At 39.4% G+C, this 110,212-nt stretch overlaps 8 protein-coding genes across 11 annotated transcripts; 2 read left to right on the top strand and 6 right to left on the bottom strand.

Annotated features, from left to right (window-relative positions):
• Positions 1 to 9,194: 9,194 nt before the first annotated feature.
• LOC143881280 (E3 ubiquitin-protein ligase RSL1-like) lies at positions 9,195 to 11,589 on the bottom strand. The gene is made up of 2 exons (XM_077384265.1): positions 11,009 to 11,589; positions 9,195 to 9,375 (listed from the first exon to the last, which is right to left on the bottom strand). The coding sequence occupies exons 1-2, from the start codon at positions 11,587 to 11,589 to the stop codon at positions 9,195 to 9,197; spliced, it is 762 nt and encodes a 253-aa protein (XP_077240380.1).
• Positions 11,590 to 21,324: 9,735 nt separating this feature from the next.
• On the bottom strand, positions 21,325 to 22,008 carry LOC143881279 (E3 ubiquitin-protein ligase RSL1-like). Its single transcript, XM_077384264.1, has one exon. The coding sequence runs from the start codon at positions 22,006 to 22,008 to the stop codon at positions 21,325 to 21,327; it is 684 nt and encodes a 227-aa protein (XP_077240379.1).
• A 1,480-nt stretch (positions 22,009 to 23,488) lies between these two features.
• Positions 23,489 to 37,123, bottom strand: LOC143881600 (ARID/BRIGHT DNA-binding domain-containing protein). Its single transcript, XM_077384778.1, has 15 exons — positions 35,776 to 37,123; positions 35,431 to 35,625; positions 33,483 to 33,536; positions 32,304 to 32,392; positions 31,944 to 32,226; positions 31,772 to 31,828; positions 30,280 to 30,311; positions 26,976 to 27,111; positions 26,699 to 26,872; positions 25,971 to 26,603; positions 25,734 to 25,871; positions 25,505 to 25,603; positions 24,486 to 24,586; positions 24,275 to 24,365; positions 23,489 to 23,816 (listed from the first exon to the last, which is right to left on the bottom strand). Exons 1-15 carry the CDS (start codon positions 35,920 to 35,922, stop codon positions 23,721 to 23,723), a joined length of 2,325 nt encoding a protein of 774 aa, XP_077240893.1. The 5' UTR covers positions 35,923 to 37,123; the 3' UTR covers positions 23,489 to 23,720.
• Positions 37,124 to 48,586: 11,463 nt separating this feature from the next.
• Positions 48,587 to 55,243, bottom strand: LOC143881598 (uncharacterized). The gene is made up of 5 exons (XM_077384776.1): positions 54,670 to 55,243; positions 50,265 to 50,417; positions 50,025 to 50,166; positions 49,406 to 49,647; positions 48,587 to 49,064 (listed from the first exon to the last, which is right to left on the bottom strand). Exons 1-5 carry the CDS (start codon positions 55,093 to 55,095, stop codon positions 48,858 to 48,860), a joined length of 1,170 nt encoding a protein of 389 aa, XP_077240891.1. The 5' UTR covers positions 55,096 to 55,243; the 3' UTR covers positions 48,587 to 48,857.
• Positions 55,244 to 59,724: 4,481 nt separating this feature from the next.
• LOC143881599 (protein LURP-one-related 11-like) lies at positions 59,725 to 61,003 on the bottom strand. Its single transcript, XM_077384777.1, has 3 exons — positions 60,743 to 61,003; positions 60,412 to 60,642; positions 59,725 to 60,271 (listed from the first exon to the last, which is right to left on the bottom strand). Exons 1-3 carry the CDS (start codon positions 60,926 to 60,928, stop codon positions 60,137 to 60,139), a joined length of 552 nt encoding a protein of 183 aa, XP_077240892.1. The 5' UTR covers positions 60,929 to 61,003; the 3' UTR covers positions 59,725 to 60,136.
• A 6,714-nt stretch (positions 61,004 to 67,717) lies between these two features.
• Positions 67,718 to 79,628, top strand: LOC143881597 (1-phosphatidylinositol-3-phosphate 5-kinase FAB1B-like). Of its 3 annotated transcripts, XR_013251973.1 has the most exons (13): positions 67,718 to 67,842; positions 68,370 to 69,657; positions 69,880 to 70,620; positions 70,910 to 71,063; positions 71,167 to 71,511; positions 72,844 to 73,839; positions 73,953 to 74,284; positions 74,509 to 74,632; positions 74,712 to 74,882; positions 74,986 to 76,533; positions 78,294 to 78,416; positions 78,503 to 78,560; positions 78,993 to 79,073. XR_013251973.1 is itself a non-coding variant. In XM_077384775.1 (12 exons), exons 2-12 carry the CDS (start codon positions 69,047 to 69,049, stop codon positions 79,314 to 79,316), a joined length of 5,601 nt encoding a protein of 1,866 aa, XP_077240890.1. In that variant the 5' UTR covers positions 67,719 to 67,842; positions 68,370 to 69,046; the 3' UTR covers positions 79,317 to 79,628. The 3 variants fall into 3 exon arrangements, 2 of the variants coding, with proteins under 2 accessions (XP_077240890.1, XP_077240889.1); XM_077384775.1 differs by having other exon boundaries at positions 67,719 to 67,842; positions 74,998 to 76,533; positions 78,294 to 78,560; positions 78,993 to 79,628; XM_077384774.1 differs by having other exon boundaries at positions 67,719 to 67,842; positions 78,294 to 78,560; positions 78,993 to 79,628.
• A 2,825-nt stretch (positions 79,629 to 82,453) lies between these two features.
• Positions 82,454 to 83,448, bottom strand: LOC143880857 (uncharacterized). Of its 2 annotated transcripts, none has more exons than XM_077383831.1 (3): positions 83,095 to 83,448; positions 82,866 to 82,993; positions 82,454 to 82,784 (listed from the first exon to the last, which is right to left on the bottom strand). In XM_077383831.1, exons 1-3 carry the CDS (start codon positions 83,242 to 83,244, stop codon positions 82,676 to 82,678), a joined length of 387 nt encoding a protein of 128 aa, XP_077239946.1. In that variant the 5' UTR covers positions 83,245 to 83,448; the 3' UTR covers positions 82,454 to 82,675. The 2 variants fall into 2 exon arrangements, with proteins under 2 accessions (XP_077239946.1, XP_077239947.1); XM_077383832.1 differs by having other exon boundaries at positions 82,866 to 82,990; positions 83,095 to 83,441.
• An 18,473-nt stretch (positions 83,449 to 101,921) lies between these two features.
• Positions 101,922 to 107,100, top strand: LOC143880856 (Remorin family protein). The gene is made up of 5 exons (XM_077383830.1): positions 101,922 to 102,482; positions 102,573 to 103,116; positions 103,857 to 104,349; positions 104,549 to 104,630; positions 106,724 to 107,100. Exons 1-5 carry the CDS (start codon positions 102,345 to 102,347, stop codon positions 106,946 to 106,948), a joined length of 1,482 nt encoding a protein of 493 aa, XP_077239945.1. The 5' UTR covers positions 101,922 to 102,344; the 3' UTR covers positions 106,949 to 107,100.
• Positions 107,101 to 110,212: the final 3,112 nt, after the last annotated feature.

Below are 110,212 nucleotides of genomic sequence, written 5' to 3'. Positions count from 1 at the left end.
ACCCAACCCGCCTTTAAATTTAAAGTAAAACACTTAGTCCCACTAGGATTATATTAGTTTGATTTTGTTTTGTTTGGTGAGAAGTTTAAGTGGGTAGGATTTAGTTTTCTTTGGGTAGGAGATTTTACTAGGATTTTTAGCCACTTCCACATTAGTTTTTCAATTTTTGTTTCCTGATATATATATATATATATATATATATATATATATATATATGAGGAAAAGGATTGTGAGCTTGAGCGTTGGAACATATTCGTGAGCTTGAGCTCAAAAACCATTGAGGCCCACATTGTTAGGATGATCCAAAGCATTCACTAGAAAGGGCCTTACATAGATAGGGTGTGTACAAAAAATCAGCTCCATAGGATCATCCTAACCCATCCATTTGTGGAGGTCAAAATGGACAGACCACAAATCTACCCATTTTTGCCCTCCACTTTTGGAGGGGTTAGGATGATTCAAAGGAGCTGATTTTTGGTACACACCCTATCTATGATAGGACCTTGCAAATGAATGGTTTGGATCCTCACAAAAATTGTGGGACCCATGTGAATGGTGCACTCAAGCGCACCATTTGGTTTCAACGCTCAAGCGCACGAACATATTCCTCTATATATATATATATATATATATATATATAAGAAAACGGTTCATACACATATATGTAGATAACTTATCTACACACTAGCTTAAAATATAGTGGGGGCCACATTATTTGGGTGATCCAAACCATTCATTTTTAAGGCCCTCACATAGATAGGGTGTCTACAAAAAATCAGATCCATAGGATCATCCTAACCATTCGAACTATGGAGGCAAAAATTGACTAATTTGTAAATGTTTAAAGACATCCATTTTACCTCCACAAATCGTAGGGTTGGGTTGATCTTATGGATCTGATTTTTTGTAGATACCCTATCTATGTGAGGGCCTTTAAAATGGATGGCTTGGATCACCCAAACAATATGAGCCCCCACTGTACTTTAAGCTAGTGTGTAGAGAACTCTCTCTCTCTCTCTCTCTCTCTCTCTATATATATATATATATATATATATATATATATATATATATAGAGAGAGAGAGAGAGAGGAAAGTGAAGCTACACCGCCGGCTTAAAGTACAATGGGCCCACATTTTTTTGGTGATCCAAAGAATTCATTTGATTGGCCCTCACATAGATAGGGTGTCCACCAAAAATCAGCTCCATAGGATCATCCTAACCCTACGATTTGTGGAGGCAAAAATGAACGTGTAAAAACCTTCACAAATTTGTCCATTTTTGCCTCCACAGTTTGAAGGGTTGGGATGATCCTATGGAGCTGATTTTTGGTGGACACCCTATCTATGTGAGGGTCAATCAAATGAATGTTTTGGATCACCAAAACAATGTGCGCTCATTGTATTTTAAGCCGGCGGTGTAGCTAAGTTAGCTACACCGGTGGTGTAGCTTCACTTTCCTCATATATATATAGCCACTTCCACACTAATTTCCTAATTTTTAGCTACTTCACCCACGCTACCACTCTCTCACCACTTTGGAGTCACCGATTTATCATGAAAAAAAAAAATCCTTGAACTAATTTTTGGCCCTTTTCCGTGAAAATGGCAAAACTACAACTCCAATTATGCTCTCGGTTCCATTCTCGGTCTCCATAGATAGTTAGATACACTACTTTGGTTTTTAATCTAACACTAGTGGAGTTTAACATTGCTAGGTTTCTAGCCTTTACAAGGGCCAAAACGTTAATTTGGAATCAGCATATTGGAAAAGAAAAAAAAACGTCTATTTCTCTCCCTCTCTCCTATTCTTCTTCTTTCCTGGTGGATTTAGCCTTAAAATGTTGATTCTAATAGATATCATCATTAAGTAAGTTATTAAAGGTTGATCTTGGCTGCAGTGGTGGAACCTTTGGTGCTTTATATGAACTCCGGCGGGATCAGCCGTGTAGTGGGGGCGAACTCTAGATGGGCAACTGGGGCGAATTTAACCCCGCTTGGATTTCGGCGAATCCAACATGAACCTAGTCATTTGGGCGCCCGGACGGCCTGTGGGCATCCGTTACGGTCTGGGCCTACCGATGAGGTGAGCCTCCGGAATCGCCAAGCTGAAGAGGCGGCTTGGATTCCCGTCCGAACCAGGAAGAACAGACGTCTGGAGAATGCCTTCCACCGAAGACAAAGTCGAGCTTTGGGAGACTGGAGATGCCACAGGTGTACTTTTCGGAATTTTAGCAGGAGGGCCAGCTGCTTGAAATGTCACAAAGCTTGGTCCAGTTTGGACTTCAATTTTCCCAGTCGACACTTACAGAGAGCGGCTTCGGTGGTGAGTCGTCCGCTTCCTCCTCAACCACAGGAGCTCCCTGCTGAGACAGTTAGATCGGAGGCTTTGCTTCCTGCGACTTCAGAAGGGGTAGCTTTCAGCATTGATGTAGTCCCCCTTAAATCTATCAGTAATGCAGACTTGGGGCTATGGGGGAAGATGAAGGAGGGTTGGGATGGTGATCTGGATGCCTTGGAGATATGGCTTGTTCAGAATAGCAGACAAGGGAGTCACGCAGTGGTGTATAAAATTGCTCCTCTTGAACTACACATTGCCATCCCTGCAGGTGCTAATCGTTCGATTTTGATCAGAGACTGGAGTTCTTCATTCGATTCTCCTTTGGCAGACCTGCAAAATTGGGATCTAAAATTTCCTAAGGGGGGGAAATCGTCCTGGTGGAAAATAGAAGGCGTTCCGCCTGATGCTTGGTGTGCAGACAATTTTCGGCGCATCGGTAAAAAATTAGGCCAAGTGGTGGAGGTGGATGTCTCATGCTATGCTGGTTCCGGATATGGGGTGGGTAGGTTGAAGATCGTAACTGGAGGTCGCCCTGGAAATGAACTCTCTATCCAGAGCTCTATCGATGGCACCATTCGCTGGATTCTCGCCTCCCGGGAAATTGACGAAGGAAAAAAGCACTGTGTCAATTTATCAGCTATTGATTCAAATGGGATGCTGGTTGAGGAGGAGGAGGTAAATCATCATCTCATTACTAACAACATGAGTGATATCAATGAGATGATGCCGTCCATCAATGAAGTCCAGCATGCAGTTAATGCATCCATTGTCGTCCCAGAGATCCTCTCAGAGTCGGCCTTCAATGTCGCCAACCCCGGAATGGTGGAATCTGCGCTCCCACCAATCGCCTCTATTCGGGATCAGCAGGAGTTGCCGGATCTCAACCTTACCTCTGAGGCAAATGTTCAAATTCAAACAGAGGGTCCCACACAGGAACTCAGGTGGCACAGTTCCGATCGGCCTATTCAGGGACTTCCCTATTCCGATTCTCCGTACTCCCAGGTCAACAGCTATGCAGATATTATATCTATCTTATCTTCTCCGTATCAAAGAGACTCCTCTCGAGTGGGTGTCAGTCTCGTGCTCGCTTCGGAGCGCGAGGAAATTGATGCACAAGGGGTTGGCGATAAAGTCAGATGGGATTCTTCGCTGGCGGATCTTGGGTCCCAGGAAGGGGAGAGGGATTTCGAGCCTCATCACGTATGTCCTGGCTCAATCACCCCCTCCTCTTCGGCAGTTTTGAGCTCTACCCAGAAGAGTCTTATTTCCAATAACAGTATCTCGGGTAACAATCGATCTTATTATTATGTGACAGCAGAGGAGACTGGGGTCAGCCAGTTGAGAGGACCTAAGACAATAAATCCCACCAGCAGAGGTTTCTTTTTACCTAGAGAAGACTGTTTTTCCCTTCAGTGCCGGGTGGGGCTAAGGATGGTGCTATTTGACAATCGTTGCTGGGGTGATATGCGTTCTATATTCTACTGTACCCCTAGAGGGCGGCCCTTTTGTTCACTAGTCCAGGTTTCACTCGGCAACTACTCCCATCCTCCTTCTCCAAGATGGTGTAGCAAGGCAGTCCTCCAGCCCCTGCTTTGTGCCCCATCACTCTCTTCTTCTCGGGTTGAATCTGGTCCAGTTACTATCCATCAGGTGATTGAATTGATGGTGGATCATACAGTGTCTCTCAGCTCACACTTGGGCCTAGTTTATCCGGGGCCGGCTGAAGATTACCGATCCAACATAAAGGCGGCAGAATTGAGGGAGGTCGATGGAGTGTCATCTCCTGCTCCTATATCCGATGCAAATCTGAAACGTACGGAGAGAGAATTGATACGACTCCACTCAGATATCAATTATGACTCTGGATCGCATAGCAGTGGTCTCAAGCGTAAGACAAAAGGAAGAAAAAATGGAGTTGGGGAGGGGAGGATCTCACCGCACTCTAGTTGTTGATGAAGATTCTATCCTGGAATATCAATGGTTTGGGCTCTCGGGAGAAACGAATTCAAATAAAAGCAATAGTTAAACACCGGCGACCCGAGGTGGTGTGTCTACAGGAAACTAAGATGGAGCAAATCAGTTCCATAGATATGAGTAGCATGGGGTTCAACTCTGATTGGAATTTTGCTTTCGTAGCATCCAAAGGAGCTTCAGGGGGTATCTTGGTGGCATGGGATACAGTCTTGTGGGCCAGCTCGGATGTTTGGCGAGGGGTCTTCTCACTATCTGTAGCCTTCCTCAAATGTAATGATCAATCAGAATGGTTATTCACAGGCGTCTATGGTCCTTTGTCCGCTTCCGACAAGTGTTCTTTTTGGGAAGAATTAAATCAGAGGCGTGGCCTATGTTCTGCTCCTTGGTGTATTGGGGGGGATTTCAATGAAGTTCTAGATTCACGAGATCGAATTGGGGGTCAGCGCATTACTGTGGGTATGAGAAATTTTGCTGATTTTATCGCAAACAACGAGCTAGTCGATTTACCGTTGGGCGGTGCATCTTTCACATGGGCAAGAGGTACGAACCGGAGCCGCCTTGATAGGTTTCTTTTATCGGGCGACTGGTTGACAGGCATCTCAGAAGTTTACCAGCAGGCATTACCCCATTCTGTTTCCGATCATTGCCCTCTTCTTTTGTCCCCTAAAATGGAGTCCTGGGGCGCCCCTCCATTCCGATTTGAATTAGCTTGGCTGGAAAATCCCCTCTTGGAGGCTCAATTAGTTCGATGGTGGGCGGACTGTGCCTTCTCGGGACCCAGTGATGTTGTCATTGGCAAAAAATTAAGGTTCATCAAAGGGAAATTAAAAGCATGGGCTAAGGAGCAGAAAGAGATTGCCCTCGGCAGGAAGAGGGTCCTTGAGGACCGATTGTTGGAGATCCATTCATTGGCTGATCGCGGATCGGCAACGGCGGAGGATTTTGAGCAACAAGGAAGGCTCATCCAAGAACATAAAGAGTTGTTAAGGCTTGAAGAAATCTCATGGCGGCAAAAATCCCGAGTCAAGTGGTTGATGGAGGGGGATAAAAATACAGCCTTCTTCCATGCCATAGCCAGTGCTCGCAGAAGAAGGAACCGAATTGAATCTTTAGAGGTGGAAGGGGCTGTTGTCTCGGACCGGGAGAGGATTATTGCGGAAACTATTGCATTCTACCGATCTTTGTACTCCGATGACGGGCTTGTTCGCCCAATACCCCAAGACATCTGTTTCTCAAATTTGAGTCTGGAAGCTTCTGCTGGATTGGAAATCCCATTCTCTGAGGAGGAAATCAGAATCGCTCTATTCTCTCTAGCTCAGGATAAAGCCCCTGGTCCTGATGGATTCTGCTTGGCTTTCTTTCAGACGTGTTGGGACACAGTCAAATCGGATCTTATTCGTTTCTTCCTAGAGTTTTTTGAGGGTGCTATTCTCGACAAGGGGACGGGGGCGACTTTTCTAGTCCTTATTCCCAAAATTGATGGAGCATCCAAAGTATCAGATTTTCGTCCGATTAGCTTGGTGGGCAGCCTATACAAGGTACTTGTGAAGGTGCTGGCGGACCGTATCAAAGTAGTTCTTCCATCCATTATCTCGGTAAATCAGAGTGCTTTTCTAAGCAAGCGTCAAATTCTTGATTGTTCCTTAACAGCAAATGAGGCAATTGACTATTACCGGCGGTCAGGGGAAGGCGGCATCTTATGTAAGCTTGATATGGAGAAAGCATATGACCGAGTGGATTGGGCCGCTTTAGATTATCTTATGGGTCGTATGGGTTTTGGGGAAAGGTGGAGAGGGTGGATCCGGAATTGCTTATCATCTGCATGGTTTTCTGTTCTACTCAATGGTTCAGCAAAAGGATTCTTCAAATCCTCTAGAGGATTGCGGCAGGGCGACCCTCTCTCTCCATTTCTTTTCTTGATAATGGCCGAATCCTTATGCAGTATACTGAAAAAGGGTAGTGACATGGGGCTATATAGAGGATTCCTAATTGGGACCAGTAAGGTGGAAGTCTCGCTGCTTCAGTTTGCGGATGATACCCTCCTGTTCTGTTCACCGGTCCTCTCCCAGCTTCTCAACCTTAAAGCCATGCTTCGGTGTTATGAGATGGTCTCAGGTCAACGATCCAATTTTGGCAAATCTCGGTTGTATGCGATTAATGTATCTGAGAGCGAGGCTTCATCCTTCGCCGGAATTATGGGGTGCGGTCTAGATGTCTTTCCCGCTACCTATTTGGGTCTACCTCTCGGGGTGGGCCGTCCGAGACACAACCTATGGGCTCCTATTATACAAAGGATTGAGCGTCGATTGGCCACATGGAAGCGCCGTTTGGTTTCCAAAGGAGGTAGATTGGTGCTTATAAAGGCTGTTCTATCTAATATGCCTATTTATTTTCTATCCCTTTTTCATTGTCCAGCTTCTGTTGCTAAGCGCATAGAGCAAATTCAGAGACGATTTCTGTGGGGTGATTCAAGGACTTCCAAGGGGGTCTCCCTTCTTAAATGGAGTCTAGTCTGCTCTCCAATTAAAAACGGAGGTTTGGGTATCAGGAGAGTTCAACTCTTTAATCAGGCCCTTATGGGCAAGTGGTTGTGGAGATACGGAGAAGAACACTCCTCTTTGTGGGTTCGGGTCATTGACAGTAAGTATGGTTCATCTCCTGGGAATTGGGACTCCGTTGATACTTTCAAAATCAAAGGAATCACAGTATGGAGGGACATATTGCGTTTGAAGTTCTTTTTTGCCCCTGGAGTTCGCTTCAGAGTCTATAGGGGGGATCGAATTCGGTTTTGGCAGGACCCTTGGTGTTCGTCCCATTCTCTTCAAGTTTTGTTTCCTGACTTATATATTGTATCTTCTCAGAAAGAAGCTTGGGTATCGGAATGTTTCGAACGGGTCCAAGGGCAAGTGGAGTGGATTCCCAAGTTCCGTCGAGCCTTTTTTGTTCGGGAGTTAAGCGATTACAGCGCCCTCATCTCCTTATTGGACTCTTGCTTCATCAAGTCTTCGGGCTTAGATCGTCGTATTTGGATTTGGAATCCGTCGGGGATTTTCTCTGTTAAATCTTTTTATCTCCATCTGATCCCCACTCTAGTGGAGCATGCGTCCTCCGCGGTTTGGCGCCTCGCATGCCCTCCAAGAGTTGCTTTCTTTGGGTGGTCGGTTAGCTGGGGACGAATTCAGACGATAGATTTCTTACGGAAGAGAGGAATGTGGCTGGTGGATCACTGCCCACTATGTCTATCCGCCGGGGAATCCATCGACCACTTATTTATACATTGCCAGGTTGCTTCATATATTTGGGGTCATCTCTTTTCTAGATTTGGAGTCAGTTGGGTTGCTTCCAATTCTATGGCCGAATTTATTACGAGTTGGGACTGGGCTCCGTGGAAGAGGAAAGGTCGAATTTTGTGGAAGATGTGTCTCTTAGCCTCCTGGTGGTTCTTGTGGAAAGAGCGGAATGCGCGGGTCTTTGAAGGGAAGGTCAGGTCCCCATATTGGATTTATATACAGGTGGTAGCAGCGGTCATCTCCTGGGCCCGTTCCCTTCCTCTTTTTCGGTTTGTTTCTGCGTATGCCCTTTGGGAAGGGTGGTCAACCATATGCATGGAATCGGTTACCAAAGTGAAATCTCGACCCTCCTGGTCCCCCCCGCCACCGGGGTCTCTGAAGCTCAATTTTGACGGTTCCTCTATCGGTAACCCAGGAGCGGCTGGAGTGGGGGGGTTATGTCGGAACCATAAAGGGGAAGTCATTTGGGCCTATTCGGGGCCTCTTGGATTTGCCGACTCGTCTGAGGCGGAGGTTCGAGCCGTTCACAGTGGGATTCTTTCCATGCCTCGCTTGGAGTGTGACAGTCTGATAGTCGAAGGCGATTCCGTAAATGTTATTCGCTGGCTTTCGGGAGACGCTTCTCCCCCTTGGAGATTTGTGCATTTCTTTGAGGAGATAGAGGATAGAGGAAAGGGCTACTCCATGGTCTTTCAGCATGTCCGGAGATCGGCCAATGTGGCAGCCGACTCTCTGGCTAAGAGTGGTGTTTCCCGGGCCGAATTGGAGTGTTTTGACTATCTCCCCCCTTGAGTCATTGTCTTGCTATTTTATTTGCTCATTGTTCCGACAGGATCATCTCGGTTCTGCTTATTCATATATATAAATATATATTCTGTTGCTTTCTTCAAAAAAAAAGAAATTGCCTCAAAATCAGGGTATGGTGTATCAGCAGTGTAACCCTTTGCCGAACAGTCACCTCTCTCTTCAAATTTTGCAAAAAACTTTAAAAGATAGTGAAAACTTCTGTTGGAATTGGAATTGGAATTGAGAGCTGCCTTGATTGGCTCTACCCAGGACTCAACTTGACTTGGGCCATAATCAATTTTGACTAATTAAGCTGCTACGCGGCCGATCAAATGGCTAGGATCATTTACACGTGTACAGTTGTAACAATGATAATTAATTTGGGGGATTTTCTCAATTAATCTAGATGTGGGTTATTATAAGGGCACGGCCCATTTGCTTATCTGGCCTGTCGTTTGATGGTTTCAAGAGGGAGATGATTGAAAGTTTTGCAAAACGTGTTGCCCATCTTGGGCTATCTGTATTGCTTAAATAATCACTATTGGGATTCAATCAATCCCTAGTTACAGCCATTCTACACAATGAAAACAGTCAATACCATATGGAAAACAATGAATGTAGGAAAGAACCATGTGAGGCAAGAAAATTTACTTAAAACATACAAGAAAATTAATAAGAATTTAGCTAAGTTTATTTGAAGGATCTTTTGCCGCTTGTAGGTTGCCTCATCGAATTGAAAAACATGTTGCAGTTTTAATTGAACTGACCGTTGGGCCATTAACAAATCCAGAATAAGCTGTAAGCCTTCAAGAACGTGGTAGAAGTGTTCTAAAAGTCCAGTATGAAAGAATTACACAAACGAAAATTTCTACAAACAATAAAATTATGAAACATTTGTCTCCCTCGCAATAAATAGCATGGATATCCGGAAAGAATGGTAACTTGCTCAACTTCATTCCACATTTGTAGCAAAAGGAACACCCGCACCTGGATATGAGAACCGCACGTAAGAGAAAAAAATAACAAAAGTATAAGAAGGGTACTGCAATGTGAGTTTGGAATCATCATATCCTTTGTTTGGTGATATGTAACCAAACCTCGGGTTGAGGCGGGTCGACCCTAACACAACCCGTCATTAAATTTGATGTAGAACACTACTTCTAGTCCCATTAGGATTCTAATAGTTAGATTTATTGTTTTTACTTTGTTGGTAGGAAGTTTAAATGGGAAGGATTTTGTTTTTTTTTTGGTAGGAGATTTTACTAGGATTTAGTATTTGGTTTTTTATCTAAGACTAGTGGAGTTCAACATTGCTAGGTTTCTAGCCCTTGTTTATACAAGGGTGTCAAACGTTAGCTTGGAATCATCAAATTGGAAAGGAAGAAAAATTCTCTAGTGGGTTTAGCCTTAACATGTCGATTCCAATAGATAACCTCATTATGTAAGTTATTATGAAGGTTGATCTTGGCCTCAGCTATTGCCTCAAAATTAGGGCAGGTTTTTCGGTGGGAACGAAACCTTGCAAAACCGAAATTGTTGAAATTTACCAAATTTCGGTTCGGTCTCTGTAGAAATTTCAGTTTTGGTTGAAATTTCGGCGAAATTTTTAATAAAATATTAATTTTTTTACAGAATTGCACAAGAAATTACCAAAATTTCAGCCCAAAAAAGCGACATTCCAAACGCCTTACAGAATTTCGGCCGAAATTTCAAGATTTCGGCTAAAATTTCGGTTTCGGTTTCAACCGAAATTACCCCTGAAACTGAAATTTAAAACCTTGGTTAAATTTGGACCCAAATCCGAAATATTTCGGTGGAGACCGAAACTGAAATAATCAATACCCGTTCCCCGAAATTTCACCCAAAAACCTGTTTTTTTAATTAAATTAATATTTTACCGAAATTTCAACCGGAATTCCAAAATTTCGGCCGAAATTTTATATTGAATAAAATAGTGTTGTTATGGTTTCGCAGGATTTCGGCCGAAATTTCAAATTTTCGATTTCGGTGGGTCCGAAACCAGTACTGAAAACGAAATTTAAAACCATGGTTATAACACATACAATAGAGAAGGGTAGCCCGGGGAAGAAGCATAAGGGAGTGAATGTGTCACATCCCTTTTCAAAATATTTCCAAGAATCAACCTAAAAACAGGGCTCCCACCATTGCAGGGTCTGGGGAGCACTAGATGTACGCAGCCCCTTGGCCACGGTTTTAAATTTCGGTTTCGGCTAAAATTTCGTACTTATCAGCCGAAATTCCAAAATTTCGGGCGAAATTTGGTACTGGCGAATGAAAACAGGTTGAAATTTCGATCGAAATACTTTAACGGAATTAAAATTATTATTTTCATATAAATTTCGAACGAAAATTCCGAAATTTACAACAGAATTTAGTAAATTTCGGGAATTTCGGTTTCGGTGCCTTCTTGTTTCGGTCCTCACCGAAATCCGAAATCGGTCGAAATTTAAAACCATGACCCCTGCTTTGTAGTGAGACAGTTTCAGTGACTCGAACCTTACCGTTGCTCGCCCTCTTATTTCCAAGAATCGCCCTCTTATTTCCAAGAATCAACCATAAATTTCCGAACCCTAAATTGAAATATGAAGAAGAAACTAACCTGCATCTAATTTTTAAGCAGCCGAAAACCAGGTCCACAATGTGATTACAAGATGGGCATCTCTGCCATCCTTTCTTCTCCACAAGTTTGCCGAGGAGGACATCATTCTTATCTTTTGGTATTCCATTTTCTCTGCACAAATAACCCGAATGCCATGGAACCTTGCATTGGAAACAGAACCATTGTTTGCAAGATGGACATTTCGCTGACCTTACTGTTGCACCACACTCGTTCACTACCAACGCTGAGCAATTCCTATTAGGGCAGAAAGCTCTCTTCAATCCAAGAATTTCAGACTCACAAAGAATGTCACACCACTTTACGAATGTCTCCCTTGAGAGGATTGATCGACAGTATAGAGGATCAATAAGTTTTTTACACTCCAAGTCAGGACACTCTATCTTTGCTATGTTGTCTCGGACCTTTATTTTGATGTACTTAGAGATGCAATACTTGCAGAGAGGGTGAGAGCATTTCTTACTCTTGAATCTCTGATTTTGAGATATGGGTTCCATGCAAATCTCACATGTGAATGTAGAAGACTCTTCTTTCTGCCCTAGACTTTGAATTGTGTTTCCCATAGTAAAATTTATTTTCTGAGAGTCTCTGGTCTTCTGTGAATTTCTGGGGTTTTTAATCTATGTTACGTAGAGTTTAGCCAGAAGATGATTTCTCCTTCCTAGTTGAGAGTTATGTAGCGTTAGAATATGTGAGATCAGATTGAGATCTCACCGTTGGATTGTCATGGTGGTAGATTAGGCAAGTAGATTAGAAGAGGTTACCTATAGTCCATAGAGATTAGGAAAGTAGATTGGATTAGGATTGTTTCCTTAATTATCTCGATTTCATTAGATTAGGATTGTTTCCTCAATTATCTTGATTTAATTCTATATTTATCATGTATGTGCTCTATATAAGCACACTTAATTATAATCAACCAAAAGACCCTAAAAATTTAGGAAAATATTATCAGTACTACAGTATTTTGATGAGCACACTCCTCACTTTATTAAAAGTACGGTATGGCCCGCACCATGGGATTATCCAAACCCTCCATTAGATGGGCCACAACCTAAATAGGTTGTCCCCCAAAAAAATTATTTCCATAGGTTGATCCTACCCCTAAGACCTATAGAGGGTTAGGATCAACCCTCTAACATTCAGATTGGAGGGTTAGGATCAACCTACAGAAATGATTTTTGGGGCACAACCTATTTAGGCTATGGCCCATCTAATGGACTGTTTGGATCAGGTGCGGGCCATACCGTACTTTTATTAAAGTGAGGAGTGCCCTCATCAAAATACAGTATTTCTGATAACATTTCCTAAAATTTATCATGTAGAGATAAATTGGATTAAGACGATCTTCTTCAAATCTTATCTTTATTTCTTGCTATGTTTATCTCTAAGGTTGATCTTGACCGTCTATTTCAAACGAGCATTCGATCCTACATGAGATGTAGAAACTTGCTATTCCAGGACATATAGCAACCGAGCAAAACCATATAAATTCTCGCCAAGTCCCTTCCAAGTCCATTACGATTTCATTCCAAACGTTACTTATTGGGCCCCATTTCTACAATGTTTACATGATCAGATCTGTTGATCAAAATACTAAACGAAATTTGATGGATCAATGAGCTAGGATCATCTTATCAAAGTGAGGCACCGGCTAGACATATGCTCACTAGTCAGATCGACGGACCTGATTACATCACATGGCACATGTTGGGCCAAAAAAGCGGCTGTTAGGAAAAAGACAACAACCATGTCTTTTACCATTTTTTGTTGAATGTTATTTTAATTATAATTGGTTACTAAAAACCTAATACGTTCAAATACGAGAATGGAGAGTAGAGAATGATAAATTAAAGAAAAGAAAATTGTCATGTACCATAATCGTATGGGTACAGAATCACCGAGTTTGGTGATTACCGGCTAATGCATGTTTTCTGACTTAATAATCCATTTTGTGCCGGTGATGGATTATTAGCGTACAAAACCCAACACAATTGTCAGTCCTAGGGGTGGACATGGTTCGGTTCGGTTCGGTTTTGGGGTATACCCAGAACCGAACCATATATAATCGGTTCCCTGAAATTGGAACCGAACCAGAACCATATAAGTTTGGAACCGAACCGAACCAGAACCATATATAATCGGTTCGGTTCGGTTCGGTTCTGGGTTTACCCGATCTTCATCAAATCAACGGAATTTCTTCACAATAGTTGTTTGAATGTTTGGTTTTCTTTTCTTGAGATAGAATAATTTTTTGTTTCCAGCTTGTCATCATCATTATGGGAAAAGCAGAGCACAAAAGTCTCTAATGAAATGATGAATATGACTTTGTGGGGGCGTTATACAAACTACTCTCATAATATTTTACTATTTTTAAAAGCCTTTCACTTTCTTCTTACACTTACAAAAACTTTCAAGTTAATATTAAAAACAAAAAGGATTCCCACATCTTCTTTCGTGCCATTAAAATATTAAGGCTTTGTTTGGTGAGATTAAAAATATTTGGGCAAGTGCTGAGATTAAAAAACTTGTTTTCCAGTCTGACTAAGGGTTTTAAGGTGGGTCGGTTCTTGGTTCGGTTCTCGGTTCCGGGATCCAAACCCAGAACCGAACCGAATTTCCATCGGTTCCAGGTTATTAGAACCGGAACCGAACCATATAACTATGGAACCGAACCGAACCGAACCATATGTGCCGGTTCGGTTCGGTTCCTCGGTTCGAATCGGAACCATGTCCACCCCTAGTCAGTCCCATTTTGCCAATGACCAGTTATATCTACAACCCTCAGTTTTGATAGCTAGATAGACGTGACCCAAATTCAAACGTCTCACAATCGATTGTCATAATCTTAAACAAACATTGGCCTTAATTGGGAGATGATATTTTCACTCACCCTGCATTACGTGCACGCTCTCCTATTTGACTTATAAGGGGAGCGTGCACGTGATGCAGGGGGAGTGAAAATATCACCGCCCTTAATTTTTAGAGGAATGAAAGATCCAAAGGCGTCCTTGCATAAAGAGCAGGAAAGGAGCCCTTGATTGGATCCGCGAAATGCCTTCTACCATGGACGCTAGCAAATCCCATTTATTTATACTTGTAAAATAGGGATTTTCTAGGGGCTTTCCTTCCCGGCTCGTACTTGCACGAGAGAGCAGCCACAAAATGCCTTCCTGCAAAAGTCCTTAGCAATAGAAAATCCCTGTAAAATATTTGCCTCATGTACAAAAAAAAAAAAAAAGATTACTTAAAACAAACTATATGATTTATACGAATTTACCTAAGGTTATGTGAATGGAAGAGTGCCTTGTTGAATTGGAAAAACATGTTACACTTTACAGTGAGAGGACCGTTGGCCCATTAACAAATCCCGAATAAGTAATAAGCCTTTTATAGGAGTCTTCTCAAAGCCCAACATAAAAGGAAATTGAGTAAATAAATTAAAATTATAACCAATTTCCTTCTCCCGCGTGATTGAGCCTTTAGCTAAATGATCAAGGCTTAGTTCTTCAATCTAGAGGTCGGAGGTTCAATCCGAGCCTTTAGCTGAGCTCGAGCCCGAGCCCAAACTGACACCCTTAGTTGAGGATCCACACTTACCGAGCCCATGTCTATAAATGTCTACTCCACTTATAGAGAGATGGAGAGGATAGCGAGATTACTGGAATTCCTAACGTCTTGCTACATCAAGAAGACTGTGCTGACAAAAGGATTTGGGTCCGGTGGTCTACTGGGTCATTTATGCCATTTTTGACAGACATAAAGTTTTCCCTGATAAATTTAGTTTCTAAAGTTGTGGCGGAGGTGTCGGGCAGGTGGGAGGAGGAGGAGAAATTTAAGAGGGTGTGAATGAGCATAGGGTGAGGTGTGAATGAGCATAGGGTGAGAAGTGGCTAAAAACATCGAAAAAAAACAATCGTATTTTGAGTGGAGTTTTTTGTCTCCTTGATTTACAGGCTTTTCTTACCCTCTACTCACTCAAATCCTCTCGTGTCTATCATCTCCCACCCTCCCTCACCAAATTGGTAAATCTAATATTCCAAGAAAAAAAAATTCATGGTAGCCAAACATGCCTTTAGCATTAAGTCATTCTAGCCTTATTGCATATGCTCCTGCAACTTCGTCAATGGCTGAAGTGTGGAACATACCGGACCCTCCTATGGTTTGTGCATTTAATTGGACGGTTCTTCTAGACAAAATCCTCACACTGGATCATCTTCGAAATCAACACATGTGGATCGTTGACCATTGCACGTTATGTGTGGAGGTAGGAAAGTCAGCTGATCACATGTTTCTGCATTACAAAACAACCTGGTATGTGCGGATTTAGTATATCATGAGTGTTCCCTTCCAAGTTTCCAGAGTTCTTGGAAAGTCGGTCCACCGTTCCTTGGAAAAAATGAGATAAAATACTATGGAAAGTGACATTAGCAACCACGATTTGGGTGATATGGAAAGAGAGGAACACCAGGGTCCTTAGAGGCTTAGTAAAGACCCCTCAATATCTCTTCATCAAGGTAATTGCCTTAGCCATCTCTTGAGTTAGGGCCCTTCCCAGTTTTCGATTTGTTTAGCATATGACTTATGGTGAGAACGGACTGAGATGCATGTGCACTAGAAATGAGCAGAGACAGACCATTGCACGAGTATGGAATTCTCCCTAGTCATGGATATTTCAAGTTGAACATTGATGGCTTGAGCTTGGGAACTTTGGACCGGCTGGGATAAGTAGTCTTCTTTGAGACCATGGTGGTACAACGATTTGGGCTTTCTTAGGTCCCATCAGGATTGCAGACTCTAATGAGGTGGAGTTCATATCGGTCCACCAAGGAATTACAATAGAGGTATGTTTCAAAACCTTGTAATAAATACAATAGAGGAGGGAGGACCGGGGAAGAAAAGGGAAGGAAAATATTACATCCCGTTTCAAAATCTTCCCAAGAGTCAACTAATTAGATAAATTCCTGTTAGGTCTAAAATTGGTAACAGGTTATGGTAGGGCTGGATGGGCTGAGCTAACAAGTCACGGCTGAAGGGCTGGTGGAGTCCTGCGCTGCACAAGGGCACAGACAAGAAAGAAAAGGGTCAGAGGACCAACCCGGAGTGGTGCTCCGGACGGGCGCTTCGACACTCAAGTCAGTATGAGCAGGAGTGCAGAGCAATGTCAGAGCAAAAGCTTAGGGTTTTGATTTTCAGATCCCTCACCTTAGCGCAAATGATGGCTATTTATAGTGATTCTGAGCCACCTGTCCAGGACAGGTGGTAGTTCTGAGCCACCTGTCCAGGACAGGTGGTGGCCTCTGTATGGACCAGGTCTCATGCCTAGGAGGGGCAGGTGGAAGTCCCTGATTGATCCAGGTGTCACACCTAGCAGGGACAGGTGTTGGCGTTGCAGCGGTCCTTGTGAGGGCCACGTGCCAGCAGCCAATTGGATGCTGAGTTCGGACCCATCAGTGCTGAGTCCGGATCCCATCAGTGCTGAGTCCGGACCCCATCAATTCCCAATCGCTAAATTGAAATATGAAGAAGAAACTAACCTGCAACGAATTATTCGGCAGCCAGAAATCTTATCAACAACTATAGAACAAGATGGGCATCTCTGCCATCCTTCCTTCTCCACAAGTTTGCCGAATAGAAGGTCTTTCTCATCTCTCTGTACTGCACCTTGATTACAAGGATACCCCAAATGCCAAGGAACCTTGAAATGGAAACAGAAGAGCTTTTTGCAAGATGGACATTCCACTTTGCTTACCATTGCACCCCAGTCGTTCACTACTAACCCCGAGCAATTCTTATTAGGGCAGTAGGCAAGAATTCCGGATATGTCACACCACTTCTCGAATGCCTTCTTTGAGAGGATCGATCGACAGTATAGAGAATCGAACCACTTGTTACACTCCAAGTGAGGCCACTTTACCTTTGCTATCTTGTCTTGGACCTTTGAGTCAATGTACTTAGATATGCAATCCACACACACACAGGGTGAGAGCATATCTTACTCTTGAATCTCTGATTTTGAGATATGGGTTCCATGCAAACCTAAAGCTAATTAGGTTTCTAATTATTCCTTGCACTAGCCTTTTACTACAAGTTAAAAGAGTTATATTGCCATTCAATAAAAATAAAAAAAAAGTTAAATAGGAAGTAGAGTTTGAGCAGAAGATGGCAGGTTTCTATTGAGAGTTAAATAAGGATCATTAGTAGTTGAGAGTCATATAGGGAGTACAGTTTGGGCAGGAGATGGTTTCTTGCCCTTGACGACTCTTGAGATGGGTCCTCAGGTTGATCTGGAGTCACTAGGTGCTGCATGCAACAGCCCATCCGCGAAATGCCTTTTGCGATGGACGCTAGCAAATCCCAACTTAGCAAATGCCAACTTAGGATTTGCTAAGCAATTTTGCAAAGCATGAGAGCATGAGAGAACAGCCACATGAGCCAAAACTTTTTAACAGGTTTTGTCTTATTCATTTAACTCATCTGATGTGGCTGTTCTCTCGTGCTAAAGACAGCTGCAAAATGGCTTTCTGCGAAATTGCCTAGCGAATCCCAAGAAAATTTACTTAAAAACATACAAGAAAATTAATAGAATTTATCAAGGAAATTTGAATGGATCTTCTTGCCATTTGTAGTACCTCGTTGAATTGAAAAAAAAAATGTTATATTTTTAAGGGAAAATCATTAAAAAAATGCAAAGTTTATGCGAAATTGTGAACAAATGGTAGTTACTTGAAAATTATAAAAAAGATGTTGTCAGGTGAGAGAAGATGGCTTTTAGGACAAATATACCCCTCCTAATGGGTCCGGGGTATAAAATGTGGTTCTCTAATGGTTCCGGGGTATAAAATGTGGTTCCTTAGTGGTTCCGAGGTATAAAATGTGGTTCCGTAGTGGTTCCGGGGTAGAAAATGTGGTTCCCTAGTAGTTCTGGGGTATAAAATGTGGTTCCCTAGTGGTTCCGGAGTAGAAAATGTGGTTCCCTAGTGGTTTCGGGGTATAAAATGTGGTTCTCTAGTGGTTCCGGGGTATAAAATGTGGTTCCCTAGTGGTTCCGGAGTAGAAAATGTGGTTCCCTAGTGGTGTCGGGGTATAAAATGTGGTTCCCTAGTGTTCTGAGGTATAAAATGTGGTTCCGTAGTGGTTTCAGAGTATAGAATGTGGTTCCATAGTGGTTCCGAGGTATAAAATGTGGTTCCCTAGTGGTTCCGGGGTAGAAAATGTGGTTCCCTAGTGATTCCGGGGTAGAAAATGTGGTTCCCTAGTGGTTCCGGAGTAGAAAATGTGGTTCCTTAGTGGTTCCGAGGTATAAAATGTGTTTTCCTAGTGGTTCCGGGGTAGAAAATGTGGTTCCCTAGTGGTTCTGAGGCATAAAATGTGGTTCGGTAGTGGTTCGAGGGTATAAAATGTGGTTCCCTAGTGGTTCAGAGGTATAAAATGTGGTTCCATAGTGGTTCCGAGGTATAAAATGTGGTTCCGTAATGGTTCTGGGGTATAAAATGTGGTTCCGTAGTGGTTCCGAGGTATAAAATGTGGTTCCCTAGTGGTTACGGCGTATAAAATGTGGTTCTCTAGTGGTTCCGGGGTAGAAAATGTGGTTCCCTAGTGGTTCCGGGGTATAAAATGTGGTTCCCTAGTGGTTCCGAGGTATAAAATTTGGTTCCCTAGTGGTTCCGGGGTAGAAAATGTGGTTCCCACGCCGGGCCCGTACGGGCCGGGTCGACCCCTGTGTCACCCAGATTTTTGCCGTATTTTTTAAGATTTTTTTGGGAAATGTTATCCGCACTACCATATTTTGATGAGGCACTCCTCACTTTATTAAAAGTACGGTATGGCCCGCACCATAGGATGATCTAAACCGTCCATTAGATGGCCATAGCCTAAATAGGTTGTGCCCCAAAAAGCATTTCCGTAGGTTTATCCTAACCCTCTGATCAGAATGTTAGAGGGTTGGTCCTAACCCTCTATAGATCGGAGGGTTAGGATCAACCTATGGAAATGATTTTTGGGACACAACCAATTTAGGCTGTGGCCCATCTAATTGACGCTTTGGATCATCCTATGGGAGCCATACCATACTTTTAATTAAATGAGGAGTGCCCTCATCAAAATACAGTAGTGTAGATAACATTTCCCTTTTTTTGTATGGAAATTTGCTAGCAACCTTTGCCGAGGCAACTTCTCGGCTTGTGGCCCATCCTTTGATGCAAAGATTGGCAGAAGTAATATGGGTGCAAAGGTGGCTAGCAAAAGCATAATTGCAAAAAATTGTAATCCAAAAAATAGTAATCATTACGGATTTGTGGCAAGTGCTAAGTTTTAAATGAAAAATTACGAAAAAATGGAAGCAAAGTATTAAAATTACGAAAAAAAAATACCAAAATGATGCACTAGCATATGACAATTATCGAACTACAAAATTTGACTGTCTTCCGTCGGAAGGCCGAACGTTTGTTCGGAAGTCCGAAGTTTTGTTCGGACTTCCGACGGAAGCCAGTAGAATTGGGATAATTCTAAAGATTTTTATTTTCAAATTGAGTAAAAATTCGAAGGATAATAGGGATATACATTGTGATCTTAGTGTCATGTAGGCAATCATAAATTGAAGCTTGATTTTGATGTTTTAGAATTAAAAAATGCAAAGAAAATGGATTTATCTTGAAAATGGGGAAAACAACAAAATTCAGTTTTAAGCTCAAAATTCATTTTCTTTGCATTTTGTAACACTGCTTCGATAAGTTTATCATGAATAAACCCTCATGATTACCAAATCCTGTTGTAAATGGCAACCTTTAAAACCCTTTCATGGAGTTTTCCACGTTAGAAAAGTCTTGAGGAAGAAGAAGGTGGTAGGTGAGAAAGTAATAGGTGCAAAAAGGTGGAGAGAAAAAAGAGGTAGGAGGGGTATATTTGTCCTAAAAGTCATCTTCTCTCACCTGACAACACCTTTTTTATAAATTTCAAATCAATACCCTTTGTTCACAATTTCGCATAAACTTTGCATTTTTTTAATGATTTTCCCTATTTTTAATTGAGAGGACCGTAGGCCCATTAACAAATCCAGAATAAGTTGTAAGACTTCAACAACTTAGGAGTCTTTTCAATGCCCTACTTGCGGGAGCAAAAAGAAAAATAATAATAATGAATTATTCGAAAATCAAAAATGAAAAGGAGAATGGTTGCTAAACAGAACCTAAGCGACGAAAACAATATGCTAAAGGGAAGTGATATATTCATCCCCATGTTTTTTTACTTGTGACAGCCCACTGTAGTGTATTTATGAGTACTCAATTACACTAGATAGGGATGTTACAAGTTAAAATACGCGAATATACCATTTCTCCTTTAGAAATATAGATTTCGTGAAAACCAACTAAAATAAAAGAGGAATGAAGTATGTGCAGCTGCACAGATAAGCTCTATCTGTGCATGGCTCACAAACCATAGTGGGGGGCCATATTTTTTGGGGATCCAAAGCATTCATTTAGAAGGCTCTTCCATGGATAGGGTGTGTACCAAAAATCAGCCCTATAGGATCATCCTAACCCAATCAAAGTTGGAGGGGAAAATGGACAGACACTAATTCTGCCCATTTTTTACCTCCACAAATGGCAGGGTTAGGATATCCTAAAGGGCTGATTTTTTAAACACACTCTATCCATGGAAGGACCTTCCAAATGAATGCTTTGGATCCCCCAAAAAATGTGGCCCCCACTATGGTTTGTGCAGCTGCACATACTTCATTTCCTCAAAATAAAAAAAAGTAACCAAAAGAAATTTGATCAGCAAGAACCATGCGTTTGGGAGTGTCTCTACTTCTCCTCCTAAAATGATCAAACATCAGATATGAGAACCACAAAGAAGAGTAAAATAGAGAAGGATAAGAAGAGGGCAAAATGCAGAAAGGATTACCTAAACCCTAAACCCTAAACCCTATAGGGATATCATTTCGAGAATGAAGGGTGAACGATTGGAATAAAGATGAGTGGTGCAACTCAGGCTGGGTCAGGTCTAGTTGAGGCCAACCCTAATCCAACCCAAAGTACCATTACCTTACCTCAATTCTAACCAAACCAAACCCGAACCTCAGGTTGAGCAGGGTTAACCCTAACCCAGTCCGTCTTTAAATTTGTCAACCCTAACCCAACCCAACCCAACCCATCTACCCTGATTTTTCATATCGGGTCCGGTTGGGATCTATTTGGCCCGGGGCAAAAAAATGTGATCGGGTTCAGGTTGGGGTCGGGTTGCCCAAGTCCTCGACCCTAACCCAACTCAAACCAAGGAAGGCTACCCCAACCAAATCAGGTTAACCATTCGGATTCGGGTTTGACACGAGCCAAGTTGCACCCGTAACAGCGATAAAACATAAAATTTATTGATTGAGCTTCTAACCTGCAACGAATTATTTGGCACCCAGAAACCCTAGCCACAACCCGATTACAATATGGGCAGTTCTGCCACCCTTTCTTCTTCACTAGTTTTCCCAACAGAACTTCGTTCTCATCTATTTCTATACCAGTTTCTCCGCATTGATAACCCGAATGCCATGGTACCCTGCAATGGAAACAGAACAAATGTTTGCAAGATGGGCATTTCACTTTCCTAACCATTTCACCACATTCATTCACTGCAAACTCTGAGCAATTCTTATTGGGGCAATAGACTTTCTGGAACCGCAGAATCGTAGACTCGCAAAGCACTTCAGACGACTTCTCGAATGTCTTATTCGAGAGGATCGATCGACAGTATAGAGGATCCAAGAACTTGTTACACTGCAAGTGAGGGCATTTTACCTTTGCTGCGTTGCCTTGGACCTTTGCCTCAATGTACTTAGAGATGCAATCCATGCAGAGAGGGTGAGAACATCTCTTACTCTTGAATCTCTGATTTTGTGATATGGGTTCCATGCAAATCTCACATATGAACGTACAAGACTCTTCTCTCCTATAGGAGAAGCACCCTTGCGCTCCAATTGTGTTTCCCATGGCCACTTTTTATGGGAATCTATAGACTATAGTATACCCCTTTCATCTCATTTTTGCAAGGGCTCCCTGAGCCTAGCATTCCTCAATTTTTTATAAAAGACCAACCAATCGTAGGAGAAAGAATCTCTTCTGAGTGCCTAAGCAAAGCTAATTAGGTTTCATATCTTTAGTTGCACTTACCTTTTACTACAAGTGAAAGAGTTATGCTACCATACAACAAAACCAGGGTTAAATAGGGATCATTAGTACTTGAGATTTTATATAGGGAATAGAGTTTGGCAGGAGATGGTTTCTTGCCCTTGACGATTGAGAGATTGGGTCCTTAGGTTGATCTGGACCGTCCATTTCAAAGGCATTGGATTGGATCCTCTAGCCCAAAAATCACGCCTACCGTATAAAACTAATGCCCAATAATGTAGAGGATACAAAGGCATTGGATTGGATCCTTTCATTTATTTTTTACCATCAGAAACATTATAATGCTGAATAAATTAAGAATATCAAATGGACGGTTCAGGTCAGTCTAGGATTAGATCCACTCTGTCCCCCTCGTAAGATCGTCAGGGTTTATATGTTATTTCAATTTTTACAACTATTTTTATTTCATTTATATGTTAATTGTGCCTATGTCAAAAAATCTTGAATTTAGATTTATAAGATAGTCTTCAACACATCAGTTTCCTGTGTTTAATGACTAAATCAGCTCAGTTGAAACCCTTATTGTGACTAGCATTTGCTGCTGCAGAATAAACCTATTTTAAAATGGGATAAGATGCTCAACAAGGCATAAGTTCTAGTAGCATAAGATGTGGCAATTCCGCCAAGATCTCTTCGTTTGTTGGGGAAGAATCTGCACGAATCGGATTTTTTGAGGAAGGTATCGAGAGAGAATTTGATTTGGTTAGAGGATGTGTGGTTGGTAGACAAGGAACTAAGCCTTTAAGGGGACTTTGTTGCCTGGAGTAGAATAATTGTGCATGTACTTAAATTACACTATCATCATATATACAGGTTCCTTAAATATAAATGTTTGCTACCTAATGTATTTATAGCAAAAAAAGAAATGGAATTTGCTAGGGACCATTGCAGCAAGGCATTTTGCAGCTGGTTGTTGCATGTGAGAGCAGCCACCTCAGATGAATAAGACAAAATCTGCTGAAAAGTGATCCTGTGTGGCCGCTCTCACATGCAACAGCCAACCGTGAAATGCCTTGCTGCAAAAATCCCTAGCAAATCCCAAGAAATTTACAATTTTTGAATTCTACAAAAGGCAAGTAGGCATATGCATTTGAGATGAAGGCGGCAATACTTGTAGAACAGCATGAGGCGACTCACATAATCTTGACATCCTATGCTTCAGATAAAGCCCTAAAAAAATCAACCCTCCATCTATAGAGGTTTCTATAATGCATAGTCCCTCTACACCAGATAAAATCTTGTTTTTCATGTTTTCACTTGATATTTCATCCAAAAGAAGCTGTTGTTGTGTTGGATCAAATATCAAAGGCAGCAGCACTTCTCATTACTTGCAAGCACGCATGTTACACCATATAATTTCATGTACCACCTTTGATGGAAACAACAATGGGAAACTGATAATAATAATAATACAGATTAACCACTAAAGAAAGTGGGGCCTTTTCTCGTAATGCATGAGGAAAGAGGCGAAAAAGATTACATCAGGGAAGCAGCAAAACCTCATATGATGTTTACTAATACCCGTTGGCCATTTTCTGTGATTTCCTGGGAAAGTTTGTCAAGCTGCAGTGTGGACAAATATACTCCAGCCCATCTGTTTTGGCATAGTCCTGTCACCACAACACAAAACGCAATACTGTCAATCTGATACAAGACCTAACCAAAACTGCCACGAAGTTAAGCCCTTTGCTTGGTGTTACTGGTGAGCTCTAGGTGGATGGGCTATGCTCCAAAAGTTTCCCCTATCAAATGATGCTAACAGTTTAATTAGCACCCTGAAAAATATAGACAACATTCCACATTCAATGTGAAAAAAGTCGGATGGTGATCGGATAGGAAAGTTTTTTTGGGTCATGGGCCATCCCCATCACTCCGCCAGATGAAAAAGTCTGGAACACTGAAATGAATGCCCCTCTGTAGAGTTTCTGGCAAAAGAAAGAGCAAAACGGCAAGCAGAGGCAAAAGCCTTCATCATCATCTCTCGTTGTTTGCTGTTGTTTTTGTGTTTCAAATTGGACAAGGAGAAACCACATCATGACAGGTATATGAGGTGGTTGGAATGTCATACCTTGAATGCACCAAGACCCTGCCGTCTGTCGCAACCAAAGTGGGCCCACTCACCACATATTCCACAATTCACCCAGTCTCCAGCAGCGCTACTGTTGATCGGTTACACCCTCCGGTTGTCAGCAAAGAATTGTAAATGAAAAACAATATACATATATGTGGAGAGAGAGAGAGAGAGAGAGAGAGAGAGAGAGAGAGAGAGAGAGAGAGACCTGTGACACAGTAAGCAGCACTCTCCATCAACATCGTCATGTGCTAACTCATATTCCAAGAGGTACGTTTCATAATGCCTTTTTAATGTATTCCCAACACCCTGGGAATAATAGTAGGGAAAAGAAAAAAAATATATGCCAAAAGTCATTTTCATGGAAACCAACAGAGGAAGTGCAAAAGTAGTAAATGAACCATACAGATCACTGAGAAATGGAACTGAAATAGGATCCATAGTTGTTGACGGCCTTGTTAGTAGTTTTATCAAATAAGAGAGAGAGAGAGAGAGAGAGAGAGAGAGAGAGAGAGATGAACTGGAAGTGGAACTGATCGGTCTCGATGCCTTCTATAGGTTTGACACGGGGCAGTGATATAAGTTTATAACTAATTTGGAATAAACTATTTTTCTATATCTTAAGAAATTTTATGGCCCGACTTTACAAAGAATGAAAGAAGAAAAAATCCTTCGAATACATGCCTTTTACAGAAATGGAAGGTAATGTCATAAAATGTATGAAATTTGATGAGGGGCATTAGATATGGAGTTTGTTTCACCTCTATTGCGAGTTGCAACTACGTACATCACCAAGAAATCAGCCTTTCACTGTAGTGCGAAGGGCTGATATTAAAAGACATGTTGCTTAGAGAGATGAATCTCAGCCTTTCACACTAAAGTAAAAGACTGATTTCAGGGTGTCTCACTTAGTCACAAGGGAGATGGAACAATCTGTTAGATATAACTAATTTGGAATAAATTCTCCATATTTCAAGAAATTATTTGGCCTTTGGGCAATACAAAAATTGATAGGAAAAAAAAAGAATCCTTAGAATTTATGATCCAAATTTTCAATTTAACTTTATCCAGTCATGTTATGATTATACCATCTAATTTGAAACTGGGGGCAATGATAAAAATCCAGTACAAGCAATTGTAAGAAAAGAAGACCTGACCAAGTTCCTGGATACAATGTTTAGATTCTATATTAGGGTAAAGAAAGAAATGTGTATCAGAAAAACATACTGTCATTCTGTTAGTCATTGTATGGTTGCGCATCTTCGAGAAAACCTGCCCTTTCCAGTTGATACCATTCCCGACATGAAAGCCTCCTCTAGAAACCACCTGAAATGGAAAATGAATAACTACAGTAGTAATTTTAACGTTGTACAGAGAAGATGCTTTGAGGAAAATCACAAGGGGGGCATGATGTCATTTGCATCGGCAAGCCAAATAGAAAAGGCGAATCGTATACCTCTCTATACAAATTGTACAGGTCCAGACGCTTCGCATTAAGAATGGCATCTGGAAATTCAGCGAGCCCACCCTGAGGGACAAGCCGGTTATGCCCCCGAAGAATAAGAAACTGCATCACATCCCTAAGAAATTCCTCCTGCAAGGAACCACATATATTTAGAAAAAAAAGGAACCCCAATAAGACAGTATCCAGAAAGTCGAAATCTAAAACTTGTACATAACATAAATGACTTACTTCAGAGCATACTTGAATTGGACATCGGCCACACCCATGCTTCTTCAGTGGTAAGGGATTCAATGAAATAATCTGCTGAGCCTGAAATGAGCTTGACAATGATTTTCGATGTGTGACAGGAGCAGGAGCAACAGGAGTATGCTTTGCAGAGGCAACAATTGACAAGTTGGTCTTTGCTGGCCCTGGGTCATATCCATCTACTTCGGATGTTCCCGAAAAGGGAAGCATTTTGTGTTGCCGAGAGTGAGGAACAGGTCTCATAGCAGCTACCTTCAATTTCTGCCTAACCGGCACCATGGGCATGTGTCTCTCTTCTATTGGTTCAATATTTTTAATATCATCATATTCTGTTTTCAGAATACTCTTTCCATTTTCATCAATTGTACGGCTACAGTTTGTTTCCTGGCATGGCTCTGACCTTTTTCTGCTGGGTGCAGGCAGTTTAAACCAGCTAGGCAGACTATTAGGAACAGTGTTTTTCAAATGTTGATCCTTCCCTTGTCTTGTACAAAAGAAAAGAAGTCGCTCGGCATCATCTTTCTCGAAAGAGGCAACAGATGAACCTTGGATACTGGCAATACCTAGTGTAACCAAGCTACGATAAGAAACTTCGGGTGCAAGCTGCCTCAAAACCTGTATTAACATAGCATAGCAGATATGGTGAGCATGGCTCACTGACAATTCAGATGATGAAAAAAATGGCCAAACGATACAGTTCAGAAAGAAACCTGAGCAGCCCATGTAGGAACCTTCATGCAAACTTCGAATGCAGTGGCCCCACATGCTATTGAAGCAGATTTCCGAGGCTCAGACAGAGATGGCTTGCTTTCCTCGCAACTAGGCAGTGCATGGACTAACTGGCTCTTTTCAATCAGTTCATTCTTTATATGGCATTCCAAGAGCTGAGCGTCAACAGAATAAGAGCAAATTTCATAGAGCTCAACATCTCTACCGAGAACATAATAATAAATGTGAGGCTTAACCAAACAAGTGCATTGTAGGTACCTGATCATCAAAACACGTTTGTGCGCTACCTGATACCAAAAGCGATATGTGAGCAGAACTACAAGTCAACAGATCACATCGCATGGTAACAACTCCACGAGAAAATGTTCCTGCTTGAAGAGGTGGTGGTGTGGCACTGCCAGACATTTTAATACCATCCATTAGCTCATTTTACTTCGCTTTGAATAGAAGCAAATGCAGAAACATTTCAGAATCCATGAAATAACCAACGAACACCAAAACGACTTTCCTAATGGTCAAATAAGGCCACCAAGCTGAGCACCTCCGGGTAAGTTGTTCGTGCCTTTATAATATAGGTGACAAGATATATTCCATAGTAAAAATGGGGAAATATCAAGTAAAATCAATCAGCAAGAAAATATATGAAAAGAGTATGATCGATGGCACAGTACTACGGTAATATTGAGTGATATATGATGCAGAAATTCGTCAACAAACACATCCATAAACATCAAGGACTATAAGATAGGTTTTAGAGGTTCCCTATATAAGCTGGATTGATCAACTGGATTGTCTTTTGGACGCTTTCAGGAATTTTATGAGTTAGGATCGGTTTTAGAGGTTCCCTAAATTAGCTGGATTGCTCGGATTTTCTTTTCTTTTCATAGAAATAGCATGGTCTTTCACTGTTTACAATTTTCTGAGCCTTCTCTTAAACTCCCTCATTAGTCAGTTCTCACCCCCCTGCGGGCTGTCTTTCAGGCAGAAATTCTGTGCATTCTAAAATCTCAGGAATCTCTGATATTTTGTGTAACCCTGATTTTCTGAGAATCACTTTTCAGGCCGGCGTTTGGATAGAAAAGTAAGGTGGGAAATTTGAAACTTTAGGATACCTGAAATTACGCATTCCTTGAGATTTATAGAATTTGGGAAGAGATCTTGTATTAGAAACTAAAATAAGATATTTCTTCTGCATACTTTCCCCTCCTCTCTTCGTGTTTCTCTTCTCTTCTATTTTTCCTTTTCTTCCACACTTTACATGATATCAGACCAAACTATCTGAACCTGATCTTTTCTCCTCCAGCAATCATCTTCTTTAACATCAAATTCTGAAAGACATAGTATGATGGGTGAAAGGCGATTGAACAGCTCATGGATTTTGTGAGTTTACCAACATACAGTAAGCTGTATGTTGGTAAACTTGGAACAAATAATACGTAAGACAAGTGAACAGAGTTAAAAGGAAAAACAGATCCCTGCCCAGTACTGGAGCAAAAGTATCATTGGCCAGGATAACAGTAGTGTTGCTGACTGAACCAAGAATGGTAGAAAACAAGCCTGAAGTACCAGTCATATGATCAGAGGCTCCTGAGAGAATAATCCAAGGAGAAGTCTGGTGTAAAGCAACTAGAGCAATACCTGACCAAACATCGTTGGCCAAGGTACTAGAGCCAGACTAGCCACTGGAAGATGTCTGGTGGTTCCGTAGATGCTTGTAACACCCATCATGAGGAATAGTAATTTGATCAACTGTTGAGGAGGACTGCATGGTACTATCAACTGATCAAGTATCAATCAGGGGCTTGGATATACAACCTAATTACCTAGATGGGCACGAACACTTTCCCTCTCTTTCTCTTCTCTTCCTCTTCTTCTTTTCTTTGTCCTTCTTTCCTTCATTCCAACAGTGTGCTCCCCTTGCACTAATAGTATTAACGAGAACATGTCGTCAGAGCCAGGTTGCTTGTTCTCTCTAGTTACTTGTTTCTCTCCTTTGTCGTCTCTACCCAAGAAATAAAATCCAAACCTCCTTTCTTTGAAGAATATTCTTTTTTTTTTCCTTTTTCTTATGTAGGGTTTCTTGTTTCGACCACTAAAGATGTGTGTTTATATGAGATCATGAGATTATGTGATTGACCTACGGTTCAACGGCAATTGTTCATAATACGAGAGTTTAGTATGACAATTAAAGATGTGTACAAGGTTGAAGTCAAACGGATTTGGTGCATAAAGAATGTCCCAAAAGGGGGATGTTTGGATATAAATCGTATCTGGCATGTGTTACATCCCTTGTTTCACAATTTCTTGTACGTTGTTGTGCTCCCTCCCATTCCTCCCATGTGTTACATCCCTTGTTTCACAATTTCTTGTTCGTTGTTGTGCTCCCTCCCATTCCTCCCATGAAGGGGTAGGTTGTTGAATTCTCAGTGTTATTTCAATCGTGATACATGGATAAAAGTGAGAATAAAGGTTTAGGTCCATCGAATAGTGATAATAATGGATCACAATTAACGAATATTAAACTAAATATTTGTCACCATTCAAAAAATATATATTAAATTAAATAGTGCCAATTATCTCCAATAGGCTAAAGTTGCGGGAGTTCTTTTTAACTTCCTTTGGTAAAGGGGAATAACTCATGATGGATAAGCCATTACCAAGTGACATTAGTTTTGGAGATAGTGAGCATGATGAACGGCAGATTATGACCTAAGCCCATTGTGAGCTCCATAGGGATGTTCTTGGATACCTCAAGAGAGATTTGGATTCACTTGAGGGAGATCTATTCATCTGATAAGAATGTTAGTCGGATTTACCAGTTGTATCAAGAAATATATACTCTTCGAAAGGGTGATAAGTCTATACAAGAGTATTATCTGCCTTGTGAGGTATGTGAGAAGAACTGAACGTGTATCAGTGACTTACTGGTGACCTGAATGTTCAGACAAGACAATGTGAAGAATTTTGTGTGGTGAAGTTATTGTCTAGCCTGGGTCCAGAGACTGAACCAGTTCATGAGCAGATTTTGGGTGAATGTGAAATACCATCCATTAATGAAGTATATTCCAGATTACAGAGATGTCAGTTGGGAACTGGTTTAATAGTTCCTGATATAGGACCACAGTGTGCATTAATAACGACTCCTAATTGTACAAAATTTAATCATGGTGGGTGTGGAGGTCGCGCACCACGTGATGGTACCAATCACTCTCTTCTCCTCTCAATTTTTATTCTATTTTGTATAAACTTTACAATAAAAATAATTATTATAAAAATAATAATAACAACAATAATAGTGGACTCATCTTAAAAGCCTTGCCAATGAGTGAATGTCCAACATAGCAATATCACAGAAAAAATGCATGATAATGTACAGCATCATAAGTGTGGTTAGGAGACTCCATACGTGCAAAAATAATGCAAATACTACCAATATAAAGAAAGGAATCATCATGACTTTTTATAATGACACCAGCGTGCAATAATTTAAAAAAAAAACTGTGTAACCATATTAAATTGCAATACGGATCCAACCAAAAGCTGTAAATGGTTTCCAACATACCTGACTCGATTATGAAGCTTACTCCCTCGAATCTGAAGCAGCAGCAGAAAAGAAGTCAAATAGCAGAAAATAAAAATGAAACATCTGTACAATGCAACAGGGAAAAGGATGAGATATGAATAAATCAAACGATCTGAGAGCAATCAGAATTATGAATGTGCCTCTGTTAGTGGGATATGGATGGATAAGATCATAAGAGTATCTGATACAACAAGGATCAAGTACAGGGATCCATTAAGTTTGATTGTCTCTACATTGCCTTGAGGATCTGATAAAGGTATCCTTGTCGGAGTATCCTTATCAGATACACTTGGAAACTCGAGATTTTTGGAGGATCTGACTGTCATAGGGATGAGCTACCTTTCCATGCCACTCAGAATGCAGAAACTATGAATTTATCTTTAAAAAAAAGCATTAGAAAAAAAGCACCACCTTGGTCAACTGAACCTTGATCCCCTTTTAATGACACTTATCTTTACCATTCAAAAATTAAATAAAAACAACCATGCTTCTTTCTCTTGGCGAGACTCAGGCTATGATGAAGTCATGCATTCATTTTGCGGATTTTGTTCGAAAATTTTACTATCAAGAAAACTTACCCTAATGGCATGTGATTAGTGTTCGACTCTTTTAACTTCTTGACCATAAAATAGAAAGAAACGGGATAACGTGCTATCTTTCCAAGTAGCAAGACTTACCTGATAATGCAAATTTTCTTGAAAAGTAATAATGAAGTACACGGAAAAGAAAACTTAGAAATATGATGAGCAGATCAGACTGATAATATTTATGAAATATGCTTAAAATTTTCCTGGTGGAACAAATCGGTAGCCATGTGAATGAGCATATGAACCCTGTCAAAGAATTGATGAACTAAGATATCTCTGGGTAAGATGCTCGACAACAAGACAATAATGTGGCAGTAGAACTGAAACTTTGATTGCACGCGTGCACACACACACATGCAATTGGGGTGTGTGGGCAGGCACATGAACCCAGTAAAGAATTGATCAAAGTCAAGTCTCTCTCTCTCTCTCTCTCTCTCTCTCTCTCTCTGAGGAATCATCCAATGCTTCCTAGACGCATAATATTACCATGCTTTCGAGCCCCATCAGGCACATGAGGAATATCTTGAATGAGATGAACCATTCACGTGGTAGGTTCCGCTTCCATCTTAGATTGTCTATAGCTTGTGGAGAGAGAGAGAGAGAGAGAGAGAGAGAGAGAGAGAGAGTTCATGAGGGGCATATGGTCAAGAGAAGTGAACGGGTGGAATTATTTTCAAGGGTAGAGAGCAAGGCACCATCATGTAGGGTGTAAAGTTAATCTGTTTATCTTTTTTTTTAATGGTATGAAAAGCCAAACTGCTTCCAGTAGAAAATGAATTGATAAATAGTATAAGAAAGAAATATGTAGGAATAATCCAAATGAAAAACCCAAGTGGAGCATCTTACTTAGATAAAATCTAAGTGGGTCTCAAATAGATACTTACTTCAATGCTCAAGAGGGCATTGAGGCCATCTTCCAAAGCACCCAACAGGCAAGCATCCTGACAAAAAGTAAGTTCATAATATATTTATCAATGGACACATTATTTAACTGCTGGTGTAAGAAAATTTAGGTAGGACACAAAGCACATGAATAAATAGGAAATGCCGACTCACCAACGTGCACGGCGCCCCACAAATAAGAAATCTCATGCTCACATCATCATCATAGATTTTTATAGAGGGAAGAGTACCAGGTGACCCTTCTTCTTCTTCTTCTTCACCCAGATCTTTCTCCGGCGGAATGATATTTATCTTTGGGGGCTCTCCGAGTAGTCGAGGCCCAAGTTTACCACTAACTTTGTGGTTGTTAGCTGGCAAGGTGTGGTTGTTCCATACGCAATAGAGCCTAAAAGATGCATGCGCAAGTTGAAACGCATCCCATGTATGGCTACACGAGCTGTCACCAAAATAAACCTCATAAGGTAACATGCTCAGTTTTCTTTGCTAACACAATAAAAATAATAAAAATAATACCTCTGTACAACTGATAACAACGCCTGGCGAAAATGATAAGCTGCATAGCATGAAAACGTATTCTTCCAATATATAACGTAAGGAACCCCCTGAAAAAAGAGAAAACTCGAGATTCAGAACTTTCAATCAGAAAAAAGAGCATTTAGAAGTTAGAACCATTGCGTTCAATTATGACGTTTAGATTTAAGTATAGAAGTGTGATGATCGATTATTTAAAAATCATTTCCCTCTTTTTCTCCAAAAGATGAAAACCAAAAAAAAAATAACCATCTTTTAAGCTTCTTTGCTTAAAGAGAAAGTTTAGAAAAGCCTGAGTTTCTTTCCGTGGTGCCAACAAAAAAAATACAAAAAAGGTTATACAAATAATAAAGTGTTTGAAAGAAAAAGGTGGAGACCGTCAGGCTTCAAAAGTATTTCAAATCTCAAAATTTTGAAGTGTTCAACAAGTTCTGCCTTCAAGCAGTAATATTTACTTAACCAGCAGAATCTTGAACCAAAACTAGGTACGTAGGGATCACCTTTTACTGAATTAGCAAAACACAATGATTCTCAATATAGTTGGAAATGACAAATTTTATCACCTTTTACTGAATTAAGGAAAACGCAATGATTCTCTGAGGATTCTCACTATAGTTGGAAATGACAACTTTCCCTCATCCAAAGGGGAACACCTATTACTGAATGGGGTTTCTCAGATGATTCTCAAAAGTTCTGGAAATTCCCATCATCGAAAGGGGTCACCCATTACTGAATTAAGAAAGAAATAAGGTATCTCAGATGATTCTCAAAAGGTCTGGAAATGACAAATTTCAATTACCCACAGCTGATTGAAGACAACATTCAGTTACCAAAAACTTATTAAGGAATTTTTAGTTTTCTATTTCCACCAAGATGGGCAAATTTCCCAATTCACTAACACCGATCAAATCAAGTACAAAAAACCCTTTCTAAATGAATTGAATTTCAAAGATACTATATACATGTTTACCCTGTAGCGGAATATAAGAATTACGAAAGAAGATAAGCAAATTTTGAGCAAAACCAGATACAGTACATGAGCTTAGCCATAGATTCATAGCTAGATAAAAGTTTAGTTTTTTTTTGTTTTTTTTTTCGAAATTATAGCTATGGTAAGGGAAAAGATATAAAACATTATGCAAGAATATTCTAATTTCTCACCTTTGAGAACAGTGCCTGTGCCAATTTTTCACCATTAGGAATCTCCAAATAAACCTGCAACCACATTTTGCAGTTACTCCTACTGGATAACAAAACCACATTACAAATGGATATTACAGATAGGAATCCACCCTTAAGTAAAAAGTGATAGGGAAGATGAAGCCACACAGCATGGCTCTCCTAAAAATTCGCCACAGCATGTCAAAATTCAAAAACACAGGGAGAGCAAACATATCAGCTTCATACAATCAATCATCTGCCATACTTGGATATTAGATGATTAAGAAATTGCATCGGTACTGGCCATGATTGTAATGCATATTCCATGCTATCCTCACAGAAACATCGTGAAACGGCATGAATAGTAATTAACAGCTTAGTATATTAACAATGCATTAACCTTTTATTTCTCCCCAATATCTTTTGAAAATGGATACAAATGGAACAGCCATATAAAATCTGAAATTGCAGTCCAAAACCCAAATCGGGGAAAGTAAGATAAGTAATATTAAGGATTAGTTCAGTTTCAAGGTTTGCAAAGGTTGTAGAGTAAAAAAAGAAACTATTATTCTGAAACCGTAAGCCATAACAGAAAACTTACTAAGACCCCAAAAAAGAGAAGTACGACGAGGGCAGAGATTGTCCCACATATATTACATTCTCTAGGACCCTGCTTTTTGGCAACGAGCCCACTATCTCACTAGCACTACGAGGGATATAGGAAAAAGAAACAACTGTCCCTCTACAAATATCCAATAATGAATAATCTATTAATAAACCATGGTCCTGAACTCATATGCTTCACCGTGATATCACACCTGATGAGTGAGTTGAAAAGTTAAAAGAAATGGCACAATCATCAACTTTCAAAACATGTGAAATATCTATGTTTAGAATCAATGAACCTTACTACATCCGACATGACTAGGTATTTGATCTTGTTAAATTGGCATGGTTATGTGATGGTTTCTAAGTGTGCATTTGTATCATTCTAACATTTATTGAAATTTCATCTTAAATTTTCATCGTTTTTATGGACTTTCTAAAAACTTCTAAGATTTTTACAAGATGTTCATGGACTTCCAGAGTCTTCCATGAAGTAATTTCCACTTCCGTGAGGACCGAAATCTGAACCGAAATCAAAGTTAGATTCCTTGTTGGGGGGAGTCCATTTGGCAGAACAAGCTAGTTGGTGGATCATCAAGGGACACTTCGCCAGCATTTTCGACCAAGGATACGAAAGAAGTTTTTTTCCTAAATTTGAGGATGTCAGTTACATTGTGAAATCATGGACCTTATCAAATGCAAATAGAGGAGGTTCAAGCCATGCATGCATTAACAGGAGTGAACTTTTAAACAGATAGCTTGGCAACCCGAGGATTTGAGGGCCTCATATGGTCTCACGTACTAAAGTTTTTCAGCGTGAATTCTAATTTATCCATAATAAAAACAAATTATTGGCCTTCAAAGCATTTAGATTGCTGCCACAGATACATATAATAAAAGAAGAATTTTGCATGCTATAGAATACAGAGCAACTGGCATTTGACTCAGCTGTACAAATCATTGTATAAGACCAACCCCTTTTCAACATGTGAATTTTGTGAACCACATATAATGTTACCATCCAATCAAAGTTGTATAATGAGAATAGAATGATCACAACTCTGCCAAATTCATCCGTATTTGTAATCAATACAAATCCAACTGTTGATTTATTTCGAGTTTAGACTGTAGACAATGTAAGTTATATAAGAAACTAAAGATCAGCTGGTCCATGTAATGCAAACAGGTGTGTTGGGAGTCTCCAAATTCCCTAGCACCCTACTCCACAACACTTCAAAAGCATCAAAGGAGGTTCTTGACAGATAGAATACCAATCCAATTCCAAACAAAGAATAACAGATTGTCTTTCTCATGATTAGTTACAATATGATAAATTGCTTACCGTGGTCGGTAATGTAGGACCCGAAAAAAGTCCAGTTATGGCTTCAGCACCGGATAAGTCAACATCCCCCCATGCTAGAGAACCTATGCTTTCCTCGTTTAAAAGCTGTTCTCCTTGCAAGTATACAAAATTGGGGTCCATTGATTCTAAAACACGCCGAAATTCATCTACCGTGGGATTAGTAAGAGTCTGAACCTGCGTTTAAACAGGTGTGTGAGGGAATTTGAATGTTAAAACAAAATCAATTCAGAAATAAACACAAAACACAATCCAAAGGAACAAAACCCAACAAAAATTTCATAAACAGCATAACACAAGAATATTTCAAAGTGGTGTTTGGCCAACCTCAAGGCGCCCAGAAGAAACAAGCTCTGGGAGTGGATACAATGGCCTAAACTCCCCAAGATCCTGCTTTTGTTTATCTGCGATTTTTCCACCATAAACGGCGAGGAGACTACATGGCTGCTTTGGAGGAACTTGAGCATGATACATCCTTTATACATGACACACAAAACCACCACTCTAAAAAATCAAAACCCCCCAAACACCTTCACAATGGATTAAACCCACCCCAACCCACATCATCTTCGATCAATAACACAATCACAAAACTCTCCCTCTCCCAAGCCCAAAAATTCAGAGAAGCTAACCTCAGCAACCAAAATTAAAAAAACAATCCCTAATTTCACCTCACAGCCCTTCCCACAAATTCAAAAGACTACGAAAGAGAGAAACAAATCAGAAGCAAAATCAAAACCTCAAAATCTAAGATCTCCAAGAAATAAAGTCCTAAATCAGAAAAAGATAAAGAACCCACCAAAATCCCCCTCTTACCACACCCCAAAAGGCTCCAAGAACACCAAATCTGACCTCAAAACCCACGACCCAGATGAGAAAACAGGGGGAAATTACCGACCCTGATGAGAAAACGAGACAGATCAGGGACCGAAACGAGAAAAACGGCAAAAATCTTGGACCCAGATGAGAAAATCAGGAAAATCAAGAACCCAGAAGAGAAAAATAGGAAGCCTAGGTGCCGAAATCGAAACCCACATCTAAAAAGAAGAGTAAAGTTGAAAGGAAACCCTAACCCTTTAAAAATCACAACTAAACCGGAAAGGACATTTCTAATAAAAATCTCTCCTAAATCAACACACACACCCCAACTCCCCCACAAAATTAAATTAAATTCACATTTGTTAAAGACTGTCAGTTGTTTGCTGTCACAAAAACCAAGTCAAACAAAACAAAAACACAACCGAAAAGAAAAAGGATTAATAAAAATTTAAAAAAAGAAAAAAAAAAGTTTGACAAACCGAGCAAGAAAGGAAACAAATCGGGAAAATAAAAGAAGGAAAAGTAATAGAACATCTGTTTTTTTCTAAGAAAACAAAGACCGGAAAACCCAAAAAGGGATTTTTGATTTTTCATGGGCTCCCACGAGATTCGGAGATTATAACATAATAACATTAAAAGGGTGAGATTTGTTTTGGTAGAGATTGAAAAATCTTTTAAATCCAGAAATGGAATTTTGTTGTTTGAGGTTTCTTGGGCCCCTTTTTCTCTTTTTCCCATTTTTTTGCCCTTCTCGTTTTCTACCCGGATTCCATTCATGACTGCTCCTCATTGCCCCAAACAAATCTCTCTCTCTCTCTCTCTCTCTCTCTCTCTCTCTCATTTTATAGATTCTCTTTCTCCCTCTTATTGGCTCGTCTATTTTTCCTCTCTCTCTCACTGCATGGTCATGGCCTCATGCCTATTGCTCTTTGGATTGACTCACACGTGTTGCCTGCCAAAAACACTCAAGCCAGATTCCTAAATGACTAAAATGCCCCTAGATAAAAATCAAGGGAAAGGAAATAAGGAAATGTTGTCGAATTTTCTTTCTTGGTGTGGACTTGTGGTTCAAAGAGAAGATTTTTTTTTCCTTCTGTTGTTTGGTTAGATAGATTGGGTGGAAAATTAATTGTATAGGTACGGCTAATCCATTTTTGTTTTCTTATTTATATTTAGACAATTAGTATTGTCTTTGTCTTGGTTTCGCTCAATTTCCTTTAAGTTTCTCTCTTTCATGAATAAATGTCTAGTGACATTGCTAGTTGTCCATGACACATAAGTAGGGGTGCAACTTGTGTCAGGCTCAACCCAAACCAACGGGTTCAACCCAATTTCGGCTCGGGTTGGGTTGGCATTTCCTCAGGTTGAGGTGGGTTATGGTTGGGAGAAGCCATCCAGATTTCAATTCGGGTACGGTTAGGGTTGAGACCTTGAAAAACCTGACCCAAACAAACCTGACTTCCATCTAATTTTATTGTGATTTTGAAAAGGTTATTGTTATCTATGTTTTTTCTTTTGTATTTGCGTAATCCAAATCCTATCTGACCCTATTTTAAATATAAGGTTAGACTGGTTAGAGGAGTCGGGTTACTGTTGAGAGATTTAGTGAAGGGTTGGGTTAGGGTTGACCGTGATCAACCCAAGGCTCAGGTTGGGTCTTGTACTCTTGTTAGGGTTGAGGGAATGCTATATCTCAGCCTCTCAGGTTTGGTCTTGTTAGGGTTGATGGAATGCTATCTCAGGTTGGGTTAGGGTTAGCCGCAACCCTACATAACCCGGCCCGAGTTAAACCCCTGCCTATAAGCAGTGGGACCCACCAGAAATAGTTGCCTAAAACACCTAACCTTGGGCCCAAATATTTACTATGGTGGTCCTTGTCAAACCATAGGCTCCATGTAATTCTTGTATCCATATGCATATGCATACCACGCTGTGTATTGCGATAAGTACATCTCTCTCTCTCTTTGGATATTGACTAAATCATTCTTCATACTTCTTTTTTTAATGACGTAGGTGTCCACGCCACTTTGTAAAGTGGGACTAATTCCCTCCTGATGCGCGCAATCACCCGTAAGCTGCGCGCATCGGGCAAGCCCATGGGGATTCTTCAGACATTTCCCACGACAGAACTTCATATCGTGGCATGGCCTTCACCAAGAAAATTTTGTTACATGATTTTCTAAAACTTTGTTAGAAATAGTGTTTTGATTTCTATTTTAGGTACTGATATCCACACGACCACGTTTTTATAAGAGTATGAACTCCTAACCAGCTGTCCAATGTTACTAAAAAGCCTTTGACAGCTGGTTAAAAAAGATAAAACAAGTTGAATACGTCCTATTATCAAATCATGGTCGAGTTGACATCAGTCCCCTTAATTTCTTATTTGGCAAAAACTATAACTTTATTTATTTACTTATGATATGTTTATACGCATGAATTCTTTTCATGAGAATGATAGATGCAAAGGCGCCCTTGCATCTATCATTCCTCTTTTTTACTAGTCTATAACATGTTTTTTTAGAGGATGTTCAATCAAAGTTTCTTTTAAAGAAGCCGCGAGAAGTGAGGGTGCAAGTCGGGTAAATTTTGCAGGAATTCGGGTTGAGCATTTACCTTAAAATTGGTTCTGGTTCAGGTTGATTCCAATTCATTTTTAAGCAAAAGCTCAGCCTGGCTGGAGCTAAGTTGCACCCCTAGCGAAAAGGTTGCCTCGTAGTGTAACAAGAGAAGAATGAGGAACAAGAGAGGCAAAGTATTGGGAAAGTTGCCCTGTTTCCAACCATGTTCGTTGGAGGGGGAAAATATAAAGTGTGTTTTTAGGTTTTTTAGAAAACCTAGACATTAAAGGCCTCTCTCTCGGTTTTGGTTCCCTAGTGTGAGAGGCAGGTGGCAAACAATAGAGAAGAGAGAAGTGGACTATTCTTGGGTTTTCTCTCGGATTTTTTCTCGGTTATTCTCTTGTGGGATTTTTATAAGGTTTCTCTTGTGTATGGTCTTGAGTGAGAAAAGCAAGAAAAGGGATGCGGGTTTGTGGGTTTAGGTTAATCCATTGTAATCCTTAATTTTCTTATAGTAGAGGATCGTGTTCTCACCCGTGGACGTTTGCATCTTGGCTGAATCGTAGAAAATCCCATGGCTCATCTTGTGGTTTGTGTTTACTTTTATCTTTTCCATTTATTTGTGCATGATTGGATCGGAATTTCTTAGCAAGTGGTATCAGAGCTCAGCTAGGAGCGATCGTGGGTGTGGTGGTTCGATGGAGCGATCTTTGAGGGTAGAAAGATTGTTCGAGAAATTCTCGTTAGAGTTGGAGCTTCACATTGGTGTGTCTGAAATGACGGTAAAATCGAGTCCTACCCAGTTCAACATCAACAAGTTCAACAGAAAGGGCAGTTTCACCATATTGCAGATGAGAGTAAAGGACATTCTTGTTCAACAAGGCCTGACTAAGGCATTGAAGTGATAGGATTGAAAGCCGAGACGGGAAGATGACGGATGCTGAGTGGGAAGACATTGAGTCGAAAGCAGTCAGCATGATTCGGCTATGTCTACTAGATAGAATTATGTTTAACGTTTAGATGAAGAATTAACACCTAAGTTATGGGAGAAGTTGAAAAGATTCACATGTCAAAAAGCTTGGTCAACCGATTGTATCTAAAGAGGCAATTGTACGAGCTGAAGATGTAGGAAGGCGAAGATCTTCTGGAACATATGACTATATTCAACGGCCTTGTGGATCAGCTCTATAAAGTTGATGAAAAGTTGAAGGAAGAAGACAATACCCTTTAACTTCTTACTTCACTTCCGGATTTGTATGACAACTTGGTGACAACTTTATTGTATGATAAGGATACAGTAAAGTTACAAGAAGTCACGGTGCCATTCGAATGAGATGCGAAAGAGACATGCTCTTGATGGGTGGTTATGTTGATTGAGCTAGGAGGAGTGATTAGAACGAGGATAATTTTATGGCGTGAATTTGGTACTTCGGAAGGCCAATGGTGGTTTGCAGCAACAACGGACCGGTTGGTGACATCAATGTAAAATCTTTGGGTGACTGGGAAACAAGCCAAGATGGAGATTGTTGGGAAAGTTGCCTTATTACCCACCGTGTGCGGTGGGGGCAAAAAGTAGAAATTGTGTCTTTAGGCTTTTTGGAAAACCTAGGCATAAAACGTCCCTCCGTTTTGGTTCTCTGGGGTGAGAGACCGTGGCGGCAAACGAGAGAGAGAGAGACCTAATGATAAATTTCCACTACTATAGAGAAAAAAACTAACTAGGATGACACCTCATGATAAATTTCAAAAGGATGCACCTGACTTTAATAGGGCAAGCTTTCCAAATTAGATTTCGTGTGCTCGGACTAGGGCCATCTATCTATCTATATATCATCTCTAATATATACTAAGCATATTTCTTTCCATTATCATTCACTTTCTTTCAAAAAAAAAAAAATTTATTGGAAAACTTTTCTTTATACCTCATGTTTTGTTTGATAGCGTGGGGCCTAACACTTTAGACCCAAGCATATCATGGGTCTAGGCCACCATTTTACGCTTTGCTACGATGAGCCCACTATTTTACACTGCATGCTTTGATGGAGTGGGCCCTACAATTCTACACTCAAGTTTTGATGTGGTGGTCCCACCATCTCCACCCAAGTCCATGCATACATCTCATGTTATTGATGGGATGAGACCAACGTTTTGCACTTCATGTATTTTATAGGATAAGGCCTGCCATTTTGCACCTCAAGTTTTTGTAGGTGGGGCGACCATCTCTACCCAAACCTATGCAGAGGGTGGAGCCCACCATTTTACCCATAATGTTATTGATTATGTGGGGTCCACCGTCTCTATCCAAAGCTATGCATTAGCACAGCCCCCACCATTTCACCTCATGTTTTGATGGTGGGGTGCCATCATTTTACACCCATGCATATCATGGGACCGGTATGCTAGTTGTTGATTAAATAGGGCAAGTTTGTATAAACCCATTCAACATATATCCATTTCAATGTGCTAAAATGCCACATGTCATGTTAAGAAAGCTCCAAGAAGAAAGATCTTTCAAGTTCTATTGACAACCTTCTCAAAAGATTGAATTGTGCCACTTTTGCACAAGTTATTTGGTGGATGTTTGGTAGCCATGAAAATTGCAGGGATAAAGCAAAGATCCCCATGCAAAAGCAAAGATACCATGTCAAAAAAAGTGAAAGAGATGTGGATGGTCTTATAAGGGCTTGAGCACCCTCCCCTGAACAGCTTGTTTTTAAGGTTGAGGTCTACCCGGATCCAAGAAAGTGGTCTAAAAGCCATGGGCGTGGTAACCCCGGTGTAACCTTGAGAATGGAGAAAAACCTTGGGGAAGCTTGTGGTTCCCATGTTGCTTCTGTGGAAGGAGAGATTGTTGGGTTTTCCACACGAAAGCAAAGATCCCACATCGGAAAAGCAAAAGAGAAGTGGATATTAGGAACCGTCCCTAAATAGCTAGCTTTTAAGGGTTAGTTCTACCCGGGTCCAAACAAAAATAATCTTTTCTTCTCAGCATTGCATTGTCACTGCCAATGCCTCATTCCCCTTACATATTCTCTGTTTTTATGTAACTTTTCTTATTGAATCCTTGCCTTTTCCTCATTTGACATTATGCCTCAGGCAAGATCTGGTCTAAGCATACCTAATTTCGGTAAAGTAGATGCTATACAATATGGGTATTGGGTGCCTGTCTTCTGGAATGCTATAAAGTGACAGCATGTGATGGATCTGTACAAATAGAAAGAGATGATGAACAAAAGGGTTGATTGGTTCGAATCCTTGAATATCATATGATCAAGTTGCCAAAAGTGAAAGAAGATTGACCTAAAAATCGTATATAAAATGAACTACTTTAGATAAGAGATTAACTGCAATTAGGTAACATTTTGGAGTATGAATTGTGTTCGATTGAGAAATCGACAGAAAGAACAGCCATCATGTTTTAACTTTTAAGTAGTATTAGAACTAAATGAACTTAACTTACCTGAAACAAAGAAAAAACTATATGATCCACATTAAGCTAGTTACCTAGAATGTATACTTCCATTCTTATGGTAGAATTTCATTCATAGTAGAATATATACTTTTTTACTCTTCTCTTTCTTCGTCGCGGGTGGATTTCTCCCATATGAGAAAGGGACATGGGAAAAATAAAAAAGGGTTTCTGCTCGGCGTAACTTGTTTTATTAGGCTACTGATATTCGCACTACCATGTTTTAATAATTGCAATAACCCATCCTGTGGTTAATGCAATTCAAAAAAAAATAAAAACATCTTGTTGTTTATTATTTAAACAGCAATTAAAAGGTTTATTACAGTTGCTAAAAAGTTCATAAAAACAAATTAAAACAGAAAAGATAGGCTGGGTTCGTGCAATTATAAAAAAAACTTGGTAGTGTCAGTATCAGTACTAGGGGCGCGCAACTTGGGTCGAGTTGGGTTGAGCTTTTGCTAAAAACGAATAGGAATCAACCCGAACGCAGCCCAACTTTAAGGTAAAAGCTGAACTCGAATTCCCAAAATGGACCCCGAGTTGCACCCCTCAGTATCCTTTTTGTAGTACTTAAAAGTTTCACCGGTGGTTGTGTTGGGATTGCCGGAATCTTTTTCCAATTCTGCTGATTCCAGCATTTGATTCAAAAAAAAAAAAAAAGAGAATGAAACCAAGAGGTCTAAATTGATTCCGGGAGGGAAAATGCCAGAATCTGTTTCCCATGCCAAGAGGTGGTATTCTGTTTTCATCTTGGTGGGGAAGGAATTTTTTTTTCATTCAAAGATAATAATCAGGTCCATTGATTCGATGGGACAAAGATTTTCTCCATTGAGAGAATCATAACCATTATTAATGACATAGGGCATAAAATGGACGGCTCATAGAGAAGAAAAAAACATTATGATGAATATCTTACCAAATTGGACGGTTAGGATTATTTTAATAAATGGCATGAGGTCGTTAAACAAGTTGTACTTATGAAACATGTGGGTTACTATCCCGATAAAATATTTAAGAGGGATAAATCCCCCTTAAAAGGAAAAAAGATTTTCTATTAGGCCCAATTTGGATTGAAGGAAAACTTTGGAAAGGAAATCCAAACACACATTTATTATTAGAGAACCGTTTCCCACAATTTTATTTCTATTACGAGAAAATAACAGGAATACACCTATGTCATAAAAGATAATAGCCAAAGTACCTTAACCCATTTTCCATGAGATTGAAATATTTTATTATTTTATATGAGATAAGTTTATTTTTGTCATTTTCATGAGATAGTGTATTTTGTCATTTTTATGAGATAGTGTATTTTGTTCATAGGATCGATGATCCTAACCTTCCAATCTATGCATTTTTTTTTATTGTGGTGTCCATTTTAAACTTCTTCAAATCAAAGGGTTAAGATCATTCTATGGAGAAGATTTTACGGGCCCACACTATCTACATTAGGGCCCAACAAATGAATGGTTGGATCACCCACCCAAACAATGTCGGCACACGTATTTTTTTCATTTGTTGGGGGTGTGCCCAGAAAATATTTTGCAATCCTAACCCCGGTCTATGTAGTTTTTTTATATTGCGGTGTCCATTTTAAACCTTCTCAAATCAAAGGGTTAAGATCATTCTATAGAGAAGATTTTATTAGAGAATAAAATTAGATATGAATTAGAGAATAAAATCAGGGCCCAACAAAATGAATGGTTGGATCACCAAAAAAATGCGGCCACCAGTATTTTTTTCGGGTTGCACGTAAGTGCAGAGCTGTCCACCATGTAAATTGTCTTGCATTATATAGGTCTTTTTTATTATTTTCTATGAGATATAAGTGTATTGGTCATTTTTTATGAGTGAGTGGTACTTTGATCATTTTCTATGAGATAGGGTCCTTTTATTTTCCATGATATATGAGTTTTTTTTTTTTCTTTTTTTTCCGAAGAGATAGGTGTATTTAACACTTTCTATGAGATATAAGTATTTTTGTCATTTTTCATGAGATTTAAGTTGGGATATTTTCGTTATCTTTTATGAGATAAGGGTATTCTTGTTATTTTGTCGTGGTGGGGGTATTTTTGTAAAAACCAAACCCAAGCCTCTTTTGTTGAAATTGTAATTATGGAAATAAAATCTCGACTACAATCGTTGCTCCAGTAATAAATGTGTTTGAGGATATATGCGTGGGGGTGCATGAAAATAGGTGCTTTAAATGCTCCTTAACGAGTGCCCTTAGCAAAACCCATTTTTTTTATAAGCAAGGGCAAACTGGTTGACTCGAAGTCAAGGTAAGGCCCTTGTTCTTAATTTAGGCATTGTATAGTTAGGGACTTTGTCTTGAACCGGTCGTTTCAGCCGAAATTTTGAGAATTCAATTTTTTTTTTATATAATATTGTATTTTTCTGAAGTTTTGCCGTTTCGGCAGAAATTTTTTTACTGAATAAAATCTTGTTTATTATTGTGAACCGGATTTCGGCCGAAATTTCGGTTCCAGCGAAGGCCGAAATACATACCAAAACCGAAATTTAAAACAATGGTTGGAGGACGGACTGTAGTCTATACTCTCAAAAAATACAAGAAAATAAAAAATAAAAAAAATACATATTATAAAGAGCACATAAAATAAGGGAAATGATTTCAGCACAACTATGTTTTGATACAGGCGCTCATGTATCTTGTCTTTTAGCATTTAAGTGTCACTTATTAAGTGCTTTTTGGGAACCAAAAGAATCCTTTTACAGCTCTTTAAATACTAAAAGACAAGAAACATGAGCATCTAGTATCAAAACATGGTTGTGTTGAAATCATTTTCCTAATAAAATAATAATGAAAAATACAAAAGTAAAGGAATAATAAATTTGATGACGTGAATCCAATGGTGTGCCCATGCGGGTGATTTTTGGAAGGGTACCCTTAAGTTTAGCATTCCTCTAAATTTCCAAAAAAAAAAATGTCTCTTGCGCACTCTCGTTAGATTTTAAAAAGAGACCCACTTACGATTTAGTCCCCACAATGGAATAAAATGCGCCTATAAAATCCCTCTCGCACTTGCTTTCTTCACGCACACAAACTTCAAATCTCTCTCTCTCTCTCTCTCTCTCTCTCTCTCTGGCCAGGGTTTTGAACAACATCTGCATTGCTCTTAGGTTGGTATTAGCCGTTTATTTAGATCTAAGAAAGTTAACTTTATATCCTAACCGTTAGATCTGATTTTCTCTTATTTTTTTATAACCAGCCGGAGATCCATCTGTGCCGTGTCATCCGAGAATGTACGGATTCCGTCGGGATTATCAGCAGAGACAGGGATGAAGAAGGTTTCAGATTCTTCTTCGGTAGGAATGAAGACGGAATATCCGGCGGAATCGAAACAGAGCGATTGGATGCTGAATCCGGAGACGGGAAACTTTATGCCGATGAATCACTTTGAAGAGATCGATCCCGCCGAGCTCAGAGCTAAGCTTCTTTCCAAGAAACAGGCTCCATAACTTGGATTCCGATCCCAACTCCTTATTTTCGACTCGCGAGTTTACTCAGACGAGTTACGTGTAGTACTTACACTCTCTATTATTACTCTTATTAGGTTTCCTTGCTCTATTTATATTGAAAGGGGTGTGAATCATCCTACAGGGGGTGCGAATTTATCATTATCAGATGAGTTCCACAACGAAACTCGTTTTGGAAAATGACAGCTGATTTGGTCATTTTCACACAAATTTTCTGCCTTTGGTGGTCCCCTTTTCTTTCAGAAAACGGGTTTCTGTTTTGGTAGCAGTCCTCTTTCTGGAATGATGAATGATTGAATCAAATAATTATGAAAGAGTGATTTTTGGCATAAGAGATTTAGAAAAGAAATGATTGTAAGGGGTGAAATGGGATCTAAGAGCGGTATTTTAGAAAATTAGAAGCTTTTTGTTAGCCTTAACAAATATACAAACTACTTAAGGCCCGGATACCTCATGCATTTGTATTTTGATTTGGATTTGAGTTTTGGATACAAAACACATCAATCATCTTCGTGATTATGTTTTAAGAGAGAGAGGGAGGGAGGGATGTCTCGCTGCTCCCGGAGCAACGTCGAGGAGCAGCGATGGAAGTTGCCACAAATATTGATTTCCAAATAATGTCTCGCAGAACAGATTTGAAAATCGGAATTTTTTGCACTGTTGTAGCTGATCTGGAAATCTAAGGATCTGATCCGGTTCAAATATTAACTAAATCCAAATCTAAATCTTGTTGGTATCCAAGCGTGGCCTTATATAATTTAAATATACTTAAAAAAAAAAAAAAAATTGTGTAGGAAGTATAGAAAATACTATTTGTTACCTTGCTTGGGGTACTTTCATTCAAACACGTTTTCATGAGTGACTCGGGTGAGAGTGATACTTTGTTAAAAAGCTGATATTAAAAAATAAAATAAAAAAGAGAAATAGCCTATGCAGCCACTGAAAACCATTTTTTGCTTTCTATGCAACTAAGGGCTGTCTTCGGCACGGCTTCTCATTGCCCCCAACTAAACGGCCAAATAGAGGAAACTGAAGAAATGGCTTTTGCCGATCCAGGTTGTCAAGCTGTTTGGATATGCGGATTTTAGAATCTTGAATTTCCTCCAAATCGTAGTTGGGAGATGAGAGATGAAGGAGACCAGCCATCATTTTCTGTTTTCTCACCCTTCATTTTGTCAGCAAGAGAGCAGGAGATCATCCCTTGTTTCTAGGTTTTAGAAATCTCAGGATGTGGGAGAGATTTCTAAAACCTGGATTTCTTACTTAAAAACCAAGACTCTAAAGAGAAGTGAAGTATTCGATCTCCTTGTCCTCTCGTTTCCCAACTATGATTTTCAGGAAATCCAAGATTCTAAATCCGCATATCCAAACGGCCCCTAAGATATCATATAATAAGGCCTCATTAGTTAGAGTGAATTCGGGGGCTAGCACTGCCACCCTTAACATTATTAGGCATCCACACATGTCAAGTCTGTCATATAAGTAAAACTGGTAGACATAAATAAAATAACATAGTTAAAATGATTGGAAAACCCTTAGGGGCAGGTTGGATACATGGATTTTAGAATCCTGGATTTCCTTAAAATTGTAGTTGGGAGACAAGAGAAGAAAGAGAGCAGCCATCGTTTTCTGATTTCTAGCCTTCTTTCCGACAGCAAGATAGCTGGCGATCGTCCCATGTTTCCAGGTTTTAGAAATTGCAGGATGTGGGAGAGATCTACGATTTCTAAAACTTGGTTTTCTTACTTAAAATCCAAGAAACGCTGCCTGGACTGCATACCAGCAGCTTGATCGTGACCCTCTTTTACACTGTTTTCAAACTAAAACCCTTGTTTCTAAAATCTGGGTATCTAGCCATTTGGATACCCGTATTTTAGAATCCAGGTTTTTAGTTTGAAAACAGTGTAGAAGAGGGTTCATGATCAAGCAGCTGTATGCTGTTGTGACAGCGTTTCTTGGATTTTAAGTGAGAAATTCAGGTTTTAAAATTCTCTCCTGCATCCTAAGATTTCTAAAACTTGGAAATATGGGAGGATCTATTACTCTCTTGCTATCTGAAAGAAGGGTGAGAAGTAAAAAAAGAGTAAAAAACGACAGCTGGTCCGCTTCTTTTCTTGTCTCTAAGCTACAATTTTGAAGAAACCCCAGATTCTAAAATCCGTGTATCCAAACGGCCCACCCCAGATTCTAAAATCCGTGTATCCAAACGGCCCAGTGTCTCTATCGATACCACTAAAAATTATTTCCATTGAACCTCATATGCACATCTAAATTTGATTATTTAATAAATAATTGTTATAATAACTTTAAAAATTATATAGTTAATTAATGTATTTCAAATAGGTCTCAATGTCCAATTATCAAATAAGATTAAATTAAATTAATGTTATTTAAACATAAGGACCAATTTTGGTGTCATCCAAAGATGCCCAATCTCTACCGTCAAATCTCATCTCGTCATCTTGACAATAGAGGTGCAATTTGTTTAGGTTAAGGTTGCATATGAGCATTGTCTTGGAGATTTGGACCGAAAGAAACAATATAAGAAATGCTAATAGGGTTTTTGACTAACTGGGGGCTTGTGGGGAAACGGTTTTCATCTCTTTAGTCCCTGTTTAGATTGCAGTAATTTTTTGTAAACGAAAAAGGTTTCCAAAATTTACTGGTTTTTCATTATTGGATTAGACCTGAAATACGTTTTCCCATTACTTGATTACACAGGAGAGAAAAAGTAACTTGAACTACAAAAGTTAAAAGTTTTATTCACAAGGACCTTCAATTTACAGTGATATCACTACAAATAAGCCATGCACTTATTATTCCTTTAGAAATTGATAGACAAAAAATCCTTTGGAAATAATTTCCACGAGCTCCGGCAATCTAGACAGGGCCTTAATGTCCTTAGGACTTGAAGATTCATTACAAAAAAGACATTCCCGCAGAGCTATAAGAAGTAAAATTAAGAAAACAAATGACTAACACTCTCAAGTAACTTACAGAACATCTTCCCACGGAGAATACTATTAGAGGGCCTACTGTATCATAAGCTGACTGTCTTTGTGCTATAGATATAGTTGAATGAGCTCGTCACTTACTACTGATGGTGTGAGAACACCGAGATCAGTAAATAGAAGTGTGAGATATTGAGGAGGTGTGTAGTCCCTTGCAGATTTTTCAACTTCCACCCCATAAGGAATTGGGACCCCAAACTCGATCGGCCGTAGGGCAGGGCCTAGGTCTTTCTGATCCAATGGATACTGCCGTGCAAACTGTAAACATTATGCCGACATAAGTTATCAGTATAGGGAACCCAAATCAGTTAAAAGCCAGTTTATTCAGATTGGGTAAAACAAAATTCATGAATCAACACAGCGCCACTGAAATCCAAATTAAAAGCTTCAACGAGTAGGGGTGCAACTTGGGTAGATTTTTGGGAATTTCGGTTGAGTTCAGCTTTTTACTGTAAAATCAGGTCGGGTTTGGGTTGATTGCAATTCATTTTTTAGCAAGAGCTCAACCAGATCCCACCCAATTTGCACCCCCTATCAACTAGGTGAAAACAAAGCAGAGATTTTTGTTGCACATGTAATAGCAATTTCATTAACCACACCTTGTAACTTTCGGCCGCAACATAAACAGGTTTGTTCATACTGTGGGCAACCAATGCAATTTGATATGTTCCCATCATGTTGATAATACCTCCGCTTTCGACTACCCCATCCGCCCCAACAAATACCATGTCAATCTCATCCATGGTATATGCCACTGCAGAGTCTATTAGAAGCTTTACAGGAACACCGAGTGATGTGAGTTCCTTGGATAACCGTAACCCTGTCCTGTCGGGCCTTCCTTCTGCAGGTTCCACAACACATAAATGAAAGTGAGCCACTTTGTAATTTAGATGCACATAAATTTATTGAGGTGACTCTAACCTCAGAAAAATCAGACGTGGAAAATCCACACAAATATATGATAATGATTGAAAGCTGCATTATTAGTATTAGTTCTTAAAAAGCATAAATTATGGAAAATGTATCTAGACTAACAAAAATATAATGTTACTAGGTATAAATAGAACATAAGTAATGCAAAGAAACAAAATTAAAGATAAATTAGGCTTCTATCTTTCCTAATAGCAACGCCAGAGCCCATGCTACATGTCCAAATTCTCAAAATCAAAGCTTCGACATTGCACAACAAGTGAGAATGACAAGAAATGAAATGTGAACCTGTGCAGAAGACTCGGAAGAGTTTCCCGCCTGCTGCTGCCATCTTCAGTACTTCCAATACAACTCTTGAGTAACCATGGGCCAAAATGGTACATCCGTCAAATATAAAATCCTGACTAAGCATGGCAATGGTCCTACGTGCCTGAAAATAGAGGTACTGTTGGCATACAAACTTCTGAAGTGCATATTTGCAAAGATGAGAAATAACACGTCCGAAAGCAAACCAAAATTAGCTTATACCTTGAGAGATATTTCCCCAAACTTCTCTCCACGTTCAATTAAACGCGACTTTGCAGCATTGAAATCTTCATACTCTAATGCTGAAGTTCTGGTTACATACCGTATGAACAAGTCACAGCCAGCTGACAACGAGATAGAGGTCGTGTCCCATGACTGAAATGCAGAAACGGGTCAACCAATTAACCGAAATATACATGTCGACATATTTGCATCTTGAAGACACAGAATTTGACTCTAAAACATAGCCATCTGACTTAGAATCATTATATTTAGTCCATTGAAGAATAGATGGACAAAAGCAAGTAAATAATCTAATCTCCAATAATATGCAAATAAAAAGAGAGAGGGAGGAATTCCCATGTGAGAAGGGAGTTATATTGATTCTTTCAAATTGTGTTAAAATGAGTACAATGTGACTTCTACTGAGAACTAAATTACAATATCACCCTTAATGAAGGGCAATACAAGGTAAAACAAATTCTAACTCTCCTTCACAAGCTGACATTTCCTTAGCATGTAGCTAGCTTGTTCACCAAATTGTTGTGGTGGCCTGTCAGAAATCCTTTTGTAAATATATCACCAACTTGATAGCTACCGGAAACAAAAAAAAAGGAAAATTTTCAAACTACTCCGTCGCAAAAATGATAGTCTATATGTGTTTCATTCCAGCATGAAACAAGAGATTTTTTGAGAATTTGATGGCACTTTGATTGTTGAAGTAAGGAATATGAAAGTGTGATATAGAATGAAGCTCTTGAAGTATATGTCTGAACCAAGTAAATTTAGCTGAAGTGGAAGCCATAGCTCTGTACTCCACTTCGGCGCTAGACCTAACGACGGTTCTCTGTTTCTTGCTACCCCAAGACACCATACAGGTTGTTATTAACCATAACACAATAACTAGTCACACTAATCTTCTAATATTGGGGTCTCCAGCAAAGTCAGCATCTAAATAACCTTCTACAGTTATCTCTTCGACATTATGAGCCCAACAAAAGTCCATAATGAAGATTACCTCTCAAGGATCTTAGGATGTGTTTATCTGCCTAAAGATGTTCCTCTCTTGGATCATGGAGAAAATGACATGCTGAGTTAACTGCATATGTGATATCTAGTTTGGCAAATGTTGCGTACTAGAGTGATCCCACCATTCTTCTATATGCAATGAGTCATTTACCTTGTTGCCTTCTTTTTCGATTGATTTCTTGTTGCAAAAAACTAGTAAGCTTGTCGTTTAATAGCTTATCATATGATAATCTTTAGGTAAATGTGTGGCATACACATGTTAATTCAAATTCATACCTTATAAAGAAAATAGTGAAGATCTCTCCTATCTTCATGGTTCTAAATGTCATCTGAACTGAAGTGCTAAAACTTTAGTAATTACATAACTTTGGTCAACATGTCGAAATTTCAACCAAAATGTATTAGACAAGCTTGAAATTTCACATGTTAGCTTAGTAAGTGCTTATTTTATGTTATTTTATTTTTCTTGTTTCTCTAACTATTGGTGCAAACATAGGGTTCACAGGATACTTTCTGGGAATTTAGGAGCATAAAATGCATTCTAATTCAATAAAAAACAGCAACATGCATTCCCAATTCAGCATTAACATATCACGATTATCTCTTTCGATCGATAAAGGCTAGCTCTGCCTCTGATCTCTCCCCTTGTTTTCCACTCACCAGAGAAATGATGTTCTCTCTACTTTTATACCTTAGGTTTTAGCAAAAAATAAAAACAACCCTTCTCGCTTTTTTGCCTTCCCACCACAAACCAAAGTCTTAATTATATTAGGAAAGTTGAGCTCTCCACCTTGGCTTGTTTCCCAGCCACCCGAAGATTTTCCATTGATGCTACCACCAATCCGTTGTCGCCGCAAACCCTCATTGGACTTCCAAAGTACCAGCTTCACACCATCAAATCATCCTGGTTCTGAATCCTCTCGATCCGATCAACACGACCAATGCACATGTGTAGCTGCCAACACGTTGACTCGCACAGTCAACCCTGTCAACACTGGAGAGGGGTCTCGATCTGTCCTCATCACATGAATTGTCAACTCACCATCATCTACAACCTAGAAACTTGTCTCTGCACCAACTGCAAAAGAGGCTCTATACCTGTGCATGCCACCATTATGTTTCCAACTAGCCATCAAGATCTTAGGAACACTGGTCATCATGTCCCCGACCACGACGATATAATCCGCCATGCTTCTCTCCTTTATCAGAACCATACAGCCGCGTGTGATTTTCATGACTCCACCTACCTACAACCCCCTAGAGTCCAACCGGCCAAATGATACTAGATTCTTTCGCATCTTTGCGACATATGTCATACCACCCAAAGTATGAACCACTTCATCGAACATATTGATCTTTACCGTTCCAATTCCCGTGACGTCACAAGAAGACCGGTCACCCAAAGACATTACGTCCTCCCTTATGTCCTAGAACATATCAAAATATTCCTTCCTGGAACATACATGAACATAACACCCTGAATCTATAATCCACTCATCATGAGGAGAAGTGTGATTACCTATGGAGACTGTGAAACTTCTCCAGCCTCTTCACTCAACTAATCCGTTATGACCACCTTTGTATTTGTAGCCATGGTTTTAAATTTCGGATTTCGGTCAAGTCCGAAACCGAAATGTACAGAAACTGAAATTCCAAAAATCTACCTGAAAATTCGAAAATCTCGGTTGCAATTTCGAAAAAATGCCCTTTTTATTTCTTTACAAAATTTCAATGATTTCGGCTCAAAATATCGAAATTTCGAGATTTCATCCAAAATTTCGGTTTCAGCCGGGACTGAAATTTTACCGAAATCGAAATTTAAAACAGTGTTTGTAACACCATCATCTTACTTGCCAGCTCGCTTTGGACAATCCCAACAATCCCACTTAAAGTGGCCATAGTCCTTGTAACGATAACATTGCCACTCTTTCTGCTAACTCTAAATCTTGATCTACCTTTTCATGATCCCTTGTTAGACGACCTTCCTCTTTGATTCTCCCCACGAACAATCAACCCATGCTCTTGACCAACTTCTTGTTTAGGCCTCCTCCTAGTCTCAGTTGATAGGAGCGCGTCGTCATGACTTCTTCCATCTTCACGGTATCCTAATTGAATAATAGTGTAGTCTTCGGATTATCGTTCGAATCATGAAGCAAAGTAAGAAGCAAAAGGGTCTTGTCTTCTTCCTTTATCTTTTCTTCAACCTTGCGGAGTTGATCCATAAGCCCATTGAACACAGTCACGTGTTCCATTGAACCTCTTCTCTCTCCCTCTCTTTCTCTCTCTTTCTCTGCTTTCCCACCTCAAACCAAGATTCTAATTATATTAGGAAAGTCGAGTGGTGGGAAACAAGGCAACTTTCCCAACAGTTTTCTTTACTTTTTTAGCATAGAAACACATCGGCCCTTGACTCTATTGACTTGTGAGACAATTTCTTCCAAACGACCGCTAAGCACAAAGAAGTATTGCACAAGCTCTCAGTTCTTGCTCCCCAATCTCTAAGAAATCACGTATGGACAAGATCATTATCTACAGCCTAAATGCCCACACAATAAACTAAAAACCAAGAAATTGAATTTTCAACAATGATTGACTTGAAGTAAAAAATCAACACAAATAGCATGCCAACAATCTTGACATGTGCTCTTCATAATTCCAGTCCACTTTGAAATCACACCCAAAAAGAGATGATTCTGCATGAATAATACTTTCCTACAAATCAAGTCATCTTCCAGAATAACTTCAAATGCCCTTGGCATCCCAGAGGAGACCACATTCTCCACAATAACTATAGAGGAAAACTAAAATTGAAGTGGAGAACGGCATTCGATTTCATACTGAAAAAGGAAGACACAAATGCTAAAAAGCAATAAAACCTTCTACAATCAACGGCCCAAGAGGAAGCCAAAATCCAAGGGGAACACAGCATTTCTACCAAGAAAAAAAAATGCAGAACAGAGCATTACAATATAACACGGTATCTATTGCATTGAAATTAATATTTCTTTAGGTCCTGTTTGGACTGCAAGAATTTTGCAAAAGAATTTTTTTCCAAAATTTCATGCCTTTTCATTTGTTTGATTACACATGAAAAAAAAGTGATTTTCACCATTGCAGTTCAAGTTTTATTTACAGGAACCTTTAATTTATAATGTTAGCCCTAGAATTTATAGTTTTCCTCTAAATTGTGGAAATAAAAAAATTTCTTAGGAAGAAAATTTTCCTCAAGAAGTATTTTTCTTGCAATCCAAACAAGGCCTAAGGGAGAAATCACATCCAAACAACAAGATTATCCACGAAACAATCGAATTATCCCAACAGAGAAACTAACAAAACATACGAAAAGGGAAAAATCGTCCACAAGCATTTGAAAATCAACCTTAAGCACATCTGAAGCTTTCTTAAGCTCGATTTCGAGCTCCATCATCGTGGTGGCCTCGCTAGATTGGATTACAGATGCCAAAGCCATGATCGCAGCAACAGCTTCAGCTAGATCCGGCTTTTTTCTCCAGTAATTGAACTCGTCGATGACACTGAACGCCTTTCCACCGGAATTCGCCCTCCTTCCGGGAAGATCTTCGGCCGGATCCCGGCCAACGGCGGCCTGAGCTTGAGCGAGCCAGTCGCTGGCGACTACGCCATGGTGTTCGGCTCGGTTCAGGTAATAGGCAGAGAAGTTAGGGTTAGGGTTAGGGTTTTGGAGGGTTTCTGCCATTTCCGAAGGAAAAATCAGTTTTCTTTGGTCATTTTGTTGTTGTTGTTCTTGCCGCTTATCAACGATGAAAGAAGCGGATCTGGTCCACATTTATAGGAATCGGAATCTGCTGAAATTTCCCGGCTAAGTTCCGACCGGATTCCGGTAGGTTTTTTTTTTTTGGAATGGGAAACGAGAAAGTAACTTTTGATATATTCTATGATTTTGCTTCTTGTTTTTCGGATTTGTGGTGCAGTAACAGACTTGTAGCGGGATTTGTAATTATACAGGGATTTGCTAGCGTCCATCGCAGAAGGCATTTTGCGGACCAACTGTTCCATGAGAGAGAAGCCACGTATGCTCAGATTTTGTCTTATTTAGTTATTCATCTGAGGTGGCTGCTCTCTCATGCAGCAGACGCCCAGAGAAATGCCTTCTACGATGGACGCTAGCAAATCTCACATACAGGGGAAGAAAAAATTAGACTAGGGCAGTAATAGTAAGGAAGAGGGTCTGAACATAAGGCATGTTTTAGATAACTCATTAATTTATCACATAGTTTATAAACTGATATGCTCTAATTTATTTAGTGCTGTCATCTTGTACATTTTTTTAAGACTAACAAGGCAAGTGGGCAAGTGGGACCCACAAGAAGAAAAATAAAAGGAAATGATTTCAGCGCTCCATCCATCCTTAGTTATTTCCGACGGCCAAGATAGAAACGAACCCAAGGTTTTCGATTCAATTACGCATTCAAACGAACCAAAAGAAGCCTCGTGAAGTGCGCCAATTTAATAGGCAGTAATGAAAAAGGAAGTTGAATGACGTTTCTGTCGATGTTTGGTATCAGGGTCTTTTTCCAACCCAATTTTGAAGATTAGCCCGTTTTTTCTTCTTGTTTTAAAAGGTGCCTGCAATCTATTATTACTCCAAACATCAGCCCTCATTCTGTACTTTTCTCTTTTGAGAACCATAACATTCCTAAAACAGCCCTTTAAATACTACCCTACAAACATGGGAGCTCTCTTTATCAAAACATACGCCGACGGAAATAGGGTGTACGCCGGCGAAAATAAAGGAGTACGCTAGTGGAAAGCGTAAATAATGGGGTAAGCTGGCGTAAATAATGGGGACCAAAAGAGAAGGGAAAAGATTCTATGTGAAAAGAGAAATAATGGGTACACCGACGTAAATAATGGGGTATGTCGGCGGAATTCATGGGTACGCCGGCATAAATAATGGAGACCAACAGAGAAGGGAAACGATTCTAAGCCAAAAGAGAAATAATGGGTAAGCCGGCAGAAATAATAGGGCATGTCGGCGGAAAGCGTAAATAATGAGGTAAGCCGGCGTAAATAATGAGGACCAAAAGATAAGGAAAAAAATTCTAAGCCAAAAGAGAAATAATGGGTACGCCGGCATAAATAATGGGGTACGTCGGCGGAAAGCGTAAATAATGAGGCATAAATAATGGAGACTAACGGAGAAGGGAAAAGATTATAAGTCAAAAGAGAAATAATGGGTACGCCGGCGGAAACTAAATAATAGGGTAAGACGGTGTAAATAGTGATGACCAAAAGAGAAGGGAAAATATTATAAGGGTACGCCGGTATAAATAATAGGGTACGTCGGTGTAAATAATAGAGACTAACAGAAAAAGGAAAAGATTCTAAGCCAAAAAAGATGTATTCAATAACGTTACCGTTCTAAGCCAAAAGAGAAGTGAGAATAGATAACGCGGCTCACTAAAGTATTCAATAACGTCAGCGTTCCAAAAAGTTTAAGTTTTTCAACACGTGTCAAGCACCCATCCATCTCTAGTTATTTCCGACAGCTAAGATAGAAACGAACCCAAGGTTCTTTCGGTTCAAATACCCATTCAAACGAACCAAAAGAATCCTTATGAAGCGTGCCAATTTAATATGCAGTAATGAAAAAGGAGGACTCTATCGATGTCAGAAGGGTATCAAGGTCTTTTGTCCACCCAATTTTGAAGATTAGCCCGTGTTGTGTTTCGTTCTTGTTTTAAAAGGTGCCCTAAATCCGTAATCTCCCCAAATATCAGCCCGCATTCTGTACTTTTCTCTTCTCAAAAAGCTCTTAAAGCCCTTTAAACACTACACGACAACCATGGGAGCACATGTTTATCAAAATATGGAGCGCCGAAATCATTTCCCCAAATAAATTAAGAAAGAAAAACAAATGGTTCAGCTTCTCAGTGACATCCGCCTCTTCGTCTTCAAAAGTTAGCAACTATGACTCCTTGGAGCAATCCCACAAAACAAAAATGTACAAGGGATATCCTCATATTTGGAAGGTCCAAACCATTCATTTGTTGGTCTGCACCAGATAAGTCGTGCGTAAAAAAAAAAATCTCCATAGGATATTCGTAATCCTCTAATATATTTGGTGTAAAGTGGATAGCAAAGAGAGTTCAAAAATGATGATATAGAAACCTCCACAAATCCAAGGATAAAGACCATCCTATGGAGATAAATTTTCTTTTACCTATGTCCTATACACGGCTGAGACCCAGAAATGAATGGTTTAGACTATCCAAATAAGTGGCCACTACTTGTACTTTTACTACACAATTTTCCTTTGAAAATTGAGTGTGGACATCATATAAGAAATCTCCTTATGATTATAGTGTAAGCCCATTTTGCACCTTTCACTCCACCTTTGCACATCGAAAAGCTTCACCTAACCTATAAAGGCAATGAAGTAATTCTGTAGAGTGTTGCTTTCAACATTCAAATGATATGGGTCTCTTATCAGTAATTGATTGAAGTGATGAGATCCTCCATCAAATGATATGGGTCCCATTACTTTCTCCAATTTTTAGGGAAATGATTTAGTCACCCCGTTTTCTTCTCCGGCACACCCTCGTAGTGTAAAAAGAGGAGTCATAAATACCCTAAATGGGGTGGCCCGGGGAACAAAAGGGGGTAAATATATCACTTCCCCATTTTTAAGGTCCCACCAAATGGGCCGCTAAATCTGTCCCTCTACTGTAAACCGGATCTATATGATTTGATGTCTGACATCAATGAACTATTCCCTATTTTTAGTGGGCCACCAAATGGGCCACTAAATCTGTCCCTCTATTTGAAATGAATTTTCTAGCTAAAGGCATTGGCTTCATGAAATTAGATTTTCCAGTAAAAAACAAAGACTTTCAGAAGGAAATCGAAATCTCTCGCTTGATTTGTTCGTTAAAAGTAAAATAAAACAATACCAGATCAGATGGATTATAATTTTTACATGAAACCCATGATCTTCTTCTGAGTCTGACCTCATCTTTCTTGATTTTCTCTCTTGCTCCAGCTTGGAACCATTCCATCTGTAGCCTTCCCAACGTCCAACAAATAAGTTAAACAGAAGAAAGATAACTCACATTAGTTGTTTGTTTTACAAAGGTCAATATTTATGATTATGATTGGGATTTTATATAAGCTCTTGGTTTGTAGATCTTATCTTGTACTAGTAAACTATCCTCACATATAGTAGAACCAGTTAGATTGTAGATTTGAGTAGCTTTTGCTCCAATCAAATAGCTAGAATTATTTTCCAAGGAAAAAATATAACCCTTTGGGAGTATCATTTTCATGTTGCCAAACATGTCATAAGGGCGGCCCTTCTTGAATGAAGACTCCGTAAGGGCGGCATGAGATATAGTTTTAAAATACCAATCATTTAAAATTGACAATTGATATTAGTACGACCATGTTTTGATAATGGGATGAACTCACCTTGCTTTGTATTGTCTAACCAGCGGTCAAAGGCTTTTACAATTCCCAAAAGGCTCTCAGTAGCAAATTAGAAGAGTCTAAAACAAGGTGAGTCGTCGTGTTATCAAGACATGGCCATCACTCCTTAAACTATCACAATATATTAGAAATTTATGTATTGCAATATATTACCTTATATCTCGCAATATTTTAAAAGACGACTGCTAGCAAAATGGAAATCCATGTACGAGATCTTTTATCGTGACACGTGCACAAGAATACAAGGTAGAGAACTTGAATCCCTAGCAAATGTCAAAAACTCTCTAAAAATGACCAAATCAATATTGTATTTCACTTCCTTCTTTATTTCCAAAACGGGTTTCATTTAGGAAGTGTCTTCCATTTTAAAATATTGACAATTTATCGTGAGATATTTTCCGTTATATAGGGAACGGAGATATGCCGATACCGATATGTGTGTCCTGTGCTGAAGCTATTTTTTTTTTTTTGGGGGGGGGCGGAGGGGATACTACCCAAACGGGATTTCATTTGGAAAATTAAGACAAAAGTGGAATTAACCTAGGATTAGAGCCGGTAGATTCCTTTCACCTTCTTCATTAAATTTTTCTAAAGAATTCATTTAGCCGACCCCAATTAGTTTGGGACAAAGGCTTTGTTGTGGCTCTCTCTCTCTCTCTCTCTCTCTCATTTGGTGTCTTTATTTTCCAAACGAAATACATTTTGCTGGCGGCCCTTTTTTCTTTAATGAAATCATTTATGATTCTCTGTATGTTAAATAAATAACAAGTGTGCATGCTCCCATTTGTGGAGGCCACAGACGTACATGAAATGGTCACATAGGTCCCTTTGGACCAATAGGAGTGGTCAGGGCACAATTTTCTATGTCTCTGCAGGTGGACAAGTAAACCTGTACCCTAATGTAAACATCTAAATGATTTGTGAAGATAATCTATTTCATGATAAAATATTGATCCTTCCCACGGCAAAATATTGTGAAGATAATATTTTGTTTGATTGGTTACAATTAAGTAAGATAAGATAAACAATACACATGTTTTACAACTTTCTCTGAGTTAATTAACTCTTTTTTACATGCACTCGGTCTCATAGCTAAGAATTTACATGCCAAACATGCTAGTCCTGCATGACTTGGCATACTAAAGAACTAGAAAGCCTTGAACCTTTATAAATATGTGTTACTTGAAGTCGGACAGTTAGAATTCTTCTTCTTCTTCTTGTCTCTCTGTCTCTCCATTCATTGTATTCATTGATGAGAAGCTTTAGGTATCATGGCCTTCTACTGGTCTTCTCTTTGCAAAAATTGCACATCTCTTGCTTACCAAATAAAAGGAGAAGAATGTAGAAGGCACTTAGGAGAGGATCCCATGGAAAAATATGCTTCACAAGCTATGATTGATTAGACCATACACAACCACGAGCCCCGTGATTAGTGAATGGTCTGTATTGGGCTCCACTACCAAACTCAAAACATCATTTCCAAGCACAACTCCTGAGGTTGAATGCTTTTGCTTTACCTGAGCACATTGAAGAGAAGCAAAGTTTAGGAATAAATCACTAGGATTAATTTGAGTGTTGTTTGCTCATTTTGATAGAATTACAATCAAATCCAACAAAAATAAAACCTTGAAGAAAGAAAATAGATATAAAATCTCACCTCCGCAACAAGCCTTCCTGCATGGTCTACTATTTTACAAGCTGACTTTCCTGCAAATCCTTCAATCCTATAGTAATCTGTGTGATTTTTATCCCAAGCCACTGTCACTTTACAAGGTGAGTTCCCCTTAAGAATCCTGCAAGGTTTTCTAACTCTAAACCAAGGCTTCTCTTGTTCCTGCTTTGAACCATTGGATTTGTAGCCTTCCCAATGCCCAAACACTCCAAGCTTCTGCACATATTAATTTAAAAAGTAAGAAAACTCATATTAGTAGTTTGTTTTTGAAAGTACATTATATGTAATAAATAGCAGAAACTTACTATCTTCTCACCTTTCTAATTATGGTGAACAGAACACGTCCCCTAAGATCCATGAGAAAAACTTCATCACTGCATTTGCTCTCATAATTATCGATACGGTAAATGATTTGACCGCTGGAATCATATACAGTACAGCCATTGCTATTGCAGATGAGTGATTTCATCCATATAGTAAAGATCTCTCTTGTGGTAGTCATGAAGAAGAAGAAGAAGCTGACGAAACAAAAGCCTAAGGATGAATCTTTGCCATCAGAGAGAAATGGGTTGTTTGTGTGAGGGGTTCTCTCACACTTTTTTATGCTTGGTAGAGGCAAGGAGTCCTATCATACTATAATAATCATGCATTATTTTACTAGCCTTGTTTAATTAACTCACGTTTAAGGCATTGCTTTTTTTTTTTTCACTATGAATAGTATTTTTAAATAGTGACACATGAAAGTTCAGCTCCTTGTGAGGAACACTTTTCCGTATTTGTTTGACCTTAAGTCTTCCTTACTATTTTGTTGTTATCAAATCTCAATTAAACTATTTAGAGAATGTTGTTGTCATTGGATTATTCAAATAGGGACATGTACTAGTCATGTAGTTATCTATTTCATGAAGCCTTATCTCTTCAACAATTCCACGCTATATGATATGGTTTGGCTATTTAACTAACATTAGAACTGACGACGTACAGCCGGAGAAATAGTCATGCGCCCCAAGCATCTTGTTATGCTTATAGTTGTTTATTAGGTATAGGAAGCTCTCATTGCCTAATATTAAACTAGGGGCGGTCTAACCTCATTCGTGACGAAGATCTGCCGCACATGGAACCAAAAGATTACCTGTGGTTAACATCAACATTCTTATGTTTTCAGTTCCTAATTGCAGCCACCTTATTGAACCAAATGCAATGATTCTCCTAACTTAAGGTTAGTTGGGACCCAATTATAATTAACCATTCGACAACAAAATTTCAGCACCATCATCTTTGATGGGAACCATTAACTGGTTGAGGGTGGGTTCCATCCACATATCACTTGTACAATATGTTGCCTGATGTTATATTTTTGCTAAAGAATGTTGGTCCAAAAAATATGGATTCTTATACTCTTAAATTCACAATAACATATGGGACTTAATTTCTAACCAAAAACATTAGATGGATTGGAGCTAATTAAGGTGATACACTACTAGAGGCCCGTGTAGAGCTCCTCCCTGACTAAAAATGGACACTAAAAGAAGACTTCTATAAATCAAAATAACTTACAAGATTTGTCTATCTCTTTTTTATTTCAGTAGGTAAGCTAGGATTGTACTTGCGACCTCAAGGTTGAGATACAAAGCCTCGACCATTGAGCTATATGGCCGACCCCCTATTTGTCTATCTCGCTTCAACTCTTGACTTATATAAGTCGTGCTCTTGTCGTTCATGCTTTCTTTGACTCATAGATACTACATATTTATAAACCCAAAAGACTCAAACTCTTCAACTCTTTTAGTTTGATAAAGCACCCATTAAACAACTAATTGTAATTCCCACAAGAGTCTTGGATAATACAACTTACAATTTGGTATTCTCCATAAGACTCTTGGAGAGCACAACCTAGCAGCAATGGTACTCTAGATAAAATAAAAGGACAGTCCACTTTCCAAAACATCATAAATTTTAATTTATTAATTTCAACATTCCCCCTAAAATCAAAATTGAAATAAAATAAAATAAAGGATTAAAAAACTTGCATCACCATACACACAATTTGAAATCTTCATCTTCATCTTCGTCTTCATCTTCATCTTGTTGTTCCTATCTTTGACAAAATTGATCCGAGTCTTCAAAATTTTAACTTCATCCGTTTCTTTTTTATAAAAAGACGATAATTTACATAAATGAAAATAGTGAGATAGGATTCCAATGGAAAATGAATAACAACTTATGTTATACTTCTTTGGCTTCTTTCAGTGTTGGCGGCATTTCTAAAATGCTACTTGTATAACTCGTTGTCACCAATCTCAATTGTAGTTTTAAAAATTGGTCTATGTCCTCAGTCATCTTTTTTTAAATATAACAAGCGGAAGGCTTCATTACGTTGGTATTCAATTCTCTGCACCAAATTGTAGAGAAGAGCTGGCTCTGGTTCAGTTAACAGTCAGACAAAAGAGTTAGAAGGAATGTTGTATGTGAATTTGTATATGGTACATACGTACACGCATGCATATATATGTACTTTGTGGTGGTTAACCTTCCTCATGCCTTGTAAAATAAAAAGAGCTTGGTTGGCTTTTGCAGTGAAGTAGATTGACAACTTATTCTAGATGTGGTTTTTATGAAGATAAAGTTGGTTGGAACTTAGGCCCTGTTTTGATCGCATGAATTTTATGGAAAAGTTTGGAAAAGAACATCTATTTACTCAAGAAATGTTTTTCTTGCAAACCAAACAGGGCAATTAAGATTGGTGAAGCATGCTTACATTTGATTCGTGAAAAATAACACTTCTTAAGTTTGGATTGCAGGTAAAACATTTTCTGATGAAATTTTTTTTCTTTGGATTTCTTCCTTTCCACCATTTAGAGGGAAATGATATGACTATAGCTTATTTAGAGGAATATCTCGAAGATCCCTCCAAATAAATCTTGAAGGTGCTGGTTCGAATTTATTTTTTCTTCTGTAGTCAAATAATGGAAAAACGAGAAATTGTAGAAATGGTTTTCCTTCCCAAACTTATACAACAAATTCCCGCAATCCAAACATGGCCTTAGGTTAAAATTAAATGGTCTAGAAATATATGTGCTAGGGTCTTTAATGAGTTTCGCAGTTTGGCCGGCCTAAATTTGGTTCTCGATGGGATATTTTTCATGTATTCAATCCTTAACCAAATCTCAGATCACAACCTAGCCTTCTTTGGTGGGACCGACTTGTTAACCATGCGGAGAATCGAAGGGAAAAAACTAAAATATTCTAAGAAAATCTTAGATCAAAAGCCTTGATCATCCTTAATTTTCTTTTAGTTTTATGAGTTTTTTCTACCTTTATTTTTTATAGATATACTCCTCTAATTAGCATCCGTGGACAACCGATTGTGAGTACAAGTTGGACTCAAAATTTTGAGTTCAAAACTGACTGTGTCCGAAAATTTGAGCATAATAATAGGTTTTGGACTCACAATGGGTTGTCATAATCTTAAAGGAACAAGGTTTAAGGGTATGTTCTTTAACCCCTAAGAGTGTTGCGACAAGACCTTGCCGCTAGAAATCCGGTTATCGAAGACTACTCAAACCAAGCAACAACAAATAGCCTCCAGCAACCCACAGAATTAGCCGAAACGAGTGTGCACAAATCAAGTGTGTAGTGAAATGAAGAAAGAACACAAGAGAGCAAGAGACATAAGAGATTGACGTGGTTCGGCACTTTGGCCTATTCCACTGGCTATCCGGCAAGTAAACTTTACTATCAATGATGAGAAATTACAAACAAGGGTTAAAACTGTTACATCTCCAACAATGGTGAAAACCCCACCAACACCCTCTTCTTACAACCCAAGCAAAAAACCCAACTCCCTCTTACAATGTCTTCACAACCCCAAAAACACCATAAGAAAACCCAATAACCTTGGATCAAAGTCTTCGCAAAGGAAGAAGAAGAAGAAACCCTTGGAGAGAGAAAACCCCTTTTCTTGTGTAGAGAAAAGCTCTTTACCTCATTTCTTTAGAATAAGTCCCAACTAAAGATAAAACCCTCTTTAGTGGGCTCACATTCCAAGAATGCCCCACTTAAAGAAGTTAACCCAAATGATTTTATATCACTAATCCAACAAAGGGTATGTTTTTTAACCCTTTTCCTGAGTGCTTCCCTGTTTTTTTTTTTTTCTTGTGGAGAATGAAAACCAAAAAAAGTGAAGGGCTTTTTTTCTCTACGGAGAATTTTTTTAAAAAAAAGTGAAGAAAGGTGTTCCCCAACCCCAGCATGTGCAGCCCTATTGGAGAAAGAAGAATGAGGAGCATCGGAGCATATAAGAATGCAGCTTTAGACTCCGATCAATAGATGATGGTCTTGGTCTGGATTGGTTAGGGTCCATCCAGTAGTACTTGATTTTACTCAGATTTAGACGCGCTACATCCTGATCAAATCTTTAACCCAGGCTTAATTGGGTTCAAATTAAATGAACAAAAAACAATTGATTCGATCACCAATGTCTTCGACAAATCTTGGGGCATTCAGAATAAAGAGGAATGCTTCACTAGGGCGCACCTGATATCAAAGAATGGGTCCCATCTTTGATTGATCTGAACGATTCACTTGATAGGCCTTGCTTTGTATCTTCTATGATCCAAAAAATCACACACAAATAGCTCATTCCTAACATCCAATAGTGTGTATTTTTTGTTGAAGATAAAAAAAAACATTATAATCAATGGATCACATTCAGCGACAAAAAATGTGCATTGTTGGATGTTAAGATTGAATGATTGAGGTTATTTTTGGGCCATTCTATACCTTCTCACCACTCATTGTTGTCACGAACAAGGTTTTAAATTTCGAAATCCGAAATTTCAGGTTTCGGTCAAGAATGAAAGCGAAATTCGAAATACACGAAACGGTGGTTTATTTCGGATGAAATTTTGAAATTTCGCCCGTCCAAAATTTAAGGGATTCACCCAAAAATCCATATTTTTGATATTTATTTAATATTAATTTCAGCAGAAATTTCGGAAATTTCGTTCAAAATAAAATAGGAGAAAAAATAGCCGTTCAATTGTTTTCGTGAATTTCACCCGAAATTTCCGAAGTTCGGCCAAAAATTTCAGTTTCAATGAGGACCGAACGAAACCGAAATTTAAAACCTTGGTTATGAATACTATTTATTAAGGGAAATGATATTCATACTACCATATTTTGATAATGGCACTACTCACTTTGTTTTACTGTGTTTTACTTAGCTTTTCACGTATCATAGAATGCTAAAGATTCTATCAACATCCAATCAGAAAAAGGGAAATGTGTAAAGCATAGTTAGTTGTGCCGTTATTAAAATATGGCCATGTCGATATCAGTCCCCTTCATTTATTGTATTATATATATAACTGGAAAAATTGAGGGGGCTCAGAGATTATTTAAAGCCTTATAAATGTAAAGTTTATTTAACTATTCAATATTTTATAAAGCGATTTACTAGGGACCATCGCTGAAGGCATTATAAATGTAAATTTCTTTGGAATATCAAACATATGATAAATGTAAATTTCTATATATCCATTAAATAACTACATTTCTAAGCTGTTGCTCTAGCAACTTGGGTCAAGTTTTATAGTTTTCAAGTGAAAAAACCTTACCCAATCTCGGATCAGGCCGGGTTTTGATTTTTTTCTTTAAACCCAACTCGACCCGACCTTGGTAACATAAAATATTCTCTCCATTTGTTTCGTTAAAACTTAGCACTTCTCTCTTACCCAACGTACTTAATGGTCAATGCTCCTCCGCTTCTTCTCTTAATTTCCTTCATTCCTCCAAACTCCAAAGTAAAATTCGTTAGTTGCATCAAATAACTCTTTACGGGAGAAGCATTTCCAAATCCGAAACAGTGACTTGAATCCTCACTTGCGCTATCTTTTAATAACTCATCATTGATGTCTCTCATTCTCAAAGTAAAATGAGTGCATGTGGAAAAAATCTGACCCATCACGACCTGATAAACCATCTTGGGCAGTATCGGGTCGGGCTTATGAATCTTGGGGTTTCCATAAAAGTTCCTGACCTGAATCTTGGGGTTTCCATAGATGTGACCCTGCACGGGCATTGAGCTTTATTGCGTGTTTAAATGGGCGAGTATTAGGGTTGAATGCAAGGAAGTTCTTAACGCAATTAAAACAACTCCTCTGTCTACTGTCATCTTGCTTTACATCACCATCACATCTTAAATATATAGCCAAAACCTTTTTAAAAAATGCTCTTGTAATTTCAAACCTTCTAAATTAGTTCAAACTTCAAACCTCTTTCACAATTTGAATTATTCTAATTTAACCAAAGTAAAGGCTGTATGTGGGCCATGGCCATTAATTGTCATTGGTCCCATCAACTCCACCTATGAGGACTAAACTTAAACATTTTCTAATTTTGGATATATTCCTTTCAGCGGTATTGACTATTGAGCAGCTACTAAATCTTGGATTTCTTCTTACCTTTGCATTTAAGTTGTTTGTTCATGTATCATTTGGTGGGCCCACTGTAGATGGCCCATCACAAAATCTCATTGATTGGATAGAAGATCATGGTCCGCCAATCAATAGTGGATTGTTGTGATATTCGTGTAGGGTCACATCTATGGCGGGCTGTATCCGATAACCCATGATGGGCCCGCCAAAATTTTGTCAATTTGTTCTTTCCATAGATAAACTGGGCCAAGGCCCATATTGAAGAAAAGTCATCCTTCTCCTATTGCTGGAAGCAATCAGGCCCACTAATCGGATTCATGAAATTCAGAGACAGTTGTCCACCGTCACTTAGAATCTAAAATGACAAAATTACCCTTGCATAGGACTCTAGAAAAGTCAAAAGATAATACAAAATGGAAGGAAGATTGACCATTGACATAGGCCTCACATGGTTATGATCCTTCATCTGATGGCCCACCGCTAATCATTTTTTGAAATATGTTCTTTCAGAATCAAGGGTCTGGATCAAGCTAATGTTATATAGCCCGTCATTATGGATCAAGCTAATGTATTATTTACCCAATAACAGGGGTAATATTGTCAATCGGAAACTTTCTGGTTCTGGGTTGTGTTTGGTTATTCTCAGAAGAAAATGGAATGCAGCTGTTATCGTACGATAACTGCCAACCATTTAGGACCGTCGATCTGCCTTGGTATGCGCCAGTTGGATTTCCCTTTATTTTTTAATAATATCAAAACGCCAATGATAAATTCCCACCCCTGGAAAGGAGAGAGTTTTTAACTTCTAAAGGTGAGCGAATTATCCTACAGAGGGTGCGAATTTTTCAGCACCCTATAAAAATATGAAATATACGTCTCTTAAATTTTCCCTTTAAATATCGATCGTAGTCTAGATATTCACTTTCTCTGCCACAGGAAAGGGGAAAAAAGAGAGCGAAACAAAACGAACGATTTTCAGGTAGATAATAAACATTGCAATTTTTATTTTTATATGATTGCCCCTTCTAATTTCCGTGACCCCGTTAGAAAATTTCTCAATTTTTAGTTAGAATTTCTCGAAAATGCGGGGAATTACAGGTGCCGGTTGATTTCTCCTTTCCCACCCCCTTTTTTCTTCTTTTTTTTTCTATTTTCAGCCCCCGTGCAAATTTCGCCATCATTTCTCGATCCCTTTCTGTGATTTCTACCCTTTTCCTTTCTAGGGTTATACTCCTTCGATCTTTGTTCTCGTGGCGTAACTACTGGTAGAGTTTTTGCCCGCTTTTTTTTCTTTGAATTTGGGATTTTGTTGTAATTTGGATTGGAAATGGTTAATTTTGGATCGGTTTCTTTCTTTATCTGAATTTGGGATTGTTGTCTTTGAATTGGGTTTTTATTTTCGGTGATTTTTCCTCATAAAACTCTGATTTTGATTGCCTGATTTCGGTTTCGCATTAGGAATTTGGGTTTTGTGTGTTTATTTATTTTGATTGTTGAATTTTATAGGATTGGGGATTTAATTGATATGAGAAATCAGTTTAGATTGATTTAAGGTGGAATCTGGGGTTTGTTCGATTGGGGGGATTGGTTTACAAAGTGGACTGGTTTTGCAGAGTAGGGTTTTGGGGGATTTTATTAGGCTTTTAGTATTTGGATTAAGGAAGCTGTATTAGTTAATGACTTGGAAGAGGGGAAACAGCTTTCATAGAGCAAAATTGCATGTTTGAAATTGGTTCTTAGGGTTTGGAGAGTAAAGGCTTGTAGGTGCAGGTTTAAGTGTTCAAAGTTAGGGTTTTGTTGATTTGGGATTTGAACTGAGGCTGCAAGAACTACAGGCAGTGCTTCCAGTTAGTTTCTTCTTTTATTTGTAGTTGAATTGGGGGATCATAAAATATGGGACAACCGGTATCAGTTGTTTGAATTTGATTTTCTTGGTAATTGGGTTTCCAACAACACTGATTATAACTATTGGGTTTTGAGAATTTGGATTTGGGTGGGAAGAATTGTAGGCATCTGGCATTGGGTTATCGAGTTGCAATTGTTGCTAAATGGATTAGGTGTCAGATTCAGATATTTTTGGATTTGAGTGGGGGAGGGGCTGAGGAAGGGGTAATTAGGGATTGAAGTTTGGCAGCAGCTGATGAGCATTTCATAATGAGTGGGGCTGGGAGGGTTCTTCGTCCATGGAAAACCCTGACAAGAGGATCTCTGAGTTAGTTGGCATACTGAAATCCTGGATCCCTCGGAGGACCGAGCCGGCGAATGTGTCGAGGGACTTTTGGATGCCCGATCATAGCTGTAGAGTATGTTATGAATGTGATTCCCAATTTACAATCTTCAACCGTAGACACCATTGCCGTCTTTGTGGTCGTGTTTTCTGTGCGAAGTGTACTGCAAACTCAATCCCTGCCCCGTCTGATGATCCAAACAGTGGCCGAGAAGATTGGGAAAGGGTTCGGGTCTGTAACTATTGCTTCAAGCAATGGGAACAGGAGATAGCAGCGATTGATAATGGGATCCGATTGCCCAGTCCTGGTCTCAGTCCTTCACCTTCAGCGACAAGTTTGGCCAGTACCAAGTCTAGCGGCACTGGTAACAGCAGCATCACTGTTGGTTCTTCGGTGCCTTATTCTACTGGACCTTATCAGCGTGTGCCATACGTTTCCGGTGTTAGCCCTAGTGAATCTGCCCAAATGGAACCAGATCCTGATAAGCAAGATATGGTAACATCTGGAAGGAGCAAAGATTCCATTGCAGACCCATCTCCCAACCAATTTGGTTTTTGCATGAACAGGTATTATTACTCATATTTGACTACATTCCACTATGTCTGGTACGGTAATGTTTTATAAGTACTTATATTTTCTCGTTCTAGCAAAATTTTATAATGTATATGCACAAAACTTTCATATTGGTGTGCTTCTTGTGAGTGCTTTATGTTCTTGACATGGTTTACTAGTTATGATTAAGGGGTTGAAATCAATCACCTGGTGCTTGCTTTGTTCATTGATCACAGGAGTGATGATGAAGATGATGAATACGGGGTGTATCGTTCAGATTCTGAAACGAGGCCTTGTCAGCAGTCTGATGAATACTATGGCCAACTTGAGTTTGATGATTCTAGCCATGGCTATAGATCACATAAGGTGCACCCATCTGAAGAAAATGCTGATGCTAAAGTTTTGAGCTCTCCAAGACACCAGAGCACAGACTCACAAGTTTCGGTAGGGGTTGAGAAGCTTGGGGAAGAGGTAGAAGGTAATTATAATGGTGATGAGTGTGATGCTGCTTCTTCTATATATGGTGTGGAAACTACAGATGCCGAGCCTGTCGATTTTGAGAATAATGGACTACTTTGGCTGCCTCCCGAGCCAGAAGATGAAGAGGACGAGAGGGAAGCTGTTCTGTTCGATGATGATGACGATGAGGATGCTACGGGAGAGTGGGGATACCTACGCTCTTCAAGCAGCTTTGGCAGCGGTGAGTACCGGAGTAGGGATAGATCAAGTGAAGAACATAGAAAGGCCATGAAAAATGTTGTTGATGGACACTTCAGGGCTTTGGTAGCACAACTTTTGCAGGTTGAAAATCTGCCGGTGGGTGAAGAAGATGACAGAGAGAGTTGGCTGGATATAATTACATCTTTGTCGTGGGAGGCAGCAACCCTCCTTAAGCCAGACACAAGCAAGGGAGGGGGTATGGATCCTGGTGGGTATGTGAAAGTTAAGTGCTTAGCTTGTGGGCGCCGCAGTGACAGGTGAGATTTACTGACTGAATGATTCTTTTTCCAAGTTCTGCACTTGGACCTTGCTGTTGTGTTGTATGATTCTGCTCACCTGTTAATGAGGGATTTTTTAAACTGGAAATTCTTGATTGTTTGCAAACCATGCTAACTTCAAACAAGGCTTCTGCAGATTACTTATCTTCCATGACATCATTAGATTCAATTATTCAAAGGATGTTGGTAGATTTCTTAGCTAAATATAACAGAATAAAGCTTTTGTATATAACTTCCACTGATGAAGGCTGTGGCCTCTTTATCTCAGTGTGGTGGTTAAAGGAGTTGTTTGTAAGAAGAATGTGGCACACAGGCGTATGACATCAAAAATAAGAAATCCCCGTTTTTTAATCCTCCATGGAGCTCTTGAATACCAACGAGTCACGAATCACCTATCAAGTTTTGACACACTATTGCAACAGGTATGTCCACCCTTGCTTCTTTTTTTTGTTCTTCTTCTTCTTCTTTTTTGTGTGGGCCAACAGTCTCTTATAGCCTTGTGCTCTTTCCTTCTATCTTCTCTAGGAAATGGATCATCTAAAGATGGCGGTTGCAAAGATAGATGCTTACCACCCCAATGTCCTTTTGGTAGAAAAATCGGTTTCACGCTTTGCCCAAGAATATCTGCTTGCTAAAGACATTTCACTTGTTCTGAATATTAAAAGGCCACTTTTGGAACGCATAGCCCGCTGCACAGGGGCACAGGTTGTCCCTTCTATTGATCATCTGTCATCACAGAAGCTGGGTCACTGCGAAATGTTTCATGTGGAGAAGTTTCTTGAAGAGCATGGTAGTGCTGGGCAGGGCGGGAAAAAATTGGTTAAGACATTGATGTTTATTGAAGGCTGTCCAAAGCCATTGGGGTGTACCGTAAGTCCTAAACCTTTTGTTTTTCTATCTATTATTGCTTTATTTTGTTTTATCTAGATCCAACGCATATGATTACCCAGTCACTTCATCAAGCTTGCTGGTTAAGGCAGTCACAGACTCACAATATCAAGCTTGAAAGGACGTATATTTGGTCTTTTAAATATGAAGTACTGCTCCCTTATGTAGCCAACATTTGAAGCATGATCCTTATTAATTTCAGAATTCCCATTTTTGTGGGCCCTATTTATCAAATCTTACTAATTTTGTTTGCAACTTGGTGTAGTATTGTCGTGAGCTCTTGTCTGTGCACCCATTAATGTCGTCCTGTAGATGATTTTGGCCGGTATAACTATGACATGCATTTTATCCTCTGTATTTCTTTGTCCGTAGCTTGAATGGAGAACATTTCATTTGTACACTTGGTATTGCCTCTGATATTCGATGTATCTCTTGATAGCCTTTGCATTCTTTCTGCTTAATTCAGCGATTACTATGCCATTGATTGAATGTGCAGTTTTTCTCTCTCTTTTCAATATGTGTCTAGTTCATCATATCATGGGCTTGCAGCTGCTAGATTTTATAGTCCTTAGTCACCTCATGACCTCTGATGGTTGGGTCCTTAGATGGCAAGAATAAACATTTTGGTGCTACCTCTTCTATTCTAAGCTACTTGGCTTGAATATTTCAAATCTTCAATTAAGAACCTGTGTAGCTATGATATACTATGATATGCATGTACTGCAGCATTATCGTTTCATCGAGAAAAAATACATGCAAATGTCATCAAGTTATGGCTATGCACTTTTAGATATTCTTTATATTCGGCTTTTAAAATGCACATGGGCATATATTTCCAGAGGTCAATCCACAATTGTCTGTGAGGTTTATTGTTTCTTGCGTTAGTAATGCGGCAACTTTTGTATTGCTTATTTTGGGATAATAAATTCTTTGTACTGTATATATATATATATATATATATATATATATATATATATATATATATATATATATATATTAAACCCATATATGTGGCTGAATTCCTGTATTGTAACTTATTTCTAGCGAATCTTACTTGAGTAGTTCATGACTGATTTCTAGCAAATCTTAGAAGCATAGTCCATGCTATATTCTATATGCACAGGCGCCAAAAAAGATTTTTTCCCGATAAAATTCTCCAATTATCTGTAGTTTTTTCAGGGAAATATACCCATCATTGCAAGTCTGATAATTTTCTGCTTACAATTGCTTATGCTTCTGTTCATCTCCAGGGCATTGAATTGGAAGATAACTGCAATAAGGATCTCATGTAGCTATTTTATATATGGATTTCAGGTTTTGCTCAAGGGTGCTAATGGTGATGAGCTGAAGAAAGTGAAACATGTTATTCAATATGGAGTCTTTGCAGCCTATCACTTGGCCCTGGAGACTTCATTTCTTGCAGATGAAGGTGCTTCTCTTCCAGAACTTCCTTTGAAATCCCCAATAACTGTTGTGTTGCCAGATAAACCGTCCAGTCTCGACAGATCCATTTCAACGATACCTGGTTTCACGGTTCCAGGTGCTGCCAAGACACATCCTGATAGGGGTAGTACCCCGGGACCCAACAAGGTCCCTACGGCAGACATGTCTTCGACACTGTCAACCAAACCGTCTGCTAGTAAAATGGATACGGAAGTACCTTCATTTGTCTCTAATGATCTGAACTCTCAAGCTAAAGAAACCGTCTCTAACTTTGTAAACCCTTCTTGTGCTATTAACCTGAGACATTTACCTACCGAGAAGGGTATACCGGACCAAAATGTTGCAGAACCACTAAGCACATGTCCTTTCCCTTCGTCATCCCTTTCGCGACAACTATTTTCAAGTCCTCACTATGAGTTCTCCCCATATTATGCATTTAAAGAGATGAATAAAGTGGGTTCTGAGGAACCTTTTGAGGGGAAACATTTCAGAACGAACGATCAGGTAACCCCTGATCTTAGTGCCCCTGGTGAGAGTTTTGGGACTGTGGAGACCTCAGATGGAGGAGGAGGGGCCATGACTAATAATACCAACATTGATGGCCGCCAGATGATTGGAAACCAACTAGGTTCTTCAGATTTGAGCTCCTTTCATCGAGACAATGACCTTAGTTGTGATGACCAAGCGCCAGCCAAGGAAGAGTTTCCTCCATCTCCATCTGACCATCAGAGTATTCTGGTTTCGCTATCTACCCGGTGTGTGTGGAAAGGGACTGTATGTGAACGTGCACATCTCTTTCGTATCAAATACTATGGGAGCTCTGACAAGCCTTTGGGCCGATTTTTACGAGATCATCTATTTGACCAGGTAGTTGTTTTCACTTTCCTTATGTCTCCTAGCAATAAGAACCACCCCCTTCATCCATTAAAAAAAAAGGAACCACCAACTTCAAATCTGACAATACTAGTCTTTCATGTCAGAGTTCCCGGTGTTGTTCGTGTGAGATGCCTACTGAAGCACATGTCCATTGTTATACTCATCGGCAAGGCAGCCTCACGATTTCTGTTAAAAAGCTCGCGGAGTTTCCCCTGTCTGGAGAACGGGAAGGCAAGATCTGGATGTGGCACAGGTGTCTGCGGTGTCCTCGGACTAATGGGTTCCCGCCTGCAACTCGAAGAGTTATTATGTCTGATGCTGCTTGGGGTTTGTCGTTTGGTAAATTTTTGGAGCTAAGCTTTTCAAATCATGCTGCTGCAAGCAGGGTGGCTAGCTGTGGTCATTCTCTACACCGAGATTGTCTTCGCTTCTATGGGTACTCTCTTCTCTCTCCCCAATTATTCATTTTTTGTTCTTTTTGGTTTTCATGTCCTTTTTTTTTCATTTTTAATGTTTTAGGAAATATCTAGCCCTCCCCAGACCCTGCAATGGCGGGAGCCTCGTGCACTGGGCCGCCCATTTTATTTTATTTTATGAATATCTTGAGTTTTCGTTCTATCTCTTTCTGTCTATCTGATGAGACTTTTCTAACACGAGCAGGCTTGGAAAAATGGTTGCTTGCTTTCGGTATGCATCGATTGATGTTCACTCTGTTTACCTGCCACCACCCAAACTTGATTTCAACTACCAACATCAGGAGTGGATACAGAACGAAGCGAAAGAGGTTTGACGATCACAGAAGTCTGTCTTTTTAAAGATTTTGCAACTTGTGGAAGCTAATTCTTTCAACACCCATGTAACAGGTGGCTGACAGGGCTGAGCTTTTCTTTACTGAAGTATTCAATGCTCTGCGCCAAATTGCAGAGAGAAGAGCAGGTTCTGGGTCGGTTAACAGTGGCACAAAAGTCTCCGAATCAAGACGTCGCATTGCAGAACTGGAAGGGATGCTACAAAAGGAGAAGGCAGAATATGAGGTAATATGGCTTGATCTTCTCTTTCCCTTTTTTTCTTATTCCCACTTTCCTGGGAAGCGTACTCAGTGACAGTTTCCTAATTGAGATTTTGACATGTTTCAAGGACTCCCTCCAGAAAGCACTAAAAAAGGAGGCAAAGAAGGGGCAACCAGTCATTGATATTCTCGAAATTAATCGATTACGGAGGCAGTTGCTTTTCCATTCATATGTATGGGACCATCGTTTGGTATTTGCTGCCAGTGTGGAAAATGGTCTTCATGATGAACTGAGCAACTCCATGACACAATATAAAGAGAAGTCTGGCGCTTTTGAGAAGTCTGTGGAGATGAATTCAGCTTCCAAGCCAAATAGTAATTTTACCAGTTATGACTCTCTTCCTCTGGATCCTAAATCTGATGAAACTCTAAAGGGAATCTTGCCTCCACTTGACAATCAGGGGGTGAATTGTGAACAGGAGGATCCTAATCTTGGAACAGAAAGCCAGGTTTGCCTTTCTGCTGACACAAATGTCGGAGAGCGTACTGAACCATTTGAAGCTCATGTCGGTGTTCGTAGAGCCCTCTCGGAGGGGCAGTTTCCTGTAATGGAAAATTTGTCGGACACCTTGGACGCAGCGTGGACAGGTGAAAATCACCCAGCGAGTATAAGCCCACAAGAAAATGGTTTTACAATTCCTGATCCACCATTGGTTGATTCATCAAATGCACTTGAAGCTATGGTGGTGGTGTCCGAGCCTGAAGAACATTCTTTCAATGCCGAAGACAGAGGTGGGGTAGAGGTAACACGACCTTCTGTGCCCATAATGATGCCTGTCAAGGGTTCTGACCATGCGGATGACTTTACAAGCTGGATTGGCACACCTTTTCAGAGCTTCTATCGTGCTTTCAACAAGAATTCTTGGGGCGGTGCTCAGAGACTCGATACACTTGGTGAGCATAATCCTGTCTATGTGTCATCCTTTAGGGAGTTGGAGCGTCAAGGTGGAGCGAGGCTGCTTCTGCCAGTGGGTGTTAATGACACTGTCATTCCAATTTATGATGATGAACCAACCAGTATTATTTCGTATGCACTGATTTCACCTGATTATCATCTCCAGATGTCCGATGAGAGGGAGAGACTAAAAGATAGTGGGGATTCTTCAATATCCTTGCCGTTTTATGATTCGGGAAGTTTTCATCCTTTTCTTTCATTTGATGACACTTCCTCTGAATCTTTAAGAAGTTTTGGGTCAATAGAAGATAGTATGTTATCCATGTCTGGGAGCCGGAGCTCCCTGGTTGTGGATCCTCTTTTATATACCAAAGCAATGCATGTCAGAGTTTCTTTCACAGATGATAGTCCCCTTGGAAAGGTGAAGTATACAGTTACATGTTACTACGCTAAGCGTTTTGAAGCATTGAGGAGAACTTGTTGCCCATCTGAGCTTGATTTCATAAGGTCTCTTAGTCGTTGTAAGAAATGGGGGGCACAGGGTGGGAAGAGCAATGTATTTTTTGCTAAAAGCTTGGATGATAGATTTATCATCAAGCAGGTAACTAAAACGGAGCTGGAATCATTTATCAAGTTCGCACCGGAGTATTTTAAATATCTCTGTGGTTCAATTGGTATGCGAAGTCCCACATGCTTGGCAAAGATTCTGGGAATTTATCAGGTATGAGCTGCTCTTTGGAGCTCTTTTGTGGCTTCGTTCCTTTCTCCAACTATTTCCTTCTGTTATATTGAATTGAATTTCTTCTTAGCTCATCCAGTAAAGTTCTAAGAATAACCATGATTTTCCTGGGATTGGCAAATACACGCATGAAACTTTAGAACTGAGAAGAATCACATAATTTTGAGCCAAGATTTTAAAAACTGAATATCAACTCGACTTGATGTGGGCAGACTGGGTCACATCTAAACTCAGTTAAGTACCTGTCCAGACTTAGAGTTCAAAAGGATACAGTGTAATTTGTTTGTTCAACTATCGGTACGTGATAGAGTCTTTTGAAAACCTGATCAAGCTTTTCTTCATTCTTGAAAAACCAAGCTATCCTCTTCACTTGACTCTGGGTTGCTCAAATCAACTTGACTTGCTTAGTTTTTCAACTACTAAGGCTACCACTTTTAAAAGGTAAAATACATATCGAAAAGTGTCCCAAAACAACTGAGCTGATGCTTTTGCAAATTAGGCATGCTAGCCATTTGGTAGCAATAGTACTATGCATGCTTGATTTTTTTTGCAAAGTTTGCAAAGTAACCAAAAACCCAATTATGGAAGTGTGCTCTAGATTCCATGTTAAGAGGATAAAATTCGATAGGCTTTAGTTAACACTGCCTAATTTGATAATTCATTGACATCCATAAAAATCCAATAACAAATAAACGTGGTCCTAATATACATCATGCTTATATAGGCCTTTTTTGGAAGAAAGGGGCATGCCGATCATTTATGCTATGTTTGGTTGCTTGGGGTGGCTCAGAGAGTAGTGGAATAGGAAGTCAAAGGGAGGAGACAAGAATTTTGATTTGCCTAGAATTACCTCGGATAATTATGTAGTAGTGTTTGGTTGTGCAACATATACTCGGAGAGTAGGAGAAAAAGTAGGGGGTGTCATTACCAATATAGGGAGAGAGGAGAGAGAGAGGGAAGAGAGAGAAAGAGAGAGCATCATTCCCTAGAAAATTCAACCATAATTCTTTGCTTTTTGAAGAAGGGGACAAGAAAGAGACAAGTGATTATTACATGATAGAAATCCAAGGGAATCAAAGGGAGTCCAATCCATTTTGGCAACCAAACGTGGGATGGCATACCAAATCCAAACCAAATTCCGATTGCTGCTGAGCTTTTGTGCAACCAAACGAAGACTTGGATGTTTTTTTTCTTGAATGGAAAATTGACTCATTTTGATATTTAGATTTCCTTTTTTGTATCCAAGTTGGTGAAAAACATGGCAAATGAGCCATGAGAAATTGACAAATGGTGGGGTCCTAAAAAATACAGGTACTAAAATTATAGAGATAAAAATGATCAGAAAAAAAATGTAGTTAGATGTGGGCTAGACTTAGGGAGAACCAAGGAGAATGGTTGTTTTTAGTGGCTCCGGGGTGAGGTGTGAAAGGAATGTTTATTAACAAAAAAGTGCCTCACTCAAATAAAATTAATAGAAAAATAGAGACCCTTTAATATTTTAATTATTTCGGACAAGTTAATTCGCAGCCAGTTTCTCAGAAACGCAAAGAAATCGCTAGATTTTTTGGAATTTATGTCTTGGTTCCTGGCCAAACTGATAAATGTGGCCAGGTTCTGAATCCAAGTCCCAATGTTTTATGCACTGGCTTTGAAATCAAGTTCCAATGTCTTAATGCACTGGCTTTCAGATAGGCATTTCTGTTTTGAAACTTAACTTTTTGCTTGTTGATGTGGTTGGACAGATCACAACGAAGCACCTGAAAGGAGGAAAGGAAGTGAGGATGGATGTCCTGGTTATGGAGAATCTTTTGTTCGGACGGAATATAACCAGGCTTTATGACCTCAAGGGATCTTTACGGTCACGGTATAATCCAGATTCAAGTGGGACAAATAAAGTTCTTCTAGATCAGAATCTGATCGAAGCAATGCCAACTTCTCCAATTTTTGTGGGAAATAAGGCGAAGCGATTGCTGGAGAGAGCTGTCTGGAACGATACATCTTTTCTTGCGGTAAGAATCACAGATGCCCTTTATGTTGCAAAACAATGAGAATGACTTGGACCTTTGAAAGTGCCATGAAACTTTCATTTTGTAGATAAATTTGGATCTCCCAAACTTTAGTTTCTTTCAGCAGTTGTGCAGAAAGTTAGAATTTTTGTTACATGTGAAAATTTGGCATTCTTATATCACGCAACTCACTATTGTGGTTGGGAAAACCGTGCTAAAATGTTTCTTATCCTCCGAGATACCTAAGTTTGTGGCTGTCCTGAATGCGGAAATGCCCTCATTTTTTGTGGAAGGTCTTTCTTTTTCCATGATATGGGTCCCATCGATTACCATCTCTGGTAATCATCGTAGGGTTTTGTCATTCTTTTGAAAGAATTGAATACATACTTTCCTGTATCTTTTTCTAACGTGGTATTTATAATGGGGTTGCTGCAGTCTATTGATGTTATGGATTATTCATTACTGGTGGGGGTAGATGAGGAGAAGCACGAGCTGGTTCTGGGAATAATTGATTTCATGAGGCAGTACACTTGGGACAAGCACTTGGAAACATGGGTGAAAGCATCGGGCATCTTGGGAGGGCCGAAAAACACATCTCCGACTGTGATTTCCCCCAAGCAATATAAAAAGCGGTTCAGGAAAGCCATGTCTGCATATTTTCTTATGGTCCCGGATCAGTGGTCTCCTCCTACCATCATCCCCAGTGGGTCTCAGTCTGACCTTGCCGAAGAGAATTTGCAGAGCCTCTCCCTTGAATGATATTGTAACACAATGTTTGTATATGTCAAAATGTAAGTTGGGACTCTTTCCTCTTCTTGTTTTGCTATTCTTCTTTTATTTTTCCATTTAATTTTTTGGATGACAGCCACAGTATGTTCATGTTTCGACTCGTCAACTATTTGTTAAAGATGAAGAAAAAGGCTGTTGTATGCCATGAAAATTTCAATAGAGGGTAGGGTATTAGACTGCCTCTCAGTGAAATATCTGTGCAATATGTTAGTGTATTTATTGAAATATATTGGAGTAATACATAGTTTGTTCTCGGGGTGCAGCAGCACCTGTTGTTCGTAACTTTTGTGTATTATATTCATCTTTTCATGCATGCATGCCTGTACTTGGAATCGACATTGAGACGTAATGTTCCGAAAAAATTTCATACACATTACACGTTTACACCATGTGAACATTCTATTTCTAGAGGTCTTGTTGGAAACGACTTATTCTTTGCCCATTTCAAGGAAGGTGCATCGATACTTTAAAAAAAATGTATGTTTTGTGAAGTAGTAACCGAGTTGAGAAGCCATAATTTTTGTCCATTGCAAGCTCTAGATTGATTTTCTGGTGCTGTTTCAAATTGGTTTTTGTAGTGTTTTGGATGTATCATGAGTCCGTTCACCCCCTTTTGGAGAGTTGTAGCTGCATCACCTTGGGGAGAGGAAAGGGGCCGTTCTCTATCTATGCCTACCGTCTCCCTTTTACCATACTTTGAACTATTTGAAAGGACAGGAACCACAGCGAGTGATTTGTCTCGAAAGTGGAACGAAATTGTTGGGGAGCTAAGTTCATAAAAAATAAGATGGTGACTAAGTGGTTGTCGCTACCAAACGTGCTATCACATTCAATTTTGATGATGGGTGCTTGTTGAATCAGCCTGTGTGGATCGGTGTTTTTGGAAGGGATGAAGAGGAACTGTTTGGCGATTCTCGGGTCCTATTGGCATTAAGGACTTTAATAAAAACTGAGGCAAGGGCACCTCTTGTGCCGATTCTGAGTCCTATTGGCATTAAGGAGTTTAACAAAAGAGCGTCTCTTGTGGGCCGCATGCTGTTTAGGAGTAGCTTTGGATTGAATGCATCATACTTTAGGTACTTTAGGTCATTGTCTGTATTGCTTATGAACAACTTATTGTTCAAATTAATTTTTATAATGAGGAATGATAGAGTGAAGGGCGCACTTGGAAAAACCCATCTACAAGGGCACTCCAATTGGTCCTTCTCAATAAAATGCATTTATTGTTCCTTTAATTTTATACTACTTTTATATGTTTCTGTGCCTTTATAAATGAACTTTGTTGAGATGGACCAATGGGGGTGCACTGGTAGCTGGTTTTTGCAAGGGCGCCCTTCAATTTATCATTTCTCTTGATAAATAGAACATGATTACTTTTTAGGATTGTTATGATTGATTAAGTAGACATAAGTTGCTTGAAAAAATATCAGTAAATGAAGGGAAATGATATCAGCACAACTATGTTTTAATAATTATACAAATCTATGTTTTAATAATTGTACAAATGCTAGGGTTGCACATGGTTCGGTTCGGTTTAAGGGAATTTCTTAAACCGAACCGATTCCATCAGTTTGGATTTTTTCCAAACCGTAACGGAACCGATTGGCAGTTGAACCCAACCAAACCGAACCGGTTTCGACCGGTTCGGTTCACGGTTTATCTGTATTTTCCCTATAAGTAATGGACAGCCATAAATAGAAAAAGACATAATGGATTAATATTGGACGAACCGTTTGATTTTGGGCATAATGGACGAACTGTTTGAAGTTTGAAGTTGAACGGCAAAAAATACTAAAAAGAGATATCTGAACCGGCTCAGTTCGGTTCGGTTTTCATATCAATTGCCGGTTCGATTCGGTTCGGTTTTGCGGATTAATATTTTTTGAACCGTGAACCGAACCGATTAGATCAATTTTGTGAAAATCGTAACCGCGATCGAACCGGTAGATATAAAAACCGAACCGAATGGCCCAGTTCAGTTCGGTTTATCAGTTTGAGCGGTTTTGTTGTGCAGCCCTAACAAATGCAGCTTGACTTTTCTTTTTTAATTGGCTTCTCAGGAGCTTTTTGGGGACGGTAATAACCTTTGACAGCTCTTTAAATAATAAAAGATGTGTTGGTGCAGATATCGAAACTTGGTTGTGCTGATAACATTTCCCTATATAATTTTTTGGGATTTGCTAGCATCCATCGCCGAAGGCATTTCACGGATGGTTTGTTGCAGCTGACAGCAACCACATAGGCTCACTTTTCAGCTGATTTTGTCTTCATTCATGAGGTGGCTGCTGTCAGCTGCAACAGACCACCCGTGAAATGCCTTATGCCATAGACGCTAGCAATTCCCTAAATCTAAAGTAGGATTGGGAAGCTCATATTAGTGAGAGCCTCCATTATCGGAAATTAATTTTTTTTTGTCATGTCTGCAACGTTTTGCTGCATTTGCGGAAAACCACAGCTTAAACAACGCCCAGTCATTTTGTCTATTGTGTCTAAGAGCAATAATAGAAGACTACATTGGCTCTCTTCCTCTCTCTCTCATGATTCAACACCTGGTGGCCTTTCAATGGATGGGCAATGAGACCAATTTCACACCATTCCAGTTATTTTTTTTTTAATTTATGTTTGTAAAGAAAATGCTCAATAACCCAGTACTCTGTTTTGTTCTTTGAGGCAGTTTTGGATGAACTTGGTGAATGACCCATCACCACCAAACATGTGGCTCTACACTTGAATGACCCCGATCCGGAGTGTCCATTTGGTAGCCAGAGTTCATTTCAATCTGTCAATCTTAGCCATCTGATTGATGGCCCTTAAATGGATGGTGAAAAAGTGATGTTCAACATATGAATGGCTAGGATTGTCCAATCAATGAGATTCATTCCTTGTTTTGGGACTATTTTTATGAGACCTTGGAGATTATTCACATTAGTGGGGAAAAAGCCTCAATTGAGGCCTCATCACTCATTTACTTGTGCGGAATTGGATTGACTTGATCAAGAATTCGGTTCTGTAACTAAATTTTCGTTGATATCATAACACACTCAATTGACCAAACGAAAAATTCATTTCGGTTGAGAAACTCAATCAGAAACTTAGACAGCACAACCTTTTAGCTGAAGACCAACTTGAATTCTGAACATGAAATACTATCTTTACAAGTTAAAACAGAGTCTTATCAAGGTTCATAATCCATTATATACATTGCTATTGAAGAAAAATACCTTGTTTTGGATCTCTTTAATTTACTTCTGCTGAAGAAATATATGCAGATATAAATACTTAAGCCTGTCTTTAAGCGAATCTAAAACAACTTCATTAACTGAACATTCTTAATGGTCTAAGTCCTCTTGAACAGCCACTCCTTGTTTGATACAACAAACGTCAGAACCTTCGAAAATTTGAAGCCGGGCTTGAAGAAAATCAAGCATCTGAAATTCCCTATAGCCATGGAAAGTGCAAAGACATAAGTAAGATTATATTTTTGATTGATCTTATGCTAGTTCTCAATTTTTAATTTACCTCTGACGGAGAATTGTTTGCAAAGCTGGTTTGCAGAAACGTGGGCCTTCATCATATCCTTCACAGATAACCTCCCCACAATCATCTCTGTAACAGATTATTCCCCTCGATTGATCCTCAAAAATCTGCTGTCATCACAAATTCAAGAAAATCTGTGAAGAACATTCAATACCCATATACTTTAAATCCTACCCTTAAGTAAAGTTCTGGTGTTTGTAGAAAACCAAACCTTATTGATAGCCATTGATCTGCTCAGGGCAGTAGATGATCTGTTGGGTGGCATGTGGTTTTCATGAAGCATGAAAACTCTGGTGGCAGGATTCTTGTTTAGATTACCTTCTGAAACTGCAATATAAGGAAAGGAACATCTGATTGCCATTGATCCTGGTTTTTTAGATAACAGAAAGTATTACAGGGTGAAGAAAAAGAGGAAGAGGAGGATCAGAAGAAGAAAAAGAAAAAGAAGATATGAATTGTGGAATTTTGGGTTTGGATGCTTTTGTTTATAAAAGCAGCTAGAAGAATAATAATTTAGTTGCCTGTCTCTTAAAATAAACAGATCGTTGAAGAAATGAAAGGATAACTTGTCTTTTTATGAACAAAAGAAAGGTTGTCTTATCACACTACGTGTAGGGATGAGTTGGAGGGTCTAATTAATGGGCTATCCAGTTGCTGTTGAAGAGACGTTGGGCCTATTTGGATACCTCTACAAATTATCTGCACATAATATTATATGCCAACAGTTTTGAAGTTAAATATGATTTTTTTCCAGCTAATAGTTATAGTAATCTTAGAAATGATATATTCAATGTGGCTTTGAAAGAGGTATTAATTTCTCATTTGCAAATAAGACAAAATTAACAGTCGTATTTGTAATTAAGAACTAATTTTGGTGGCATCCAGAAAAGCCCTTAAATTTTGGACCCCCTCATACATAAACTTAGGAGAAATTCTTTCTCCCTTTTTCAGTGTGTTTAGAGATATCAAAGATAGGGGGAATTCTCTTGCTTAAGGCATTAAAAACCTTATTTGTAAGCAATCTCTACCTCTTTTATATTCTCTTCACTTTTCAATGTTTTGGAATCATTTAAAGAGAAAAATAAAGGTATGGCTTAGAATAGAATCATCAATTTTTTTATTCTGTTTTTGACTTGGATGGTTGTATTTGGTGGTGGGTCGAATCATTTTCTTGCATGTATCATCTTCATCATCATTGTATTATACATTATCTTGTTTTAGTGTCTGACTTCCCAATATTAATGGTGTTGTATTACATAATTTATCTTTTAGCGTGATTGTGTGATTTTTAACCATGAACACCCCCTTTAGTGGCTTAATGAGTTAATGAGATTATTCTATTCAATCTTTTTTGTCTTTTTTAACCATGAACACTCCGTTTAGTGGCTCTTTAACCATGAACACACCCCCCCCCCCCCCCCCCTCTCTCTCTCTCTCTCTCTCTCTCTCTATATATATATATATATATATATATATATATATATATAGAGGAAAGTGTCTCTAGTCTCTCCCCTAGATAAGCTTATCTACTCCTCCCTTTAAAAAAACACAGTGGGCCCACGCTGTTTGGATGATCTAAAGCATTCATTTGATAGGTCCTAACATAGATAGGGTGTGCCCAAAAAATCAGCACCAAAGGGTCATCCTAGAACTTCATTTTGTTGGGCACACCGTGTCCATTCTGGGTACCACAAGGCACCACAAAACGAAGTTGTAGGATGACCCTTTGGTGCTGATTTTTTGGGCACACCCTATCTATGTTAGGACCTATCAAATGAATGCTTTGGATCATCCAAACAGCGTGGGCCCACTGTGTTTTTTTAAAGGGAGGAGTAGATAAGCTTATCTAGGGGAGAGACTAGAGACACTTTCCTCATATGTATATATATATATATATATATATATATATGAAGAATAAGATGTTCTTTCGACTAAGCAGTTATGGATGAATTGAGAAAATAGAATCCTGGGTCGCGAACAGTGATTCGATCGAAGACTACTTGAAAACGGTGCTTCTGTTCAAAAACGAAATGTTCCAAATGTTCCTGGAAGTTCTTGCTCCCATCCGCCCAAACACATGGGTCCCACATTTTTTGTGCTGATCAAAACCATTCATTTGTAAGGCCCCATCATAAATAGGGTGTGTATAAAAAATCAGGTCCATTGGATCATCCTAACTCCTCCAAAAGTCGAGGGCAAAAATGGGAAGATTTGTGGCAAACGGTGTCTATTCATTTTGACCTCCACAAATGGATGGGTTAGGATGATCCTATGAAGCTGATTTTTTGTACATACCCCATCTATGTAAGGGCCTTTCAAATGAATGCTTTGGATCATCCTAACAAAGTGGGCCCACATGATTTTGGGGCCCTCGACCGCACCTAAGCTTGGTGCAGTCGACCGCACAATCATCTCTCTCTCTCTCTCTCTCTCTCTCTCTCTCTCTATATATATATATATATATATATATATATATATAGAAAAGGATTGTACGCTCGAGTGTACCTAACCTTAGGTACGCTCGAGTGCCAAATCACATGGGTCCCACATTTGTTTTGGTCATCTAAACAATTCATTTGCAAGGCCCCATCATAGATAGGGTGTGTACCAAAAATCAGCACCATTGAATTATCATAACCCCTCCAAAACTGGAGTGCAAAATGGGCAGATTTGTGGACAAACAGTGTCTGTCCATTTTGACCTCCACAAATGGATGGGTTAGGATGATCCTATGGAGCTGATTTTTGGTATGCACCCTATCTATGATGGGGCCTTGCAAATTAATGGTTTAGATGACCAAAACAAATGTGGGACCCATGTGATTTGGCACTCGAGCGTACTTAAGGTTAGGTACACTCGAGCGTACAATCATTTTCCTTATATATATATATATATATATATATATATATATATATATATATATATATATATATGATAAATGGGCCTCTTTCTTGTAGGTATCATCATCATCATATAATATTAATAGTGTTGTATTTTATGAGTTATTTTTCAGGATGAGGATGTGATGACAAATCCCTATTCTCTCTCTCTCTCTCTCTCTCTCTCTCTGTCTCTCTTGCTGGTAAGTTGTACACCATCCATGGTTTTAAATTTCGGATTTCAGTGGGGACCGAAACCGAAATTTCACGAAATTCCAAATTTCGGCCAAAATTTTGGTAATTTCAGTCCGAAATTTCGATTAAATGCCATTTTTTATTTTTTAAAATAAAGGTTACAAAATTTTGGCCGAAACCGAAATTTAAAACCTTGACACCATCAGTGTCGCAAGCATAGTTTACAAAACTTTGTTTCAAATGGACAAAAATGCATTTTCTAGATTCGCCTTTCAGTTCTTTGTTTAAAACTTTAATAGCAAAAAAAAAAAAATTGTGAGGAAAATGTTTAAAATGCATTTTAAACATATTAAACGCATTTTTCGCCAAATCTTCTCCTAATTTATTTTGTAAATGACATAATTTTAAACGGATTTCTTCGTGTTTTGGTTTATTTTACTGTTTTTAATGATGTTTGATTGAACCAAATATGGTTGCAAGTGACTTTGTTTAGTTGATTGCATAAAGGGTTTAGAATTTAGGATTAAGATATCGAATTTTAAATTATAAAAGAAAGCTTACGTCGAGCAATACGGGTCTTATGGTGCCTGAAATGCATGATCAACTTATACTAAGAATTTAAGTAAGCTTTTAATATGAACTTGTGCTAGTGTGGCAGGCTGTATTGAACTAGTCACTTTCCATTAGAATTAATAATGAATAAAAAAGGAGAGAGAGGCTCGACAAGAACTTGGAGTCGACTCGAGTCAGACAATATATGTGTGTATACGGGACTGGATTTCACCACTAAGTGTGTCGCCCGAAATCAGCCTATTCCCTTTATTCGCCCCTACCTAATTTTACCAGCATCCACAGTGTGTGCTCATTGTTGTATCGCTTCATGGGCCAATTATGTGCCAATTATGTGTTTGATCCTTCCATCGAGTCTTCAATTTACCAAAGAGTGAAAATTTTATTTTTCATACAGCCAAACAACCCTTAGGTAGACATTATTTGTAATCCTCATAATTGGATTTTGTATGAATGGTGTTGCTCGCCTAACCCAAACCCATGGTTCGAACGGCAAATCTTGAAACTAAAGGAAGAAGAAAACGGTTATCTTGTTTTATACATTATCTTGTTTTATACATTATCTTGTTTAGTGTCTGATTTCCCAATATTAATGGTGTTGTATTACATAATTTATCTTTTAGCGTGATTGTGTGATTTTTAACCATGAACACCCCCTTTAGTGGCTTAATGAGTTAATGAGATTATTCTATTCAATCTTTTTTGTCTTTTTTAACAATGAACACACCCTCTCTCTCTCTCTCTCTATATATATATATATATATATATATATATATATATATATATAGAGAGAGAGAGAGAGAGAGAGAAAACGGTTCCTACACATATGTGTAGATAAGTTATCTACACACTAGCTTAAAATACATTGGGGGCCACATTATTTGGGTGATCCAAACTATTCATTTTTAAGGCCCTCACATAGATAGAGTGTCCACAAAAAATCAAATCCATAGGATCATCCTAACCATTCGAATTGTGGAGGCAAAAAATGGACTAATTTGTGAAGGTTTAAAGACATCCATTTTACCTCCACAAATCGTAGGGATGGGATGATCCTATGGATCTGATTTTTTGTAGACACCCTATCTATGTGAGGGCCTTTAAAATGGATGGCTTGGATCACCTAAACAATGTGGACCCCCACTGTATTTTAAGCTAGTGTGTAGAGAACTCTCTACACATATGTGTAGGAACCGTTTTCTTATATATATATATATATATATATATATATATATATATATATATATATATATATATATGAGGAAACTGTTGGTGCGCTTAAGCGCCCAATCACATGGGGGCCCACTTTGTTAGGATGATCCAAAGCATATATATATATATATATATATATAAAACGGTTCCTACACATATGTGTAGATAAGTTATCTACGCACTAGCTTAAAATACAGTGGGGGCCACATTATTTGGTGATCCAAACCATTCATTTGATTGGCCAACCCTACGATTTGTGGAGGTAAAATGAATGTCTTTAAAACTTCACAAATTAGTCCATTTTTTGCCTCTACGGTTCGAATGGTCAGGATGATCCTATGGATCTGATTTTTTGTGGACACCCTATCTATGTGAGGGCCTTAAAAATGAATGGTTTGGATCACCCAAATAATGTGGCCCCCACTGTATTTTAAGCTAGTGTGTAGATAACTTATCTACACATGTGTGTAGGAACTGTTCTCTCTCTCTCTCTCTCTCTCTCTCTCTATATATATATATATATATATATATATATATATATATATATATATATATATGAGGAAAGTGAAGCTACACTGCCGGTGTTAGACCTGGCAAACGGGTGGGTCGGGCCGGGTCAACCCGCGGGTGATGCGGGCGCGGGTCACACGGGTCGGGTCAAGAGATGACCCGCATTTTTGCGGGTCAGAATTTTGGTGACCCGCGCGGCCCGCGGGTGGGCTGGTCAACCCGCGGGTCACCCGCAAATATAATATGGTATTGTAATTCTCATGATTTGACCAATTCTCATGATTTGACCGCACAGCAGAAGTTTTTTCAGTAATTGTCATAACTCTCTGCATGTTGTTAGTATTTTTCTCGTAATTTTATAACTTCATAACCATTTATACGTAATTTTTCATTTAAAACTTTATAACTCAGTTATTTTACTTCTTTTTTTTTTTAATGATTACTTGTTTTTTGCTTTTTGCTTTTGCTAGAAACCTTCGGCATGTGCGCATCTTTGCACAGAGTATTACCACCTATAAAAAAAGAAAAAAGGAAATGTTATCAACACTACTGAGGACACTCTCACTTTATTAAAAGTATGGTATGGCCCACACCATCGGATGACCCAAACCGTCCATTAGATGGGCCATAGCATAAATAGGTTATGCTCCAAAAATCATTTCCATAGGATGATTTCCCAAGTGTTGATAACATTCTCCAATAAATTCTTAAAAATTACTGTAAAAATACGGGTGCGCGCGGGTTGACCCGACCCGGCCAGTGTTTTTGCGGGTTGGGTCAACCCGCGGGTTAAATTTGACGGGTCACTAAAAGTCAGACCCGTGCCCGCAAATTTGTTGGTGGGTGGGGTCGACCCGCGGGCACGGGTTGCTTTTGCCAGGTCTAGCCGGTGTAGCTAACTTAGCTACACCACCGGCTTAAAATACAATGGACCCACATTGTTTTGGTGATCCAAACCATTCATTTGAGGGCATATATATATATATATATATATATATATATATATATATATATATATATATATATATCTATATATATCTATATATATATATATATATATAGAGAGAGAGAGAGAGAGAGAGAGAGAGAGGAAAGTGAAGCTACACCGCCGGTGTAGCTAACTTAGCTACCCTACCGGCTTAAAATACAATGGGCCCACATTGTTTTGGTGATACAAAGAATTCATTTGATTGGCCTTCACATAGATAGGGTGTCCACCAAAAATCAGCTCCATAGGATCATCCCAACCCTTCAAACTATGGAGGCAAAAAAGGACAAATTTGTGAAGGTTTTTACACGTTCATTTTTGCCTCCACAAATCCAAAGAATTCATTTGATTGGCCCTCACATAGATAGGGTGTCCACCAAAAATCAGCTCCATAGGATCATCCCAACCCTACGATTTGTGGAGGAAAAAATGAACGTGTAAAAACCTTCACAAATTTGTCCATTTTTGCCTCCACAGTTTAGTAGGTATCGTCATCATAATATAATATTAATAGTGTTGTATTATATGAGTTATTTTTCAGGACGACGATGTGATGACAAATCCCTACTCTCTCTCTCTCTCTCTCTCTCTCTCTCTCTCTCTCTCGCTGGTAAGCTATACACCATCCATGGTTTTAAATTTCAACGGAAATCCAAAATTTCGGATTTCGGTGGGGACCGAAACTGAAATTTCACGAAATTCCAAATTTTGGTAATTTCGGTCCGAAATTTCAATTAAATGCCATTTTTTATTTTTTAAAAAAAAGGTTACAAAATTTTGGCCAAAATTTTGAAATGGCCGAAACCAAAATTTAAAACCTTGACACCATCAGTGTCGCAAGCATAGTTTACAAAACTTTGTTTCAAATGGAAAAAAATGCATTTTCTAGATTCGCCTTTCAGTTCTTTGTTTAAAACTTTAATAGCAAAAAAAAAAAATATTGTGAGGAAAATGTTTAAAATGCATTTTAAACATATTAAACTCATTTTTCGCCAAATCTTCTCCTAATTTATTTTGTAAATGACATAATTTTAAACGGATTTCTTCGTGTTTTGGTTTATTTTACTGTTTTTAATGACGTTTGATTGAACCAAATATGGTTGCAAGTGACTTTGTTTAGTTGATTGTATAAAGGGTTTAGAATTTAGGATTAAGATATCAAATTTTAAATTATAAAAGAAAGCTTACGTCGAGCAATACGGGTCTTATGGTGCCTGAAATGCATGATCAACTTATACTAAGAATTTAAGTAAGCTTTTAATATGAACTTGTGCTAGTGTGGCCGGCTGTATTGAACTAGTCACTTTCCATTAGAATTAATAATGAATAAAAAAAGGAGAGAGAGCCTCGACAAGAACTTGGAGTCGACTCGAGTCAGACAATATATGTGTGTATATGGGACTGGATTTCACCACTAAGTGTGTCGCCCGAAATCAGCCTATTCCCTTTATTCGCCCCTACCTAATTTTACCAGCATCCACAATGTGTGCTCATTGTTGTATCTCTTCATGGGCCAATTATGTGTTTGATCCTTCCATCGAGTCTTCAATTTACCAAAGAGTGAAAATTTTATTTTTCATACAGCCAAACAACCCTTAGGTAGACATTATAATTGGATTTTGTATGAATGGTGTTGCTCGCCTAACCCAAACCCATGGTTCGAACGGCAAATCTTGAAACTAAAGGCAAAAAAAAAGGAAGAAGAAAGGTGGGTGTAAAAATTCATCCACTCATTTTGATCCAATCACCCCCTGTCTTCGGATGGTTATCCAAACTGCTCAAATTCCAAATCCACAGCCCAAATCCAATATGAAGAGGGCATCCAAATGGCCCCTAGAATGTGAAGAAATGATGGATAACTCATTGGATTCTCCTTATGTGCCACCACAAATTATGGGCATCATTTAGCTACCTTTTAACAAATTTATATGAAAAGGTTAGAAAGTAGATACCCAATGGGGAACACTTGGCAACCACTGATGGGGTGGTGGGGTTGAAATGTTCAGAAAAGCATCATGCAATCTTAGCCGTTAGATTCTTACCCGATGAAATCCGGGACTAGTTAGGCAATTTCACAGAAAGCCATTTCACGGCTCACTTTCATGACAGAATAGCCACCTCAGATGAATTAGATGAATAAGACAAAATCTGCTAGGAGGTTTTGCCTTATTAATTTAATTCATCTGAGGTTGTGGTTCTCTCTTGAAAACCTTTGGCAATCCCCTTCTGAAGCTTTTGCTAATTAATCTGTCCCACAAAAAAAGTGCTAGTTGTATGGGAATGTGCAAAGCTTAATGTGGGTCAGACAACTCATTCAGATCTCCATATGGGTCTCACAAAATCATGATCGATTGAAGACTTTAACTACCTTAAGGAGTTCCGATGAGAGTTGACACGGGCTTACCCGTTGAAGGCTCTTATCTATTATCTGATGTTATATTAATTAGGTGGAGAGGGGACAATGTGAATAACCATTACCACAGGGTTCTCCTAAGATCACTCCATGGATCATGGGTTTTCAAACCAAGAGTTTATGTTACGTATTCACTTTGTTGAAATTTTTTAGGGATTGGATATGTACGTGGGTTATTGGGTAGTTTTAGTTAAAAACGATTAGGGTGGGTTGTGGCTATCACTTTGCAATTTTATAGGAGAAGTTGCTATTATTTACGGAGGATGTTATTGCTAAAGTTTAGGATAAGTATTGCACTTGGATTCATATAAATAATTGTAATTGATTTAATGAAAGGAGGCATAAATTTATTCCCAAAAGTGTGTCGTGTGGACAAAGGAGGACCGACCCGTCCCTCGAAGTGGGTCAAGAGGCCGATCTTCCCTCTGAGAAGATCAATCCGTTGCGATTCGAATTGGGTTCGTAACAAAGTGGTATCAGAGCAAGGCATGGATGATCCAAGGATCGGACGGTTGGAAGCTGTGTTGCGTTCTCTTGTGGTGGGACAAGAGAGGATGATCAAGGAGATGGAGGTGATGTTTTCTGCTCTGAACGCTCGGTTTGACGAGATGACGGCTACATGTACGTGCGGCCCGAAGGAAAGCTCCAACAACCAAGACCGTAATGGTGGAGGTAGATCTTATGGCCTCTATGTGACAAATGTTTCACGTTTAATGAATTCTCGTCTTCCCAAGTACAAAAAAAGGAAAGAAGAAAAAGCAACAAAAGAAAGGGGTTTGTCAGCCTTGTCAATTCATACAAGGTCATCGTCGGAAAATCCGCCGTTCCTTGCAAAATATTCAATGCCACCGAGCAGATTCTCTTCCACAACCATCTGTGTGTCAAAATTTCAAAAGAATAAGGCGATGGAGCTTTGGTGATCAATACGATCAAATTGATTTGAAAATGGAGTTCGCTCAACCCTTGATGATGCCATACAAAATGGAGACTAATCGTAGGACGAAGAAAGGGAGCAAGAAGGAAAAAGGAAAAAGACAAGAGAGAAGATTTTCGAAAAGTCCGAAGATTTCATTTTTCTCCAACTGGCCAGTGTTTCATCTCCAACTTTGAGAACAAGGTTGATTCCAAGAGGGGTGGAATGTTACATATTCACTTTGTTGAGATTTTTTAGGGATTGGGTATGTATGTGGGTTATTGGGTAGTTTTAGTTAAAAACAATTTGGGTAGGTTGTGGCTATCACTTTGCAAATTTTTAGGAGAAGTTGCTATTGTTTACGGAGGATGTTGTAGCTAAAGTTTAGGATAAGTATTGCACTTGGATTCATATAAATAATTGTAATTGATTTAATAAAAGAAGGCAGAAATTTATTCCCAGAAGTGTGTCGTGTGCACAAAGGAGGACCGACCCTTCCCTCGAAGTGGGTCAAAAGGCCGATCTTCCCTCTAAGAAGATGAATCTGTTGGATTCCGAATTGGGTTTGTAACCGTTTACTTGTTCTTCTTCCTAGTGGGCCCTTCTTGGGTTGTTGCATCTCCCACTTATACATAGGCTGTTTTTTCTTTTATTAAACACTCTAAAAAAGAATCGATGATGGAGTAGAATTTTGTTCAAATGAATTTAAAGGGGTTTGTAGTGAATATGGTATTAACATGTACTTGATGATTTTTGGAACTCCGCAACAAAATGCATCCGAAAGGATGAATCACACTCTTATAGAGCGTGGCAGGAGTATATTGACAACTACTAAATTGGAGTAATATTAAATTTAAAGAGGTTCTTATTTAATTGACATTTCTCCCCTAGTTTCTCTTTATTACAAAATTTCTTAAGAATACTTTGGACGTGTAAATCTAAAATTCTAAATGTTATTCCTTTGTAGTTTTTTTTATGATACTTATGTATGTGTCTTTAAAGAAAAATAAATAAGGTTGGATATGAATTCCAAGAGGTTCAGTTTTTCTACTGTGAAATTAGAGCAGAGGGATACTCCTCGTGTTCTTGTTATTAATTCAGATATTTTTTAATGAAGAGTCTATGTAGCGTCATTCGAAAGAACCGGCGAGAAGAATAGTTGAGGTTGAATAGATTACAGGTGGAGATCCAGGCCAGCGTAATATTTTTGAAATTGAGCAAGAGTTTGATCAAGATCCTCGGTAGCTGACAAGACACTCGGTCCTCGGTAGCTGACAAGACACTCGGTGTAGCTGACAAGACACTCGGTGTAGCTGACAAGACACTCGGTGTAGAATCTCGCCGGCGGCATCATATGGACTCCAATCCACCTGACCCCGGCATACCCAGCGTCATTGATTACAGCTCGGCATCTGTTTTTGTTGAGAGTCTTAGTGAACCCTATCAAAAAGCCCTTTCCTGTAAAGAAGACAAGCAAAGTTCTTCTTCTCCCCCCGGTGTTTTTGATGTCGGGAGATTTTGGGCGAAGCCCTCAACGTCCTCCTCGTTGCTATCAAACCCCGAAGTCCCGCAGGATGTTAAAGAGTTTAAGGTTGAACATGGGTTTGGAAATCCTCTTACCCCCCTCGGTGGATGGAGCATCCCTGTCGCTCAGGCACCGGCCCATTTAGAGGCCTGGAACACGGTGAAAGAATTCTGGGGAAATGAGGAGATTCCTGGCGAAATAAAAAACCCCCAAAAAAAACCCCAAATCCTGAAAGATCCTAATCCTATCTCCCATTACCGAAGGGGAACCAGAACGCACAAAATCTTTGATAAACCTTCACATCCAGCCTCACAATCCCAAAATACCTCCAAGACAAAGCCAAATCAAATTCTAGGTCATCCCTATCGTAGAGTCTTTTTTGACCCGGACTCCTCACTCTACCTCAGGCCTCCTCCCCCGCCTAAGCTTGGAAGCTTCCTAGCTTCCCCTCCCCTTCAAAGCCTCGAAACCCAATCAATCCACCCCAAATCGCTGGTCTCGGAGAACCAGGATACCCGAAAGCCTCGCCTGAGCTCAGCTCCTACCACTGAGTCTACTCCTCTCCGAGCCAACTCACCGAGTCAACTCAAACTCAATACCCCACCCTCCTCGGGCCCACCTCCAAATCAAAAATTGGTAAGGGCAGGAAATTTTGAAATCTTCTCGGGAATTCACTCTGGGCGCAAATGCATTTTTGAAAATAAAAACGGGTCCTTCTCAAAAATCAAATCCTCAGGCCTCCCGTCCATTCCACACTCAAATCTAGAGTCACCCACCCTTTGTTCCAGCTCTCCCACCCTTTTTTCCAGCTCTCCCACCCTTTCTTCCAGCCAACCTGCTCTTTATTCCAGCTCACCTGCTCTTTCTTCCAGCTCTCCCATCTTCTCTTCCAGTTCTCCCTCCCCTCTCTCTCCATCCTACCTTCAGCATTGCCCTCCCTTACCTGAAGGTCTCTCTCCTCTATCCCTCCCACTCGACTCGACCTGGCCTCCTTTAGGTTCGCCCCATTCAGATCAAGCCCATGCTGGAAATCCTGTATCTCAATCCGCGCCCATGTGGAACTCACTGTTCTCCTCCCCAAAACCACATGTGGTTGATACAAAAATAGAGTACCATTCCCCTATTGATTCTGAACCTGGACCAAAGAGAGCCCATTTCGAAGAACCAGACTTTCAAAAGGCAAAAATCATGTGGAATCATTGTCTGCTCGGCTATTTCCTGGGCCGAAGACCTTACTATCATTCTTTGAAAGAAAATCTAATGAGGAAATGGCAACCAAAGGGAGATTTCAGTCTTATGGCATTGCCAAAAAACTTCTTCCTCTTTAGATTCAGCAACGAAGAAGATTGCTCAAAGGTGTTGGAAACCCCAACAACATACGGAGGTAGAACCTTGATAATTCAAAAATGGACGCCTGAATGCGCATTGGAGAAGAAAACTCTTACCTCTATCCCTCTGTGGATAAAATTCCCTGCTCTTCACTTGAAGTATTGGACTCCTACCGGTCTAGGAAAGTTGGCAAGTCTTGTGGGCAGACCTCTTTACATGGATTCTAAAACAGCTGAAGGTACAAGGCTTACTTTTGCTAGAGTATGTGTTGAGATTTCGGCAACAGACAGCCTCCCAGATATCATCCACATCCAAACCCCCTCAGGTCTAGAAACTCAAGAGGTCGAGTATGATTGGAAGCCCAGAGCTTGTTCTCAATGCAACGAGTTCAGTCATCCATTGGAAAGATGCCCTCAATCACAGACCATTAGCGCCCCAAAAAATCGGCAAAGGCAAGAATGGATTCCAAAGACAAATTCTGAGGAAGCCACAATGCTTGCTGAACCTATCCTTCCAGCTATCTCCAAAGAAAATCCATTCAGAAAAATCCAACTCTCAAATCCTTTTGATTCCTTGGGAGATCTAGAGGAAGTCCAATGCGTCCTAGAACCTTCTCCTAATAAACCCATTTCTGTTGAACCACGTTTAGAAAAAACCATCCCTGTTTCATCTCCATCAAAGGACCCGGCTTCATCTTTAATCCCAACCCCTGCCTCAAATCCAATCTCAGCCCCTGCTTCATCACCCTCCGTTTTTATCCCAATTTCAACCCCTGTCTCAACTCCAGCCCCTGTTTATAATCCAACCTCATCCCTTGTGTCTATTCCAAACACAACCCCCGGTTCATCCTCCCTCAAAGGACCCTTAACCAAATCATCCCATAAAAAGGATAAGAAAAAGAAACTCGCGAGGCTCTTCCCCCCCAAGCCCCAAAACCCAAAACCGCCTTGCTCTGATGCCGAATCGGTCATATCCCCTCCTAAAGAGATTCCTCCTATCCTTACCCCCCCATTGCCTCCTCCTTCTGCTGTTTTGGGTGACCAACAATGTGAACTCCCTCCCCAACAGATAGACTCCTCAAAAGAGCCCCCCTCCCCCTCTTCCAAAGTTTCCCAATGAAAATCGTAAATGCCTGGAATGTTAGGGGCCTTTGCTCAACAATAAGGAGGAAGGAAATCAAAGATTTGATCAGAAAAACTAGATCTCCCATCTGCTGTCTTATTGAAACTAAAGCAAAAATCCACAAATTGGCGGAATATTCTACCCAAATCTGCGAAGGTTGGCAAGTTCATGGTAACTTCTCATCTGTCATAAAGGGTAGAGTCTGGATCCTATGGAACCCCAAGGTAGTGGACCTCACCATTATCGAAGAATCCAGCCAATATGTCCACTCTCTGGTCAGAATTCTTCAAACAAATCAGTCTTTCAACCTTACTACTGTTTATGCGCACAACTATTATATTTCTCGTAGGGCTCTCTGGTCAAATTTGGAATCCCTCGAACCTCTCATAAATCTCCCATGGCTGGTGATTGGAGATTTCAACACTGTGAGGTTCGCAAACGAAAGATTTGGGAATACTAACCATCATTTGAATGAAATGGAGGAGTTCAATGATTGCATCTCAAAATGCTCCCTCTCCGACCTCCGCTCAAATGGGCAAATTTGGACTTGGCACAACAGATCGTTGGACAACAGAAAGCTTGCAAAGCTGGACAGATCCTTGGTAAATGACCAATGGCTCCATACCTTCCCTCTCTCTTTTGCTGATTTTCTAGCCCCCGGGCTTTCGGACCACTGCCCAATCTCTATCTCCCTTGAAGCTCAAATTAGTTTCGGCCCTAAACCCTTCAAATTCATGAATATGTGGCTTGATGATCTTTCCATATTCCCAATTGTTGAGAGAGCATGGAGCAAAGAGGTTAGTGGCAACCCTATGTACAGGTTATGTCAAAAGCTTAAAGAAGTAAAATCTGAGCTCAAAGCTTGGAACAAAGATATCTTTGGTAGAGTTGACATTCGAGCCCCTCTTATCCGGAGTAGCCTTGAGGAAATTCAGAAGCGTCTCCAGATAAACCCCCTAGATTCTACCCTCATTGCCCAGGAAGACAAGCTGAGATCTGAATTCATTAAAGCCTCTAACCTTGAAGAATCCTTATACAAGCAAAAATCGAGAGTCCAATGGCTCAATCTGGGCGACTCGAACTCCAAATTCTTTCACTCTGCTTTGAAATCCCGCCAGCACCAAAATAGTATCTTGGCTGTAAATAGAAATGACAACACCCAATCTACCGATCCAAAAGAAATTGCCAACTCATTTGTCAGTTACTTCAAAAAAATCCTAAACAATGGAAAGCCTCAAATCTGCAATGCTCCCTCTCCTCTCAGAGTCCTTAATCATGAGGAAGCCTCCTTTTTATCTCGGCCTGTTACAAAGGAAGAAATCAAATCTGTAGTTAGCAAAGCAGATAGAGAAAAGGCCCCTGGGCCGGACGGTTTCAATGCGGTATTCTTCCAAACTTTTTGGTATCTCATTGAGGAAGACTTCATCAAAGCAGTTCTAAATTTTTTCAATAAAGGAACTCTTCTCTCTGAGATTAACTCCACCTTCATTGCTTTGATCCCCAAATGTCTGGACGCCTCCACCCCTGAGAAATTCCGTCCTATCTCCCTTTGCAACTTCGTTTACAAAACCATCTCTAAAATCCTTGCAGAGAGGCTCAAATCTGTTATGGAATCTCTCATTCATCCAGCCCAATCTGCATTCATTAGAGGAAGGCAAATTCAAGAAAATATCCTTCTTACTCATGACCTGTTGCACAATTTTCACTCCCCAGATTCCCCTAAAGCCATGTGTCTAAAGCTTGACCTAGCCAAAGCTTTTGATAATGTAAATAGGAGAGTCCTTCTTGAGTTTATGAAGTTGCAGGGGTTTGATGATAGATGGTTAGGCTGGGTATATGAATGTATAAACAAACCTACCTTCTCTATCATTGTAAATGGAGTGCCTCATGGGTTCTTCTCCTCCTCAAATGGGTTGAGGCAAGGTGACCCTCTTTCCCCTCTCTTGTTTTGTGTGTCCATGGAAATGTTATCGATTCTATTAGAGAACGCCCTGACCCATAAAAAGATCTCTTCACCTTATTCTAGAGGGGATGTCACCATAACTCATCTACTCTTTGCAGATGATTTAATGGTGTTTGTTAATGGTAGTCTTTCTTGTGCATCTGGGATCCTTGAATGCTTGGAAAAATTTTCTCTTATTACAGGTCTGGAGATAAACAAAGAAAAAAGTGAAATTTTTTTCGCTAGCATCAGTGCTAGATTGAAATGTGATATCTCAGACATGGTGCAAATCAAGGAAGGAAAGCTCCCAATCCGGTATCTGGGCCTCCCTCTAATTTCTTCTCGGCTTTCGGCTAACGATTGCGCTCCTCTCATCTCCAAGGTCAGGAAGAAAATGCATCAATGGAGCTGCAAACACCTCTCTCAAGCAGGGCGGATCGAGTTAGTAAAATCAGTGCTAAGCACATTCCACACCTTCTGGGCATCTGCTTTTGCAATTCCAAAAGGCATCTTAGATCTCCTTGAAAAAATTTTCCGAGACTTTATTTGGGGTGGTCCTGATTGCGCGAAGAAACTCCATTCGGTTAGTTGGACCGAAATGTGTAAGCCAAAAGAAGAAGGAGGTGTGGGTATCAGAAAGCTGAAAGACATAAACAAAGCTCTTCAGGTAAAGCTGCTTTGGAACCTGCTGAACAACAAAAAATCATTATGGTCGAGGTGGATCAACCAAAAATATGTTAGAAAGCAGAACATCTGGACTATTCCAATGCCTTCAAGACCATCGTGGGGCCTCCGACACATCCTGAAAGTTCGAGATCAAGCAAAGCCTTTCATCTGCTACCAGATCGGAAAGGAAGAAGACATTAATCTTTGGGACCAGCCTTGGCTACCTACAGGCCCTCTCAGTTCGAGCTTCTCCAGACTTTCTACCGACTTCTCTCTGAGTTCGATGAATCTGCTTTCTGAAGTCTTCAAAGATGGGACCTGGAACCCCAAAATCGATAATCCATCGCTGAGGGAAGAAAAATTGATGATAAAAGAGGTCATTTTGAGTACTGATATGAATAACTATCCAATTTGGATGCCTTCCACTGATGGATTTTACTCTACAAAGAGTGGCTGGAATACGTTCAGAGAAAAAGCTCCAAAACCTCCGTGGATTTCTACTGTTTGGTTCACAGGTCATATTCCCCGTCACGCTATCACTGCTTGGAAGGCCCTGAAATACAAACTGAGCACCAAAAACAAAATCCAAGCTATGGGTATAGTCGTCGACCCCACCTGCCCCCTCTGTAAATCTGAGCGTGAATCTATCGATCATTTGTTCTTTAAATGTAGCTACTCTGCTTGGCTATGGAAGATGATTCTTTGGAGAAGCGGGTATCACAGACACCTCCTGCGATCTCTTGTAGATGAAGAAGAATGGATCCGTCTCCACTCTAAAGGTAAAGGTCAAGCCTCCACAGCCTTAAAGCTCTGTTTTAGTTCCTTAATTCACAACCTGTGGCTAGAAAGAAACCAGAGAACATTTGAGAACAAATCTAGACACAAGCGTATTCTGCTGCAAGCCATTCTATCAGATATCAGTATCAGGTTAAATGCCCTGATGATCAAGGACAAAGCTTCTCCTTGGAACATTGCGTCGGCGATTAACTTTAAATATAAGTTCAATCCAGAAACATGCACCAACAAATCTTGCTCATGGATTCCGCCGGAAGAGTCGGAACTCAAACTCAATACTGATGCTTCTTTGGAAGCAGAGGGAGGAGGTTTGGGAGGCCTCATTCGGGACTCAAAAGGAATGATTCACTCTATGTTCTCAGAAAATGTTGACAAAGAAGAGATTTTTGAACTTGAAATTCTGGCTATCGAAAGAGGAATTCGCCTTGCTATGAGCCTGGACCACTCCAACATCTGGATAGAATCTGATTCAAAATTCGCGGTGGATGTTGTTCAAGGATCCATACCTCCCCCCTGGAAGAAGATAAATGTGATTACTCATATCCGGGACCTCCTTTCGCACTTCAAAAAATGGCGCATCACCCATATATGGCGAGAAGGTAACTCTGTTGCTGACATCCTCTCCAAAAGATCATTTCCATGGAAAGGTTGCCCAGTTCAAGTGCTGTTTGCTCCTCCTCTTCTCCTCTCGGCAGTTGACGACGACCGAAATGGAACTCTGTTTTTGAGATTTTAGGCAATGGCTGCCTTTTTCATTTTATTCAGTGTTGGGATTTTCATCCCTGTGCTTTGGCTCTTAAGGCCCTTCTGTTGTACTTGATTACTCATCTATGAACCTGGTAGGGGTCTTGCCTAACCCCAGCTTACCCATCAAAAAAAAAAAAAAAAAAAAAAGATCAAGAACCTGATGGTGAACATGAAGAATGTGATTCTAAAGGTATACATCATGATGTGACTCTACTTGTTGAGGCTCAAACCAGTTCTAGTAGACCCGGAAGGATTACCTGACCTCCAAATAAATCGAATGATTATGTCATATACATTAGGCCTCTAGTTAACTGTGTTAGTGCTTATGCATGTCTATCAAAAGAGTGTGAGCCAGATTCTTTCCAAGAAGCTTGTGAGGCGGAGTGATTGCATAAACATAAAATATGGGATTTGGTATAGTTACCAAAGGGTCGTAAGGTGATTGTAGATGTGCTTACAAGTTTATGAACATAGAGGGGAATCTTAAAAGATGGAATCCTTGATTGGTGAAAAATGGGATATGCTGATAAGGTAGGTATTGATTTTAATGAAATTTTCTCTCCAGTTCTTCGTTTAACTACTATTTGAGTTATTTTGGTTATTTTACTTCATGGATGGAGTTGTATTTATTGTCATTGTTTGAATGTTAAAGTATAAAAGATAAATAACACCTTTCTCCAACAGCGTAAGCTTTTGGAGAAGTTGGTAAGTTAACATGGTATCAGAGCCAAAGGTCTCGAGTTCAAACCTCCCGAATAGCAAAAATCCACATGCGATGGTCGGCCCAAAGTGGGACCACATGTGCCACGTATTTGCCAAGTAGGCCACACATGCGGGAGAGTGTTAAAGTATAAAAGATAAATAACGCCTTTCTCCAACAGTTTAAGCTTTTGGAGAAGTTGGTAAGTTAATAATGAAAAAGAAAAAAAGATTCGGATATGGATATACCGAATCATGTAAATTTTTTGCTTCTCATGTTTTTTATTTCCTACGCTATTTTCATTTATTTTGTAGATTATGTGTGCTTTATTTCCACTTATTTTCATGCCTTGATCCGATGGCTCGTGTCAATTGACTCGATCATCTCAAAAGGTATCTTAGGTTTTTAACCTCTTGATTAATGGCAAGGTTACTGGTGAATGGAGGCATCTTCTCCTCACATACTCAAAATAATCACTCTATATCTCAAATACATAGGTCAATACTACTATAGTGTTTTCTCATAGCCGAAAGTAGAGGAGGGATGCATCAACCTACCCCTTCCCATTTTTTAAAAGGCTAAGCATAATGGAGTACTTGTAGGAGGCTAGAGGACAGAAACAGTCTTGGCATCTACAGCAAGGGCCAGTGATACATCAGAGTATCAAACAAGAAGCTTCCCCAAATATTCAAATTATTTATCATTTCACTGTTTCCCTCTCCATCCCCCAAAGCTTCCCTTCTTTTCATGAACTCAGTTTTCCATCTCCTTTTATCTTCAAGGAAGAAACAAGGCCATCTGACTACATTTTCAGAACTGCTTTTCCAATGTGTTTTACAGTAAAGATAAGACTTTTAATCAGAGCTTTCGACAGTCAAAGCCTCTTCCTTACTCAGTAGTAGTTCTATTCACCTGTCAATCTTGTCATTCTCATGAAAAAGGTTGTTATGTTAAAATGATCCAACATGGGAAACCAAGTGCAGAAACAAAGGATTCCTCAAGTCCCAGATCAGTAATCCCTTCTAACCTTACAACTATGGATGTAAAGACCCCAAATTGCTTGCAATCTTTATCTATATTTCCATCTCACAAGGTAAAAATCTCACCTTTTCTTTTCTAGGTTTCTTTTGTGCAAATAAACTAGCTAGTCTGATTTGTAATTTTGGCCTTTTGGGTGCTTCAGGAATCACCATTAGAGGGGAACCCAAACTTCTTCAGCAAGAACAAAGAAAACCCATTTGCAGATACATTTTCGGATCCACTTTGCAAACTTAATCTTAAAGAAACCTCTGATTTTGTTAAGGCATTTCCAATGGCTAAGAATAGTGTGGAGAGCAGAGCTTTTCTTGAAAACTCAGCTCAGAGGAGGAGAGAGAGTTGTGTTGCACAGAGGAGAGTAGAAACTCCTTCAACTCCTGGGAGGCCTGTTTTCAGCTTTAGTGTTGGGAATCTCTCCAAAAAGAGCTTCCCTTCAAAATGGGACAATGCAGAAAAATGGCTCATCAGTACTTCTTGCCATGAATCGCCTGCCCATGTGATAAAACCCCCAGAACCTTGTAAGATCTCCGAACAAAATGAGATTTTTCAGCAGAAAGTAGATGATTTTGCTGAGAAATTCAGAGTTGCAGAGGAAAATGTCTCAAGCTCACTTCCCAGCTTTAATGGGACTAGATCTTTGGAATCTAACTTGGTTTTTAATGGGGTCTCGTCAGATGTTCTTCTAAAAGGTAAAATCTTTGAACTTTTCTTCCTAGGTTCAGCTTTTTCTTTTTTCATCTTGACCTTTTCTATTTTCTGAGCATGCAGGCCTTTTTTCTCTCTATGAAATTTTCCCCTTTGCCTTACTTTTTATCATTTTTCTGAAAAATACCCAATAGTGTTCTTATATACAGACTAACTTCAGTGTAGAATCCTACTTGAAATTTTGCTCGACTGTTTGATCTTGTTTTCTATTTTCCCATTTTTTCTCTTTCCCTTCGCTGAATACCCATTTGCCTTGTTGATTTGTTTGAGTTTTTTCCTTTTTACATATCCCTACCAGTGCTAACGATCTTGGCTAAGCTTAGGTCTTCTCTTTTAGTACAGACCAGTGTCAAACCAAAATACCTTTTTTTATGGGATAGATTAACAATAGCCGACCCCAACTAGTTTGGGACTAAGGCTTTGTTGAGTTGAGTTGAGTATTAACAATAGCATACCATTTGTTGAACTGTTAATCCTTCTTTTTTATTTCTGAAAGACCTCACATGCAACATCCTTGTGAACATAAATCTTCAGACGGTATTGAGCATAGTTTTAAAAAAAAAATTGAATTTTTCTTGACTGTTTAATCTTGATCCCTTTTTTCTCGTTTCTCAGTACGCATTTGCATTTTTGTGTAAGTAAAGTCACAGGCAATGGGAAGACCATTTTCTCCAGTTTCTAATTTCTCAGTACCCATTTGTATATATATTTTTTTTTTGTGCAGATAAATTTACAGACAATGTAGAGCCAATTTTCCACAATTTCAGGTACCCTGAACAGATGAAAGAAGGATTTCTATTCGGAAACTCAGTTTGTGAAACCATGAAAGATGCTGCAACGGAAGTGATTGTTGAAGTCCATCACAGAGATATTGGGACTGAGATGACTCCTCTTTGCAGCTCAAAAACCTCGAGATGTCATACTCCATTCAAGAGCTCTTCGCCTGCGAGGCACAACACCCCTACCAACATCTCTGGGCCTTTGGTGGCTTCAAATACTAGTGTCAATTTTTCTGAGCTTCAAGATTTCCACTTTTCAAAGCTGGATTTGGGAACACAGCTTGATTCAGTAGTGTCGAACTGGAGCTCGAAAGAAGAGGAGGAGGAAGAAATATCGAAGAGTTTGAGGCATTTTGAGATGGGAGGTTGCAGAAAGAGTGTAGTAGAGTCCAGAGCTTCTGTTTGGGAAGATGAAGAAAAGGGCAAGAGCTGTTTCAGGTGAATGGGATTGAGTTTAGTGAAGTTCTGGTTGTGGATTGCATTCTCTAGTTTTCCCCTTGGCTTCTTGTGTTCATGTTTCATCTGTGCCAGTTTGAGTCTAGTGAAGTTCTAGATGTGTATTGCATTCTCTAGTCTCCTTTTTCTTCTAGTGTCTTTTTTCTTCTGTGCTAGTTCTTTATGTGTGTTTGGGTTGCAGGTATCAAAGAGAAGAAGCAAAGATTCAGGCTTGGGTGAACCTCCAAAGTGCAAAAGCAGAAGCCCAATCAAGAAAACTTGAGGTACTCCAATGGCATGTTCCACATTCTTTCTTATGGGTTCTCAGCATTTTCTTTATATGTTTTCAATTAATTGTCCTTTTATAATATGGTGAAAAGCTTTCAAAGTAAACCAATAGAAGAAATGCAGCATACTTGGTTTCTGTTTTCACCTCTAAATTAGGGTATCCATTCTTTTCTTTTCTTTTATCTAAATGCTATACCAACTACCTCATGGTTAACTCTGGTCATTCCCCTGTTTGGTATTTAAGCTGAACGCCTGAACGAGAAATGGAACTTATGACCAATCAAAATAATAATAATAATAATAATAATAATAATGAATGGAACTTGTTTTTTTTTTCCCACTTTTCTTATATCGCTATTGAAAGATTCATATTTTGACATATAGATGCTCCAGTAACAAGAACGTTGCACAGAAAAAACTAAGGAAGTATGAGAACACAGTGTGTTTCCTTTTCCTCTTAAATCAATGTTTAAGGTTTTGTCTGCATGGTTGATCACTAAAATTTTCTTGTTGGGCACTTTACTTGGACTATGAAAATTCAACTCTAGCCTTTCCATCATTTTATTTGCCTGGCGTTGTACTTTACAGTGTTTTCAGATATTTTGAGGTGTTTGTCCCAGCATGTTGATATGGTCTACGGGAGTAAACCGATTAAAAATTTAGAGCGGCAAAAGCTTAAGAGTCTAGGAAAGTTGATGGGTTACTTCTTTTGTCTATAAATTAAGGAGTTAGTCCTCCTCCATCATTGATCATGGAGTTAAATTAAGTATAGGCCATGGGAAAAATGCAGCATAGCAAAAACTTAGGAATTCTCTGTAACTCAATGGCTTGCCCTTCTTTTTCCCAAAACAAGGCTTCAAATTTTCCTTCTTGTTGGCAATGGAGGTGTTACCCTGTTGGGTAGTGCACAACTTTGAAAATAGAAAATCTAACGTTTTTATCCTTTAATTTCTCTAGGCTTTAGGCATATTAGCCAGCTTTGACATTTTTTTTGAATGGTAACTAGCTTTTATATATAAATGTTCGGTATTAATGTAAACACCAACTAACAAAAATGCACTAGAGCAAAAGGGCCGGTGGATTTAGTTACAGAAAGAATTGTAATTGGGCAGTTTACTTGGACTTTGGAAATGAAAATCTTGCAATTTCATCCTTTCATTTTTCATTTTTGAGATGGAGATATCTCAATTTTTGTGTTTATTTGTTATTTTTGTAAAATCCCACTCTTATGAGTTCGTTCTTTTTAGTGAATTCTTCCTGTAGTATTTATAGTCAAACCAAGCATTTTGATCATTTTTAAAGTTTTACCATTTTTAAAAAAATATCTCTTTAAGGTTAAATCTTGGTTTTTGAGAGTGAATATTATTTCTCAATTCACATGCTTTCGCGGTGGTTGTGTCTTGAGATTTTTCTGCATTAACAAAACTGTGATTCCTCTCTCTCCATTGAAAAACAGAAATTCCTTGTCTGATTTTTTTTCTATTTTATTGGTTCAATCAAAAGAACTGCCACTCCTCTCCATTGAAAAACACAAGTTCCTTGGTCTAGATTTCTTTTGTTTTACTCATGCACTTGAAGCTTGTCGGTTTCTTACTTGCTCCTCGAGCCCCGAGCTCTCTCTAATCCTCTTGGCATTCTAACTTTTTTTTAAATAAATTGTCCCTCCACTCTTTCCTTGCACTCACATGCTGTTCTGAATTTCTCTGAGTTAAAAATACACTCTTTTAGATTGGTGCACCTCACCCTCAAGAAAATGAAGAAAGCTAATAAATTTCATGCAAACTAATGGTATTTTCAGCCCATGTGAAAGATTTTGTGGGATCATTTTCTAGAAATGGCAGTATTTGTTATGCTTTTCCTTGAACATTTTAAGGACATTATGTTGTTTCTTCTTTCCATTGAATGGCTTTTTTCAGCACGTTTTAAATCATTGATAGGATCATTATGTTGTTGTCCATTCAAGTGAATGGATTTTTCAACCCACTTGAAACTTTGATGGGATAAATCCTAACTTGCTCTGTCTACGAGTCTTTTCATGTTTTCTTTAATATGTTAAACTACTTCTCTGATTTGTAGTTTCTGTCTATAGGTTAAAATAGAAAAGATGAGATCAAATCTGGAAGAGAAACTGATGAGAAGGATGGCAATTGTTCATAGAAGAGCTGAGGAATGGAGAACATCAGCCCACTTACAACACTCCCAACAAATCCAAAGAGCCTCTGAACAAGCTCAAAAGATGAAAACTCAACAGCACTACATTCCTACACACACCTCCTCTTCCTGTGGCTGTTTCCCTTGCAATCGCCACTTCTAAGGAAGTGATTTTCTCTCATCTAGATCCTCTCAAAACCCCACATGAAAAAGAGTTGGATGGAGACAAAACACCACCTTTCTTTCTACTCTTTAGTTGTTTGTAAACACGAGGAAGAGACAACACCCAATTAAAAAAAAGGTTTCTTTTTTGGATTTTAGTGCTTCTATGACTCATGGAGAAATGCAGTGGAGTTCCACATACATAACTTGTGTGGGAATTGTTTAAGAGCTTAAAAGCCTGCATTTTTTTTCAGACAACCCATGTGGGTTTTCCCTGTTGCAGAAGCTATAGAATACGTGTATGTGAATAGAGCCTTATACTACTGGCTGTGATATCTCTGTCATCCGTGCCCTTTTCAGACCGTTCGATTTATTCTTTTGGCGTCTTTTACTTGACCTTTTAATATAGGGAAGGGATATATTCGCCCCATTTTCTTCACCCTTTTATACTACATACACGGGGGTGACCCAAGGAAGAAAAGGGGGCTAATATAAAAGTGATATCTCCACAAAAATTATAAAAAATTAGATGTTATTTGACCACTTTTCTGGCTTCAGTCAAAACCCTTTGATAATGTTGGGATATGTCTTGTTTCTACATAAGTGCTCTTTGGTAGTCTAGTAAGTTCTGTCCACGAGGGAGGGAGAGGGTTATGTTACGTTTCCTTTTGTTGCCCCTATGTTCTCTATCTATACTTCTATAGTAAATATAGATGAATGGATGGTGTTAGAAAATCCGCCCGGATCGTTTACAAATAAATGGATAAAAACAAGAAGCAAACCACACAGGGTTAACCTGCAATTCTGCAAACTTGTGAAGTGCAAAACTTTCCCTGTCCTCTCAACTAAAACCATACACAAGAGAACTCCGATAAAAATCCTGAGACAAAACTCAAGGAAGAAAACCACTTCCCTCTTTCCCTCTCTCTCAAGCCTTGAGGTAGTCGGCACACCTCATGTTCTCACACACATCAAGAGAAAAGCATCCCTTTTATACCTATGATTTTTTAAAACCTAAAAAAAATATCTTTCCATTCTTTGCCTTCTCACTCACTATAGGAAATAAGGTAATTTTCCCAACAATCTCCACATTGGCTTGTTTGCTAGCCACCTTTTTCGTTAATGTCGTCATAAGTCCTCTATTGCCACAAACCACGATGGCATTCTGAAGTACCAACTTACACATTGGCGAATCATCTTGGTTCTAATCACTCCTAACTAGATTGACACGACTAATGCACATGTATACCTGCTAAACCGTTGACTAACCTAGTCAACCTTGGAGAGGGATCTCGATCCATCCTCCCCATCACATGAACTATCACCTCGCCGTCATCTGCAACTTAGAAACCCGTCTCTGCACCAATTGCTCTGCAACTTAGAAACCTGTCTCTGCACCAATTGCGAAAGAGACCCTACACGTGCACGCCGCTTCGCTTCTAACTAGCCATCAAGATCTTAGGAACATTAGTCACAGGGTCCGTATACAGACAATAACATCCGATACACTCTATATCTTTCATCTTCTCCGGCTTCTCATCCTTCCCCTTTAACGCATAGGGCAGACTCCATTGAATAAGGATATCCTTCACCCTCATCTGTCATAGGGTGAAACTGAACTTTTTGTTAAATCTATCAATGTTAAATTGTGTAGAAACCGATTTTACTATCATCTCAGATCACCCTCATTGTGGAGCCCCACCTCGAATGAGGATTTCTTGGAAAATCATTCTACCTCTCTGACAATCACTCTAACTATGATCTAATAACGACACCCACGATCGCTCCAACCGCAACCCAATCATTCTATAACCCCAGAGTCTTCTAAAGTATCATCCATTGGGGAAATCAACAAACTGTTTTCCTGCACCATTACTGGTTCTTGAGACTGCAATAATTCCATTCAAAGAATCACTAATATTGATTGAAAGATTATCATTCCAGGCGTACACCACACGAAGCAAATAGAACATATGAAGTTCAGAAGAAGCATCATCAATATTAATTTTTTTTAAAAAAAAACTGACAATAAATTGCACAAGAAAGGGCAGACATAGACTAACAAAATTTTAATATTCAGGAAAAGATAAAATAGAAATTGTAGTGAGTGAAGGATGAGAGAAATTTCATCACGATAACCTAAGGGTTTGAGAAAATGAACATGTTTAACAGATACGAAGATTATGCTTTATTGGTTACATAAATTGGCATGGTTCATAAAACCAGCATAAACAATATACAAATGCTCATCAAATTTACAGGAAATGGTCGTTTTGCAACTCCATGAGACAGTGATACTATTGCTGCTTTTTGTTACTCTCTTAATGATACATTCTGTTCTGCAACTCCATGAGACAGTAATACCATTGCTGCTTTTTGTTGCTCTGTTAATGGTGCATTCTGTAAATCATAGAACAAATTAACAAAAGGCAATAAGTTGGTCACCTGTAGAAGTAAAATGGCATTGAGATAGCATAGAGTAAATGTAATGTTCCTTTTTAGGAACATTGAACGAGTATTACGGATCGGATGGAAGTGCAGGGATTGGGGTTAGATCGGGTGGAGATGGTCCACTTGTGGGGCCATTGGAGTGGGAGTCTTTGGAGCATTGGTCGGAGAGCCATCTAGAGTCCAAAGGGTATGAGAGGTGGCCATATTTTGTACTATTTTGCACTATTTTCGCCTGGGGGATTAAATGATATCGGCACCCATGTACGGGTGAGTGGAACTTTTGGTGGGTTTGGGCCAAGAAATACACGATTATGCAAGGGCCCCTTTGGGCAATCTCTTCATGGTGCTGAAATGATAGGGGCACCCCTTCTGTGTGCATTGGGCAAAAGCCACTCTCTTTGACATTTTTACTTCGGCATTGATTTGATATGGGCACCTTGTTTTGTATTGGTTATAAGTAGGTTGGATAGGTAAGGAAAGGGCTTATGCTTGCTTATTATCTCCTTGTCTCGAAGTGAAGTTGGCTAGTGTAGCCGATCAACCGTGGTAGTGAGATAGTGCATCTCCTACATGGTGAAGGTGCAGTGAGCACCCCATCTATCCTCCATCCCCTATCCTCCTCGCAGCAGTGTGCACTTGGAGATCGCCCATCTTCCACAATCATTTAAGAGAACACCCCCTCCATGAGCAGTGCGCCCTTGGATGCGGCAACCATCTATCCTTCCGCATATACTCTTCTCCTTCCCTACATATTCTCCACAACATCCCTCCATGTAATGCCCCCAATCTTTTGTATGTACTGAATTGATACATG

Source organism: Tasmannia lanceolata, unplaced genomic scaffold (genome assembly GCF_043159265.1).
Source record: "Tasmannia lanceolata isolate RefF3 unplaced genomic scaffold, GAP_Taslan_0.1 ptg000007l, whole genome shotgun sequence".
Lineage (NCBI taxonomy): Eukaryota > Viridiplantae > Streptophyta > Magnoliopsida > Canellales > Winteraceae > Tasmannia > Tasmannia lanceolata.
Note: the sequence above shows the minus strand (reverse complement) of the source record. Positions and strands in the feature narration are given on the sequence as shown.

Excerpts from the sequence above, each read along its gene's own strand:
- LOC143881280 (XM_077384265.1), bottom strand. The coding sequence starts at position 11,589 with ATGGGAAACACAATTCAAAGTCTAGGGCAGAAAGAAGAGTCTTCTACA. Across the intron at positions 9,376-11,008 it reads TGCTTAAAAATTAGATGCAG|GTGCGGGTGTTCCTTTTGCT; the intron begins GTTAGTTTCTTC and ends TCTCATATCCAG.
- LOC143881279 (XM_077384264.1), bottom strand. The coding sequence starts at position 22,008 with ATGGGAAACACAATTGGAGCGCAAGGGTGCTTCTCCTATAGGAGAGAA.
- LOC143881600 (XM_077384778.1), bottom strand. The coding sequence starts at position 35,922 with ATGTATCATGCTCAAGTTCCTCCAAAGCAGCCATGTAGTCTCCTCGCC. Across the intron at positions 35,626-35,775 it reads TTTCTTCTGGGCGCCTTGAG|GTTCAGACTCTTACTAATCC; the intron begins GTTGGCCAAACA and ends GTTTAAACGCAG. Across the intron at positions 30,312-31,771 it reads ATGCCCTCTTGAGCATTGAA|ATTCGAGGGAGTAAGCTTCA; the intron begins GTAAGTATCTAT and ends CTGCTGCTTCAG.
- LOC143881598 (XM_077384776.1), bottom strand. The coding sequence starts at position 55,095 with ATGTGGACCAGATCCGCTTCTTTCATCGTTGATAAGCGGCAAGAACAA. Across the intron at positions 49,648-50,024 it reads CTTCCGAGTCTTCTGCACAG|AAGGAAGGCCCGACAGGACA; the intron begins GTTCACATTTCA and ends TGGAACCTGCAG. Across the intron at positions 49,065-49,405 it reads TTGCGGCCGAAAGTTACAAG|TTTGCACGGCAGTATCCATT; the intron begins GTGTGGTTAATG and ends TAATGTTTACAG.
- LOC143881599 (XM_077384777.1), bottom strand. The coding sequence starts at position 60,928 with ATGACTACCACAAGAGAGATCTTTACTATATGGATGAAATCACTCATC. Across the intron at positions 60,643-60,742 it reads TGTTCACCATAATTAGAAAG|AAGCTTGGAGTGTTTGGGCA; the intron begins GTGAGAAGATAG and ends TAATATGTGCAG. Across the intron at positions 60,272-60,411 it reads CAGGAAGGCTTGTTGCGGAG|GTAAAGCAAAAGCATTCAAC; the intron begins GTGAGATTTTAT and ends CAATGTGCTCAG.
- LOC143881597 (XM_077384774.1), top strand. The coding sequence starts at position 69,047 with ATGGAAAACCCTGACAAGAGGATCTCTGAGTTAGTTGGCATACTGAAA. Across the intron at positions 71,064-71,166 it reads TTGACACACTATTGCAACAG|GAAATGGATCATCTAAAGAT; the intron begins GTATGTCCACCC and ends TATCTTCTCTAG. Across the intron at positions 76,534-78,293 it reads AGATTCTGGGAATTTATCAG|ATCACAACGAAGCACCTGAA; the intron begins GTATGAGCTGCT and ends GTGGTTGGACAG.
- LOC143880857 (XM_077383831.1), bottom strand. The coding sequence starts at position 83,244 with ATGGCAATCAGATGTTCCTTTCCTTATATTGCAGTTTCAGAAGGTAAT. Across the intron at positions 82,994-83,094 it reads GATCAATGGCTATCAATAAG|CAGATTTTTGAGGATCAATC; the intron begins GTTTGGTTTTCT and ends TTGTGATGACAG. Across the intron at positions 82,785-82,865 it reads CAAACAATTCTCCGTCAGAG|GGAATTTCAGATGCTTGATT; the intron begins GTAAATTAAAAA and ends CCATGGCTATAG.
- LOC143880856 (XM_077383830.1), top strand. The coding sequence starts at position 102,345 with ATGATCCAACATGGGAAACCAAGTGCAGAAACAAAGGATTCCTCAAGT. Across the intron at positions 103,117-103,856 it reads GTCAGATGTTCTTCTAAAAG|ATAAATTTACAGACAATGTA; the intron begins GTAAAATCTTTG and ends TTTTTTGTGCAG. Across the intron at positions 104,631-106,723 it reads CCCAATCAAGAAAACTTGAG|GTTAAAATAGAAAAGATGAG; the intron begins GTACTCCAATGG and ends TTCTGTCTATAG.